A 130007-nucleotide genomic window follows, 5' to 3' on the forward strand; every position below is an offset into this window, starting at 1 on the left:
GGGCTGCTGCAGCTCGTTTGTGTCTGCTTCCAACATTTTGGTATAATTCCCAGTCTGTTCTATATGATATTCTCTTTCCCCTAGTTTGCTACCCAGGCAACTTGTTAGTGCCACTACCCTGTTTTGAACGTTCTAACAGAAACAACTTTCAAAGAGCATGAGAAATGTGTTGAGGACAACATTGTATTTATCATATGTTCTTGGATGGGGTCCGCCTTCAGCAAAACACAATTTTGTTTTTTGTCCCAAACATGTTTCACTGCAGGTGCAGCATCATCAGTGAGTTTTTCATGGCTGTTAAACATAAGGAATGTTCTTTACTGTTTATATACATGTAAATATTAGTTTTTAAATCGTAATTACAGACTTTTGAAGAGCACGTAAAATTATGTATTCATACCTTCTTACCACATGGTGTGATTTTCCTGCTGTATGACGTTTTTACAGTATCTGTTTTCCTTTACAGTTTGTCATCTGCAACCATATACAACTTAATGCAGACAAGAAGTTTTGCGTAAATATAACAGCAGCAGTTTCCCCTTGTCTTCAGCCGTTCGCAGTATCAGCACAGCAAGGCTGTTTCGATTGATGTTACAAGGCCGGATCAGTCAGTCATTGGGGCTGTTACTCCTACAACTGCTGAAAAGGCTTCAGCCCCTCTTCAGGAAACACACACATTTGCCTGGCCTCTCAACAAATTGTGGCTGCGCCTACAGTTCCGCTATTTGTATCGCTGAGGCACGCAAGCCACCTCAACAACGACAAAAGGATAATTTACTTATTATTTTGAGAAAGTAACGAGAACTGCACTCACTCATCTTGTATCAGAACGATTCGGTTTCGTTAACTAGGGAGAGCTGAGTCTACTTCCCCTAGAAGTATAAGTTGGCCGCGGGCTGGCATTAAATCACAATATAACCACCAAACCTGATCCACGATCTTATTTTTAGTTTCTTTGAGTTTCCTGAAGTTAGGATGGCACAAAAAGTTGTAGCGACCACTTTGTCCCATTTTACATTCATGTCAACCTGGGCCAGCACATGCAGCATATGACTGCATGCCACATGCAAAGTTCTTGTTGAATATTGGTGCTTTGTATGTACTTATATTATGGGGGATTTTACTGAGATTTTTGTATTGCATGTGAAGAGTTTGTATTTTTATGTGAAGGTGTTCTTGTGTGTAGGTTTATTTGTTCATGTCAAATTTTGTGAGATAATTTCTAGTTTCAACTCCTCCTTACATGGAAAGGCCTGGTCAACAGTAAAGTAGAGAAACAAGTAATGTTTTTAGTCAGGAGGTTCAGTGGAATTAGAGCAAGCCGTACAGTAAATTTCTGTGGGTTCTGTGGGAGAGGCGTCAGCAGTGGTTGTGTTGCCTGAAACGCAGTAAACAGTAGTGCCTAGTGAACACAGCGAAATTAGCGAGATTTGCGAAACGAAACTGACAGTAGCACAGAGCAGTCAGTCTCTGGAAACATGGGGGATATTCTGAATAAGGCAGATGCTAGAGAAAACAGAAGAAGACCCAGAAAAAGTAGAAGTAGTCAGAAAAAAATGCAGAGTAAAGAAACAGAAAACCCAAAGCAGACAGGAAACATGCAGACGAAAGAGGCAGAACAGCTGAGGAAGATAGAAAATCAACAGAGACAGACAGAGAAAAAGCGGAAGCAGAAAAAACAATTTAGGGAAGAGGTGGCTGTGTTGCGAGGGAAATCCGATGAGCGTATTAATTCGGTAGACCAAAAGGTTGTTGAGGTTTTGTAAGACAGTCGAAAGCAACAGGACCAGGCTGGCCCAAGCTGAGACCAATCTGAAGAAAATGGAGGAAGCGAACAACTTGCGCCGGCCGAAGTGGCCGTGCGGTTAAAGGCGCTGCAGTCTGGAACCGCAAGACCGCTACGGTCGCAGGTTCGAATCCTGCTCCGGGCATGGCTGTTTGTGATGTCCTTAGGTTAGTTAGGTTTAACTAGTTCTAGGTTCTAGGGGACTAATGACCTCAGAAGTTGAGTCCCATAGTGCTCAGAGCCATTTGAACCATTTTTGAACGACTTGCAGGCTATGGAGGAGCGCACGGAATATGAAACAACACAAATCACGAGATTCTCGGAAACCAAGGAACTTAAACGAGGTCTTGACAACCTAAGAAAAGAACAGAGCCTTCACGAGTTGCAGAGCCATTGCTGCAGAGCAGGACAAGAGTTAATAGTGAATGGCATGTTTTTGATAATTTTATGTGTAGTAGCGCACCGGCAGGCACGCAAGATAGGATCATTGTGAGGGAAACATATCAACCATTGAGGTCAATGTTCATAGCATCAGTTTGATGATAAATACTTCTTTTCACTAAGAAAATTTCTCACCAATACCACTGGCAGAGACCTACATATTAAGACTACAATAGTGCAAAACTACTGGCCAAACCAAACAAATTTAGAATTTCTGAATGATCAAGTCTGCGGAGAGGATATTGCGAAAGTATTGTCGGTCACAAGACACTGTACGATCTTTGCATAATTCGAATCCGGTATCATGAAGTTGTGCTGTTCGACTGCAGAACAAAATAGGGTAAGAGTACGTATCACAAAAGCCCCCTCCTCTGGCAGCAACACGCTTTCAATCTACATTATCTCGAGGAGATTTTAAAACGGAATCAAAATCTCAACCATCCCTATAGTAATGGCGAGATGATTCAACTCCTCATTAATGCAATGTCAAATGAACACTGTGTTGAGAAGAAAGACCTGGAGGCATTTACGATAGTTTTAACAGATCTCAATGAGCACGTACGAGAAGACAGGAAAATGAGTTCTACATCAGAACTAAATCAGTACGGAAACTCACAGGGTGAGACGCCCTGCTAAACCCGCAGGGCAGGACAGGTAGTTTAAGCTGTGGAAATGGGCCAAAATAAGCGACTGTCAGTTACACTCGAACATACAACTTTATTTATTTAACCAAACATTACAAGAAGCAAAATATTAAAAAAAACACAGCATTAATTTACCTGCTGAATGCGCCGTGCAATCTCATGCCTTCAGGGAAAGACCACTTTAATTTTAAAAAAATCGGCTGAAGGCCCATCTCTTAAGACTCAAACGAAAATTAAATTTTTAAAAAGGCAAAAGGCCTTATCTTAAAACAGTTCTTTAATTTGGCTGAAGGCCCAAACAATCTTACATCTTAAGGGCAAAACAACTTTAATTCAAAATCGGCTGAAGGCCCATCACTTAAGACTCAGCAAAATTAAATTTTTAAAAAGGCTAAAGGCCTTGTTTAAAACAGTTCTTTAAATTAGGCTAGAGGTCCAAACAATCTTACGCCTTAAGGGCAAAGCAACCTTAATTTAAAAATCAGCTAGAAGCCATACAAATACAAATAACAAGAACAAATAAGAAAAGGCAGTACACCCAATCATTTAATGCAGATTATAAAAACGCTATGAAACAACTTTGTGTGTAGTAAGTATGTCTCAGTTTGAAGACATGAACCTTACTGTCTGTCATTTTCTGCATAGAGAACGAATATTTATGGAGTGGTGATTCAGATACATAGAACAAATTTGTCATCAATGTACATTGCCACCAAAAGCCATGTGATTTACCTCTGAAAAATAATAGTACCTCCTTTTAGATAGTTTGATTTGTTCCTCTACCAGGTACAGTTACTCATCCTTGGTTTTAACAATAAACAAGTGCATAAAAACAGTTAGAATACATGTAATATTAAATAGTCTTTCTTAGCACAAAATGTAAACTTCTTCTTCAATTGGCAATTCATCCCAGGATCGGACTTGGCCTCCTCAATGATTTTCTGCCATTCCTCTCTGGACTTCGCCGTGGACCTCCCGTTATGGCAGCCAACTCTCACAGCGTCCTCTCGAACCTTGTCGCTCCGTCTCACCCTAGGTCGTCCTCTCGCTCTTCTTCCTCCAGGTTCACTGCAGCAGGTTTTCCTTGTGGGATCCGTCTCATCGAGTCGCATTACATGTCCAGCCCATCTCAGTCTACACAGCTTTATGAACTTGACCACATCATCCTCCTTGTAGCAGTCATAAAGTTCGTCATTTCTTCGCCTTTTCCAGATCCCATTTTCATATACAGATCCAAAAAATCCTCCTCAATATACCTCTTTCACGTGATCTCAGATTGTGTTCAACCTGCTTCGTAATTGTCCATGTTTCTGAGCCATATTAAGTACTGGGCGTATCAGCATTTTGTAAAGTCAGCACTTAGTCCCTCGTGATATAAGCTTGTATTTAAAATGTCGCAACATTCCAAAGTAGCATCGGTCAGAAGCACTTATGCGAATCATAATTTCAGTAAAGGTGGTGCCATATGCTTCTGCCTTTGAGCCCAGATAGGTGAAACATGCCACTCGCTCAAATGTCATTCCATCAAGGGTTATTGTGCGCTGTAAGGGTTGGTTAGTGACATTATACGTATACTTAGTCTTTCCTTCATTAATTCTCAGGCCTATCTTCTCTGCACTCAGTTTTAGAGCTGAAAATGCACTTTTTAGATCTCTAAGTGTTTTGTTCATTAAATCCAAGACATCTGCATATCCCAGCAATTGTATAGACTTGTAATAGATAGTTCCTCTTGTCTGGATACCCGATTCATGTACCACTTTTTCAAGGGCCAGGTTGAAAAGTAGACAGGAAATCCCATCTCCTTGTCTTAGCCCAATTCGAGTGGGAAGCTGAGGTGATAGCCTTGACTGCACTTGCACGGTACACTGGGGATACTTTAGGGTGACCTCTATTAAACGCACCAGTTTTTGAGGTACTCGAAATTCCCACATTGCCTCATAAAGTTTTGCCCTGTTTATTGTGTCATACGCAGATTTAAAGTCAATGACAAGATGGTTCACACCAACGTTGAATTCATTGGTGTTTTCTACTATTTGTCAGAGAGTAAATACCTGGTTTACAGTTGGTCTGAACTCGCATTGATAGCGTCCAATAATATCTTATGCTATTAGTGAAAGTCTGCTAAACAGGATATTTGATAGTACTTTATATAGAATATTTAAAAGTGTTATGCCTCTGTAGTTGCTGCATTCAAATAGATCTCCTTTCTTATGCACCAGACATACTATCCCTACATTTCATTCTGGTAACTCTTCCTTTTCTCAGATGAGGCCCACAATCTTGTAGATCCTACGATTTAGCTCAGCTCCTCCAGCTTTCAATAGTTCAGAAGTTATGTTGTCAGTCTCTGGTGCTTCATTGTTCTCCAATTGGGCAATTGCTTTGTTCACTTCTCCTTGGGAAGGGTAAGGTACTATGGCATCATCTTCTGGAGCGACTGGGATATCTTCAATAGGGGACTCTGCAGCATCCAACAGTTCACTGAAATACTCTACCCAACGGTCCAATACCTCTTGGTCATCTGTTAGTAGTTTCCCAATTTTACTTTTACACAGGTTGATGCGCAACTTAAATGCTCTTCTTTCACTATTAATTTTCTGATAAAATTTTCTAACATCATTTGTTTTTCCAATTGTCTCCAGTTCTTCAATCTACTTTCTTCTCCACTCCCTTTTCTTTCTCCAATGCAGTTTCTTCTCCTGTTTCCTTTTATCTTGATAATTTCTTACCACTAAACGAGTATATGATTTCTCAAGCATTTTCCTGTATGCCAGATTTTTCTCCTGACTTATTCTCTTACATTCTTCATCAAACCAGGAATTCCTTGGTTGTTTCCTTCTTTCCCTAGCAGTTGTTCTGCTGCTTTAATGACTGCATTCCTGCAAGTGTTCCATTCCTGATCCAGATTATCACTTACACTAGGGGTGCATAATGCAAGATTCTCAGCAATCTTCTCAGAGTACGTTTTAGAGATGTCTTCATTTTTAAACTTCAATAGCATATACTTACTTTGATGTGTTCCTTTGACTTTTCTTGCATTGCATATTTGAGCTCTTAGTTTCACAATTACAAGGTAGTGGTCTGAATCTACATTAAGTCCTCTGTAAGTTCGTACAACTAGTAAGTTTGAGGAATGCGTGCCATAAATAATTACATGATGAATTCTGTTGAATGTACACTGATCAGGGCTATACCATATTGCTTTATGAACCATTTTGTGTGGGAACATAGTGCTACCTACAGCCATGTTATGTGACAGTGCAAACTGAATGACTCTGTGGCCATTGTCATTTGTGTATTCACGGAGGCTGTCCTTTCCTATTGCTGGGAGGTATTGTTCTTCTTTACCCACCTGTGCATTGAGGTTTTTTAATAATTATGTTAGTGGCATACTTAGTTTGATTTGTTCCTGTAGCAGGTACAGTTACTCATCCTTTGTGTTAACAATAAACAAGTGCATAAAAACAGTTCGAATATGTCTAATATTAAATATTCTTTCTTAGCACAAAATGTAAAATAACAACATTATACCAAACGCCCAATTACCTTTTGATGTTCGCAACATAACAGCACACTATGCTCACTCTATAGATATTTCTACTCTATGATTAGATGGCATGTTCTTATTGGCTGAGAGCCAACAAGTGCAGTACTGTATTTCAACATGACAGCTGGTGGACAAGTAGTTTGCTGTTTTCTTAAATTTTTACATGAGTTTTTTAGGTATACATTATTTGTGTTTCCTTGTAATCTAATGGCGTTGTGCATAAATGAAAACATATTATTGATTAGTGCAAACATTATGTGTCTGAAGTTAAGTAAATTTAATCCCATACAATAACACATAATTTTTTTTTCTATGTTTCCTTGTGTGACTAACTGTTGTAGCTGATTAAGTAAGAATATGGAGCAACTGTAAGAGTTGGACAGTACATTAATTTCTTTTCGTTACTATATTACTCCGGATATTTCATCAGTTTTGACTGATATATTCAAATAGTAACTTATTGAACAAAAAGAGCTCATGTCACCAACTGGGTAGGCGACCTACTTTGCTACGATTAAAATTAGGTCGACCATGTTCACTTTTTGACAATATCTTCATGGCAATATCTCCCAGAGGATGCTGTTGTTTTTGTTATATGCCTACTGTGTTTTAACAATGGCACTTGTAACTAGTACCCTGTTTGACCATTCATGCCATAGTTATTACATTATTCCAAAATGTGTTGATACTTTTAGTTACTTAACCAGATATTTAATTATATGATTTCAAAGATATTAAATTATATCACTATATATAGGTTATATATGGAAGAATTTGGGATCGACCGAAAGACACGAAAATTCACAGAACAGACACTTACAGGAACAACGGCCAAAGTGAAATTCATGGGCGAAGTATCAGAACCCTTCGAAATCAAATCTGGAGTCCGACAGGGGGACGGACTATCCCCAATCCTTTTCAATATTGTTCTAGAAAAGATAATCAGGGAATGGGAACCTCATGTAAAGGGTATCCAAATTGGTATCAAGAAAGAGAACCGAATTAAAGTCAAGTGCCTTGCTTTCGCTGACGATATTGCAATTATCACCAATAACAGAACAGAAGCAATTCACGCAGTGGAAAAACTACATGAAATTTCACAAAAAACTGGACTACAGATATCTTATGAAAATATGGAAAGGCAGCCAGAAAATAAATCCCCTTTAATAACAAAATATGGTAAAATTGCACAAGTCTGCCATTTTAAATACCTCGGTGAAACTATACAGTCCTCATGATTAAACCGAATTGCCAATGAACAAAGAATCACCAAGCTCCAGAAAGCCTACAAGCTAACATGGATGCATTACAACAAGAAGTGCATTTCGACAGACGCAAAATTAAGGCACTATACAACAGTGATTCTTCCAGAAGCAATCTATGCAGCTGAAACAATGGTGATTGATGGTCATTCTAAAATTAAGGAAATAGAAAGCAGGAAAGAAAAATTCTCAGGAAGATTTACGGTCCAATCAACAAAAATGGCATTTGGAGGAAGAGACCACAAAACGAGCTCTATAGAAAGATCAACATAGTAACAGATGAAATCAGAAAGCGCCGAGCCAAATTTTATACACACATCTACAGGTTGGAAGACTCCAGAACAGCAAAGAAGTTATTCAATATTATAACAAGGAGTAAATGTGGCACGGAATGGATGAAAGAAGTCCAGAGGGATCTACAGCAGATCAACATAAAAAATCTCGAAGATCGCACCGAGTGCTGGCATAAAATCACAAGTGTGAAGTTTGGGAAAAGAACATCACGTCAGCCTGGTAAAAAATGGACAGAGGAACGGAAGAAGGAGCATTCTGAGAGGATGAGGAGGTTTTGGGAAGCAAAGAAGAAAAACATCCAAAGATGAAATTATGAATTCAAGTTCAATCGCTCTCCTAAAGGGGAACAATCGTTATAATAATAAAAATAATAATAATAATAATAATAATAATAATAATAATAATGTATATATATAGGTTATAACTTTGCCTTATAAATTAGCATCTAATGGACAAATATATGCCAAAATTATTTACAATATTAACAACTTTTAGTAGTTGTGATATTTGAAAAATCTGAACAATCTCTATGATGTCTTATGTCATTGTGTTAATGGTATTAGCGTACAAGTCGTCTGGACCTTCGTTTATTTGAAATGCTCAGTCAAAGTAATACTAGTCTGTTGTTGCTCTGTTCGACAGCAGTAAGTTATCCACAAACGCCACATCTATGTTCTGTAGTGGTGACTTCTTGCAACCAAATGTATCAGGATGTCCAAATGTAGTGGGAAGAGATAGAAAGCAACGTATTGAGACTCGTCTGAGCTTTCCAAGTGATTTATTGTTTCCAACTACAGTGCCTTCGTACACCTCGTCTGTGTCACAAGGCCCCGCAATGGTGAGGAAACACCCCAGTGGCCCGTGCAATGCAATGCTGTGTTGAGCCTTGTACGCCAGTGGAGTGCTGCGCCGTCAGGATGCCGGCTGTTGACTCAGCAGTCTCCATCCCTGCTGACTCAGCACCGCTCAGTGTGAGCCGCTGACGCCCAGCTGCGTGCTTCTTGCTGGCATTGCTATGAATGTGGTGACAATGAGTGCCCGCGATCTGGCATCCGAATCTGCAGCCCTCACCCTGGATGTCTCTGATGCATGCGGGGAGCCAAGACAACTGCCCGCGGTAGTGAGCTGTGGAGTGGCCCGCCACTGGCTGGCTGGTTACGGACCCTGCGTTGGCCTCAGAGGGTCGAACCAGTGACACACCGTGGACTGGAATGCTGGCGCCCCATCTGCTGCTGTGTGTAGCTGGTGGTGTGTCATGCCCCACTGTCCAGGAGACCTGCCACACTTGAATAACTCTTGTTAAAAAACAGCAGCTATTTATACTCGGCTGTGCGCCCCTGTTTTGTTAGTGTGCCGCTCCGAGTCACGTACTCACCACACCTAGGTTGTGCCAGCAGGCCCCTTCTGCCTGTAACTTGCGCCATGCAAACCGCTGCATTTACGCTTTTCAGTGGTTCGATGGCCCTGTGGCCTCCATTCTACTTTGCAACCGTTGGTATGTGTAACTCACTGCAATCTGGCCCGCACCTGGCTGTAACTTGTGTGCTCAGAAATGTTGCACCAAATCTAACACTCCTATCTTAAACTGTGGTACCACTACAATTCATTGCTGATTGTTGAAATGCAGTTGTAGTCATCTGGTGAAGGCTTGAATATGGTCAGGTGGAAGAAATACCTTCGATTTCATGCATATTCATTCTCAACACTGTGCAGGATTAATTTAAAAACAAAATGACTCATTGAAGTACGGTAATTCTGAAGAGGGAGAACTAAGAACTGAATGTTTTTATACAATGTTGCATATCTAGACTGCTGAATTAAGTAGGATTAACCAGTAAGTAATTTACAGAATCAAACATTATCCACCTCCCAATAATACAGGTTAGAGCCCCTCCAAAGGGTTAATGTTGCATTACTTACATAATTGGAGAAATGTCAGCAATGTTACTCTTGGAGGAGATGTTTCATTTTTTGAACCAGAAATGAAAATATTGCTTTACTATAAGTAAACTGTAGGAACATCTATGATGCAGTCATAGAATTAATTATGTTTATTATAGGTAATAATGTCCACATAGTATCATGAACAGAGAACTGTTTGAAACTGGAACCAAAGAGCAGCAAAATCCTAAATTCAGATTGGAATGTGTAGACACTAAAGGTGGCAGCGAACTTATTGCCATAAAGGACTTAGTGACATCTAATGACGTTATTACAAATTCCATATCTGAAATAATGTAGTTGAAAGTGAGCATCAAACATGAATCAAACAAGGTAATTGGATGCTTTTGAAGGTCACCTGCTTCAAGGAATGTAGTTGCAGAGTACTGCAGAGAAAACAAGGAAAATGCCAAAAGTAAGTTTCCTCCTATTGCAGCAGGACCAGACTTCAGTTTGCTAGCTGTCGAACAGAAGAGTCATGTAATTAGAACTGGTGCCAGCAACAGAGATTTATATAAAATCGTCCTGCTTGTCTCATCTGAAAATTGCTTTGAACAGATAGAGAACTGGCTCTTGAGATAACATGTTAGATCTCCTTGTAACTAATATTTGAAAGTATAAAACATAAAAATAAATAATATTACATAGAAATATTATGTATGAAGGTACATGACCTCTACAAGTAGTCGATTTTTCCAATGATGCTCATGTTATTCTTAATCTCGATTGTATTTTCTCATTATGTTTGTCATTAAATCAACTGACTTGTTCATTACATCATTGTTAACTCTTTGGGGTGTACTTTCAGGTTGTTGGTTATGCGTACATGGCTGGGTGCTTTAGAAACATAGTTAAAAAGTAAATTCTGATTGTAGAAAACTCTGCACTCCCTGAAATTGGATGTTTTTTGTAAGTACATGTAAAATTATTTCTTCTCATTATTTTATTGTGGTGTCAGTTATTTCAGTGGCAGTATTCACTAATGATGGATTCTATGATATGGTGGTTAGATTTTTTTGTGGCCAGTTGCACTTCCTGTCACTACACTTGTCTGTATAAAGGAGGTTAATCATGGGCACCACCAGCCTATGAGTTCTGTACACTTTGTTTTCTGTGTGTGTACTCATATTTTAATTTTTATGAAGTCTAGAAGGGGAAGCACACCAGCATAGTCCTAGATAAGTATCTAAATATGGCTATAAGCCACACCAAGTATGGGTGTCATAGCAAACCTTGCTTGTTAATCCAGTGCATGTTTCCACCCACTTCTGACTTACTTCATCTCTCATGAAAGCTATCAAACTGTACAATAAGCCATATAAGCATATCAGTTCTAGACTGTTTCAAATTGTAAATGACAATTAATACTTTTGTTTTATTATCATGGGCATCTTGGTTAACATCTCTGACATTTTATAAATAAAAAATTGTAGCAGTACTCAATTTGGGTCTTATTTTTGTGAATTTCCACATTTTCTCATGTGAATTCATCGGAAAATTGTTCACGTTCTCCTGTATATGAAGCAAGCAGAACAATGTAATTCACTAATACAAGGTACTTCAGATATGGTTTACTGATATATAGCTCTTCTCCATTTCCAGTCAGTGATTTAAAATCTTTCACATGATAACAGAGAAAATTTTTGTTGAAAGTGAGTCATTATGCCAAGTTAATTGTGTAATTTCGATTTTTTCGTGTCTCTTCATGTAACTGGAGTTGAAGCCTTCATATTGTTACTCTAATGATGAAAGTACATATTTTGTCAGAATATTGACAGAAGTTTGCAAGTTAAATATATAACTGATTAAGTAATTATTCACATCCATTGTTTATTTCTGTAATCTCATTTACAGCTTCCTATTCAGAATTCAGAATCCAGAGTTTGTGCCTCCCATATTAAAAAGCATTTTTACTTTATGTTATGATTGGTGAGAATTTCTATAAAGACCTCTTTTGATTTCTGATCTATTATCTGATATTAACCTAAAATGTGAAAACTGATTGACAACAAAATCCAAAAGTTCTACAGTTCTAACAATGGAAAGTCTAGAATGGAATAACAACTATATTAGGAAAAGAATAGAGTGCTACTCACCACATAGAGGAGATGTTGAGTCGCACACAGGCACAACAAAAAGACTGTATTAGACTGGAGTTTTTGCCCGAAAGGCCTTCTCCTGAAGCTGAAAACACACACATTCACACAAGCGCATCTCACACACGCTAGACTACTGTATCTGGATGCTGAGTCCAACATCTATGGCGGTGGTCGTCGTCGGATGGAATCTCTATGTGCCAGCACTGCCGTCAGTGGTGCTTGCACTTTGGCTGCTCCCAGTAGGTGTCAACAATAGACCCCTAGGAATCTTCTTAATTGAAGATAATCCATCAGTCATGGTATTTCTTTTATAACATTGATCCTGTCGTTTAGAGGCAAATGACACTGAGTGGCCTAAAAACATTAGTTGTTCCTACCACAGATTACATTTTGCCTTGTTGATCACTATGCCATACTTGCCAATCTGGTCAAATACTGCCTTTAGATGTTCCCCATACACCATCAGATTAGTTGATAATACCAATAAATCATCGAAGTACGCAATGCAGAAATCTAGCCCTCGGAGGACGTCATCTATGAAACGCTGCTATGTTTGTGTGCCGTTTTTCAGCCTGAATGTCATTCGTAAATATTCGAATAACCCGAAAGGAGTCATTACAGCAGTCTTTGGTACATCTTCTTCTGCCACCGGTATTTGATTGTAAGCCTTCTTGCAATCCATGATGCTGAAGATCATGGCTCCCACTAGTATGCTGGTGAACTCTTTAATATTGGGCACTGGATACCAATCTGGAATTGTGCTTGGGTTTCACTTGCAGTATTCGCTGGAGGGCCTCCATGTACCATTCATTTTCCTGACCTGTGCACAACCACAGCTTTCAGAATATTCTCGAATTCCACCTTCACCATGGAAAAGTGATTGGGTGTTAACCTTCGTGGCCACTGCTATACCAGTTGACCAGATAAAGTCTGAATGTGGTAGACTGTGTTATGCACCGCACTCTTACTTCATCTTCCAGTATCGTGGTCCCCTATTTGTTTATCAATCTGAACCTTGGTTTCGCAGTGCTCAGAGCACTCTGTGCTTACAAAACTGTCATGACCTGTATTCATCTTAATCTTCCCTGCACTGAGGTCTATCTCAAGCCACCATTGACTGATCAAACCCATGCCTAATGTGGGTTCTGGCATATCCACTAGCACAAACTTCCATCGGCACTTTCTACTAAGACCGAGATCCACTTCTATTTCGCACTCTACATAAGTTGCTATAAAGCAACTGTTGGCTGCTGTGAGGTGGACGAGGCTGGATGGTGTTCCACTCTTTACATGAGTAGCTGGCAATGTGCTAATCTCTGAACCGGTGTCAACCAGAAAACAACGACCTGTCCTATATACTCTGATGTACAACCTCTGATCGTTAGCAAGTTGGATTGACTACTCACATGCCTGGTGTCCGAAGTATCCTTGATTCTCTGGTAGTGGCACTTCTGCTGGCTCCTGCGACCTATCACGGCTATTTCTGGCTGGGTAGGTACACAGGGACGTACACCTTGTGGCCCATTTTTCAAAACGTCGGTGGTACCAACTAATCGATTCTTTTTGCTTCTTTTGTAACATCTTGTCACTGTTCTTAGTGTCCTGCTTGGGCATAGTCTTCTTATCCAGCACCAACATCTTTATCTCTTTCTGCAATGCATCTACCTGCTTTTTAAGACTGGTTAATTACTTAACGATATTTGTTTGTTGTTCTTTCTGGACTGATGCAGTCTTGTGGGTGTCGCCTTCTAAGGTCGTTTTCATCACACTTGACATGGTCGCTGGGCCCAGTTTGCATACATATAGTCTGCTACTGCAATCAAGGAGGTGATGCCGGTTACTTATTGTATGACCACAGCCACTTTGACCATTACTGGGAGTTGTGCTCCGCCCACCTGCCACAACAGTATATCTGACAACTACTCTTCACTTACAATTCCCCATAAGTGGCGCCAGAGTTCTGTATGTCTTTGTCCCCCATCTGCTTACTATGTAGCACTTGCTGCAGCCATTGTTCCACCAGCTTGATAGACCACTGATTAGCGTTTTCGTCACATGCAAATATTGTTGGTCTTGTGCCAGCTTCATGCTGTAGTTTTCACTCTAGTGTCTAGACTGTGGACCATCACCAAGAATTTTGTGTTCTCACTGGTCATGCTGATCTAGTGTGGCAAAGCGTATTTCTGGTTTACCTGGTAAGAAGTGTGGGTCTTGCACCTTCATCTATGGCATGACCATTGCTGCGTGTTCCTCGGATACTTCATTCATCAAATTTCTGTTTTCTCCCATTAATAGCGTAGCTGGCTCCATTATCCTGCCTATATAATTCCCCTTGTAGTTCTTCTGTTTGCTTCTGTAATTCTTCTTGCATCTCATGCAGCTGCATTTCCAGTTGACTTTGGTTTGCATCTCATATGACAACAATGTATTACTTCATATAGTTTCTTCCGTGCATGTTAGTTTTTGTTTGTGGGGTCACCAGTTGATAGCTATCTTGTGGTGTCACAAGCCACAAAATCTTCCTAATGAAACTGGAATGTGTAGCTTCACTTTAGTTTAGTTTAGGTGTTAGGCATCCAGGACATAAGTGACTTAATTCAATCCTACATAATAAAGAGCAAATATTTGAACTCACATATCAAGCTGGGAATAAGATAAAAATCATGTTACTCATAAAACAATGTATTAAATATGGTGTGCCACAAGGCTTCATTCTGGAACTCATTTTATTTTTGCTCTTTGTGAATGAGCACACATCATAAGTACGTTAAATTTGCGGATGATACAAATATGCTGATAAAAGTAATGAGTGAGAGAGACTTATGGAATGACATTAAAATGTACACCTCAACATTAAACTTGTTTTTTTGGATACAAACTAAGAACTACTACACAAATACAGTTATTACGAATCTGAAGACAATAAGCATCCTTTCTATAAAGTTATTCCAGGAAAATTGAAGCATTGCAGACATTCCTGGGGTATGGATCCAGCAGTGTCTGAGATGGATCAAATATACAAATTGTGTAAACAGTAAACCGACTTTCTTCTATTACTGTATAAAAGTTTTATATAGCCATATATCAAAGCATAAACAAAAAATATGTACTTCATGCCTTCCTTTGCCTTGTTTTGCAAGCAAATATTCTCACTAGAAAAATGTTAACCAGTCTATATTTGTAGTTAAAAATCGGGGAATAAGGGTTTCATCCACTTAACATGAGCCAAGATATATGCATCCAATATTCAAACACAACACTGAAACAAAAAGAACCAGTCTAAAGAGTAAACAAACAGTACAGTAAACTATATAGTGACAACATGAGCCAAGATATATGCATCCATATTGAAATTCAACACTAAAACAAAAAGGATCACTCTAAAGAGGAAACAAATGGTACAAAAAATACATAGTGACATAAAATGACAATAGATATATCAGCATTTAAAACATCAGTTTTTCCCTAGCTCCTTCATAAGTGTTATACAGATTTTTTTGCATATCTAGTAGGCTAAAAATCTAATTATGTATATTATTATTGTAAAAAATAATTATAGTAGAAAATATGCATAGATTTTGTTAAGTGTCAAATATTTTCATTTGTTACATCCTGGGTAAATAGCGCAGGTAGAACAGCTGCATGACCGCTATTGTAATGCTACAATGAAAATTGTGTGTGTGTGTGTGTGTGTGTGTGTGTGTGTGTGTGTGTGTGTGTGTGTGTGTGTGTTTAAGAAATTTACTTGTTAGGTTATGACCATAATGTTTATATATATATGGGTGTATGGATATCTTCTTCAAACATTATCTGACTTTCTGATATATATATAGGGGTTAAATTATTATAATAACAGCATATATAACTATAGACTGATTAACCAATAATGCCAACTCCAGAGAGGTGTGCCTGTTTTATGAATTTAATCTGACCCACTTATCCATGAGCCATCTAGAGAAATTTGTATCACCAAAACATGTCTGGATAACATGATAACAAATGTAACCTGTCTTTCCTACAGTGCATCTGTTGTACAACTATCCATCAGCTTCAGTTAGAGATAAATGAGATGCCGTTTGTCACTAAAAAGGAGCTATGTGTAAACGAAAGAATTGTGTATAATGATAATATCAAGATACTGAATTGCATGTTAACACACAGACCATGGTTTTGGAATGATAGCTATGTATTACCTTTCGATTTTTTCTCACAATGTGAATGTTTTCTTTTCCTCATTAGTAATAAGAAATTGGTACATCGCTGTAGAAGATGGCAAAGATAGGCTTTTAAAATTATCTTTGCAAAAAAAGAGCAATTCAGGAGAATACTCAATTTTTTTAAACTTTTGTTTCAGTTTTACACTTTAGATCTCACACAAAAAGGACATGTAATTTTTACTGGTTCATCAATATGGTAGTAGTAAGTGATATGTGTGATACAAAAAATTCAAGAAAATGCAGATATTAAGAGCTATCATAAATGCAAGAATATTTTCATTTATTACGCCAAGATTTATTCACAAGCTTGACTTTTGCCTTCAATCATAAGAAGATGCATTAATTTCTTCCATACTGCAAGAAAGTTTAAAATGTATGTATGCTAATCATCAAGATTTAGTGGATGGACTGTATGGTCGGCAACCACAGAAAAGTAGAGGCAAAGTTACCATAACTTAACAGTGACTTCTATTAAATATGTACATGTATGTAGTAATCGAACAACTGACATTTTGTTAAGCATCAAGCATGCGGCAAAATACAGTTTGTGGGACTTCAGTATGGGTACATTGGATTGTATTTTTCTTACACTGTGAGGAAGACTGTTGATGGCACCAATTTACTTACAATAAGAGTTCATGCCTTAATTTCAGTGCTCCAAGTAGTAATTATCTCTCATTATGTAAATTTCGTGCCAGTTCATACTCTTTGTGTTAGCTGTTTGGCTGCCTCCCAGTACGGTTATTCCAAAATCAACCAACAGGACTAACACAAAGCTTTTCATGTGATAACTTTGCAGCTGATTTCTATTACTTTTTTCATGCCACATACCCAGTTGTGGCTGCAAAAGCTAAACACACAAAAAAATAAACGAAAGTATCTGGAAAAATAATGATGTCATTGAAGCAAAGGAAGAATTAAAATTACTCCATATTGCAATTTGAATAATAGGCAAAATCTCAAGCTAAAGGAAGCCTTCAGAATTTATCAAGAATACTATAAAGATTTGTTGATACAGGCCAGCAGCAACTATGTTGCAAATAAACTTCAGACTTCACACAATGTTGCTACTGACTCATGCGGAGTGATAAACAGTTTTAGAATAGGCAGAGACAAATCCTGTATGGACATTATTATTGATCACAGTGGGATAGTCGTGAAAACCAACTTGAAATTGCAAATATTTTCAATGAGTGGTTTTCTTCAGTAGGGGAACCTGTCGATGACAAACATAATAACCTGCAGTGTAATTTTAAAGTCACTACATCTAAGCATTGCATATATCTAGCTCCCACAAATTGCAAAGAAATAATGTGCGTCATTAGCTCTTGAAAATCTTCCAGTTCTGAAGGGCATGATGGCCTCAATATTAATATATCAACCCTTTGATAGCTGGAGGTGCACCATCAGCTTGAAGCACTGAGGCGCTGCAGCCTGTGGCGTAATCCAGTTAACTGCGCTGAGCGCCTGTTCCTCAAGTTGCCACTGGAGCTGGTGCGGCCCGTGCTGCCCCACCTGCTGAATATTCCTGAAGTGACTATGACTCTAGGTGAAACACTGTGCCCTCTCATAGCTGATAGAGAATAAATGCTCTCACTACATAGTTTCTCTGAGATGAACTACTGCAGAATCAAACTGAATCATCAAAACTATTTTCTATCATTAAGAATTATTTCTTCTGCCTAGTTTTTTACACAATTTTTCTAGCATATTCATAAGCGACGTGATTTGTTAGATTTACCTCAACAGCTTACTATTTTTTCTTGCATACCCGTTTATACCTCCCCCCCCCCCCCCCGCCAATGAACCATGGACCTTGCCGTTGGTTGGGAGGCTTGCGTGCCTCAACGAAACACATAGCCGTACCGTAGGTGCAACCACAATGGAGAGGTATCTGTTGAGAGGTCAGACAAACCTGTAGTTCCTGAAGAGGGGCAGCAGCCTTTTAGTAGTTGCAGGGGCAACAGTCTGGATGATTGACTGACCTGGCCTTGTAACACTAGCCAAAAGTGGCCTTGCTGTGCTGGTACTGTGAACGGCTGAAAGCAAGTGGACACTACAGCCGTAATTTTTCCCGAAGGCATGCAGCTTTACTGTATGATTAAATGATGATGGCGTCCTCTTGGGTAAAATATTACGGAGGTAAAATAGTCCCCCATTCAGATCTTCAGGCAGGGACTACTCGAGAGGACGTTGTTATCAGGAGAAAGAAAACTGGCGTTCTACGGATCGGAGCGTGGAATGTCAGATCCCTTAATCGGGCAGGTAGGTTAGAAAATTTAAAAAGGGAAATGGATAGGTTGAAGTTAGATATGGTGGGAATTAGTGAAGTTCGGTGGCAGGAGGAACAACACTTCTGGTCAGGTGACTACAGGGTTATAAATACAAAATCAAATAGGGCTAATGCAGGAGTAGGTTTAATAATGAATAAAAATCTAGGAGTGCAGGTAAGCTACTACAAACAGCACAGTGAACGCATTATTGTGGAAAAGATAGACATGAAGCTCATGCCTACTACAGTAGTACAAGTTTATATGCCAACTAACTCTGCAGATGATGAAGAAATTGATGAAATGTATGATGAGATAAAAGAAATTAGTCAGGAAGTGAAGGGAGACGAAAATTTAATAGTCATGGGTGACTGGAATTCGAGTGTAGGAAAAGGAAGAGAAGGAAACATAGTAGGTGAATATGGATTGGCGCTAAGAAATGCAAGAGGAAGCCGCCTGGTAGCATTTTGCACAGAGCATAACTTAATCATAGCTAACACTTGGTTCAAGAATCATGAAAGAAGGTTGTATACATGGAAGAACCCTGGAGGTACTAAAAGGTTTCAGATAGATTATATAATGGTAAGACAGAGATTTAGGAACCAGATTTTAAATTGTAAGACGTTTCCAGGGGCAGATGTGGACTCTGACCACAATATATTGTTTATGAACTGTAAATTAAAACAGAAGAAACTGCAAAAAGGTGGCAATTTAAGGAGATGAGACCTGGATAAACTGAAAGAACCAGAGGTCGTACAAAGTTTCAGGGAGAGCATAAGGGAACAATTGACAGGAATAGGGAAAAGAAATACAGAAGAAGAAGAATGGGTAGCTTAGAGAAATGATATAGTGAAGGCAGCAGAGGATCAAGTAGGTAAAAAGACGAGGGCTAGTAAAAATCCTTGGGTAACAGAAGAGATACTGAATTTAATTGATGAAAGTAGAAAATACAAAAATGCAGTAAGTGAGGTAGACAAAAAGGAATAAAAATGTCTCAAAAATGAGATCGACAGGAAGTGCAAAATGGCTAAGCAGGGATGGCTAGAGGACAAATGTAAGGATGTAGAGGCATATCTCACGAGGGGTAGGATAGATACTGCCTACAGGAAAATTAAAGAGACCTTTGGAGAAAAGAGAACCACTTGCATGAATATCAAGAGCTCAGATGGAAACCCAGTTCTAAGCAAAGAAGGCAAAGCAGAAAGGTGGAAGGAGTATATAGAGGGTCTATACAGGGGCGATGTTCTTGAGGACAATATTATGGAAATGGAAGAGGAGTAAGATGAAGATGGAATGGGAGATATGATACTGCTTGAAGAGTTTGACAGAGCACTGAAAGACCTAAGTCAAAACAAGGCCCCGGGAGTGGACAACATTCCATTAGAACTACTGACAGCCTTGGCAGAGCCAGTCCTGACAAAACTCTACCATCTGGTGAGCAAGATGTAGGCGACAGGCGAAATACCCTCAGACTTCAAGAAGAATATAATAATTCCAATCCCAAAGAAAGCAGGTGTTGACAGATGTGAAAATTACCGAACTATCAGTTTAATAAGTCACAGCTGCAAAATACTAACGCGAATCCTTAGAGACGAATGGTAAAACTGGTAGAAGTCGACCTCGGGGAAGATCAGTTTGGATTCTATAGAAATGTTGGAACACGTGAGGCGATACTGATCTTATGACTTATCTTAGAAGAAAGATTAAGGAAAGGCAAACCTACATTTCTAGCATTTGTAGACTTAGAGAAAGGTTTTGACAATGTTGACTGGAATACTCTCTTTCAAATTCTAAAGGTGGCAGGGGTAAAATACGGGGAGCGAAAGGCTATTTACAATTTGTACAGAAACCAGATGGCAGTTATAAGAGTTGAGGGACATGAAAGGGAAGCAGTGGTTGGGAAGGGAGTGAGACAGGGTTGTAGCCTATCCCCAATGTTATTCACTCTGTATATTGAGCATGCAGTAAAGAAAACAAAAGAAAAATTCGGCATAGGAATTAAAATCCATGGAGAAGAAATAAAGACCTTGAGGTTCGCCGATGACATTGTAATTCTGTCAGAGACAGCAAAGGACTTGGAAGAGCAGTTGAACGGAATCGTTAGTGTCTTGAAAGGAGGGTATAAGATGAACATCAACAAAAACAAAACAAGGATAATGGAATGTAGTCGAATTAAGTCGGGTGATGCTGAGGGACTTAGATCAGGAAATGAGACACTTAAAGTGATCATGGTCGAAGTAGAGAGGATATAAAATGTAGACTGGCAATGGCAAGAAAAGCGTTTCTGAAGAAGAGAAATTTGTTAACATCGAGCATAGATTGAAGAGTCGGGAAGTCGTTTCTGAAAGTATTTGTGTGGAGTGTAGCCATGTATGGAAGTGAAACATGGACGATAAATAGTTTAGACAAGAAGAGAATAGAAGCTTTAGAAATGTGGTGCTACAGAAGAATGCTGAAGATTAGATGGGTAGATCACATAACTAATGAGGAGGTATTGAATAGAATTGGGGAGAAGAGGAGTTTGTGGCACAACTTGATCAGAAGAAGGGATCAGTTGGTACGACATGTTCTGAGGCATCAAGGGATCACCAATTTAGTACAAAACAGACAAATAATTGGATGACAAGCTAGTTGCCAGAACTGCGAAAGGCTACTGAGACACAGGTCGGGAATTCCACCATGCGACTTATCTCGTCATCAGTTCTCAGGTAGTGGCGCGTCTAATTGGTAATCAGAACTCAGGGGCCAGCAAATGGGTGTGACTTATCCCATCAACAGCGCTGAGGAGATAAGCAGCGGCTGCGAATAATCTCGTCATTAGCATCCAAGGAGCAGCAGGCAGCATGACGAGTAAACTCGTCAACAGCAGTCAAAGGGTTAAAAGTGTGTAGACAAAATGTCTCTGTACCTCTGTCTATAGCAGTAAATACTACAATAGAATCAGATAGATTAAAACTAGCCCAGGTAACACCGATTTCTTAAAAAAGTGTCGAATACAAAATTGAAAACTTGAGACCAATGTCAGTACTTCCCATCTTTCCCAAAATAGTTGAAAAAGACATGTATAACATATTTATAACCTTTCTCAAAAAGTGCCATCTAATGTTTGAAAATCAAACTGGATTCTTAAAATGTGAATGAACTAGAGCAGCAGCTGCTTAGTTAATTGAAGAGGTAATAAATGGCATTGAGAAGAAGCAACATGTTGCAGGTATATACCCAGACCTTGAGAAAGCTTTTGACTGTGTGAATGCTACTATCCTATTAGTTATGCTATGAAAGATTGGCATCAGAGGCACAGCTTATGACCTAATAAAGTATTGCATAGTTAACTGAAAACAGTTTGTGCAGCTTATAACTCAAAGTGGTGTTCACAAATCCAAATCAATAAAATAAAATACGTAGCGCCACAGGGCTCAGTATTAGGTCATCTTCTGTTTTTTATTTACATAAATAACATAAAAGACTGCACTCACAGTTCCAAAGTGGTTCTCTATGTGGATGATATGTCCATTGTGTATAAAAAGGAATCATTGGAAAGCCACTTGACTGTAAGTACTGGTGAAACAAGTTTCATGAGAATCAACAATGGTGATTTTAATGATGAAATTAAACTACATGTTGGCAATGAATTAGTAAAAAAAGGTTAACTGTAAAATTCTTCGGTCTAACAAATCAAAGCAATCTAAAATGGAACACACTTGTTGACATTATAGCACATAAGTTGTCTAAGAATGTATTTACCATTAATTGATTAGTAAGTTCTACAAAGACACTGTTGTCCTATAGACTGCATACCATACGTTATTTTCCTCTCATCTGAATTATAGAATAGAACTCTGGGGAGTAACAACGAAAGCGAATCTAAATAAGCTATTGTTACTTTAAAAAGGTCTGTAACAACCAGCTGTGGAGCAAAATATCAGGAATCATGACTTGTCTTGCTTCCAAAAACTGGTGTGCTAATTGTAGTAAACATGTACATTCTAAAAGCCATATTACTTGTTAAAAGACTGCAGCTCAACATTTGAGCTAATTCACATCAGTACAATACCAGAAATATAGAAAAATTTAACATCAGCAGCCACAGAACTGCACTCTATGAAAAGGGCCCACAACATGCAGATTTAAAATGAGGCAATGCATTGCCTAGTATAATTATGATCCTTCCCACAATGAAGCTTAAATTTCAGCTAAAGAAATTCGTGTTACACATTAAAAGAATACCATACTTACATGCAGAACAAGAGGTGTTTCGAAAAAATACGTAAACAGAGTTAAGCAACTCATTTTATTTGTAATCTAATAATTTTGTTAATCACTGACATATTCAGAAGTATGCATTACTGTTAATCAAGAACTGTAACCTGTTTTTCTACATATGAAATGAATCATTCAACATTGATATCATATTGTAGAACCTCTGAAACATGTTGTTAATCACTCCTTTTCCACATGTACCTTTCCAAATCTTCCAAAGATAGCAAAAGTAGCCCCCTTGCAGAAAAAGGGGAGCCACAGATGATGTTAACAATTACAGACCTGTAGTACAGCTTAGTGGCTTCTCAAAGATCTTTGAGAAGCCCTTTTATAATTGATTGCTAGAATTTGTTAACAAAAACTTATTGCAGTCAAATCATCAGCATGGCTTCAGGCAATCTAGATCCACAACCACAGCAGTCTATGAATATTTGCACTCCATTCTAAAAGCTTTAGATGAAAAAGAAATGGCTACTGGAATATTCTTGGACCTATCCAAAGCATTTGACATTTTAGATCATGGTATCCTACTATGTAAGTTGAAAAGAAAGGGAATTGGTGGTATTCCAAATGAATGGATTAGATCATATCTTACTAGCCAGCAACAAAAAGTTGTTTTCAAACAAGACACAATAACTGAAAACATTTCAAGAAGAACAACATACACATCAGAAAAAAACTACTATCAAATATGGTGTGCCACAAGGATCAACATTAGGTCCTATCCTGCTTATTTTGTATATTGATGACCTGAATGACATTGTCCATGCCAAACAGAAAACTTTATTTGCAGATGACGCCAGTATTTTGATTACAGGGTCAGACCAAAAAGAGCTTCAATTAACTACACATGCATCATTGCTGGAGCTATCACACTGGTTTGAAAAAAAACTTGTAATTAACACCGGGAAAACGGTGGCTATAAACTTTCATATATCCCACTGTAAACAACAAAATGAACATGCATTGAAAGTAAACAACAACATTGTAAAATTAGTCGATGATATTAAGTTCCTAGGAATATATCTGCAGAGTGATCACAAGTGGAATACACATATTAAAGCTATTACAACCAAGCTATCATCAGTTTGTTACATGCTACAGATGCTAAGTTCAAGCTGTAATAGAGTCAGCAATCCGATATGGAAAAATATTTTGGGGGAATGCAACCTGTAGTCAATCTGTTTTAAAAACGCAGAAACGAGCTATCAGATTCATCTGCAACATAAAGAGGCAAGATTCATGCCACTCTCTTTTTGCTACTCTAAATATACTGAACCTCCCATGCCTGTATATATTTGAAACAATAGTCTTTGTAAGAGAATATTTAAGAACTTCCAATGCCTATCAGCTGAACAGCTCTGTGTGCAATTACACAACAAGAAATGGCAATAACAGTCATATGCCAGAACATCAGCCTACCAGAAGCGCGTCCTTCATAGAGACACACAGTTGTATAACCACCTTCCTAACAACATGAAGTTGGTAAAGCAAGACACTTGTTCAACAGCAAAAAAAGTTGAAGTTATTTCTAATGGACCAAAGTTTCTACTCTGTAAATGAATACCTCTCAGAATAAAACAGAATTTTATAATGTTAAATTAATAAACAGGGCAACGGCCTTGCCGCAGTGGATACAACAGTTCCAATGAGATTTAGATTAGATTAGAAGTTAAGCACTGTCGGGCGTGGTCGGCACTTGGATAGGTGACCATTCAGGCCACCGTGCGCTGTTGCCATTTTTCGGGATGCACTCAGCCTCGTGGTGCCAATTGAGGAGCTACTCGACCGAATAGTAGCCGCTTTGGTCAAGAATACCATCTTACGATCGGGAGAGGGGTGTGCTGACCCCACGCCCCTCCTATCCACATCCTCCACTGAGGATGACACTGTGGTCGGATGGTCCCGGTAGGACACTCGTGGCCTGAAGACGGAGTGCTTTAAATTAATAAACAATTTATGGCAATTATTTGTTTATTAAAGTGTACTAGTTGTGTACATGTAATGTTGTAATAATTTAGATATTTGTAGTCCACAGCATTGTATTGATCTTATTTTATATATATATATATATATATATATATATATATATATATATATATATATATATATGTGTGTGTGTGTGTGTGTGTGTGTGTGTGTGTGTGTGTGTGTGTGTGTGTGTGTGTAATTTTTAACTTTCTGTGTCATTTATAGACCTGTCCTATATCTTTATAAGATGTCACACGACCAAAACTAAATAAATAATAATTATTATTATTATCCTCATTATTACTTTTGATTGTTATTTCATTAAAACTTTACCTATCCAAACTCATGATGTACTTACCGTACAGAAATGGCTAAAAAGTTAATACACAGTTTACTGCACTTCGTGTGTTCTGACATTTCTGAATAGCATATTGTGACGTAGAAAATATCATTTTTCTTTGAAATTTCTGACTTTTCTAGAACTTTTTCTAAATTTTTAGAGAAACCTGGTAACCAAGAGATTGTTCGATAATTCTTAACGTCTGTCTTATCTCCATTCTTGAACAGCGGTCTCAACTTCAGCGCCTTCAGTTTTTCGCGAATATATTCTTGAGGGCATGTAAGAGTTTGACGTCACCGTCAGTCACAAAATACGCTTTAAACAAATTTCGTACTTTATTTTTCGTTTGTCTAGTTTCCGTTCACCTGAAGATCTACGTGAATTCTCATTCTGATCTATCATAGATAACATTTATAGCAGGTAGAGATTACTGCCAAAAACGGGACGATTCGATACCAAAGATTTGCAACGTCTGAGAAACCCGCCAATGGAGTGTTGTGCAGTGTGCTTGTGTGAGGGGTGTTCGGATGTTTGTGACATAGGTTTAAATGTTTGTCAATATCCAGTAACAGTTATTTGTTTAAATTTTATGTTGCCGTGTTAATAGCCAAAGAAAGTAAGTCAACAGTTTGAATTTGGGACATATCTTTCTTCCTCATCGTTACCAGTCGCACTAAATAAAAAATAGCATTTCACGTATGAAGACAAGTAAGGTATTGGTTAGTAGCTCGAGCTTCGAAAACTGTATCAAACTCGACGATTTAGCGCCGCCCGTCTCCAGGTTAAGACAATGATGCATACGAAGCCTAATAGTTATTTGAAGACTGACACTATCCTTCAGTAGTTTTGTTTGCGTTCCGGTAAGGATTTGCTTTAGTCTCTTTTGTAAAGCTCGCCCGATCCAGTTTTAGCACAGATATTGTGAATGCTGTGACAAATTGTCATGTTGTTAAAGTACCAGCGTTCGCAGATGGAGAAAACGTAGAATAAGTTTTCCATAGCATAGTTATGTGGTGTTATCGAGCAACTCGTTGAAAATTGTAAATTAGTGTCTTTCATAATATGCCTTTACTTAAATGGTACGGCAGAAATTACCACTGTTTTGATTTAGTCGTTTTATTTTTTGTTTTTCAAAATCCTTATGTTGAAAGGTAACTCAGGTGTAATATTGATAAAACAGGGTTGCTGTATGTTGTTAACCATAGGACAAAAAAGTTGTGTATGTAGATATGGCAATTTGTTTATGTTGACAATGTTATAATGCTACTTTTTCTTCCACAGACCATGTCCAAAGTGAAGATTTCAGCAGAATGGAAGAAACGTGTGAAATCGGAGTACATGAGATTGCGTCAGATGAAACGTTTCAAACGTGCAGATGAAGTTAAAGTTGCTTGGAATCAGAACCGAAAACAGATGAACGGTATGTAAACAGAGGAATACCATGTGTTGTGGTTAACTAGAAATTGATGTGTCTTCATTGGCAAAAGACAAAAATTTGTAGGTGCACAAGAGAAATAGCAGCTATATTTAACTGAGCTCTGCGGTGTACATCCACAGTAAACAGGATACTACTAAGCACCAACTGTTTTGTTCACAGTTAGGACACTGGTGTATGTGGTATAGAGTGAGAGGGTTTGTGTGTATAAATCCTATTTAAAAATTTTTGTTCGACATTTAGGTTAAAGTACTTTCCATAGAATAGTTCTGATTAATTTACGTTGGAGAACCAGTGATATAATCAAACATTTTGACATTCTATAACTATTTACTTTCATATTAGTGAATTCTTTTCCAAGTAGTTCACTCTTCAGGGCCTTCAATATATGCCATTACTTGGAGGAAGCAGTTAGTGTGTTGTATTCGTTTAAGTGGATTTTCGTCTTTTTGAAGTACTTTTTCACACCCGGAGGTAGGATTGCAGGTATAAAAACAACATATTCCAGGTGCCACTGTAACTTTGAAAACAGCTTCAGGAGACACTCATAGCGAAAGTATTAGATCATCTAGTTTTTCAAACATATCAGAAGAGAAAATAATGGACAGCCAACCACATCTTATGTTAAGTGAAAATAAGGCACTTTAAGAAGACTGTAAAACAGCTAATGATACCACAAAAAGCCATCAGGAAGAAAAAGGAGGAGCAGAGGAAGAATAGATAAACGCAAATAAATGACCTTGCCAACTTCAGAGTAATTTGGCAGTTTATTCAACATAGGATTGTAACGGCTGTAACTCATAATACATTGAAATGCCGCAGCAAAAGTCATTGAAAGTAACAGAAACTTGTAGATAAATCAGAGCAATTAAAACTGTGGAGCAGTTAAATTATAGACTTGGTTATTGATAAATAACCATTGAACAATGATGCTGATGGTCACATGGAGGGTCCACTAATCTGAAGTCATATCATAAACTAGTTTATGAAACAGTTGGTCAAACACTGCAATGGATTGTCAATAGGTGCACTTAGTGACTAGTAGAAAAATGTATAAGCGAGCGAGCGCACGTATAAGCGACAGCTGCTGCAACCGATGGTAATAATGTACTAGATACCAAGGAACCATCCTTTAATGTGATGTAATACTATCAGCGATCATGTGTAGCATTTCCTTCTCATTAGCAGGGTGTAGAGAGCTTTTTAGGATTTTGCCTATATGTGGACTAACTCATTATAGGGCTGTGAATTTCGCTGTACAAGATTTTCAGCTACATGTGTGAATTTATTTGCCATTTTTCTAGACTATGATAATACAGTTGTCCTTTCAGTGAGGTTATTTTCGAATTCTGATGTTTCCCCCTTATAAAACACAGTTCTACATATCTCTCTCTCTCTCTCTCTCTCTCTCTCTCTCTCTCTCTCTCTCTCTCTCATTTGCTATCCTTTTTGTTCTGTTTTATAAGCCTGCTGATAATTTTCAGGTCATCCAAAAGTAGTAGCACCATGCTTTGACCGTGTTGTACCTATGCAAGTTCTAACAGTTATTTAGACTGGTCGCAGATGATTTTGTTACATTTCAAATATTAGATATGTGAGTTTAGTTTGTTTTACTGTGGATAGATATTGTAAGTAAAGGTCCGTATAATGGATTTGATAACAATTTGGATGTGTGTTCGCTTTTGATACTGCAGGCTTCGAGTTAGCAGGTCAACTTAAACGTACAGTATCAGGTTTTTGAACTATATTTGGGTTCCTAGTATTGAGATCTTAGTTTGAGCTATATAGGTAAAGTGAAATTTGTGAAAATGGGTTTTTCCTTATGTTGAGGACTTTGTTTTTAGCTGACTATGTAAGACCAATGGTTTTCATTTTTTGGTTGTGTTGAATGTTAAGAACTTTTGAATGGTGTCGACATTCTTGTTGTCGTTTGTTTAGTTTCTTCCCATCCAGAACTGTCTACTTCCCACAGTTGACGTATTAGCTTCATTTTATTGCTGGTGTTAATTATTTCATGTGTTGTTTATGATTGTTTGTGAGTGTAATGAGCAGCATCTTGGTCACCATGTAGTGCACCCTTGCCATCTTGAGAAAGTTATGGGTCAAAGCAGACAGGTGGAATTGCAACGTTTAGTAGTCCTAAATAAAAAAATTAAATTTCCAACAATTAACAACATGGTGAACTAACAGTTTCAAAACTGAAAACAAATTAATAACCAGAAACTAATGATGATGAAATAACTCACTTGACAAGCCAACAAAAACGAACTTCCAGAGCACATAGTAAAAGTAAGTCCAATGCCTCACTAACATCACTTACATACAACTCACAAACATAAACATTCTGACCTAGAGAGCACCATCATAGGTGACAAAATTCCATCAAACATGATGCATTCCAAATACGCTTCGCAAACATGACATCATGTAACACAACATAACTAAGTTAAGAGTCAAATTCTACAGGCAGTACTGCAAATTTGGTTTGTTTGTTATAGTTACGGATCACACAGTGAAGTTGATGAGTGATATTATGTTGCTGTTATAGGCAAAGATATGGCCTCTACAATTAAATTTCTTCAGTTATATGGCCTCATGGTGTCACAGGTGAAGTGTTGCAGTGTGGTGAAGTAATGGAACTGACTGAAGTTGCTGAGTCTTGAAGCAGCATAATAACTTGAGATTTTATTTCGTATGTTTGAGATTTAAAAAACACCCATTGTTATTCTTAATGTCATTCATATTTTGTATTCAGGTTTGTATGTATGATGTTTATCATAATGACTGTGTAAATCTTGTATGTTTTGAAATGATCTTGACAAATCAAGTGTCAGTATCATGACTATATGGGTGTTAAATACAAATATAACTACAAAGGGATTACAGAAAGTGTCCAGTATTTGATAACGTACTGATCTGCTATCAAATAATTTGTAAAACTGGGAATCTAGGGAAAATTTGTACTCTGTTTCTATATGTTATGCGATTGTGTACAATAATAACCAAATTAAAGTTCTTTACTATTTAGATATACTTATCGCTGAACAGAAACGCTGGCAAGAAAGCAAAGCCATATGGGTTGTTTTGGCTGAAGCACCACCTCATGCAAACTGTATGAAAAAAGCAGAAGTAGTTTGCTGTGATGGAGAAGTGCAAAATAGTCCTGTCAAGATTATAAATGCTGTTACACCTATTCCAACTATGTACACATGGGCTCCTATACAGCAGAATTTCATGGTAAGTCACATCATAAACATAATGGTCTAAAACTGTATATGCATTAGTGGTTGTCACTTTTTATATTTCACTTCTCATTATTTTTAAGTAGATGTAACTGTTTTACTATATATGTGCAGTGTGTGTGTTGTTGGACGTGTCCGACAGAACAGACACCATTGTTTTTGATAAAAACAGTGGCTGTAAACACCAGTATTTCAAGGGAGGTACTGACATCAGCCGCAATTAGACATTGAAATAATTTGGTGGCAAAGGTTGAAAATTCATGCTGCACCAGGACTCGAACCTGGATTTCCTGCTTTAAGCAAGTGGTCATGTTAACCCCTATGTCTATCTGAGCATGCTCTCCATCCAACCCAAATTCTCAACTTATCACACACTGTGAAGTGGCTTTCCTATCTACTTACCTCATTTACTAAATTTTTCCTATATTCTCGCAAGAGGTTCAGATCCTTTTGCACAGATGCACTGAGGGTATAATAGCAGTGAAGCTTACAGATGTACTATATATGTGTTGTGTCTGTTCTTTTGGGTAATGCTGCGAGCTATGAGGTAAGTGGACAGGGCTGCTTCTTTATAATGTGCAATAAGGTGAGCATTTGAGTCATATGAAGAACACGTTTGGGTAACTGAAGTGGTTGAGGCGACAGCTTGCATAAGTGGTAAATCACAGTCCGGGCCCAACTTTTTTGCCTCTGAATTTTTTCAGTGCCCAATTGCGGCTTATGTTGGTACCTCCCTCTAAATGCTATTAACTGTTTTAATTAAGATAGGGTGATGTTATATTAAAACATGTACATAAAAATATAATGGTCACAAACACACACACACACACACAGATGTAACTCTCAGATTTAACTCTAGACATATTCTTAGTTGAATATGAGGTAAACCAATGATTCTTCACCCCTTAGCTCTAGACATAGTCTTAGATGAATAAGAGATAAACCAATGATTCTTCACCCCTTCAAATTTTTTACGATGCCACTTTCATGAAAATAATGTAGTGTAGGGCAGAGTATGAAAAATATGCTTGATTTTATGCCACCATTTAAATGTTTTATTTTCCCAGACTCTTTCCCTCTGCAGCAAGAGTATCTTGAAGTGAAACTTCCTAGCATGAATCTGGATTTATTTATTATTGCGTACAATTTTGACACCAACCTCCTGGAATCTAATGCGAGTTGTATTTTCCGTAGCTACAGAAAGTTCTGTTTGACTTTTATTAACATTCAGTTCAAGATTTATGATTTAAACATTTTCAGTAGCTAGTAAAATTATTTATAAAGGAAATAGAAAATGTATAAAATGTTAAATGAAAAGTAAAAACACCAAAACCCCTAACCTGGGATACTACATTTGTTACTCATCTACACTACCACCACAACGGATGGCCTAGTGGCATTTCATAATCTTAACCACATGGGAAACATCAGGGTTGCAGAAGATATTTTGTTCAGGAAGTACCTTCTCTGGAATTCTGTATCTGTGTGGTTTAGGGATGCTCAACATTGAGATTATCAGCACCCATACATTCTTGACCCATGCTACCAGTACTTACTTGTATACGAATGAGTCCATGATTGCTGGGGGTAGCATTGTAATCTCTAGAACCGGAATTCCAGGAAACCCAAACAATCCGAAATCCATTGCATATCAACCTAGCCACAGATGAGTTTGTGCTGTCACTCGCAGTCCCAGTGGAGTCTACTAGTGGAACCTAATGGATCAACTGCACCACCCTCCCACAGCCTACTCTTTCTGTAAGACCCATATTGGTCACTTGCAGGTTCCTCTTCATTCCGCGGTAGTTCCTACATTGTTAGTTACATAGCCACTGCTTCTGTTTGCCCTCTATGTAAAAATTAATTCCTGGGTCAGTGAATCCATGGTGATGTTCATTCACTCACTCACAGTCTTGACTTCAGCATTATGATTTACAGTTGGGTTTTTCTTAGATTGTAAATATACCAGTTACTTTGGAATAAGGCTGGGCATCTCGGACATATTCTGAGTCGTGGTCACCTTTGTGCTCATACGGCGAAGACTACCAAATCCACCAGTTAGTCCCTCAACCGTTACGGCTAAAACTCAATGGGACTTGGGGTAAGTAAGGCTAGTAACCTGCTTCTCTGGTACTTTAAATATGGTGCTGGCAACAATCAGAGCAAAATGCGTCGGACCTTTGAAGGTGACGGAGTCCCACCTCCAACTGACAAACCAGGGACTCCTAAGATACGACAAATGGTAATGAGATGGGGAGCTATTAATATCAATGGGGGCTACTGTGGCAAGAAGATAGAGCTGGCAGAGGCTGCAAGGAAGACGAGGCTGGACGTTTTGGCTGTTAGTGACATTCGGGTAAGGGGTGAGAAGGAAGAGGAAATGGAAGAATGCAAGGTCTACCTGTCAGGAGTCAAAGCAGGAATAGCACAATGGGGTGTAGGGCTTTACATCAGGAAAGAAATGGAACCCAGCATAGTTTCAATAAGGTATGTAAACGAACTACTGATGTGGATAGATTTGACAATGTCTAGCAAGAAAATTAGGATTGTGCCAGTATATTCGCATTGTGAAGGGACAGATCAAGATAAGATGGATAGTTTTTATGATGCACTCAGTGATGTAGTTGTTAGAGTAAAGGACAAGGACAATGTTCTGCTCATGGGTGATTTTAATTCCAGGATTGGAAATCGAACAGAAGAGTATGAAAAGGTTATGGGTAAATTTGGAGAGGATATGGAGGCCAACAGGAACGGGAAACAACTCTTGGATTTCTGTGCCAGTATGGGTTTAGTAATCACAAACTCCTTTTCTAAACATAAGAACATTCATCGGTATACTTGGGACAGCAGGGGAACCAGATCTGTCATTGACTATATAATAACAGATCAGGAATTCGGGAAGGCTGTGAGGGACACACGTGTATTCAGGGGATTCTTTGATGACACTGATCATTATTTAATCTGCAGTGAAATTGGTTTTGTGAGGCGGAAAGTGCAGGAGGTCAGGTCCATATATAGGAGGATAAGAGTGGAGAAACTTCAGAATAAGGAAATCAGGCACAAGTACATAACAGTGATCTCAGAAAGGTACCAGTTCGTTGAATGTAGTCAATTACAGTCATTGGAAAAGGAATGGACAAGGTACAGGGACACAGTACTAGAAGTGGCTAAAGAATGTCTTGGAACAGTAGTGTGTAAAGGTAGGATGAAGCAAACAGCTTGGTGGAATGACACAGTCAAGGCAGCCTGTAAAAGGAAAGAGAAGGCATATCAAAAATGGCTACATACTAGAACTCAGGTAGACAGAGGAAGTTATGTTGAAGAAAGAAACAGAGCCAAACAGATAATTGCAGCATCAAAGAATAAATCTTGGGAAGACTTTGGAAACAGGTTGGAGACTTTGGGTCAAGCTTCCGGGAAACCATTCTGGAGTGTAATTAGCAGTCTTCGAAAGGGAGGTAAGAAGGAAATGACAAGTATTTTGGACAGGTCAGGAAAACTGCTGGTGAATCCTGTCGATTCCTTGGTCAGATGGAGGGAATATTTTGAAGAGTTGCTCAATGTAGGTGAAAATACAATCAGTAATGTTTCAGATTTCGATGTACAATGGGATAGGAATGATGATGGAAATAGGATCACATTTGAGGAAGTGGAGAAAATGGTCAATAGATTGCAGTGCAATAAAGCGGCTGGGGTGGATGAAATTAAGTCGGAACTCATCATATACAGTGGAATGTCAGGTCTTAAATGGCTACACAGGATAATTGAAATGGCGTGGGAGTTGGGATAGGTTCCATCAGACTGGACAAAAGCAGTAATCACACCAATCTTTAAACATGGAAACAGAAAAGATTGTAACAACTACACAGGTATCTCTTTAATCAGCGTTGTGGGTAAAATCTTCTCGGGTATTGTTGAAAGGAAAGTGCGAGTATTAGTTGAGGACCATTTGGATGAAAATCAGTGTGGGTTTAGGCCTCTTAGAGGTTGTCAGGACCAGATCTTTAGCTGACGGCAAGTAATGGAGAAGTGTTATGAGTGGAACAGGGAATTGTATCTATGCTTTATAGATCGAGAAAAGGCATTTGACCGGGTTTCTAGGAGGAAGTTATTGTCTGTTCTACGAGATTATGGAATAGGAGGCAAACTTTTGCAAGCAATTAAAGGTCTTTACATGGATAGTCGGGCAGCAGTTAGAGTTGATGGTAAATTGAGTTCAGGGTTCAGAGTAGTTTCAGGGGTAAGACAAGGCTGCAACCTGTCTCCAATGTTGTTCATATTATTTATGGATCACATGTTAAAAACAATAGACTGGCTGGGTGAGATTAAGATTTGTGAACACAAAATAAGCAGTCTTGCTTAGTTGTGATGGCAGATTCGATTGAAAGTTTGCAAAGTAATATTTCAGAGCTAGATCAGAAATGTAAGGACTATGGTATGAAGATTAGCATCTCCAAAACGAAAGTAATGTCAGTGGGAAAGAGATATAAATGGATTGAGTGCCAAATAGGAGGAACAAAGTTAGAACAGGTGGACGTTTTCAAGTACTTAAGATGCATATTCTCACAGGATGGCAACACAGTGAAAGAACTGGAAGCGAGGTGTAGCAAAGCTAATGCAGTGAGCGCTCAGCTACGATCTACTCTCTTCTGCAAGAAGGAAGTCAGTACCAAGACTAAGTTATCTGTGCACCGTTCAATCTTTCGACCAACTTTGTTGTATGGGAGCGAAAGCTGGGTGGATTCAGGTTACCTTATCAGTAAGGTTGAGGTTACGGATATGAAAGTAGCTAGGATGATTGCAGGTACTAGTAGATGGGAACAATGGCAGGAGGGTGTCCACAATGAGGAAATCGAAGAAAAACTGGGAATGAACTCTACAGATGTAGCAGTCAGGGCGAACAGGCTTAGATGGTGGGGTCATGTTACTTGCATGGGAGAAGCAAGGTTACCCAAGAGACTCATGGGTTCAGCAGTAGAGGGTAGGAGGAGTCGGGGCAGACCAAGGAGAAGGTACCTGGATTCGGTTAAGAATGATTTTGAAGTAATAGGCTTAACATCAGAAGAGGCACCAATGTTAGCACTGAATAGGGGATCATGGAAGAATTTTATAAGGGGGACTATGCTCCAGACTGAACGCTGAAAGGCATAATCAGTCTTAAATGATAATGATGATGATGTAAATATTTTCTAAGTTCTCTGCCAGGTATCTTGTTTGCTACCTCATTCACCAGATGCCAGTTGTCCTTGTCTATCAATTTTTTACTTATTGTACCCATGTCAGTTATTTGAGTCCACAAATCTTCGTAGACTGGACACTTTTATGCAGTATGGTCTGGTGTACCAGCGCCGCCATATGCACACCTATTTGTTGGACTTAAATCTTTATCAAGTGGACTGTTTATTATTGTTTTCAAATGATTGGCTTAAATGTAGATTTTTATTTTTAATGTTTTGTTGCATCATCTTCATCATTGTATTGACTTTTTTACTAGCTCTTATTTTTTTCCCATTGTTCTGTTTTCATTCGGGATCAGATTGTGCCATATATGACCTACAACCAAGTGCCAACTAGAACTGCTCGTTGGTTGGTATCGTGTCAGCACATGTAGCCAGTGTGGGGGTGGTTTCAGATAACTAATGAAAACAAGAAATTACATTTTGCTTTTAGTACTGTAATTTTTCTGTCTGTACTTAGCTCATAGAAGTCAACTTTAATCACCGTCAACAAAGTGATCATGCAGAATGAGATTTTCACTCTGCAGTGGAGTGTGCGCTGATATGAAACTTCCTGGCAGATTGAAACTGTGTGCCGGACTGAGACTCGAACTAGGGACCTTTTGCCTTTTGCGGGCAACTGCTCTACCAACTGAGGTACCCAAGCAAGACTCACGCCCCGTCCTCACAGCCTTAATTCCTGTGAAGTTTCGAAGGTAGGAGATGAAGATACTGGCGGAATTAAAGCTGTGAGGACGGGGCATGAGTTGTGCTTTGGTAGCTCAGTTGGTAGAGCACTTACCCGCAGAGGTCCCGAGTTCGTCTCGGTCCGGCACACAGTTTTAATCTGCAAGAAAGTTTCAAATTGAACATGATTAACTTGTCTGCTGCAGGTTGCTTACCACCATTTTCTCAGCTATATTGCTTATCATGAGGTTTCGGTTAGGTTAGGAAATGACAGTAAGTTCAGGACTACAGAAGCATCACCTGCCACAGTTCAGTCATTTGTCTCTTAAAACAAACTGATGTTTCTACCATACCTGATGGCAGTTGCTTCCAACACTGCTTCACATAACATGAACAGCACTTCAGTACTTGTCACCTTTACCCAAGTGGCAGCCGATGTGGCAACACTGTACTGGTAAGCGACAGATGTCAGCTGTCAAATAATTTTAATCAGGCTGCAGCTGCTTCGAAACATATTGTTCTCAATGTCTTTTCTTTGTGGTATCTATGATAGCTGTGTATTTGATTTTGACTGATCTATATAACAGTAATCTAGTTTTTCTCTTCTCATGTCGTAAAGCTCTTTCATAAAATTTGCATAGTTGTACACCATTTTTTTCAGATTTGTAAGCTCTGCACTTCAAGGCAAGCCACAATGTCTAGTAATTTTCTGTACTGGAAAGGCCACATTTTGCAAGATCATTGTAAGTGTCTGTGCCATGTAGTCTATGCTCTGGTTAGCATCTAGTATTTGAAGGTCAATTTCTGCACTTCATTTTTCTCAGTAAGTCTTTTACAATTATATCGAAAGTGATTGGGTTCCTGTCCCATATTCCTCCATTGTAAACCAGGATCTAACAAATGTGTCATCACATTGTGGCCTCTTCCTGTAACAACCGAGCAAGGTGGCACAGTGATTAGCACACTGGATTCGCATTCGGGAGAACAACAGTCCAAATCTGCGTCCAGCTATCCTGACTTACTTTTTCTGCGATGTTCTTAAATTGCTTCAGGCAAATGCCAGGATCTATGATAGGGCATGCTTGATTTCCTTCCCCCTCCTTCCCTAATCTGAGCTTGTGCTCCGTCTCTAATGACTGTGTTGTCAATTGGACATTTAACACTAATCTCCTCCTTTTCCAGTATCATGCTGAAAGATTCTCCAAAAGTTGATTTTTGTAGCTGTGTACTGATTTTTTGGGAGTTCTGTCAATGTTGGCTGTGGTACCAGCACTATTTTTGAATATACCTAGACATCTACCCTATTCAGTACATGGAGGTTTAATGCATCAATTGCTTCCTCTATTTGTATGCCATGCTCATCTATCACACAACAGTGCCTCACACAACGGTGCCACAGTACAGACTTTATATTATCGTCTACCACTATTATATGTCGTGAATCATCAGCATAAGGAGCCGTATCTCTCAGCCTATTGATGTATGGTTCAGTGCTATGTGAGTATTGCACATTAATGCTCATTAGTGTACCAAGTTATTGACACAGCATGTATGTCACAAAGCTGGAATATTTGTATTACTTGATCGGATCTCTGGAAAAATACTATTGTGTGCTTTTGCATGTGGATCACTTACAGTTGTCATTGCGTTAACTTGAAACTGAAGAATCTTACTGTGCTTTATGCACCCCTCTTGAATTAAGGAGAGTTTGCTGGGCCTATGCGGGCAATGTTAAATTAGCCTACTTCATGTCCCTTTATCTCTGGAACCAATAAAGATAACATTGTACAATTTTTACAGTTGTCTTATCCGTGTTATTTATGCCTACTGAACCAGAATTAAGAGATGAGGTACAAAAGGAGAGATATATATGTATTTTCAGTTATGCAATTTTTTTAGAAATAATTTTACACGTAATGCCCTAGATGGCCATCTATTTAAGTTATTGCTATGGTTGTGCTTCAGTAGGTACAATATATTATAATGAAGTAGGTGCCGAAGTTTCATATAGCTATCACAAGTATATATAGGAACATAAAGCATAAAAAATGTCATTTTGAGAAAATCACATTTAAAGTAAAAAATGATAAAAATTGACTTGTAATTTTAAATTAAGTCGCAAAAACAGCCAGCAGCATAGTCAGCATCACCATCTTTGCCAGCTTCCTTCTCCAAAAGCTCCTTTATCTGATTGATCTTGCTTCTTTGGTGGTGAACTGAGCTGCATGCTGTGCCCTGGCGAGTCTTATCTTCTCCAATAACTTCAAGCCCTATAAAGTAAGGTAGCCTGGAGTGATGTTAAGGTGTTTTAGAACTCTTTTTCTTCCCATATTTCCATCATTAAATGTTAATACAGCATCACTAATTCCCCATTTTAGTGTATTGAGGCCTACAAAAACATTTTTGGGCACTCGTGTCCTGCTATTGTCATTGAATGATACATTAGGATTCTGTGTTCGCCCATGTAGGCACTTTCGGAGGAGGTCTGGGTGAGCTAGGTCCCTATAAATTGATTTTATTGCTTCCATAACAGCTTCAGGAATAGAGTTCTTGTGTTCAAAAGACACTCCTGAAACTTCAGCCTTCCGGCCGGAATTTACACCACGATTCAGGTCCAGGTGAGCAAGAGTGCATGTGTCGGTTTTCTGTCATTTGAAAGCTTGTGGAAGTATGTGGCCCAGACTGCTTTTCTCATACCTCCTACATCATTTCTGTTATTTCTGATGGCCATTCCATGATACTTATGGAGCTGATCTATTGTTTTATCAACCAGCTGACCTCTAAGTGGCTTGCCATCAGACAATGTGGTGGTGCGAAGAGATTGTTTTAATTTTCTGAGACGTGTGCCCATCCTCTTTTGCACATGCCCATCACATTCCAATTTCTTTGTCACAACATTTTCATATGGATTTGCTTCAACAACACACTTATACACCTTAGAATCTCCATCCCCAAGGAACTGGGTGTAGCATACACCCCTTTCCTGCAGTGATCTGCTAAACATTTTCATTGCGGCATCAGCTTCCGTTCCTCCGCTAGTTCCTTCATAATTTTTCTGGCAGTTTTCATGTTCATTTTTTCCGTTTTTTTCACAGGAGCAATAGCAATGTTTTGTAAGTGCCTCAAAATCAATTACTTTGCCTGTGTCTACACTTGTGATTGTGGCAACTGAGTTTTTCAGTGTGTGACCAAGCTTTTGCCATGTCCCATCACGCGCAACTGGTATATCAATGTTGCCTTCGTTCACTTCAACAGCTTCATTTGCTGCAGCCTTCATTGACAGGGAATGGACAGATTCAACAGCTTCCCCTATAACTTCAGTATACCTCTGAATTTTCGTAGGTGATGGTGGTAGATTCATAACCGAACAGAAACACTGAGCTGCACTAAGACCTTTTCCGATAGCTCTCATGGCATAGAAAAGTCTAACAAATACCTCATAAAGATTATTCTTGCATTCATATGACGTTACAAATGACTTTTTGCTGTCACAGCCAGTGCAAATAATTACTATTGTCATAGAGAGTCCAATTCTTGCAGAAAAATCTTCTTCAATAATTACTTTTCCGCCACAAATATTACAGCACAATGTATCTCACAACATCTGAATTAAAATGTTCATATCACACAAAACATAGCCCAGACCAGAAATACTATTTTCTAAATTATCCTGCAGTAATCCTAGTTCCTCAAATTGTTTATGTAATTTAGTTTTACTTGCATTGGGTGATGTCGCATCTCCCTTGTTCTCTGGTGGCACATAAAGGTTATTTGATTTTACATTGCTTGTGGGTTCCAACTCTTGAACAACACACAGTTTTACACATCTAGTGTGTTGGTTTCCACCGAACTTAAGTTTCTTGAGTAGACTAGCACTTCAAGGTATGTTTATATTATGTCAAACTGCACCAGATTACGTTGAAAGTCACTGTTTCAATCAAAACAAACAAACAATGCCAAGCGACTGCAAAATAGCAGTGTGACTAACATCGAGCGCCACGTGTTTTCTGTCAGAGATGAAAATCACAGCCTTCTATAAAATGTAGTTTCCGAGATATTGATATATAAACAGATGCATGTCCGAAATTTGGTGGTCTCTCAGATATGCATGTAAGACTTCAAAATTAAAAATAAAATACTTCTAAACGTCACACACAGATAATTTATGCACTATTTTGTGCAGGAAAGAGTACATCATATTATAGGGCATGTTTTGTAAAATGTGAAAATTTTCGAATTTTTGCCTGCCAACCTCCCCTTAATACAAACCATAGTTTGGAACATGACATTTAGCCTACTTTTCACAGGAAATGTTCTTGCCATCTGAATTATTTTTCCACTACTTCAGCTGATTGGTACCTTTTAAGAGAGAGAGGATGACAGAGAATGGCTTCACTGCAGTGCTTCATTGGCCTGGTTCTAATTATAGGTTGTTTCTTCAAGACATCTTCCAGCTTGAGATCCAGGTCACCCAGCCAGTTGTAGGTTACCTACATATGGGGTGCAAATGTGAAAACATAATTAAACATCACAAAAATACTCCTAAAGCAATGAATGCACAAATAAAATGCATAAAGAGACACTCCATTAATTCCGTCGCTCTGAACAGTACCAGTATTGAGTGTTCAGAATTTGAGTGAGAAAAAAAAACAGAACTTGATTGTTACTAAAATTGGTAATCATTTTCAAATGTTAATTTCAGTATGGGAAAAACCATCACAATACAGAAATCGGAAGGTCATTTTCTGATAGTTTTGTTCGTTGTAATGAAGTATATTTATTTATATATCCTTTTCCATTATACCTTTTAATTTTTATTGGGTTGTATCAGTATTTTAAATGTATATAATATTCACATATTGAATTCTCACATCTTATGCTATATTGCCACTTTCAATCTTTTGCAGGTGGAAGATGAAACTGTCTTGCATAACATTCCTTACATGGGAGATGAGATTTTGGATCAAGATGGGACATTTATTGAAGAGCTGATAAAAAACTATGATGGAAAAGTTCATGGCGACCGAGAATCAGGATTCATTGACGACACAATTTTTGTGGAGCTTGTTAATGCTTTAATGCAGTATCAGACCAAAGAGGTAAGATTTTTTTTCTTCTACTAAGGCAAATCCGATTGTTCCTTTCCTGCAATAATTACATATTTTGTATTCATGAAAAACAAGTATATGGTGCTATCATATTTATGAGGGGTAACTTTTCAGGAAGCGTTTTGTCTGGCTATGGTTTATGCTCTTTAGAGTGGTTATGGCTCCTAGTAGTGACACTCATATAATACTTCTTTGTTAAGTAGCTCTTTCTTCGTTTAGTTCTAATTTAAATTATTTCATTTTGAGTTTTTTTAAAATTATGATGTTAGTTTTCAACATTTGTTGGAAAGTTGTTTGCACTGACTGGCACGAAAAATACAACACTTTGATTTTTTAAAATTTATTTTATATTTTTTAATTTAAATTTCAGTCATTTTATGATACTAATTTAGTATTTTACAATAAAATATTGTGGTATGGTCCTATCTAGATGTCCAACAATGAAAAAAGACTATTATAAACAAATTAAGTCAGAGTTGCAAAAGTAACATGAATAAATTCACATTTCAAGCAAATTTTGAGGAAGCACATGAAAGTAACACACCTTTGTTTTGATTTTCTGTGCTTCACACTTCACAAAATATTACCTCCTCTCATATCAGTCACAGCATCCAATCTTTCAGGCATGCTCGTGATTAATACTGCAATGTGTCTTGAGGAATCATCTTCCATTCTTTAAGGAAGTCCCCCGACAGGCCTTTTCGCATCTGCTCCCTTACATGTTCAGTGGGTTTAAATCAAGGCTTTGAGCTGGCCAAGAATCCATGCAAAATTCTGCTACATGTAGGCAAGCTTTGTTGTGCATTTTTGTAAACCCAACTTCAGTAAATGGACTGGAAGGCACAACATGCTCCAAAATGTATCCAAATATTGATGTGCTGTAAGGCTCCCATACTACACAATGAACAAATCTGTCCACACAGTCATGCTGATTCCTGCCCACACCATCATAGAACCATCATGAGAAGATGTCCTGCATTATGATGCGTGAGGAGAATACCATCTGCAGGCCTTATCCATACCCTGTCTCTACCATCAGATGATTGTCGACCAACTACTGGCTCATCAATGAATATCCTCACCAGTGGCTGATACTGAACGCAGTTCAGAGGTGCTACACATTGTGGTGGATGATCACCACCAGGGGCATGCGAGGAACAATCAAACAATGTAATGTGGGCCAAGCAGCTCGCAGTAATAGGGCGAAACAGCTAGTGTGGTTAAGTCTTTTACAGTCCATTGCATAACCTACTACCAGTCAACTGCTCTACTTACTGGATTAAATCCTGCTTTGTAGTGGGATTTTCTTGTTCCCATTAATGGCTTTCATTCAGCACTCTACTTCTGAGGACTTGTCTTTGTTACATGTTATGCATTCATAACGGGAGTCGACAAAATAGTGGCGTGAGGTCTTACCCTATTGTACTTTCGGAGACATGTTTTCATCTAGTGCCGGTGTTATGTTTCCCGAGTTTTTGGAACTTTGACTCCAACATTTCCAACAATAACAGCAACTGTTTGTAGCTCAAGAGGAAAAGATCAACAACAGCTGTTACTGGAACAGCACCACTGCCAGGGGCAATGGCAGCAACAGCGAGAACTCCATGTTGCTTTCGGGCCTGTCTTGTTGTTGGCGCAGTTGGTAGTCACTCCTGCACCCCCACTGCCATTCTCTACCTTTGACGAGTCTATAGAGAGCAGGAAGTTTACTGTGGTCGTTTTGAACTGCCCTGTTTTGCTTATAGCATTTTTGGTACGCGGCAAAGTGCTTCCCTCTTATCTTCTAGTTGTACAAAGTGGTACAGAAGTTGCAATCACTCTTGGACCCTAGTGCTTTATCTTTCATTATCCCTGTGTCCTGTTAAATGGGTACTATGATCATCAGAGGTACCTTGTTGTTAGGCTGCAGTGTAATTAGTGTCATAAACAACATGGACACTATTACGCAGAATGGCTGCTGGACAGGAGCCTTGAATCCCTTTTCAAACTGCTTCATGAAAATGGCACTGATATGGCGATCCCTACTAACCTTAAACAGTTGCAATCATTCCTGGGTAAAATCACATACTATGCCAAGTTTTATTCTTCTAGTGGTGCAAATTGTATACTCCTAGAATCATCTGCACAAGGAGGACATCAAATTTTTGTGGTTGGCTACCTTAAGGACAGTGTCAAGGTGAAACCAGGTCTACCGTTGACACTTCCAGTGCTCACAGTGGACGCATCCCAGTATGGCATTACTATGGTTTTGTCCTGTCAATTTTGGTTGGTTCTGAACAGCCAAATGCCTTCTCCTCCAAAATGTTGATTGCAGTGCTGCTCAACTAGCCACAGACTGAGGAGGAGGCTTTAGCAATCATTTGTGGGGTCAAGAAATTTCATATTGTATTTGTATGGCAAAAATTTCATCTATTGACAGACCACCAACCCTTCAGTTTGTTATTTGGGCATTGTTCGATGCTCCTGAAAAGATGCCCAACACCAATGCAGAGGCCCTCTCCTGCCTCCCCTTCACCCCAACAGAATTCAGTCACCAGGAAGCTGTCTGTTTTGCCCAAATTTTATCCGTGGTGCAGAATGAATGGCCAGACTATCTTTCCAGCTAGGCCGACCTGACCTTTCCAATTTATTTTGTGTTGCCCTACCAATTCAGTGTCATGAAGGGCCTCTTAATGTTGACCACAAAGGACTTGAATGTCAGTTTGTCATTCTGCCCTCACTTTGGCCATGCATCCTCAAGCTCCTTCGTGCTTCACATTGGCATGTGACACATGGAGGCATTGGTCCTGCAGCATTGATATTGGTATGGCACTGATACTGACATTGAACATGTGTTCCACTCCTGTTGTATGTTGTGCCTGCTCCATCAATCGTGTGGTTCCTGTGTAATGTTCCCCCCGCCCCCCACCGAGCGAGTGGCGCAGTGGTAGCACACTGGACTTGCATTCGGGAGGACGACGGTTCAATCCCGCGTCCGGACATCCTGATTTAGGTTTTCCGTGATTTCCCTAAATCAGTCCGGGCAAATGCTGGGATGGTTTCTGTGAAAGGGCACGGCCGACTTCCTTCCCAAATCTGATGAGGCCGATGACATCGCTGTTTGGTCTCTTCCCCCAACCCAACCTCCCCCCCCCCACCCCCACCCCCCACCCCCACCTCACACACACACACACACACACACACACACCTTTTTTTAACCTTATAACCTCCTTTCAAGACTATCCATTCAATTGAACTGTTTAGAAGTCCAGTGCCGTCTCTGGCAGAATTACAATGTCATTGGTAGAACATAGCTTTTAGGTGATCAGAAAGTTTCCATTTAAGGGCCTTGGTGCTGTGTATATGCAACATAATTCAACACCAATGCAGATATATAAACACCAATGTGTAGTCAAGGGATTAGTGTGGTATTCATGTCTTTCTGATGTGTGCAGTAAATGTGGAAACATGAACTATGGTGACAGTATTACAAAATACATCCGAACAGGAACAAAATACTATTATTCTTTTCTTGGCTGCTGAAGGACAAACACTGGTAGACATCCATTGGAGAGTGAAGAAATGGGGCAGCAAGTCTAAAATTAGGGAGAGATGTCCAGGAAAACTAAGACAGGGGATGCTGCTGCTGCTTCATTATAATGCATGTCCCCATATTGCAAATATTGTAACACAAAAGTTATGCAAACTCAAGTGGGAGACACTCAAGCACTCATCTTATAGTCCAAATCCCTAACCATGCAATTATCACATCTTCGGTCCCTTGAAATAAGGCTTTTAAGGGATGACAATTCTTGTTGGACAAGGATATGCCGCAGACAGTTGTGGACTTCTTCATGCAGCAAGACACATTGTTTTACCAAACGGGTATCTTCAACCTGATGCATTTGTGGGATGATTGCCGCATTGCTCACAGCGATTTTGCCTGATTGGCATACTGGCTCAGGACTGTACGGCCTTTGAATGGAAACTTTGATCACCCCTTATATTTCTTCTCTCTGAACTTGAATTCCCTTTCCAAAACTCTCTTTGGTGTCCTTTACTGAATAACTTGGGGGATAGGCTTCAAACCTTTTACGCTCCTTTGTCAACTGCTGCCTCCCTTTGTGTCCATCAACTCTTGTAATTGAAATCTAGTTCCTGTACTGTCATCAGTACTGCCTGAAAACTGTAAAACCATAGAACTATCACAGCACTGAGATTTTGCCATAGAAGTGCAAACAAAATCACATTATGTAATTGGTCATGATAGTGAAGGGAGTATATTGTAAGGGATTGTAAAAAGGGAGCATTTTTTTAAGATGTGAATAAATTCCTTTTACTGCATATTAGTCACTTGTACCATGTAATAGCCGGATCCTATTAAACTCTGCAAGACATAAGAGGATTGTAGAAGAGAATAGTTTAGCCTTTTTGGTATTAAGGCACTTCTGACTGGCAAACAATAGCCTATTACTCCTCACATAAACTAAAACTGATGACTGTGGGCAGTGGGAATATTGCATAGTATGAGTTTCCAATTGCTTTTCGTATGTCATCGTGAGATATTATGGCATCTCATTAGTGATGCCTTGTACACTCTTTGGCTGAGTAGGGAGTGATTCTCAGACAGCTGTCAAAATGCAGATCCCGTTAGTGGTTAGTGAGTTTGGCATATTGAGTTGAAGAGGACTAGGTGAATTGGATCGGAGAGGAGGTGTTGAGGTTGTGGGGGAATGAGGATAGTGTGTCTTGGCCCTGATTCTTATCATGAAGGTATCATCTGTGAACCTGAACCAGACAGAGGTTGGGGTGTCTAGAATGGTATCCTCTAGGTAGCCCATAAAAAGCTTGGCAAACAGCGGCACCATGTGGGTGCTCATGGCTGTGTGGTGAATTTGGTTATATAATTTTCTCTCAAAGTAGAAGGTGTTGTATGTGAGGATATAATTGGTAAGTTGGGAGAGGTAGTAATTGACAGCGACAAAGCCGTGTGCATGACAGAAGATAGTGTATGGGTTGGTGGCATCAACAGTGAGATTAGGAATTTGGTAGGTAAAGTGATAGGTACAGCAGAGAGTCGCAGAAGGAAGTGGTTAGTATCTTTGATGTGAGAGGCTAGGTTTCAGGCAATTGGTTGGAGATGTTGCTCAACAAGAGCTGCAATTCTTTAAATAAGAGCACAATAACCAGCTGCAATGGGGCATCTGGGATTGTTGGGGTTGTTGATTTTTCGAAGCATGTAGGAGGGTCGCGGGGTGTCATCGAGGTGAGGACGGACGTGGACTTGAGCGAGAAGTTCTGGAATAGGCCTATTGATTTCAGTAGGGATTAGAGGTTATGTTGGACTTCTGGGATGGGATCTCTGTGGTAGAGCTTGTAGATAGAGGACCCAGACAGTTGGCAGATGCTTTCCATCAGGTAGTCTCTGCGATTCATCACAGCAGGATTGGAACCTTTGTCTGCAGGGAGGATGATAAGGTCAGGGTCTGTTTTAAGGTTGTATGTGGCTGAAAGCTTAGTAGTCGTAGGAAGGGACCTAGGGAAGGATGGTGAGGCCATGTTGGATGTAAGGAATTTTTAAAAGGTGACTAGGGGATGGTTAGGTGGGAATGGGGTTTGGTCGTGGTTGGATGGTGGTATAAAGTGGGGTTAAGTTGGCCTTGGTTGGAGTGACTGGTGGCAAAAAAGTGTTTCCACTTTGGGGTCAGGAAAAGGAGAGTAGGTCTTTGACAAGTCCAAAATAGTTAATCTTGAGTCTGGAGCTGAACGTGAGGCCTTTGGATAGGTTTCAAACTTCTGTGGGATTGAAGTTTTTGGTGAAAAGGTTAACAACAGTGTTTTGGTTTCTGGATTGTGCAGAATGTTGGGAGGGAACTTTGGAAGATGTTTAAATTGAATAGATCACTTAGGCAGGGTCTGTTCTCTGTGAAGTGTTACCAAGAGTGTCCACTATGGTTAGGATAGATGTTGATGAATAGTGGTTCCCGAAGGCAGGAGTGCATGGAGGTGCTGTCTGGAATACTCTTCCAAGTGTTGGTGGGCAAGATTTTTAATTTAGGAGATGAGCTGTATAGTAGGATTACACAGAAGCATTATTTTGCAGAGGAAACAGAGGTGGTGCTAGCTGCCTGTGCCATGGAGATGTGTTTCTGCAGTACCAGGTTTGTGAGATATAGGGGTTGGTGGAATTTAAAAAGGTGAAGACCATTGTGAAAGAAGTCGTGGGAACCAGAAAATGGAATATTTATGGTTAGGTCATTCAGAAGGACACCATGGCCAACCAGCATTTTGGAAACAGGATGTGGTACTTGGATTTAGCTAGAGAAAGGGATACTTTTCTGAACTGACATAGATAGAGGGAGCATGGGCCCTTTTGTTTTGGTTTCTGGATTGTGCAGAATGTTGGGAGGGAACTTTGGAAGATGTTTAAATTGAATAGATCACTTAGGCAGGGTCTGTTCTCTGTGAAGTGTTACCAAGAGTGTCCACTATGGTTAGGATAGATGTTGATGAATAGTGGTTCCCGAAGGCAGGAGTGCATGGAGGTGCTGTCTGGAATACTCTTCCAAGTGTTGGTGGGCAAGATTTTTAATTTAGGAGATGAGCTGTATAGTAGGATTACACAGAAGCATTATTTTGCAGAGGAAACAGAGGTGGTGCTAGCTGCCTGTGCCATGGAGATGTGTTTCTGCAGTACCAGGTTTGTGAGATATAGGGGTTGGTGGAATTTAAAAAGGTGAAGACCATTGTGAAAGAAGTCGTGGGAACCAGAAAATGGAATATTTATGGTTAGGTCATTCAGAAGGACACCATGGCCAACCAGCATTTTGGAAACAGGATGTGGTACTTGGATTTAGCTAGAGAAAGGGATACTTTTCTGAACTGACATAGATAGAGGGAGCATGGGCCCTTTTGGATTGAGATGGTGATAGGAAAAATGAGAAATGCATGAATGAAAGCTTTAGGTGGTTGTAAAGGGAACTGGAGGACAATTTGGCGAATGAAAAGGACTAAAGAAATTGTACTGAGGGTTTTAGGATATTTGATCATGCATAAGTTTTTGTTACGAATGGGAAACAAAAAGTAAACACAAATGGGAGAGAAAAAGTAAAGAAATAAAATTCTGACGGGAGCTATGTGTGAGGAATGGTGGGTGGTTTTCCCAAACTATACAGGTCGGAGTTATCCTTGCAACACATCCTTTGTTCCCGTAACCCTCCTGGCCTCAGTTTCTGTTAGACCACTGTCCCCACGCACTCCACCTGACAATTTCTCTTCCCTCCATCCTATCACCCCCTCTCGATTCACATTTCGATCTCACTTCATCATGCACCTCTCTCCTATGGCTCTCGCACCTGCACCTCACATGCATAGCCCATGCAACTGCCACACCTCCCTCCCACATTCCTAGCCACCCCCGTACACCTGCCAAACTATGTACTAGCTCAAGAAAAAAATTAGTTTGAAAGCTGTGTAAATGGGATGTCTGAGCCTTTTGACCATGGTGCCACGTTAAACAGCAAAATAAAGCAAACAGAAATTAGGGAAAAAATGGAGAGGAATGTATGATTAGTCTTTTTCAGAATTATTTGTTTGTGTTTTCTTAATATATCTAGTATGATTGTTAGCATTGTCCCCATTTTCCAGGATGAAGCTGCTGCTGATAAACACGCAGAGAAAGAAACAAAGGACAAAGGCAGCCGTGCTTCGGTGAATGGCGGAAGTGCTCACAATAATAGCAGTGGAAACAACAACCGTCATAGTAGTGGATTCAACTCGTCAAATAGCAATGGCACAGGTCCAGAGCGACGTTCTGCAGATAAGCAACCAAAGGCATTCCCAGCAATGGTTATCTTCCAGGCTATTTCTGCCATGTTTCCTGATAAAGGGCAGCCAGATGAACTCAGGGAAAAGTGAGTGACATTGGACCAAATTTAAGTAAGAATGACTTACTTTTTAAGAAAGAAAACAGCAAAATTTCAGTGAAGCATCAGTGAGAAAAACCTGTAACACAGTGAACATGTATACTCAAGGGAGAATGACAGTTGGCAGGCTGCTGGCCCCTATCACTTGACTCTCTGAAACATTAATCACAAAGTGATTTTAATTGAAGCATAGGTCACAACAGTATGTTAGTGCTGTCACCATGTTATCATGTTATCATATCTGAATGGTAGATAATGGATGTGCAATGCATCAAACAGTGAGCACTAGGTAACACCATGAACAGTGCCACACACTCAGTTGACACAATGTTACCAACACAAAATAGAGCTTGAAAGACGCATAATTGTGGGCCTTTGTGTGGTCAGCTTGTCAAATTGGGCCTTTACGTGTGACGATTGCACAATCTATCATCTCTCACCAGACCTAGTACCATCTTTCAATGCATACTCTCACATCGTACATGTGTCTACGAACATCATGCATGATATTGAGGCTTCTATTCCATCGTTACATAATGTATTTCCTTGATGTAGGTTCTGTGTGGCCTCCTTATCTCTCCCTCTTTTTCCATCCTTCCTTCCCACATCTGACCATCCTCTTCCAACCAGCCCCTCATTAAAGAAAGAATATGAAGGTATCAAAAGATAGGAGTACTGTTAACTGTTTTAATGTTATTGTCGTCAACAGTACTGAGAGGTACCTCTAGAAGATTAGCACTGTCCAGTTCATATTTCTGCTTGTGGCTTTTAAAATATTTTCGAAACAGAATTTTCAATTTTTTTTGCTGATATTCAATCTCTCACAAATCACTCACTCCATTTCTTTGTTTGATAGGCTTGCTTCAGCAGTCTGCTGTGTGCTTAAAGGTAACTGATGCAAAGAAAAAAAAATCCACCAGCAGAAAAATTCTTGTACACTACTGGCCATTAAAATTGCTACACCAAGAAGAAATGCAGATGATAAATGGGTATTCATTGGACAAATATATTATGCTAGAACTGACATGTGATTACATCTTCACGCAATTTGGGGGCATAGATCCTGATAAATCAGTACCCAGAACAACCACCTGTGGCCGTAATAACAGCCTTGATACACCTGGGCATTGAGTCAAACAGAGCTTGGATGACGTGTACAGGTACAGCTGCCCATGCAGCTTCAACACGATACCCCAGTTCATCAAGAGTAGTGACTGGTGTATTGTGACTAGCCAGTTGCTTGGCCACCATTGACCAGATGTTTTCAGTTGGTGAGAGATCTGGAGAATGTGCTGGCCAGGGCAGCAGTCGAAATTTTCTGTATCCAGAAAGGCCCATACAGGATCTGCAACATGCCATCGTGCATTATCCTGCTGAAATGTAGGGTTTCGCAGGGACCGAATGAAGGGTAGATCCACAGGTCGTAACACATCTGAAATGTAACATCCACTGTTCAAATTGCCGTCAATGCGAACAAGAGGTGCCCGAGACGTGTAACCAATGGCACCCTGTACCATTACGCCGGGTGATACGCCAGTATGGCGAAGACGAATACACGCTTCCAATGTGTGTTCACCGCGATGTCACCAAACACGGATGCGACTATCATGATGCTGTAAACAGAACCTGGATTCATCTGAAAAAATGACGTTTTGTCATTCCTGCAGCCAGGTTCATCATTGAGTACACCATTGCAGGCGCTCCTGTCTGTGATGCAGCGTCAAGGGTAACTACAGCCATGGTCTCAGAGCTGATAGTCCATGCTGCTGCAAATGTTGTCGAACTGTTCGTGCAGATGGTTGTTGTCTTGCAAACGTCCCCATCTGTTGACTCGGGGATCGAAACGTGGCTGCACGATCCATTACAGCCATGCGGATAAGATGCCTGTCATCTTGACTGCTAGTGATACGAGGCCATTGGGATCCAACACGACGTTCCGTATTATCCTCCTCAACCCACCGATTCCATATGCTGCTAACAGTCATTGGATCTCGACCAACGCGAGCAGCAATGTTGTGATACGATAAACTGCAATCGCAATAGGCTATAATCCGACCTTTATCAAAGTCGGAAACGTGATGGTACGCATTTCTCCTCCTTACACGAGGCATCACAACAATGTTTCACCAGGCAACGCTGGTCAACTGCTGTTTGTGTATGAGAAATCGATTGGGAACTTTCCTCATGTCAGCACATTGTAGGTGTCACCACCGGTGCTAACCTTGTGTGAATACACTGAAAAGCTAATCATTTGCATATCACAGCATCTTCTTCCTGTCGGTTAAATTTCGCGTCTGTAGCACATCATCTTCATGGTGTTTAATGGCCAGTAGTGTATAAAAACATCATTTGCATATTATACATATTGTTTGGATATTTATGTAAATTGCCAAATGTGGTAATCTTTGGCAGATACAAGGTGTGATCAAAAAGTAATGGGAATTTTTTTAAAATTTCGCTGGCAGTATACTGCTAATTTAAAAAAAGAAAAGACAAATGTTGGTACATGTGTTCCTGGTGTTATGTATGCATTGTGAGCTGTTTTTAATGTTTAATTTATTGTTGACAGTCAATAAGATTAAACACGTTTTTGAGTGCTTGGCGAATTTTTACTTTCAAAAAAGATGGGTCAAAAATTTGTATTAAATTTTGCTTGGAAAATGAAATGAAGTGCAGCACTGCATTCAAAATATTGATTGTGGCTCTAGGCAAATCTACTGTGAGTAAGACAAGAGTTTACAAGAGGTACAAACATTTCAGAGAGGGTCGAGAAGACATTGAAAATGACAACCACCTTGGATGCCCTAGCACATCAGTTACTGACGATAATGTGGAAGAAGGCAGAAAATGTTTCTAGAAAACTGCTGCGTCACCATAAAAACAGAATCGCTGAAGGGGCTGAGCACCATAACAAAAAGTGAGTTCCAGAAGTGCTTCCAAGATGAGAGAGGTGCTGGCACAAATGTATGCTATCTGGAGGGTGGAGGTTGGGGGTGGTTACTTTGAAGGGAACAAAGTTGATGTTGAATAAATAAAAATTCTTGAAGAACAATAAAAATTCCCGTTACTCTTTGATCCCCCCGAGTTTCTCTGCCTGATAATAATTTTCAAACAATGAAAAATCCATATAGGAATACCAACAATGTAGGGGAAGATAGATTGTGACTTACCTTAAAGAAGACACATTAAGTTACAGATAGGCCCAATTGAATGGCACTTACAAAAAAGTTTCGGCCACAGCCTTCATCAGCAAAAGAGAAACAGAGACACACCGTTCATACACACAAGCAGGCACATCTCACACACATGATAGCCAACTCCAGCAGATCAGGCCAGAATGTTCTGTGTTTCTCTTTTGCTGATTAAGACTCTAGAAAAATCTTTGTAAAAGTGTCTTTTAATTGTGCCTGTCTGCAACTTAACATTTCTTCCTTACAATAAGTAGTGATCTGTCTTTTCCTACATTATTAACAACAAATTTCAGTATGTAGTTTTTTATTAGTTTCTGGACTTGATATTGGTTATTATGCAGTGTTTTGTAGTTAACTGTGGTTATGTGATGCTTCCAGGTACATTGAACTCACGGAACGACTTGATCCAAATGCCCTTCCTCCAGAGTGCACTCCAAATATTGATGGACCAAATGCAGAGTCTGTACCACGTGAACAGACAATGCACTCATTTCACACGCTGTTTTGTCGTCGCTGCTTCAAATATGATTGTTTCCTCCATCGTGAGTACAAAATTCTGTGTGATAACTCGGTTTCCGCGGGATTGCGTATGAGCGTGTGTGGAAGCTACTGCCCCATGCTGGAACTGCAAACTTTCTTTCATGAATCAACTTGAACTGAACATCTGATGAGTTCAGCGTTCTCAAACTGTTCAAAATTGAAATTGTTCGAACTGTTTGGAAATGGAAACTCATCACAGATGGGATAGTTTTGAATCCTTCACCAGCTGATGACATAACACAGTGCACACTTCAAATAAAACTTCCTTGTCTGTTTTTCCAGTTTAAATGTATAGAGAATGTTAAATGGCATCATGCTGTTGATCTTGGAGAGAATTCGTGCTAGCTTGTTAGTACACCAAAAAATTTCTTTCTGGTTTCAAATATAGTTTGGGAACATAGAGATGTTTGTGTTCGAGTTTGGTTCTCGTTATTAAATTATTGTATAGTTTGTACGGTGTTAAGCCTTTCTAGTTCCATAACATGACAATTGATAACATGATTATTGTGATCGCCGATAAAGTTTTAAATATTACTTTATAAAACAATTGCTAACAAAGTAAAATCTCAGGTGGTTTGAAATTTTAATTCTACATGTAAAGAGTGAGATGGGAGGAGCAGTGATCACAGGCTAGATATATTTTGTACCGGTTTACATATTTTATCAGAAGAGCTGAATTTGCAGCTCTTCCAATGGGTTTTTTTCCACACACACTTCTAGCATGCGTAGTTCCTGGTGGAAACTGAGAACTTGGTGGTGGAAAAATTGCCTACTTTAGGCAGGGTGAGACTGAATTCAGACTTACTTTGTTGATTGAGAGTATTTTGTTTGTATGCAGCATGCAAAGTGGCAGGAAGTCCAGCCACAAGTCGAGGTAAGACTCCTTTTCCTCTTACCTCACTGTTAATAGATTATTCGAGAAGATTTCATCATTGTCTGTGCTCATTATTATTCCTACATAAAGTAGTGTATTATTTACTGAAATGCACACTGCATGTGAGAAGAATCAGTCTAACTATAAAGCAGAATTTCTGCACTTGAAGTAAGGTTTACAGATTTTTCTGACTGGCTCTGAAAGGTGCCTTCTTTTTAGGTGTATACTTGTCTTTCACTGTTCATATGTAGGGAATCTAGGTAGAAATTTCTCAGAAATATCCTTTATTAGTAACAGTAAGCAGTGCGCATTAGTTTTCTTAGATCCTTTTTTAAAGACATAGTTTTAGAAGTGAAAAAACTGGTTGCAATTATTGTCATGATCTTATTTTTTGGAGGTGAAGTTATTCCATTTTTGAAAAGCTGCCTCATACAAGAAGTAGTCGTATCAAAAGCTATAATCAATAATATGACAGCTATAGAAGAAAGTTGTTTCTAGTGTTTGAAGAAATTAGGACAATCGTGGAGTTGAAATACTATCTATCAATGCACATGCTTACTTACAACACATTTCTAAATAACTTTGTATTACTTTAATTTTATTCCCTCTCTGAAACTTGAATGATACTCCAACACTTGGCTTAATTTTATCGTATGATACATTTAGAATTTTGGGAATTGATTCAGTGTAATCTAGCATAATTTGCTTACACTGCAGTCATGATTTGTTATAACACCACATTACTTAAAGCAAAATGTGTTGTACCGTTTAATGTATAAACTTCTAATTTTTTTGTTCCTAATTTGAAGGAAGGGAAAAACTTCATTTTAAAAGAAAAGCTGTTCGTATAAGAAAAGGACCCTATTCTGTGATTTGTTGTTAACTTTATAATGTGTTGTTTTATTAAAATTAATTATTTTAATGTGATGAAGGTTTATTCGTTATTGTTGTTTTCTCTTTCGTTTATCTATAAGTGAGAGAATTAAATATAACTGTTTTTCTTGTGACCATGAAACCAACGTTTCACTGCATAAACTTCCAAAATGACTTTTAGTGACATTTTTGAGTAGACCTTTCAGGAACGAATAGGAAAAGGTGTTAAAAGTACCTATCTGTACTCTCTTACATCTGATGACTGCCTCATGGTGATGGAAGGAACCTTTCCGTCTCCTCCCTTGTCCAGTTGTACTTTGAACACATATTTTACTGTTTCCAATCAAGTTATTGAGCATGACTTGTTGCCCAAGTTCAACAGATAATATTTATATGCATGTGTTTATTAACCTTTCTGGCGAGAAGAGCTAAAATACTTACCTTGAGTAAGTGCTGTTAGAAACAGATGATCTCAGGCTTTTGAACAGAGATTACATATATTTTTTAAAAAGATTGTGTCACTGTAAGGTTTTACATAGCTCAAAGAATATAGCGTCTTATGCAGGTTGCAGTAAAATGTAGAAATTTAACATGCTTGTGTATGATCCGTAGCTAACTTTTTTCTGTGGTTTCTTCTTTTTAATAAACTATCCTGTGCAAGTCTGTTCATCTCTATATAACTGCTGCAACCTACATCAATTTGAACGTAGTTACTGTAGTCTGGCCTTGACCTTGATCTCCCACTACAATTTTTACTCCCCATAATTCCGTAACATCTCAGGGTGTGTCCCATCAATTGATTCCCTCTTTTAGGCGGTTGTGCCATAAATTTCTTTTTTCACCAATTTAATTCAGTGTCTTATTAATTTTCAGTCTGCTCATTTATTCTTCAGCATTATTCTTTAATACCACATTTCAAAAGCTTCTAGTCTCTTATTGTCTGTAATGATTATTGCCAACATTTCACTTCTGTGCAAGGCTACATTCCCCACAAAAGCCTTCAGAAAAGATTTCTTGACACTTATATTTACATTTGATCTTCTTCAGAATTGCTTTTCTTGCTATTGCTCACATGTATGTTATATCTTTTAGTTGAATTTTCTCATACTGAGAAATTGGAAGGAGTGATCTGTTTTACCTGGTAAAAACTTTCTAAAGCCAAGACCACACAAATATTTCTTTATTTACAAACAACCTTTTGACAGACTTTGCTGGCATCTTCATGTCTTCAAAAATTTGTGTTATAAAACATGTTCATTTTGGGTTGGCATGAGGTCAGCTCAAAATGAACACATTTTATAACATAACTTCTTGAAGACCTGAAGATGAGATTAAAGTCTGTCAAAACTGGTTGTTCGTAAATAGAGTAAATAAAGAAAATTTATGCAATCTTGGCTTTAGAAAGTTTTTATGTCTTATAGTTAAGCCATCACCGGTTATTTTCCTACTCAAATAGCAAAACCCATCCACTGCTTCTAGTGTCTCACTTCCTAATCCAATTTCCTCTGCATCACCTGATTTAATTCACCTACATTCCATTACACAAGTTTAAATTTGTTGATGTTCTTCTTGATAAACTCTTTTCAACTCTGTCCATTCCATTCAACTTCTCTTCCAAGTCCTTTGCTATCTCTGACACAATTACAGTGTCACTAGCAAACCTCAGGGTTTTTACTTCTTCTCCCTGATCATTAATTTCCCTTCTAAATTTTTCCTTAGTTTCATTTACTGCTTGTTCAATTTATAGGTTCAATAAAAAGGGGAGTGGGGTATAACCTTGTGCCCCTCCATTTGCAATCACTGTTCTTTCTTTCATACTTTTAGACTCCTATAAATGCAGTCTGATTTCTGTGCAAGTTATGAATAATCTTTTGCTTCCTGTATTTTAACCCTGCTACGTTCAGAATTTAAAAGAATGTTTTCCAGTCAGCATTGTTAAGTCATCACAAGATCTACAAATACTATAAACACAGGTCTCTCTCTCTCTCTCTCTCTCTCTCTCTCTCTCTCTCTCTCTCTCTCTCTCTCTCTCATGCATGCTATCTCATGTATCTTACTCACCAAGTTGAACGGCTTTGTTGTGGCTGACTCCCAAGGATTTCAGTGATTTTGAGGGAATGTCGTTTACTCTAGGAGCCTTGTTTGGAATTAACTCTTTCAGTGCTCTGTCAATCTCAGTATTGTATTTTCTATCTCATCTTCATGTGCTTCCTTGTCTCCTTCTGTAATACTGTCCACAAGGTTGTTTTCCTTTAGAGACCCTTTATGTATCCATTCCATGAGAGATCAGAAATGGAGCAATTACAAATGTAATGTCATGGGTTGGATACACTAGAAATCAAGGCACCACTGTTATGTCAGTGCTATGTTGGCTTCTTTTCTGCCCACTGTAGTTCCACAAGTATGATTAATTTGAGAACAGTGGTGCTGCAGTCGCTTCCTACACATCAACATGTTCTCTCTTACAAAAGCATGCTGGAGTGAGGCTGTTAGTGAATAAGGGAACTGAGTGCACACTCATCCTGTTGTAAAGTAGCACTGACAGGGTGAAATGATCAATTGCTGGTATCAGGTGGCCTCTAATAAAGCTGTGTTTTGTGAGACTGTGAAGTGTGTGAGATGAAAATTAAGTGCTACAGTGTATACAATTGCAGATGTATGCCATTAGAAGAAGATTGATGTCCAGAAACAGTTTGATGCTGTAGACCACACTTCAACCAAAAAAAAAAAATCCATCTCAAACATGAGGAAACATAATGTGCTCCATCAAACGGAAACTGGGCACAAAGCAATGCAGTGTTATGTTCCTGCAAGCAAAGAGCATGCTATTTCTTTATTCTTTAGGTAACGGCAACTTGGGTTTATGGGTGGATAGTGATTTGTGTAGGTTATCCTTTGTTTCTATAAACTTTTTGAGGACTGCTAATAATTAATTGCCGTGTAGAGAATACACTTCATTCTTGTGCCCTGTTTCATTGTATTGTCACCGTAGCCTCTGTGACCTGTCAGAAAGTGTGTGTGTGTCAACATAATTGTTATATATCGTCTGAATTGAGAATACATATTAAAATAAATTTGCAGCAGTATCTGAAAAAGTTTTTTATATCTACATACATACAAACATATACACACATATGTATGTACATGCATTCATATAGGTACCCATCCACGCATGCACGTGCCCCCCCCCCTCCCCCCCCCCCCCCCCTCCACACACACACACACACACACACACACCTCTACTTGTAAATGTATGTGTAATTAAAAGCTAACTTATAAGTCATTGTATTGGTCTATAACAATCATTGTGCCCAAGTAGCAGCAATACCATGAGTCCTCAGTTATACCTGCAATCTTGTGTACTTGCTCTCCGGTCTATGCTAGTACAGTCCACTTCTATCTAACAACAGATTCAAGTGACAAGTTTTCAGTTACAGAGGCAGCAGCAGAGACTTGCTTCTCTTTCCTCCAAACACCTCATTATGTTTCCTACGTGCTGCATCTATGTTTCCCACAGTCATTCATGCTTCCAGAGCCTTGTATTCCTCATCTAGCCATTCCTGCTCTGCCAGTTTGCACATCCTGTCCTCTTCATTCTTTAGACGTCTTTATTCCTTTTCACCTGCTTCATTTGCTGCATTTTTATATTTACTCATATCATCGTTTCTCTCATGTGTCATCCAAGGATAAGTGTTGGATGTAGTCTTTTTATCTCTGATCATTTGCTGCCTCCACTACTTCATATCTCTAACCTATCTGTTTTCTGTTGTATTCCTTTCCCCCTGTGTCAGTCAGTTATTGGCTAATTCTTCTATTGAAACTCTCAACAACCTCTGGTTCTTTCAGTTTATCGAGACTCCATCTTAATGTCCTGCCTTTCTGCAATTTCTTCAGTTTAATCTGCAGTTAATAATCAATAAATTATACTCAGAATCTGCATGTTTTGTACTTGAAAATCTGGTTTTGGAACCTCTCATACCATTATGTAACATATCTGAAACTTTCTGATGTCTCCAGTTCTGTTTCAAATGTACAGTCCTCAGGTATGGTCAATTTCTTGACAGATTGAAATACTCGTTACTGAAACCACTTTATAAAAAAGAATGAACGAGATAATATAGACAGTTGCTGACCAGTTTCTTCGCTGTCAGTGTTTTCAGAAGTGGAGACAGCAATGTATAGGAGAGTGGTGGCACGTCCCAGTACACATGGTATGCTATCAGACTCTCAATTTGGCTTTAGGAAGGGAGTATCCACAGAAAATGCTATTAATTCTTTCGTGTGTAAGGCACTAGCAGGGCTAGACTGTAGATAGATTTAGTAAAAGTACTTATTTTTGTATGGCATAATAAGTTGGAACAGTAAGGGAGTAGGGAAAGCATCATGAGGGGTTCACTTCATATCTGGAAAGTAGGAAGCAGCATGTTTTCCTTTGGTGTCAACAGAGAGGGAAGAGGTTTAAATCAAATTGGGGTCAAGCAAAGTGGGGGATATCACAGGGTTTTATCTTGAGACTATTCCCTTTTTTGGTGTATTTCAATGATCCGTCACTAAACATGACAGATGACAAAACATTGTTCTCTTGCAGATAACCAAAGTATTATTGCGAAAGATGTGGAATGTAATATAAACGCTATAGCTAAAAGGATAGTCGATAATATCAGCGCATCACTTTCAGAGAACGGATTAATGCTTAACTGTATCAAAACACAATGTATACAGTTTCTGACACAAAGCTCTTGTAGAAGTGAAATTTTTATTGTCCTAATCTGTTCAGTCAGTCAGTGAAGTCGTCCTTTTTAAATTCTTAGGACTGAGGGCAGACAGAAGGCTTTCTTGGAAGTATCATGTTCCAAAAAGTGAATGCTCCTTGTTCATTGTAAGACCAATCCCCACTGCATCTGACACTAAAACATAAACGTTTATCTACTTTGCTTACTTTCACTCTCCTTTATTTTGGGGTAACTCTGTGTGCTCACCAATAATATTCTTAGCCCAGAAATGAGCAGTCAAACTGATCTGCGCTGTCAGTTTGCAAAATTTATGTAGGCCACTGTACACACGGGATCTTCCTCCCGTGGTGGTACATTAGTGTGTGAGTATATAGTGCAAGAGGACTCACTGTCCTCCCCTTATATTCACTCACAATAATTGGACAGAACAAATTATATGGTATAAGTGTTTATTAGAATAAAGCTTACAACATGCACAGGCAGCGCGCAAACTGTGGCTCCTGGCTTAGCTGGGAGACATACATGCCCGTCCGCTACGGGGTCTCGCAGCTGATCCTGTGTGCACGCACAAAGAACCTGGGAGATCCACTTCCGCATGAAGGTTGCAAGGTTCCCGACAGGGAGTAGACTATACTGGACAGTCTGACCTGCCCATCTTGGAAGCTGCCACTAGATGGCACTGGGAGTAAGTTACAGAGTCCAAACATACTCCCACTCTAAAATGAGTTTTCTCATTTTACAAATAACCAAAATTTTAACAAACAACAAAATCAAAACAAGGAAAACAACAAAAATATAACTAGACTCAATATCAATGCACATAAAACAAGAATACACTAACATTTGGGATGCCAATACTACTGTCACACTGCATGTGAAACACGATGGGTACTAACATGTTGGGCACAAAACAATAAAGTATTAATATCATAATACATAAAACATGAAAATCAGTCGTAACAGCAGTTAGTCCTCAAGAAACATCCACCGCCTCCCAAGCTTATCTTATGAGTTAAGAGGTTGTTCCAGTAAATGGCAATCTGGCAGTGGCCGTGTATCATATACCACTACACAGATCTGAGGGAACACTTAATGATTCACTGCTTAGGCAGGGGACACAATTTTACTATGGGCCTCTTAATCTGCCCATTAGCAATTTTTACCACACACACACACACACACACACACACACACACACACACACACACACCAGGATCGGGAACAGCTGGTCAGTGACACCTACCCTCCACACCAAGGGAGGAAAATTATCCTCGTTGACCAGCACATGATCACCGATCTGGGGTTGCCATGCTGCTTCCAATGTCCATTTTCTGCGTTGTTGCAGATCATGTATATTTTCTGTGTACCACTTCTTCCAAAACGACTGATGCAACTGCTGTACAAGTTGCCATCTATGCAATATGTTGGCTGGGATCTCAAGGACAAAGGGTTCAGGATTAGCACAAAGGGGCTGTCCAGTTGGGACAGCAGCAAGAGAATCTAGGCCATGATGGGCCAGACCACCACTGAACAAGTGAACTCATAGCAGCTGGATTAATACCACATGATAGGTGGTCAGGAGGATTATCCTCTGATTTTACATGTCTCCAGTTGGCAGCTGAACTCAGTTCCTGGATTTGAGAGACTCTGTTGGCAACAAAAATTTCCAATGACCACGACTACGCTGCACTGCAGCCAGCGAAGAACTATTGTGGAGTCTGTCCACATATGATTGTCACCACTATCTATGATGTCTAAGGCATTGGCCCCCTTGTGAATGAGTTGAGCAAGAAGCAGAGCACTCATAATTTCAGTCGTGGAAGAGCTGTTGTTTTACAGAGGCAACCCGAGATTTGGCTGCAGCCAATGAGACCATTACACTGTTATTGGGAAGAACACATCTGACATATACACACGCACCATATGCCGACTGTGAAGCATCACAAAAACCATGAATTTGTACTTTAACATACTGGGGGCAAGAAATGATCTTCCTGTTAATCAAAATACCATTTAGGGAAGGCAGTTGCACACAAACAGCATTCCATTCATCAGTGAGGTTGGAGGGAAGAATTTCATTCCAATCATGGCTTAGTTGCCACAAGTGCTGCAAGAACAAATCACATCTTATGACTGCTGGACCTAGAAGCCCCAGTGGGTCATAGATTGATGTTATTGTAGACAGGACATTGCACTTAGTAACCTTTGAGAGCCGATGACTCTTCAGCTGCTCATGGCAGTGGAATGTGTCAGAGTCTGCGTGCCATAATATCCCTAATGTTTTTATGACTTGTTCACCAGTAAGACGACAAGGTGAAGACGTTTCTCTGTCCTGCACAGGAATTTTTTTCCATGACCTTGTGACTATTGGAACACCATTTTCTCAGTAGAAACCCCCCAGAAGCAAGTAGTTGAGTCAGCTGGGTTTGAAGTTCCTGAGCTTCAGATTCCGTAGCTGATCCACCTAAGAAGTCGTACACATAAAAGCTAGACATCAACACTTGCGATGCCGTTGGAAACCTGTTTGATTTTCCAAAGCCAACTGTTAAATATATCTTGTAGCAAGAGGGGCAGCAGGAGCAGTTCCATAAGTGAGTGGACACAGCCTATACTCTTGCATCTGTTCAGATGGTGATTCCCACCACAGAATTCTCCAGAAGTTCTTATCATCAGGATGGAGAGAGACTTGGTGATACATTTTTGCTATGTCAGCTGACAGAGCCACATTAAAGGAGTGAAATTTTATAATAATGGAAAATAAATCTGGCTGGATCATGGGACCAACCATCAAGATATGATTGAGAGATACTCCATTAGAAATGGCAACCCATCAAATACTACCCTCAACTTAGTAGTGGAGCTGCATTCTTTGAAGACAGCATGATGTGGAAGGAAACACCTTGGACCAATAATACCTTGAGAATTAGAGATCTCAATGTGTCCCAGTGTGACATATTCGTGCATGAATGCAGAATATTCCTTCTGCAGATTCGGTTGCCTTTTAAATCTCCTCTCAAGATGCACCAGTCTTGGAGAGGCTTGTTGTTGTGATTCACCTAAGGGTTAACAGTCAGGTTTCACTGGTAGTCAAGCTGCAAATCTCCCTTCTTCATCTCGTGCCATGTGGCGCTGAAACTGAGCATCACATATTTTATCCTGCTTACTCATCGTTTTCGTAGACAGCTCCTCTAACTTCCAAAACCTTTGCAGTTTGGTATCTAAACTGTCACCGCTAACAAAGCACGAGGCCACTGTGTAACGAGGCATTTTGCATGCAGTTGAAGGCACCCTACCAGACAAAATCCAACCAAATTTTGTTTCAACCAGTGAAGGATGACTTGGTTTCACCAGCCATTCCTTTACAAACAACATCAAAGAAAACCCAGCACCAAGAATTAAATCTACTGTGGCAGGCTTGTTGAATTCTGGATCAGCGAGGCAGAAGATTACATGGGACACTCCAGGACCTTGTGTCTGTCATGCTCACTGGTAGGTCACTGGTGACATGGTCTCCGATAGCACAAGTGGTTCTAACATGAAAGTCGTTGAGTCTAGACGACAGTTCAACGTTACCGGTGTAAGACACTGAGGCTGCAAAGGCATTGTTTATGCCTTTCACAGGAAACGAATGTTTACTTCGTTTCAGTTTTAATTTCTCTGACATGCCCTTAGATATAAAGGATAGCTGACTCGCACTATCTAGCAGAACTCCGCAAACCTGCTGTCCTTAATGTTGACAACAGCTGTTGCCAACAAAACATTTCCTGTTCGTAGCTTGATAGGCCAAGGAATGGCCTCCTGATTCACTGTTCTGCCCATTCCTTGGTTCAGCAGGCTTGTGGAGCAGTATGTTCTGGCTTCCTTTACAGGTCTTACAAGGAGAAATCTTGCATTTAGTCGAGAAATGACCAGAATGGATGCACACAAAACAAAGCTTATTTTTTGATACATATGCCCTCCGCTCATCAACATTTAGTGATTGAAACCCCTTGCATTTAGTGATAGTATGAGGTTCACTACAAAAATTACATGACTCCTCAATTTCAGAATTAGCCAGATGAGCCCTCTTCAGGTCTCGTTTCATTTGAATTATTGGCATTTCCTTGTGGGTCCCTTGAGGTGTTATCCTTGAACCTGATCAACTCGTGGGCCTAACATTTTGTTTCCAGAAAATCTATCAGTTGATTTAATGTGGTGAATGTCAACCCAGGCATCTTTACCTCCCACTCTTGACGATCCATGGGTCACATACTAGACAGAATGTCTTCTGAAAGAATAACTTCATGAAGTGGAACATCAGATTTGAGAGCTTCTAAGGCCTCCAAATGGCTACATACGTGATTAATTAGTTGCCTGTAATCGCACGCTGCCCTATGGCTGTAGGTAAGGCCAACAAAGCCTTAGCATGTCTGGCAGCAATTATTTTAGTGTTGTTACACCTTTGTGTAATAAGTCCCCAGGCTGTCGATAGGTTCCTGCTGTGGCAGGTATATGTTTCAATAGGTCTCTAGCTTCACCTCGCAAAGACAAATTAAGGTAATGAAGTTTTTGAGACTCAAAAATGTATCCCTATATGATGACCACTTAAGGTAGTCACCTTCAAAATTTGTCTGGTTAATAGCGGGTAGTTTCAAAGAACTAACACTGCCTGACGGATTCGAGCCCAAAGGCTGCTGCAAAAGCTAGGTGTACCTCTTCATTGAACCCTTGATAGTGGATTCAGCGAAGTCCCACGAATCCTCGAATTCTGCCCTGTCCTTACTATGACCTGCTGATTCATCTTCAGTTTCCTTCCATGTTTGAGACGACTCAAAATCAGACTGAATCTGAGTCAGTCAACTTAATTTTGATTCCAGCATTTCGATGCTGGCACTGTCCGCAGACTGCACAAAACTCGCTAAGTGCACGAGGGCGGCCTTTGTTACACCTCTCTGCTTGACTAATTTTGTTTTCTCTGAGGGCTCCATTTTAGGACCGGGAAAATGGTAGCAGGGAGCCAACAGTTGCATTTACCAGGTTGCAGCGGCAATATGAGGCAGTACGAACTGGAACAGCAGCTGCATCACGGACACTGGTAGCTGGCGTGGCAGGCATCACAGTCTCCGTCGGCGCAAAGTTTCGGCGGGAGCAGGAGGTGACGTCACCCAGCTGCGTCACGGGCACTGACAGCTGGCGTGGCAGGCGTCGCAGTCTCCGTAGGCGCAAAGTTTCAACAGGAGCAGGAGGTGACGTCACCCAGCTGCGTCACGGGCACTGACAGCTGGCGTGGCAGGCGTCACAGTCTCCGTAGGTGCAAAGTTTCGGCGGGAGCAGGAGGTGACGTCACCCAGCTGCGTCACGGGCACTGACAGCTGGCGTGGCAGGTGTCGCAGTCTCCGTAGGTGCAAAGTTTCGGCGGGAGCAGGATGTGACGTCACCTGGCGCCGACATGTTTCTGTGCGTCTCGCGTTTGAGTTTGAGACACATTAAACGTTCACAAATATGTCCCCGATCACCGTTAAGGCTGTTACTGTCGAAGTCCCAAACAGGCCTTGGGACACTCGAGAGCGGTCAACAACGAAACCGATAATGTGCCCAGCTCACACGTAGTTTTTTAGAAGTTCACAAGTACCGAAAAATAAATCTACATAAACGTAAATTCCACATGGTCACTGTATACGGCCCAGAGGACCAAAGAATGTATGCACAGGCTCTTCCTCCAGTGGTGGTACATTGGAATATGAGTGTATAGTGTGAGAGGACCCACTGTCCTCCCCTTATTTCCACTCACAATAATTGGATGGAACAAATTATATGATATAAGTGTTTATTAGAATAAAGCTTACAATGTGCACAGGCAGCACGCCAATTGTGGCTCCTGGCTTAGCTGGGAGACATACACGCCCGTCCACTACGGGGTCTCGTGGCTAATCGTACCTGCACGCACAAAAGACCTGGGAGATCCACTTCCACATGTAGGTTGCAAGGTCTCCTGACAGGGAGCAGACTATACTGGACAGTCTGACCTGCCCATTTTGGAAGCTGCTACTAGATGGCACTTGAAGTAAGTTGCAGAATTCAAACAGCCATTGTTCAAGTGTCTGAATTCTAACTCAGTGTCGCTGTACGTATGTTATATCATGGGATATGTTGACAATATTGACTCTTTCAGAAGAAACTTCAACATTCATTCAGTGAACACAAGATGGAAAAATGATAGAAACTTGGATAGTACTTCCTTAAGCACTGTACAAAAAAGTGTGCGCTGTTCAGCAGATTTCATTCTCAATAGGCTTCCAGCGGAACTGAAAGAATTAAGTGATAAACCCCAAGTATTCTAATCAAGTTGAAAAATTTACTTAGTGCACACTCCTGTTCAGAACAGGAGTTCCTCACAGTAGTTGAGAACTTCTCTCTGTAATGTGTTATTTATTCCTCTACTTTCTTTTTTCATGTTTAATTAATTGACTGATATTTGGTTATAAATTTTCTGATCAGCATTCTATTAACTTGGTACTAACTTATTCCACGACTAAGTTGCTTTGGCTTACGTTGTCCCGTAGAAACTGATAAATACATAAACAGAAAAAGTTATGGAATGTGCTAGCAAAATGTTAGTTGAGCACAGCAGTCACTTGCAAATTACAAGAGGAAGTGGAATTCATGTACTTCGGCCAAAGGAGAAGAAAGAAGGTCCACACAATAAATATTCCTTTGCCAGTATGTTTAAATGTGTTCTTAGGCAGCAGATTCTGCAATATTATGGATAGTATAAAGAAATACCATCTTTACACATATCACACACCTTTTGTGAAGAAACAAATCAGCAAGAAAACATTCAGGAAAATTGTTCTGTCTGTGAAATTCAGTTAAAGGGGGGGGGGGGGGGGAATCGGAATAAACTGATCAGCACATGCGAATGAAAGAACATAATTTCAAAAAGGTCATGGGTTTTTATAAAAGAATTAAACATTGAAATTAAAGTAGCCAGTGGCTTATTTACATGAAACATAAATAAATGTTGGCAGAGTGACTGCATGATGAGTATTGTCGGAACAAAAGTGAGTGTTAAATTGTTGGGCATGCATGGGGTGACATGGATTTTGTTTAGGTCAGCATCTCATATGTTACTCAAAAAGCAAAACTTTATACCGTTGTTCAAAAATTGGCAGCAAAAATTTTAAAAAATTTGTGGAGTCGCCAATTATTACAGGAATACATCCAAAAAGTGTTGTCATTTGATGATCGCATCACATCGCAAAAAACTCTAGTTGGCTAAAAAGTGAAATACAGTCCTTGATGGCCAGTAATAACTTACATCAAGTGAAATTTTGTCTGCCTTTAGTTAAGAAGCACCAACCTTCTCCTGTTTATTGTATAAACAAGCTTCTGCAAGAAAATGGATTTGTTGTCCTCTGACTGCTATAATACTATCCACACATAAACCCCATAAAAAGATTCGGAAGTTCTATAATATGTCAAGCTCCTTGCCCTTGGGAGTGGAGTGTGAGTGTGTGTGTGTGTGTGTGTGGGGGGGGGGGGGGGGGGGGTCAGTTGATGCTTTTGCTGCTGTGACATTAGAAGATGAAAAAAGGATTAAGTCTCATAAAAAAAAAGTTTTTCACTACGGCGACAGGAGAAATACTTTGATGAACAAGTCAGCTGACTTGTATGAGTTGGGATGGATCGAGGGAAGAGCCATCATTATCATCTGCCATTGTAATGACAGGCGAATAGAGGAGAAAAGCTGAAGATAATGACATAAATGTGGAAGGCATGCGGCAGGTCCCAGTGTCTCATCTCAGTCGACCTGTTTATTCCATAAGCCGCGACACCATCATGCTTCCATTGGTACGTTCTCCTTATATTATTGCTAATGTTGTGTCCCATGTGGTGCTAAGTTGGAAGCAGCTATCCCAGTTGACCAGGTTATCATTGACTTGTATCTCCACTGCGTCTTTAATAATAAAGTCCCAGTTCAAATTGAACCGTGTGCTCCCTGAGGCTGTGCTCTGCTATCAAGGATTTTTCCGTTTGTCCAAGGTGAACCACTTCTCATGTGTTGAGAGAGACGTTGTGTAATGCAACACTGTGTCTGTCCGATATATTGTTTTCCACATTCACAGGAAATGCTGTAGACACGCGGTGTTCTTAAACCCAAGTTGTCCTTCATTGATCCCAGAATATTCCTGATTTTTGCTGGACAGAAGATGGTTTTGATTTTGTTCTTCTCCAGTATCCTGGCAATCTATGCTGGGGGCGACCCTCTTACAGGAGGAATTCCATGCCCTTGTTGTCCTCTTCTTCCTGAAGGTCCTCCTTCTTCTTGCTTGTCCTCCTCCTTCTTGCTTGTCTTGAGAGTGTATCTAATCTACATTTCAGTGTAGCCTTTCTTCTGGAAGGTTTTCTTCAGGTACTGCATCTCAGTAGGTAGACCGTCCTTGTCGTATGTCGTGCGCTCTGCGGACAAAGGTAGTGAGCACCGAGTTCCATTCTGCTGAGTCATAGCAGCTGTTGGAGTTGAGGCACAGATCTGTATGTGTCTTCTTTCAGTAGACCAAGTGACCCAATGTGCAGTCCATTTTCTTCTTTATTAGGATATCATGGAAGGGTAGGCACACATTTTTTTTCTAATTCCATTGTGAACTTGATGTCCACATGTATGTTGTTCAGATGGTAGAGAAATTCTTTTAGGGTGTCGTCGCCGTGCGGTCAGACCACAAAAGTATCGTCCACATAATGATAAAAGACCTTGGGTTTTAGGCGGGCTGTTTCGAATATGATATCCTCAAAGTATTCCATTTGCAGGCTGGTGATACGTGTTGTCAGTGAGGATATGCCCCCACACTGGAAATACGTGGTTGTGAGTGCATGGCGGAATAATTCCACTGTGTCTTTGCTGAAATGATCCTCAAGTAGTTTCAAGTAGTCCTCTGTCAATAACCTCAAAAATAGGAATGTGAAGTCAAAGCTGACCATAATATCATTTTTGTCAAGATGCCATTCCGTGAGTGTCTTAACGAACTCCATGGTATTCTTGATGTGGTGGGGAAATTTATCCATAAGAGGCTCGAGTAGTTGTGCCAGGTGTTTGAATATACCATAGGTAGGACGCTTTATTGTGTCTACTACCAGACATAGTGGTGCCTCCCTCTTGAGTGTCTTGGGAGTCCGTATAACTGTGGTGGAACTGGAGCTCTGGGGTAAAGCCTTTTTACCAGGTCAGTTCACTGCTGCAGGACAAGGCCTACAAACAAGTGGAGGAGGACAGCACAATAGGTGTGACTAGAGAGACCATCGCTCTTCTCAACAACTCGGGTCTGGGCCAGGATCTGGTATTACCCCAGAGCTCTGGTTCCACCACGGTTATACAGGCTCCCCAAGATAAACAAGAGGGAGGTACCACTACGTCCATTAGTAGACACGATAAATTCTCCCACCTATGGTATAGCCAAACACCTGGCACAACTACTGAAGCCTCTCGTGGGCAAATCTCCCCATACATCAAGAATTCCACGGAGCTTGCTAAGACACTCAAGGAGTTGTCTGGACAAAAATTATGTTATGGTCAGCTTTGATGTCACATCCCTCTTCACAAGGTTACTTACTGCTAGAGGACTCCTTGAAATTACTTGAGAACCATTTCAATGAAGACACAGTGGAATTATTCCGCCATTCACTCACAACCATGTATTTCCAGTGTGGGGGTGCAAGTTTTACCAATGGGTGGATGGAGCTGCTATGTGATCCCTACTTGCACCCTGTATTGTTAACCTGCACATGGAATACTTTGAGGGCGTAACATCAGAAACAGCCCTCCTTAATCCCAATGTCTTTTATCATTACGTGGACGATACTTTCGTGGTCTTGCCGCATGGCGAGGACACCCTGAAGAATTTCTCAACCATCTGAACAGCATACACGAGAACATAAAGTTCACAATGGAATTAGAAAAAAATGGGTGCCTACCCTTCCTCAATATCCTAATAAAGAAGAAAATGGATGGCACACAGGAACATTCGGTCTACCGAAAGAAAACACATACGGATCTGTAGCTAAACTCCAACCGCTGCCATCATTTAGCACAATGGAATTCCGCAGTCAATATCCTTGTCCACAGAGCACACAACATATGGGACAAGGACAGTCCACCTACTGAGATGCAGCACCTGAAGAAAACCTTCCAGAAGAAGGGCTAGACTGAAACACAGATTAGATGTGCTCTCAGGATGAGAAAGAAGAAGCAGCAGGAAGAGGAGGACGATGATGGCGGCCACCACCACCACCTTCAGGAAGAAGTGGACAACAAGGGCTCTGTGTTCCTCCCATACACAGGGCCGCCCATGGATAAGATTGCCAGGATACTGGAGATGAACAAGATCAAAACCATCTTCTGTCTTCCAGAAATATGCTGGGATCAAAGAATAAAAACTTGGGTTTAAGAACACTGGGGTTCTACAGCATTTCCTGTGAATGTGGAAAACAATATATCGGACACACACAGCTTTGCATCACAAAGTGCCTCTCTTAACACATGAGACGCCAGGACCTGCAGCGCTGCCTCTGCCTCACCCTCCCCACCACCCCCACACCACGTGCTGTTGCACCGATTCCATTTGCGCCTCATTGGTCCCACCAGCACCAAGGATGCAGAGAAGCCCATGGTTCAGCAGCTATAAAGACCCAGACGAGACATGAATCCAACAGTTTGCCTGAAGATAGCATTCCTGGTGAACGACACATTGAATCGGCTGTGAACCTGAGATTTTATTAAAAATTATGAAGACACTGATGAACTAATTTCACTATGTTGACTGAATTGGAGCAGCTGATTTATATACATCATTTGTAGCAGACACGTGACACTTGGGAAACTGATATTTAATTGGGTTAGCAAAATTGATTCAGGCTTAGCATGTAAACAAGACAGTGAACATCATATTAGGATTTTAAAATCAGATTTTTGTCTTCTGCAAGTTTTGTCACAGGTAGACAATGATACACTTGTAGCAATTGTCAGCACTCCCATTTTAAGCATATTGGAGTGTGTGCTATTACTACCCATTCTCCCTATTTCTTAGGTATGAACATGATGGTCTTCAGTTCACTTTGCTGATAATACAAACACAAATGAACAAATAGAATATTGAGGGAGATGGGAGGGGGAGAGGGAGAGATGTTGCATTTAGTGTTATTTTTCATTAGAATACCTGTTAGTCTTTGGATGTGATTTAGTCCTCTGAAAGTCACATTGCCTTTGAGAAATTTTCCTGCGGGCCTAAAGATTTGTTGGTTCTGAACTCTTCCCTCCCCAACAGTTTCTCACTCTCCTCTTAACTTGATATCAGATAGGGGCAGAAAAAAATTATAATTGCTAGATAACAGAAAGAGAAATGTACAACTTGAACAAAAAAATAGTCAAAAGAGTAGAACATGTTCCAGTAAATGATTTTAATTGGTAATTAAGAAGGCAAGTTATGAGGGTCTGCTGGTCAAGGGAAAGTAATTGATTAGGCTCATTACCTCCAATCCTTCCTGTCTTTTGCCAGATTAATCAATCTTTTATTTCCTGAGGCTGCATCTGCTGTCACCTTGTTAGTAGGCATTTTTTCTGCTTTTGGGGCCCCTTTTGTAGATAGGTAATCTTATATTTAATATTTTATGATCTCAATTTAGATGTGATCAAATTGACAGATGAAAACTCAGGAATTTAGAAACAGTAATCTGATAATAATTGTTGTTTTAGGACTTCAAGCATACCATCCAGGTCCCAATTTGCAGAAAAGGAAAGGTCCTGATCTCAAACCGTTCTCAGAGCCATGTGGACCAGATTGTTACATGCTCCTAGTAAGTAATTAAAAGAAGGAATTTAGTTTATTGTATGTGGAGGTTAACTCTTATTTCAGTGATTTTCAAGGTAGTAATATGTGTTTCTGTTTGGCATTCTCATTATGGCTTTACAGTTGTGTGCACTTTATCTCATTGATGTGTATCTGAAAAGATATCTGTTGAACTGTTAAGGTAATATGCTCTTGCTACATCAAATTTGTACAGCCTCAAGCTTTCAACGACTTTCTCCATCATTTACACCAGGAGATTTCTGTTAAGCCATTACTACATGATTTAGTTGGCCGAATTATGTCATGGAGATATCACAAGGCCAAGGAACTTCCACATGTTACCAGAGATGATGTTGATATCTTATGATGAAAGATCATTGTTAACAATATTGATATCGTTGGACGGTGGATGACTCAATTTATTTTTCTGTTGCCTTTCAGCATTGAGTACCCATTTCCATGGACTGCTGAGAGTATAGCCACTGTCCTGGTTAAAATTGTTGTTATATATTCTGATTCCAATGCTTTCTTTGATGACAAAATCCCACTAGGTAGATCCATTGGGATAGTATTTCCATATCCATCGAATATAATTGTATGTTTATTTATGAAACTGCATTCAACAATAGCAGATTTGTCAAAGATGGAGTATTCGATATGGTACTCTATGCAGTGTTCTGAAATCATTCACATTGACTGACTAATGTAACTGATACTACACTCATAAGGAATTTTATAAATTCCAGGTACAGTCAGATCAGGGCTGTCTTTTAGTGGACACAGCATCTCTCTAATTTTCTTGGGTGGTTGAAAAGTATTTAATACCATATCTATCCAAGACTCCCTATTTTATTTCTTGTAGCTCTGAAGAAAGGAAGGAGTGCTGTAAGCTTATCTTCCGGTAATATGAGCATCTGTGTTTTTGTTTCATAGAGATGGCTACATTTAATATCTTGTTCCCAGATATCTGAGAAACATATTCCAGAAGAGTGGCTATATTGAATGAGATAGTACATTGGCCATCTCTAAGAAACAAAAACACACATACTCAGGCGTCAGAAGATGATTAGCCTGTAGCACCGCTGCCAAATAAAATAGGCATTCTTGAGCAGCACCCAGTAAAGAAAAACAGTCAGCTTGGTGTTCTTTGAATTTATAAAATTCCTTGTGAATATAGTAGCAGTTACATTGGTCAGTCAGTACGAACAATTTTAGAATGTTGCTTAGAGTGCCATATTGAATATCGCATTTTCGACAAATTTCCTATTGCTGAACACAGTATCATTAATAAAAATACAATTATATTTGATGACTTTGGAAATACTATCCCAGTGCATCTACCTAGTGGGATGCTGTGATCAAAGAGCCCATTGGAATCAGCGTGTGTAACAGCAACTGTAACGAGGACAGCAGCTATACCCTCAGTAGTTAATGAAAATCGCTGCTTGGTGTCGAAAGGCAACAGAGAAATAAACTGAGTCATCCATCAATCAATGATATCAATTCCGCTACCATTTTCCCACACTCCAGGAAAGCTTCATGGAGCAACAGTTGCACCTCCACTATGCTCACAGGTGCTCTACCCAGCCTCCAGTGCTGTGAAAAGATGACATTTATCTTTTCTGGACTTCCTGATGAATCAGAAGAGTGATGTGTAACTTGGAAATAGCATAGCAAGTAGAAGATAAAATGTGCTGACTCTCCTAGTTGACCAGTTCCGCCACAAGATATCAACTGCTCCACTTGTGACCCATGGAAGTACATTTTACTATGGCAGTGACAACACATGAACTCATAATTTCAAGAAATTTATGCCACTAATTGAAAAGTATGTGGATATAATTAACTTACTTCAGTAGACATCAGTTGCCTGCTAGTTTAGACAGTTTCTGGACAACCTTTGAAGTTTTTGAAGACTTCAGCTCCTCCCAAATGTGTTTAATGCCCATGTAAAACTGGCATATCGTATAAAGAAGAACCAGCATACGAACGATGTCCATCACATGATCTTCAGAGCATCCAACGTTTGATATTTCAACATTAATGTGATACATACTATTTTAACATTCGTAAAAAAAATTCGCCCCATAAACTGGCCTCAAGAAGTTTCACTGTAATGATATTTTCCACCTGGATAAGAATATTGGAGTGCATGAGAAATGTCTTTCCTGTAGAGGAGCCATAATCTCTAATAGACGTCGGTAAAGAGAATGGCATGTCAAACAAATTCCCATTTAGAAGGCATAAACACTTGAGGCATTTTGTGAATCTTCTTGCTTGATGCACCACGTAACGTGCCAGATAATAAACTAAACATTCTTCTGCTGAGGAGCTTTCAAGGGTCTCCAGCATATGTTGTGGATTGGGTTGAGCCTCTGTGAAGTTATACAAAACACAACATTTACCACCACCACCACAAAGAAAATTCACATTTACTTTCACAGTTTCCACCGGAAGATAATGAAAGTTTAACAGGAATTATGTAAACACACTGAAAACATGTGCAAAGTGAGGAAGTCTATTTCTGATGGATAATCATTGCAACTCGGAGACCTTATGATACTGAAATGACGTTCAAAATGATCATGATTAAATTTTGCTGTCAGGACGTAGCTGAAACCTCTTTTCCACAAGTAAACAGATATTCCTAATGTACTTTCAATTGTTACTCTTGGAGACTGAAGCGTTCTTTTGGAAGCAAAGCTGTTACTTCTGCCGACAAGAATGCTTTTCAAATCATTAAATTTTTGTGAACCTCCAAGTTTTTGTATTCCTTCGGGAATGAAGAGTTAAGAGCATATACTAAGTTGTTGATACCTCTAGTGAATGATTTTGTTGATTCACTACCTTCAAATCCTGCCATTTCAGTCTCCCTGAAGAATTTTATTCCATTGGCTACTGAGTTACTGAATAACTGCAGAGCTAATCTTACATTCATCAGTTGAAATGACGACAGATCCAAGTGGGTGGAAGTTAACTTGTGGCAAACTTTTAATCTGGGGAATTATCTTGTTCATAAACTCTTCAATAAAAATTGTAGTTAGTGATCTCATTGTTGGAAAGTACCTCCAATTTATCACAAATATTATACCTTATGCATTTTATTACATGAATAGTGTCTGAAAATACCAAAATTCTTCTGGTTTCATTAACTGGATTTGATACAGAGCAAGTAACTTTATTTTCTCTGCCACTAATTCCTAGTCATTGCCAGACCTTTTTATTCGGTTAACTGCCATTGGAAGTGAATGTAGTAATTTTTGTTCCGGTTTGCTCTTGCTGGATAATTACTTGAATCAATATCTGTGAGACGATGTCACCGGGAGCTACATTGCAACTAGCATACAAAATAACACGTTGGATCCAGTTACGCAGTAGAGGAACAAACATAAACACCAGAGCGTAATTTGTAAGTTTATTCTTACGGTTTTCTGGAGTGTATTCCCCCTAAATTGATAAAACCATCAACATTGAACGAAGTGCTATTGAAATGCAGTTCTTCTTGGAGCTTAACTTCATCAAAACTCGAACACACCTAAGTGTTTGTTTTTAACACCATTCTTCTCAAAAATAATTCTTAATTGCTTCCACAGCAGGCATATTGATTCCGTATGAGCATCTGAGACCCTTTACTAAATTTTGTAGATGTGTTTTGGAAGGAAGTGGCAACAGTCCATGCTTCAAACAATATCTGTATCCTTTGGATGACGTAATTTTTAAAAGCACACTGTCGAGAAGAAACTCTATCATATCACATTCCCTTATTGTTTCTCAATTTCCATTCCTTATTATAGTGTCTGCTATATTTTTCAGTTTCTTACTGAGTTTAGAAATGATCTAGGAGATTTGACTGAGCCCTCATACTCTTTTTGTCTGAGAGCAACTTTTGCAGAAGTTTATTTTGGCATTCGCTGTTCTTAATTTAGTAAGTAATCACACAACTTCCAGTTTCTTACACTTTACTGTTCTTCTTAATGAAATTATTGCTGCATATGGTACAGTTTCATTCCACAAATTTTCCTTGACAGATGAAGCGCTGAGAGAGATTGTAACTTCTTGCTCAATATTTTCTTTGCCATGACTTCTCTCTTGCGAGTGTTTTACTGTCGATTTTCTGTTGTGTAATACTTTTGATGCATATTTTGGTAAACTGGGAAATAAATGAGAAACCACTCCTGGTTTTAGAGACCACCTTTGTCTTGGAATTTTAACTTGTTTACCATTGATGACAAAAAAGTCTGCTTTTGTGATAAGTTCTTCACAGAAATGTGAATCACACACACAACAACTGTGAATCAGCGCTCTTGTCTTTCTGAGGTATTGCTCTCATCCATTTGGAAAACCATACTTCATTTTTTGGAGGTCTGAAAAAATGTTTTCTTTTATTTTCTCTGTAGCTAGATCCACACGCTGTAACAAAACATGCAGACATTTTTTGTTCTTCTTCTTTTTTTTAATACTGGTAACCATAACTCTTAACACCGCGTTATCACAGTAGCCTACAACTCTCCAACATTCACTCACAACCCTCAACAAACTCACAAAATAAGTGCAGACACTACAGTATCAACGCACACTTTCCGATATGGCAAAATCGTATCAACTTGAGTCACAAGCGGTAGTGCTGGTTGTAGTTCGTGGGCATGCCGACTGTACTATGCTACCTGTCTTAAGACACAGCGAGTCAGCACATTTCTTTTCTACTTGCTATGGCCACAGTATCAATAAAAAGTCCACCTTTGATGTCTTGTATCTACATGTGCCCATTCGTCAACATTGGGCACGGAAAAATGATGTACTACGTATACTTGTTCACAGAACACTCTTTCTTTTTGACCAGGAAAGTCCCCAGCATGAGTTGTAATATATGAGAACTTTGTTGAAGAGAAACGTATATTATCATCAGAAAGATATGCTTTCTGACCCAGGCTGTGAAGGCAAACAAATCTCGCACCACAGCCTTCCTATTGCACATTTCTCATACATCAAGAAGAATCAGTTACATTCAAAAGAAAAAGAATATTAAATGTATATTCAGCTCTACCCTCCTCCCCCTGCCCCGTACAAAACAAAGTGACCCTGGACACACATATGACTGCCTCCTATTGGGACTTTGTTATTATCTGCCTTTCTCACAACCTCATGGGCAAGGACATTGTGAACTTCATCAGTAAAATATGGGACCTAGCATTGAAACTGTTGTGTATTTCATATCAGCACACTAGTGACTGCTGAGCAAGGAGATTAGTTGGGGCATCTGAAGACACATGGTAACAGAGAGGCCAACTGGAGTGGAGACAGTGCACACCAAATGACCTGACTATGGCATCTAAGTTTGACATCAAAATATTGTGCCACTTTAACCCTCGTATGTTATCTGAGAAGGCTCCCTTCGAGATACAGCCAAGAAAGACTTCAGTCTCACATCTGTTTGATTATTGCTGTGTTGTTGTTCCCATTTGGGTCACAGTGCCAGAACAGTATACCTATCTGTCTGTGCACTCTGGAGAATGATAGAAGGCCATATCCTAAGCTTGAATGTTGAGTTTCTTGTTAATGTGTGCATCCATTCATTGCTTGTGTTCCATTCAGGGTGCACCAATGTCGTAAATATATGTTAACTTTTATAATTTGCCAGTGGTTCTTATAGGAATTTCATAATTAAAGTTTATGATGTTAGAGAGAGGATATTTTGCGGGGTAATGTATTGCCAGGCAAATTCTCATGGCTGCCTTTGTCTGGCAGTTGATAAGGGAGTACCAGTTGCAAGTGCACATTACAAAATAAGAATTACATTGTTTTGTACTTGTGCATATGGGTGACTGAAATGGTCATATCTACACTCGTGCTCATAAATTAAGGATAATGCTGATACATGGAGAACAATACTCTGGTGGGCAGTTTGTTGGCTTAAAGCACCTTGTGGTATGACCATGCAGTGCATTTGACCTGCAGTCGCCGCACAGTGGTGCTGGCAGCAGTCCACATACGTTGAGGTGTGTTGGTGCATGTCAGAGTATGGTGCAGCGAGTAAGTGTGCAGATGTTTTCAGACGTGCTAAGGGTGACTGTGTTGAAAATGGCTCGAAGAACATATATGGATACATTATGAGGGGTAGAATACTAGGGCGACTGGAGGCTGGTCAAACACCAGCAGGTCATAGCACGGGCCCTCCTTGTGCCACAAAGTGTGAGCTCAAGATTATGGCAATGATTCCAGCAGACAGGAAACGTGTCCAGGTGCTACAGTATGGGACGTCCACAGTGTACAACACCACAAGAAACCGATATCTCACCGTCAATGCCTGCAGACTGCCATGGAGTACTGCAGGACCTTACAGTTGTCTCCAGGCACACAGTCTACAGACGACTGAACAGACATGGTTTATTCGCCCGGAGACCTGCAAGGTACAGTCCACTGACCCCTGATCACAGGAGAGCCCGTAAAGCATGGTGTCAAGAACACAGTACATTGTCATTGGAACAGTGGTCCCAGGTTAAGTTCATGGACGAGTCCAGGTATAGCCTGAACAGTGATTCTTGCCAGGTTTTCATCTGGTGTGAACCAGGAACCAGATACTAACCCCTTAATGTCCTTGAAAGGGACCTGTATGGAGGTCGTGGTTTGATAGTGTGGGGTGGGATTATGTTTGGTGCACATACACTTGTGCTTGTCTTTGACAGAGAAACTGTAACAGGTTGGGTGTATGGAGACATCATTTTGCACCAGTATGTCCGCCTTTTCAGGGGTGCATTGGGTCCCACCTTCCTCGTGATGGATGATAATGCACGGCCCCACCAAACTGCCATCATGGAGGAGTATCTTGAAACAGAAGATATCAGGCGAATGGAGTGGCCTGCCTGTTCTCCAGACCTAAACCCCATCAAGCATGTCTGGGATGCTCTTGGTCGATATATCGCTGCACATCTTCAAACCCCTACGACACCTCAGGAGCTCCGACAGGCACTGGTGCAAGAATGGCAGGCTATACCCCAGCAGCTGCTTGACCACCTGATCCAGAGTATGCCAACCTGTTGTGCGGCCTGTGTACGTGTGCATGGTGATCATATCCCATATTGATGTCATGGTTCATGTGCAGGAAACAGTGGTGTTTTGTATCACGTCTTTCGGGATGGTTTTCTCAACTTATTACCAATAGCGTGCACTTACAGATCTGTGTCGTGTGTGTTCCCTATGTGCCTATGCTATTAGTGCCAGTTTTGTGTAGTGCCATGTTGTGTGGCAGCAGATTCTGTAGTTATCCTTAATTTATGAGCATGAGTGTAGTTACACATATTTTATAATTTGGGATTGAATTTCCATTTAATCTCTATTTCTCTAATTCAGGAGGGCATGCGAGAGAAATTGGCAGCTATAGCAGAACGGAGCAAGGAAGAGAGTGACGTTGCTGCTGATGCACAAAATCCTAGTCAGCGTCCTCGTAAAGTACGCAAACAGGCGTCTGTTGATTCTGGAAATGAAGCAAGCTCTGAAGACAGCAATGACAGTAACAAATATGATAAAGGTATGTACAGCCATTCATATTTCACTGCTGAGTAAAGGCCTCATATAGACATAATTTATCCATGATGAATTCAAAACACTTGTTGTTTTTGAAATGTCAATAAAGAAGTAAACTACAACCAGCCACACTACTTTTGAATGAACAATTTATTTCTAATTAAGTTGTTTTGGGCCTGGACTCTTTGTTAGATGGCAACAACGAATTTTAATGAAAATTTCACACATTTATATTAAGGAAAATTTTTCATTGCATGTGATATATGGGGCTATCAGCACTATTGTGGCCTAACCCACAGCACACTGGTTTGTGGGAACGGCCACTCAAAGATATTGACATTTGCAGAATTGATGTGTAAGGTAGTGATTGCGGCATATAGCAGTGAGTGTGGTATACATAATGTGGTATGGTGTCCAGTAATTGACTATACGTGGAGTTAATCGTAATAGTGTTTTTAGACCGTTTTTTGTGTGGATTAGGCCACTATTGTTTCGGTGCAATTGGCCGTAATACACGAACCATGTGGGATAGGCCGTTATTTCTTTACACACTGTAGTCAAACATTGGACAAGATACACATGAGGCATTAATGTTCATCATCCGTGTCGTCATTTACAGGGATAGTGTCTCCACACGGCTGTGCAGATGTCTTCAAGTTTTGGTAATAACCATAGTACACCGGGGTACGAATTGCAGCAAGGTCATTAAATCAGTCTTTTTTCAACATGTTAATAGTGTGTCCATTGGGATATAATACGTCCAGAGTCTCAATTACTTTTGACCCTCATTTAGCTAAACTGAAATAAGCAAATGGGACATCTGACTCATTGGAGTACTTATAAAACATGATATGGGAAGAGGATGCTTTATACTGAAACCACTGAATATGAATCCATTTCATCTTGGTATTTTGTGTCTACACTACATGATTATGTATGTTTCTTTCTAAACGTACTATGGACATGAAATCATTCCTTGTCATTAGTATAGCGGTGAAGGGTTGTTGTTTTCATGCAGTGATTATGACATTCATCCAGTCAGAGGGTGTGTATATGTTCGGGTGAAATTTCCTGTTCTTCACGATGATACCGAAGTCCTGATCATGTGGTAGGTATGAATGTCCACTGATTAGGAATTTATGATGGATTACTTTTGGTGGAAGTCTTCATGCAGAACCATGAATTGACACAGTAAGGCCATTTTTATATTCCTATTTTGCCTGCCACATCGATCCGAGTACGTAATCAGTTGCTTTGTTTGGATGGTATGTTCAGTGTAATGCATGAGACATGATCCAATTTCTTGTGGTCCTCGGGATGCTTTGCCCTCACTCCATACATACATACATACACAGTAGATTTCATGGTACATAGGTCGTGCTTTCCAAGGCAATATGTCCACAGTTGCCACTTGTAGTAACAGATACCTGTCGTAAGTACCGGTGTCAGTAAAGCCCTCATCAAATCAAAGACAATAACAGTCATATCCTTGTCCTGATGCCTCCCTTCTGCTGCATCGCGATGCATTCTCATCTGCACGCTCTCGGCCATTCATTGATGTAACTCTCTTTCACATTCCCATTTGCCCTTCTCTTCCACAGTGTCAGCAACAGCATGTTTGACATGTTTGATGTTATAGAGGTCACATTTACAGCAGGAATCACTTACAGGGGGATGATAGGACAGATTAAATCGTGTATTAAATATCTGACCAAACACGTAGTATGAGTTTGGATCATCATGCTCGGCTTTATATAAATGGTATAGCTTCCCCATGCTCAGGTCTGGTGACTAATACTTCTGATCCACTGTTTCATTCATCTGTGCATAATGGCTACGATATGCTGGAAACAGTTTCATGAAGTTCTCTACCGCTACCGCCTTTGTAATTTGTGTTTTGTTTTTAGCAGGGCATGCACCTTGCTTAGGGTCAGGTGCTGCACTTTGAGTGAAAGAACCCTTGTAATCCTATCATCTGATATCTGCAAAATGTTCTTAAAGAACCTTTGACATACCTTCACATCCACTCCCACTTCATTCTGGAAATGTTATAGGAATATTGTTCCTCGTCACGACTCAGTAGTATCAGAGGAATATGCACTTGCCATAGGGACTACCTTCGCCATAGCAAAATTGTACACCAACTGCAAGTCGAAACTACCTAATGCATAGAACGAGTCAAATGTTGTTGCTGGTGTTCAGGTGAAAGATGTCGACCACATTCCTTCTGACACACGCTTGCTCCAAGGGTGGGACATTTCTATGCCACTAAATTTCCCTTCACGTTAATGTATTCTTCCCCTGTTGATTGGTTTTTTCTTTTCAAATGTTCATGCCCACGGGTGTGCATTCTGGACCCATTTTCTTCCTCGTTGCAGTGCAATTACAGTACCAGTACTACGATCCCCCTCCGATACATCCATGTTTGATGTAGTGGGTGTGATATCCTTCGATGTACCGGGTAGATTGGGCTGTCCTAACATGACACGTGACTCGTCCACTGTACCACTTGCAGGCTGGCTGAATCGGCCAGGTGCACATTCCATGTCTGAGGCATTGGTTGTAATATCCAATCCAAATATGTCTGAAATGGAAATGTTCCTTGTCTCCACCAGTGTCCATATCAAATCATATGAGTTCAACAAGGGAACATAACACCATCCTTACCTCACAATGCGGCTTTGACATCATCACCATGGCTACTGCACATGTCGTTCTGCAGTACACACACACTAATGACAGTTCAGCGATGTGTCGACTGGAGGCCTCCTGCCACAAGTCGACCACATGACCCACAGCCCGTGCGCCCCCAAGGTCAGATCTTACTGAAGCTTGCAGACTCTCCAAGCCCTGCCCTCCTTGAAGAAGAAGAAGAAGAAGAAGAAGAAGAAGAAGAAGAAGCCTTGGTACAAGGCCCCTCTGGTGCCTCCAGAAGTGCCGACTGCTCCTCACAACCTGAGTCTGACCTCTTTTTTATGGACGTCACCGTGTCCTTGTTGGTTACAGATGGTGACCTCGTGATAGGACCAGTTCATGCCCCCTTATGCCTGTTTGCCTCCTATTTGGATTCCGGTTCTGCACTTATTCAGTGGAGTTGTAATGGATAGTACCATCGCCTTCCATGTTGCAACCCCTTATTTTCTTTTACTCTCCAGATTGTATCATTCTCCAGGAACCTAATTTAACTAATGCTCACTCACTGATCCTTCTTGGGTTCTGCACTTTGCCCTTTGAGGGCTTCTGGTGGCATTTGCCCATTGTTCCGTGCAGATGTTGTTAGCACGTGGATCCCTCTTCATACCACATTGAAAACAGTTGCTGTCTGGTTCCACCTCGTCTCTGTGGTCACAGTTTGCAATCCCCCTCCTAACAGGCCAAGGCCACCTGCGCCCACTGCCCTAACTGCCCTCCTTTAGCAACTCCCCCTTCTTTCCTCCTCCTTAGGGATTTTAATGATCATCAGTCCTTGGGGGGGGGGGGGGGGGGGGGGGAGAGAGTACTTTTTCAGAAAGACCAGATTGCCCCACTGGTCTTTCTGCCATGCTGATTGGCCTTATGCTCCTCTCAGGTCGTGTTTACCCTCTCTTTATCAGGCTGTATTGATGGAATCGTCCATGACATGTCTGCTACAGTTATTTGTGCTGCAGCGACTGACGTCTCCCACTCCACAAGCCCCTTTTGCTGCTGGCTGGTCCCTTGGTGGAACACAGTCATTGCCATCACCATCTGTGATCACCGTCAAGCCTTGCGATGCATTACGCGGCACCCATCCTGCACCGATCTTATTACCTTTAAACGCCTTCACGCCAAAACCCATTACTTAATCAAACAGAGCAAGTGGGTGTGTTGGGAATACTTTATCTCCTCCCTAAATTCTTCTGTCCCTTCTTCACAGGTGTTGTCTACAAGTGGCACCCTTCAAGGTTGCCAACAGCCGTCTTCCATCCTGGACCTTGCCCTCCCACGTTGTCTTTGTATGGATCCATTGATTCTTGCGGAACACCTTGCAACACATTTTGTGATGGCATCAACGTCAGTGCCGTGTCATCTGAACAAGACACAGCCAGGGCAAAAGCACCATAGGCGCAAAGAAGTGAACTGGTGCCAGTGCCATAGAGACTCGCCACCTGCGCGGGTTCCACTAGTGCCACAGGCAGTGCTGAGGATGAAGATATCGACTTTGCCTCAGTCAGTTGCCGGCTGAGTACAATCTGCCAATGACCGTACATCGGACAAAAGCCTACTTGGAAGATAAAAGAGCAGCTCTCACCCATGTAGTTATAGATCATCATCCTGGGCTGACTTATACAGGGAATGTCGTTTAGTGAATTCGTAGAAGTGAACAAATAGTTGTTGTAAATTTTTGCAGTGTTGCAGACTTAGTCATTTAACAAGACACAAAGAGAAGTAACCCTTTTTGTGTGACTTTGATACTAATTTGTTACAAGTGTTGTTGAACCTTCATTCTCCTATCCTGTTATCTGCCCCTGGGGCTTAGCTGTGTAATAGTGACAGGGGGAGATTGTCTTAGTTGTGTACTGCACCAGAAGCCGTTTCACGAACTCTGCCTCCACGGCAGTAGCAACAAGGCCTGTACAAAACTGGTGATGAGGGTATACAACTGGTAGCCTCCTATCTGGCTGCCTCCCTCATCCGGAAACAGTGGATTGAAGATTCTCACTTACGTTTTCCACTGAAGAGCCAAAGAAACTGGTACACCTGCCTAATACCGTGTAGGGCCCCCACGAGCACACAGTAGTGCTGCAGCATGACGTCATGGACTTGACTAATGTCTGAAGTAGTACTGGAAGGAATCAACACCATGAATCTTGCAGTGCTGTCCATAAATCCGTAAGAGTACAAGGTGGTGGAGATCTCTTCTGAACAGCACGTTTCAAAGCATTCCAGATATGCTCCATAATGTTCATGTGTGGGAATTTGGTTGCCAGCGGAAGTGTTTAAACTCAGAAGAGTGTTCCTGGAATAGCTCTGTAGCAATTCTGGACTAGTTGGGTGTTGCATTGTCCTGCTGGAATTGACCAAGTCTGTCGAAATGCACAATGGGCATGAATGGATGCAGGTGATTAGACAGGATGCTTATGTACATGTCACCTGTCAGTTGTATGTACATCCATCAGGGGTCCCATATCACTCCAACTGAACACGCCCCACATCATTACAGAGCCTCCACCAGCTTGAACAGTCCGCTGCTGACATGCAGGGTCCACGGATTCACGAGGCTGTCTCCAAACCCGTACACTTCCATCTGCTCGATACAATTCGAAATGAGACTTGTCCGACCAGGCAACATGTTTCCAGTCATCAACAATCCAATGTTGGTGTTGATGGGCCCAGGTGAGGCATAAAGCTTTGTGTCATGCAGTCATCAAGGATGCGCCTTCGGCTCTGAAAGCCCATATCGATGATGTTTCGTGGAATGGTTTGCATGCTGATAGTTGTTAATGGCCCAGCATTGAAATCTGCAGCAATTTGCAGAAGGGTTGCACTTCTGTCATGTTGAACGGTTCTCTTCAGCCGTCGTTGATCCTGTTCTTGCAGGATCTTTTTCCAGCTGCAGCGATGTTTGAGATTTGCAGTTTTACTGGGTTCCTGATATTCACTGTGCACTTGTGAATGGTCGTACTGAAAAATCCTCACTTTGTCACTACCTCGGAGATGCTGTGTCCCATCACTTATGTGCTGACTATAACACCACTTTCAAACTCACTTAAATCTTGATAACCTGTCATTGTAGCAGCAGTAACCGTTGTAACAACTGTCCCAGACACTAGTTGTCTTATATAGACATTGCCAACCACAGTACCGTATTCTGCATGTATACATATCTCTGCATTTGAATATGCGTGCTTGTGCCAGTGTTTTTGGCAATTCAGTGTATCTGTTGTCAGACAGAATCTTACTGTTCACCTTTTACTGAATGGAAACTACCTCTGGCCCTCTCCTCTTCCCACAATTCAGCCCCTGGCCCTGATTTCATCCATAACCAATTGCTTCAAAATGTCAGCCTCCCACACCAAGACTGCGTCTTCTGGGTGTGTAACTGTGTCTGGCTCCCAGGTGTTTCACCTCTTAGTGGAGGGACAGTATTATGGTTCCTGTGCTTAACCCCAGTAAGGATCTGTCATCACTCAATAGTTACCGGCCATCTCTGTCTGTCATCCCCTGAAAGTTGTTTGAACAGATGGTGGCTCGTCGGCTCTTTTGGATCCTCGAATAGCAGGAACTTTTGTCTTCTCTCCAGTGCAGCTTTCAGTGAAGGACAGTCTCCAATCAATCATCTACTTTTGTTACAGGCCGCTGTTCGGCAGTCCTTTTTCTCAGCACCGCCATAAGTTTTCTTCGATGTTTGTAAGGCATATGACATGGCTTGGCACCATCACGTATTAGTTATACTCCATGAGTGGGATCTTTAGGGCCCTCTACCGATTTTTATTTGCCAGTTCCTGTCCAACTGGTGTTCCGAGTTTGCATTGGCACCGTTCTCATCTCCAGACCCAGGATACAGGGTTCCGTATTGAATGTCCTGCTTTTCTTCATCGCTATTAATGGACTCGTGGCCTGTGTCAGATCATTGGTACCCCCTGGTATGTATGTGGATGTTTTCTGTATCTGGGCTATTTCCCACTCAGTGGCCTCTACAGAGCGATTTCCACCTTCCCTCGTTGTCCTGTTCCCAACTTTCTCTCCCAAACACTCCCCCAACTCATTTAGTTCCTCGGATTCGGATGGATCTCTTCTGGGATCTTAAAGCCTACATTGCTCCGATAGTGTTTTGTTGTTTGTTCGAGCCGCTCTTACAAGAGTTTTGGGATGCTATTATTTTTGAGACCAGAGGCTCTAAATCCACTGATCATGTGGGATATGCCTTCACATCTTCTGTTGGCTGAAGACACCATCTCTTCCATGCCACACATGGGGTGTTACCGCAGAACTAACTGCCATTTGCCGGGCATTCTGCTTTATTAAACGGTCCTCTCTCTCTGATTCAGTGAGTGGCCTGTCACCTGATGTTTTACCCACCACCACTTGGTCTCTGCCATCCATGGCCTTCTCACCAATCTTGACCTGCTGCTTGTTCAATTGATTTCCCAGCCACGTGTGTATCCTCCAGGTAACAAGCCTGCTGATCGTCTGGCTAGGGAGGCAGCCACCTGACACCATTCTCCATGACTGCTCTGGGGCATATTTGCGACATCACATCAAGTTCCTTTTTATTCAGTTGGGGGCCTACTCGTTGGGGCACTCACGCCACATGACGTTCTTACCTCTGCCTTTCCCAGCAGGAATCTACCCACCTCTGTTGTCTTCATATCAGGTTGATCGTAGTTTGACCTGTGGTTTTTTACTCCGTAATGACCCCCTCCCCCCTTTTGTAGTTGTTGTGATCTATATTTTACTGGACTGCTCCTACCTTGTGGCACTTCGCATTAAATATGGCCTCTCACTTTCCTTGTCCTGGGTGTTAGCAGACAACCCTCACATGGTCCTCAAGTTTCTTCGTGAAAGTGGTTTGTCCTCTCAAATCTAAGTACCTAATTTCCTTCTGAAATTAAAGTCCATCAGTTAGTATTGGCATAGGCGTACATTTGGGAGGCCTTCGACCTTGCCTCTACACTGGCAGGCGTCTCTGGAGCATTTCCTGCCCTCTTCCCTCTCCCTGCTAGTCCCTCTCCTGGTCTTTACTTTTCCTGCCATCCCGACTTTCCTTCTGCCTCTTTGTTTGCCCATTTTCCTTTCCCATCGACTGAACTGTGTTGTTGTTGTTGTTGTTGTTGTTGTTGTTCCCTTCATTTCTGCCACTTTATATCTTGTGTCTGATGACCTCACTCTTTGGTCCACTTCAGCTACTCACAATCAGCAAATCGGCCATTCTCTGTTTTTCCCTTCAGCAGGTACAGTTGTGCGCTTCACTGTTTGTTCCTGTTATGGAAGAACTTTGATATTTTTTGGTTGTACCGTGTTCCATATTCCCTTCAGTTTTCTAGCAAATCCTTGGACATAGTTTCCACTTCTACCTAATCATTTGGAATGGCAATGGCAGTGGCATTTTCTTCCCATACACAACCTGGAACGATGGCAGTTCTATACTAGTGTGTACTTACGAGTGGCATGCATTCACTAAAGAGGATAAATGTGTGCATCAGTCTGAATTGCCAGGTGTAGAAGTATGGAACCAGAATTTGGTTGCAATAATTACACGTTTTTGTTTGAAACTGATAAACAATATTTTATTCAAAATAATCTCTATTGCTATTTATACATTTCTCCCACTTCTCCGGCAGGCTATGAATGGCACACCAAGAAAACATTTCTTCTTTCGAACGAACTAGTCAGCGAGCCATTTTCATACAGAGCATGTCCCAGTGATGCAAATAGATCATAACCGAATGTAGCCAAGTCTGGAGAATAAGCCACATGCACTAGTATTTCCCTATTAAATTTCAGTATCGTTTAGCTGACCTGTTTTGCTGTTTGTGATGGGGCGTTATCATGGAGTAATATGACTTTGTGTTGCCTTTTTCTGTAGTACGGTTGTTTTTCATCTAATTCTCGATTTAAATCAATTGTTTGATGTTTGTAGCGATCCGTGTCCACAGTTTCACAAAGTATTATCAGCTCATAATAGAGGACACCCTTCTGATTCCACCAAACACAGAGCATTGTCTTCTTCTCAAAGCGATTCGATCTTGCAGTGGATGTCGATGCTTTGCCTGGATTCACCCATGATTTACAATGCTTAGAATTTTCAAAATATATCCATCTTTCATCACCTGTCACTTCGATGCAGAAACTACTTTCTTTTGTATTTGGCAAGCAGTGTTTCATAAGTGGTCTTTTGATTTGCTTGCTGTCTTTCATCAGTTCATGCGGAACCCATTTTCCCACTTCATGCACCTTTCCCATAGCTTTCAACCAGAGAGAAACAGCTTTCTGTGTCACATTCAGTTGTTCCGTGAGTTCTTGCTAAGTTTGAGTATCAACTTCATTCAGTAAAGCCTGCTATTCGTTGTCTTCAAACTGTCTCGGTGGTTTCCCGCGCTCGTCGTTTCTCATGTCAAAATCACCATTTTTGAATTTTTTGAACCACTTGAAACACTTTTCCCAAGAACAAGTTTGCCAAAAGCTTCGACAAGCATTCAGTGCGATTCTGTAGCCGTTTTCTTCAAATGCTAACAGAAAACCACAAATCATAGTTCTTAGGCACAAAACTTTACATGTTTACAGGTTTTTGAAACTTTGTTGAAATTTGTCATCACCTGTTACAGGAAGCAGATGGCGCTGCCAATGCAGTCTCATGAGCCCTACACTGATGGCTAGCACCATCCGAAGGGAAATTCTGGTTTGATACTTATACACCTGGTGTGTGTGCTCAAATAATAGCTAAGCATACCATCAATCAACCAGTGAACTAGCTCCGTTCTTCCAGTAGCTTGAGGATGAACTGGACTCATTCTTAACTTTCTCACTCTCGGTAATCAATACAGTCCTCTTTATGTCTGACATGAAGCTTTTCCCTTGGTCTGTAATTATTGTCTCCACTGGTCCAAATATCAACATCCACCTACTAACCAACTCTTGTGCAACTGTAGTTGCTTGCTGATCAGGTATTGGCACCATCTCGATGTAAAGTGAAAAATGATCTATTATGATTAGTACGTACCGATTACCTGTTGGTGTATGATTGAAAAGTCCTAACATGCGTATCCCATTCAAACTAAACAGTTCTTTTGCATCTGGCAATCTTTGTAGCAGCACCTGTTTTCGATCAAAACCCGCATGTTGAGCACAATTAATACAATTCCTCAAGTATTGATAGACATAATTTTTGCTTCTCACCAACAGTATTTTTCCGCCACTCTCCGATTCATCCCTCTACAACCTCCATGGCCAAACAACATTGGACTGTGCATTTCACGTAGTACTTCCTTCTTTAACTATGCTGGCACTACCATTCCTGTGCCAATTTCCATTCTCTATGTTAAAAACCATCATACTTGCTGAACTGTTGCTTTTTGCCAAGCTGTTTACATTCCTCATTAGTGTGTATTGGTGCTACTTTTCTGCCCAGTCTGACTGCATTTCCGTTCTCGTCTCTGGTTTGTGGATACTTTGTGCTCTTGGACTCATTTGGTTGGGGTGTTTTCAACTCCATATCCCACCTCCACTGTATTCCTCTGACTTGGCGCCTTCAGACGGTCATCTTTTCACCCCTCTGAAGGCACACATGAGTGGAATTAAATTTTCAGTTGATGAGCAGTTGCACAAAGAGGTTCTGAAGTGGGAGAAGGGTCTAGCGGCAGAGTTCTTCGAGGAGAGCATAAGACACTTGCAGCACGGTTCACCAGATGCATTGAATGGGATGGCGATTATGTGGAAAAATAGTCAACAAGTGTATCAACAATATCCTGATTTTTTTTTTTTTTTTTTTCAAATACACGGTGTTTGGACAGCCTTAAGAAGAGTAGGGGGCAGCTGTTTGTTTGTGGTGTTCAGAACTAATTAATTTATGATGGGGTTATAAATTTTTTTGGGATTTCTTCACATTTTCTTTAAGTGCTAGTTTTTATGCTCATCTAACCATGAAAGACAGATCATCATTTACCTGAATAATGACAGTATTGATACCTCTTGCATGTGTGGAACTTTTGTGAAGCTGCAGATCATTAACATAGAAATGTGTGTGTGTGTGTGTGTGTGTGTGTGTGTGTGTGTGTGTGTGTGTGTGTGTGTGTGTGTGTGTGTGTGTGTGTAATACATTTCTCGTAATTGAAACCCGTTACAATAAGCACACTGGACAAAAATCACCCGCAAAGTAAATCGTGAGAATGTTGCGTAACACCGCTTCTTGCCCTAATAATAGCCTCAGTTTGGCAAGGAAGGGAGTCCACAAGTTGCTTCAGGTATGCCATATCGAGCAGAAGCCACTCTTTGGTGAGTAGATCCATTAGTGCTACCAAGTTACATGGATGTTGATTACTGTGTTTCACCCATTGTTACAAATATTGTTATATGTTTTGTACGGGATTGAGAGCAGATGATTTAGCAGGCAAGCAGAGGTGTGGTAGTATGCTTCATTGTGGTCAAACCAAGATTGTATGCATGCAGAAAATTGGTGTGTCCACAACATACTCACCATGGAGATGTAGAAGTAAGGGACAATGCCTGTGCACTGAGAATGTTAAAATAAACTTCGTGCAAGCTGGATAAAAGGGCCCAACTCATGATAAGAAAAGCACCCACAAAAAATCATAGAACCACACCAGCCATGGACTACAACCCTCTACACACGTTGTGGATTAAACAGCTCTTTGAGTTCATAGTGCACTCAACACTTTGCGTCACTTCAAAATAACTGAAACCACGGCTCATCTGACCATGCTGCGAGCCTCCAGTCAGCTACTGTGTAGTTTGGTCCATTGAAGATCTACAGCTTGGCCTTATGCAAAATACAGGATTCCACATGTCCATTGCATGGAGATCCCTTTGCAGTGCCTGCTTGGAAACTGATTGAGGTGGACCTGCCGTATTTGAAACCAGCCATCATACACAAGGTATGACACTTGTCTCCAGTCCCTATTAGAACCTGTTTATGATCACTGTTCGTATGCTGTGTTGCCTGGCTGTGAGTAGTACAGCCTTCACGGTGTAATCATAAGTGTGTCGGAACACTTCAACACGTATTTCCACCAAATGGTGCACACACACACACACACACACACACACACACACACAAACACACACACACACACACACACACAAACACACACACACACACACACACACACACACACACACACCTACTGCCTGGCTTCTGTCAGTGGTGGTATGTCAGAGCACCAACTGGTACCATTTCTGTGCCATCTGCAGCACTCAAAACTGGCCATTGTGCTCTTTTAAGAGAATAACTAATATTTTGTCCAGTGGGCTTATTTTGCTAGCATCTCACAGTTGCCTCAGTTGTTGATTTTTATAAAATTATTTTTTTATAAAATTATAATGATTGTGACATATTTTCAGATCTGATACACTTAATTAATTTTGTCAATGTTGTATTTTTCATTAATCTAGACTGTATTAAGTGAGCTCCTTGTTACATTATGTTCCTTACTGCTAGTCAGGACATTTGGCCACGAGGGAAGTACTGAATTTGATTCTTAACTTTGCCACCTTTTCTAATGATTCTGTTGTTTTAATTTCACTTTCATGTGTTTCAGAATTTAAACGTGGCTCGAAGGATGGGAAGCCACCTCCAGCTGACACAGTCAGCCAGCCCACCTCTACAAGGACCTCATTCTCACTTCTGGGTCTCATGGGTCCTGAGGAGACAGCAGAGTGGACAGGCGCAGACCAGTCTCTGTTCCGTGCTTTGCACAAAGTTTTCCTAAATAACTATTGTGCTATTGCACAGATCATGCTCACAAAAACATGTCAACAGGTGATGTTTCTAATTTGTGACTAGTACAGTTTCTTGGAAGATATTTTTCTGTAACATTGCGAAAAGCCATTGTTAAATGTTATGCTCTTCAGCCTGATATCACTCTATATATTCTCCTTATTAAACTTGTAAAAGCATATAACCAACAACTGAAAACCACTCATGTCTGCAGAATCACTTTGTATTAAGTAAGCCTTTTATTTTCTACTTTTTTGGTTGCTTCCTGGCAACTATTTGTATTGTAATCAGCTGAAGCAATACTTTTGCAATGTGATTAATGATAATTTATGCCAGACAAAGCTTCTGATTTGGATTTTCTGATTTTCATAAGAAGTTGCACTAACCATTAGAACATCTAGACTCCTTCCAGGTGCGAATCAAACTCTCATTGCCACTGATATGGCCTACAGTTATTTGAAACACTGCTACCAGAAGTTCTCCCCCAAGATATGTTGAGAATAGCACATGAGCAAGTGAAATTAGAGGACCGTGCCTTGCCCTGCCGTTGATAACAGGTGCTGCAGTGAGACAGGTGATTTTGAAACCTCCACTAGCGATAAAAATTTATTCACAGTGATATAAAAGAAGTACAACATGAATTTACAATGCTTTCAATTTAAAATGCCCACACTTGAAAAAGACATCTCGTAGGTGGCCGCTGTTGTTCTTTGCACACTTTTCAGGTCTTTTACAGAATTTAGACGTCAGATCTTACAAGACTGGCAGTGAAATATGATTGACTTCTCGTAGATTTGATCCTTCAGTTTCTGCATGGTGTATGGTGAGTCACACCGGAAGATCTGAGATTTCAAATGACCCCAAAGGAAGCAGCCATACTCTGAAATATTTAGGGGATCTTGGAGGCCAGGAAATGTCATTGTTCTTAGAGGTGAGATGACCAGGAAAGATGTTCTGTTGCACGCTAATGGAATGTGTGGTCACGTGTTGTTGGAAAATGATTGCGTGTTGGAAGAATGTGTTTGCAGTTATAGAAAGATTAGCAGGCTGTCGCACAACGTGTGAACATAATATTCTGTATTCAGAGCAACAACATTGCCATGATCGCCTTAAGAAAAGGCCTTTTGATATACTGCACCACACCACCACTCCCTCATTGAGTGTTGTTCCATGTAGCATTTCAGGATTTTCATGTGACCAGTATCTAAAGTTTTTCTTGCTAACAAAGCCTGACACACAAAAATTGGCCTCTTGGCTCACAATCAGATTGGTGCAGAGGCCTGGGTTGTTGTTCATGAATTCTAGTAACTCCCGCAAAAGCATAGTCTCTGTGGAAGGTCATCTGCATTTAGTTTGCACTATCTGAATTTTGTAAGTGTGATATAGCAGTTCCTTGTGTGATATTTGCTGTACACTGTGATTCGAATTGTCAGACTTCAGTGCAGGCTTTTTCCACCCCTCTTTCTCACTGTATCACCCATTTCCTCAAAGTTCTTTACCCACACTTTGATAGCATGTGCCGATGGGACTGGGGCACAGTGTGCGAGACAGTAATGAGCGCTAAGTAAAACACTGTGCAGCCATGTGACTGTTGTTTTTGTGAAATGCCTTCACAGCTGAATATCGAAATTGTGATCAGTGGCAAAGGTTAAAGTTGTCCAGATGGCACCACTCCCATTTTCTGATTCCTAATGTAACATACTATTTCCATGGTTGCCAAATCGCCTGTTTCACTACCACACCTTTTATATATACCAACTTAATTAAGTTCTTCCCTGATTTCATGTCCATTGACAGGGTAAGCCACAGTCCTGCACCAAAACCATTCACTCAGTCTTGCTGTTACCACATGCCCTGAACCCATCTCTGTAGAGTTTGGAAATATCACCAACAATAAGAATTTTGATGTGTGGTCAGATACTCCAGTGTCCCACGTAAATTAGTTAAAAAAAAGGATTAGAATTGTGGTCTGGCACAAATTTTCAGTACCTACAACATATTCTTTGATTTCATCCTAGTCTTTTCATACATGTAATTTCAGTGAGTTTAATTCAATTAACTTTTGTATTTACTCATACGGATAACTAGGGGATCAGATGAGATCATATATTATGCAATGACAAGCATTTAATTGACTCTGATATACCTAAGCAACTTACTTCCAGATAACGATATTGAACTATGCACTCAATACTTACAGTGGAACTCCACGTTTACACTTTTCAAGGGACTTCAAAAAAGTATTGTAAAATGTGGGAAATAACTTTTTAAGCAGTAAAAGTTATGTATAGCATCCTTGCATTTTAAAGAATGAAACATTGCACCAATTTCATATTTTTCCGTGCTTAGCATGACACGTGTCGAGAATTTATTCTCACTTTCAAGTGCAAATATTTACATAGTTATTTTGTGTGGTGTTCTGCCTCTCTAGCACCATAGTCGTCTTTTGTAAGATTATAAGCTATACTGTGCCTCCTCCATTACGCAGTAAACCACACAATTGCAAACCATTACTCACTATGTTTTTGAAATATCCCAAAAACTACGTACGTAAATATTGGCCCTTGGCAATGAGAAAAAATTCTCTAAACATGCCATGCTAAGCGTGAAAAATTTGTAACAGATGTAATATTCCATTATTATCCAAGCAAGGAACATTTGAGCAATGTAAAGGGAGCTAAGGTATAAACTAGTGCTACAAGTAGCCAAACAGCGAAATATGCGTTCAGGTAATGCAAAGGTCATGACCATTGTGAAATTTCACATGCACTGTAGTGACAGTTTGAAATTGGTTGTAATCAGTGATGATAACTTATTCAAATGAACCTAATTACTCCTATCAGCAACCATGCTGATTAGAGCATGGCAGCAACAGGAGACAAAGCGTGAATTGCTCTGTCTTCAAATGTTTCAGACCTGCTGAGTAGGGCACCCTGGTGTCAAGAAACTTAACTGCTTAACCTTGTGTGTAATGCTTGTGAATAATACTTGGAGGCCAACAACATTATGTCGTTTTCTCTCCACAAACATTGTTTCATTAAGCATAAATCATGGGAAAATTGTAAATATGCTAACACAAAAATGAGTGCAAATTAAGGTTGTGAGCTTGGGAAATGTGATGGGTGCAATAAATGAAAATGTTGTAAATGGCAGGAAAACTTTAATTGTGGGAATATAAAAATGGGTTCTTGTGTATTATCTGTATGACTCAAAACATAAGGTTAGATTTTGCACCTGTGGAATAGCCCCAAGATATGAGATGGTGATTAATATTGTTCCCTGAAATAGTGTGTGGCTATTGACAGTGGCACAAACTGCTTGAATCTTTATATGATACAATAGGAGGGTTTTTATTTCGACGTACAAAGTTTAATTTTTTCCCCCATTTTTTGCTTAACCTTTTAAACTTAAGTTATGCTTTGCCAATGAGGTGATGGATATTTACATATGTGTTTTGTATGTTGTAGATCAATGCTACTTGAGGTACTATCTGCTAGTAGGTGCTGAGATACATGTTGTGCTTTCTGTGTTAAGCTGAAATATCTAATTTATGGTAACTGCAAAAAAGAATGCCAAGATTCCTATAGCAAATGTCTTAGACCATGTTATGTTATTCTAAGGCTGCAGTTACAGTGGAGTGTCACAGTCAGAGCAGTGCGGCCTGGTGAGCAGAACAGAGACGACAAAACAAACCAGTGCTGAGTGCACATGTTTTTAGTGATGCTGCATGCAAGGCAGTGCAAAGCAGAGCTGCACTGAGCGAGTTAAACATGTTTGCTTCTTAGTGCGGCGACCAGAGCGTTCGAGTGTTTCCAGCTGCATTCGGGCAATGCCAGCAGCATTTGATGTTGCTGTGGGTAGGAGAGTCAGTACTGTTCTGGCACTTGTGTTTACTTTCTTGCACTGTTGAGAAAATAGCATCAGCATAAGCCTTGATAGGAGTTGTTTTCACACTGTGTCCTTTATGGAACCACTGAAACAAGCATCATCACAACTTATTCATTTTGGACAAGTTATCCGAGTAGGTGGCAGCAGAATTACAAACTTCAAGTACAGAATACATTTCTGTAATCTTTTATTTCTTTCCTTGCCTTAAAATGATAGGCTATAATAAAGTTGAAATAGCACAGCAAACAAATGTGTGAAAATCATGTTTTATTATACAAAAAATTAAAAAGTTTTTGAAACAGTCTTATTTGAAGCTCTGTTTAAGTTTCATCCTGCCTGGTATGTGCCTTGTATAGAACGCTCAATATCTACTACATGTTGCTCGTTGAAACTTAGGAATCCTAGGTCAATGACAATGTTCTGGAGAACATGTACATTTCACAATAACTTCAGCAAAGTCTGCTGAAGTTCAACTTGGCGTCCAAAATATGCTTCACTTTGCACTCATTATTCCTAAAGCACATTCAAACTGAGTATTTTAGATGAATTTGATTTCTGTCAAGATTACTGACTGTATTCGGGAAGTTCTGATGTATAAATCATTTACAGTATTTAGAAAATCACATTCAGAAGGCACTCATGTCTCATGGCTGGAGGCAGCCATACAACACTTTGGTAGGCAAGTGCACAAGTCTTACTACAGTGGTTATGAATCCTGTTGTGAATGTCAGAGCCATGTCTTGGAAACTCCGTCTGGTTTCTACAAACTTGTAACAATTCTTGTTTCATCAGTTGTTGATGACCCTTAAAAAATTACATTATTCCATTGCAAAAAAAATCTGTAGTTACTTATATGTCACACTAGATAAGGAAGTTACATATAGTTACAATATGCAACTTACGCTCCTCTTTGCAGGTTACCGTGTACCAAAATCTTGTTTCGATATCTCAGACTGTTTATGAGATACTAGGGTGTTATGAATGGCAATCTCATTATGATACCCTAGACTGTTTATGAGACACAAGTATGTTATGAATATTGAGAATGGAGTGAGCTATAGAGTCCATCCCAAGTTCAAAAATAGTGCAATATATTAACTATATTTGGTATGCAGCAACAGATGACTTAACTTGCACCAAACACACACCAAACACAAATGTATAGCAACCTCTGTTTTTCATTCCAAACTATTTGAGTTTTTTGCAGTAGCTTGCTTTATTTTGAAATATCACAATAACTGTGATGATTCAGGAAATGATAAGCAGTTCATCATTAATCTGATGAATAAAGCTGTGAACTGCATGAGAATCAATTCTTTTTAGCCAGTAGTTTCTTTAAAATCATTTGAGAAAGATTGCAGATCAACAGGCTTGTGCATTTGCCATCCACGCAGCCAACCAGGCCTGCCTGCTGCTGCACCACTGCCTGGCCCCACTATACCTGGGCCCAAAGCTGTGCTGCGGTAATTGCCTGATGTGCAGCACCAACCTGCTCTGTTGTTTCACAAGCTGCGACATCGTCGCGAAAAAACAGCGGCCCGTATATGTAATAAGTTTCCTTTAATTTACGTCTATGGTCACAAACGTTTTGTTAACAGATTACCGGTTTTGGTCTTTAATGACCATCATCAGATCTGCAGCAAAAATGGGAAAAACATAAATACACTCGCAAACTGTCTACAGCTTAAGAACAAGACATAGACCATAATGAAAAGTAGTACTGACAAAAAGATAGAATGAAAACGATTCCTATGAAATTTAATGGCAAAATGTTCCTGCAAATAGAAAAATGTTTTAAAAAGTCTGATGTCAGATGTGGCTTTCAGGTTAATAACACCCTAAAACTGGGAATAAAACATAAACTGAAAGGGAACTATATTAAATTTGATGGCTCTGGAGTATACAGGATTGACTGCAGTAGCTGTGACAAATATAATATCGGTCAAACAGGCCACTCTTTTAAATTAAGGTTTAAAGAACACTCACAGCCACGAAACAAAACGGCTTTGGGACAGAATTTATCTGATACTGGTCATTCCATAAGGAGCATTGAGAATTGTATGTGTATTCTTCACAGAGTGGAAAAAGACTGTGCTCTTAATTTGTTAGAGGAGCTTTAAATTTATAAAGCAAAAGATAAAGATCCAACTAAACTGCTTAACTGACAAAATGACTTTGTGCCCAATGCCTACTTTGCTTTATTTGACAATGTTTTACTCTAATCACTGCACACCTCTGTTATATATAGTGTGTTGATAATTTCACCTAGTATTGAGTGCCTCACATATTTACTTCATTTTCATACATTTTACGCCTGACTCTAATATGTTCTTGTTCCTTCTCAATTCATTTCATAGACTGCATTAATCAGATAATGTGGATCATCCACTGTTACGAAATTTTATCATTCTTTTCTTGCAACGGAGTGCCGCAGGGTACAAGGGCCCCTCTGTCGGTCACGTTCCTCGAACCACTTCCCGCCTGTGCGGAATTCTGGCGTTAGCGCTAACAGAGGGCACTGATTATGTGCAGCACCAAGTTTCCTTTCATTTGTGGCTCCTTTAGAGATTTGTTTTATGGTTGTTTAATATTACCCGGTGCACTATCAATGGTGTTTAATATTCATGTCATTAACTAGAATATTGGCACTAGAGCACGTCAACCACTGTTTCTTAACTCTTCCACTTTTTAACAATCTTTCTTTTGTCGTGTTCTTCTTTTTATTGCTTTTTATTACTGTAATGCCTTTTATACATTATAAGCTTATTACAGACTTCAGCTATTGTATCCCCCTTTATTTTCGCTGTTTCAATTAATTATTGAAAACTAGTGTATACCGACATTAGTGACATCTCATCTTGTGGCTACTGTATGGCAGCTTGTTTTAAACAGTAGTACTACTGACAACATGACTCGTGCATGTGATGTTATTTATACATCTAAAAACAAAGGTGATGTGACTTACCAAACGAAAGTGCTGGCAGGTTGATAGATACACAAACATACACACAAAATTCAAGCTTTCGCAACCAACGATTGCTTCATCAGGAAAGAGGGAAGGAGAGGGAAAGACGAAAGGATGCGGGTTTTAAGGGAGAGGGTAAGGAGTCATTCCAATCCCGGGAGCGGAAAGACTTACCTTAGGGGGAAAAAAGGACAGGTATACGCTCACACACACACACACACACACACACACACACACACACACACACACACACACACATATCCATCCGCACATACACAGTCACAAATTTCTGCTTGTTACTGTGTATGTGCGGTTGGATGTGTGTGTGTGTGTGTGTGTGTGTGTGTGTGTGTGTGTGTGTGTGTGTGTGTGCGCGCGCGCGAGTGTATACCTGTCCTTTTTTCCCCCTAAGGTAAGTCTTTCCGCTCCCGGGATTGGAATGACTCCTTACCCTCTCCCTTAAAACCCACATTCTTTCGTCTTTCCCTCTCCTTCCCTCTTTCCTGATGAAGCAACCGTTGGTTGCGAAAGCTTGAATTTTGTTTGTATGTTTGTGTATCTATCAACCTGCCAGCGCTTTTGTTTGGTAAGTCACATTATCTTTGTTTTTAGATATATTTTTCCCACATGGAATGTTTCCCTCTATGATGTTATTTATATGTATTTACGATGCTGGTGCTGATTCCGCATTTAACAATTGACAATGCCACTATGGCTGCAGTACATTAGGACTTTGTTTTTATGAAACAGGTATGCCTCTTCATACTTAAAGTGCACAAATGTAAATTTTGTCAGTACTACTTTTCATTATTGTCTATGTATTGTTCTTAAGCTGTAGACAGTTTGCGAGTGTATTTATGTTTTTCCCATTTTTGCTGCAGATGTGATGATGGTCATTAAAGACTGAAACTGGTAATCTGTTACAAAAAGTTTGTGACCATAGACGTAAATTAAAGGAAACTTACTGCTCTGTTGTGCCGCTCCACCATAATCCAGGACTAAGAGGTGGTACTTTATGTAATTTTAAGACTACCTGTTTTGAGTTTGGTGGATAATACAAAGTCAGAAACCATGTACAGCATGATATTAACTTGTTGTGCTGGCACATTACTCTGTGGTAATTTAAGTCATTTTATGCATCCTCTCAGTATGGTGTTTAATTTGTTAAAATATTTTTTATCAGAGTGCAAAAAAATACTCCCCAGTGTTCATGAAGTTAATTTTAATTGGAAAGATAAGAATATAATAATATTGTTAGAGAAATAGTGTTTGCTGGCAAAGAGGAGAAGGTTTCTTGTAAATTTGAAACTGATTTCAAGCATATTGGTGGCTGTGAAGAAATATGCAGTGGCAGTTGCGTCTGTGGGAAGTTCTGATTTATAAAGTATCCACTGTCTTCTATCAGCTTCAGTAACTTCATAGCATTGCTCTTACTCAACCTTGCTTCTCACTCTTTATTAATATAATTTTTTGTGAAAGCTTTACTTTTAGAAAAATTAAGGGCAGAATTTTACTAAAACAGAAATTTGTGTGTTGTGGTGTTGACTTGTCTGTTGTAGGTATATGAATTTGCTCAGAAGGAATCAGCTGATATAATTACAGAAGAATCGCTTAAAGATTTCACGCCACCACGCAAGAAGAAGAAGAAGCATAGATTGTGGTCAATGCATTGCCGGAAGATTCAGCTGAAGAAAGATTCCAGCTCAAACCATGTTTATAACTTTACACCCTGTGATCATCCCAATCAACCGTGTGACCAGTTGTGTCCCTGTATTGGTGCCCAGAACTTCTGTGAAAAGTTTTGCCAATGTAGCTCTGACTGTAAGTTTACTTTGTTTACATTAATTTGTTCTGTATTTGTCAATTGAGAGTAATTTGAATTCAAACTGGAAACAATGACAAGGTGCCACTGAGGTATTTACCCATTTCCTCAAATCCTTAATCTGTTCTAATTTATCCATTTCAGTATACTGGCATTTGTGAAAGGCATATTTTTTTTGTTTCCAAACTAGCAAGCATAGTATCTGTTCAAAGTGTTGTGTCACAGGTGTAAGAGTTGTTATTTTGAGGTTGGTTTTTACTGAAAAGGGTGGGAGAATTGTACAGGTTGCACTCAGCCTCACTATGCCAATTGAGGAATACTTGACTGAATAGTAGCAGCTCCGCAGTCTGGATAGTCTGCAACATGGCTGTGAGAGCAGTGTGCTGACCTCATGCATACCCATACTGCACCTGCATGATGCTGCAAGGCAGAGGATGTCACGGCAGCTGGTAGATATCCCTTGGGCCTTTATGGCTTGGCAAGAACCTCATTTTTTATTGAAATGAAAAATATCATTCAGTGAACTACCATGTCAGCAAAACACAGAGAATATAATTTTAATCCAGTCTTGTTAACAATGTTAGAGCCAAGACTTACAGCAAGATTCTAGTTGATACTTTGAACTGAGATTGTCATCCATGAGTTACAGAAAGAAGCTGCTCAAATTGATTCACAGGAATTCTAATGAACAATCTTTTAGAAAAAATGCCTGTTGCATCTGATAGCTTATGTTTTGTTGTTTAGCGGTGTATGATAGTTTAATATCCTCACCAGCGGACATCACGATCGAGGCAGCTGAACTGGCATGGGTAAGGCAGCTGAATAATATGATAACTGTCCATGGAGAGCATATGGAATGTGTAGTAAGGGCAGATCTGCTGACAGAAGTATTTACCTGTGGGTGACTGTAAGCCAAGTGAACCAGTGTCTACCCTGAGTTAACCACTGCAGACCTCACATTGCACTTCATGCCAGTGTTGTTTCCGAGTGCTGAACTGTTGGCTGGTTGTGTCAGCCGTGTGCCAAGTTTATTCTGATGTACTTTTGTATGTGGTTTCAGGCTCTCTGCTTCCTCTAGGTCGACTAGCAAAGCGAGTTTTGTTTCCTCTCACGGGGTTCTCTTCCCTGGTTATTATCGAGCCACCATCGGCCCATGAAGCACCCATGCTGACAGTGTAGTGTAGCAGGATTGTCATACCTGTGCAGATAGTAAAGTGGCATCAAAGGATATTGTCATATATGTGACTCTCCTGATTTTTTTATTCTCTTTCCCTAGTCTGAATTTTGGGCATCACAGACATGGCATTTCTGCATTGCTGACGAGGGGCAGTACTCCATCCTCGCATGTTATAATAATCTGGAAAAGCACTTACATTGTTAGTAGTGATTTCACTGTAAGTGCAAAATATTTTTTGTCTAGACCCTTTTCTTATGTTTGCCTTCCAGATCATTGACAAAGTGCATTTAGTGCCTCAATCTGTTCCTTGTCATAAACTGCACTCACTCACTGTGGTCATACAGCCTGCTGCTTGAGAACACCTTGGGCCATGAAGAAAATTCTGAGGCAATTACGCTATTGCAGTACCTAAATTTTGTCATGCCCTCCCCATTTCCTCCACATAACAAGGTAAAGGCTGAGTTGCATCATTTGCAGGATCAGGGTATCGGTCCTCCTACTTTGTTGAGCCACTTGGCCACCCCTTTGATGGTAATTCGGAAGCCTGACACCATCATGTACCTTTGCAGAGATTTTAAACTAACACTTAACATGTAGTGTGTCCGAGATTCATATCCAATTCCGTGTCATGTGGATTTGTTTGTGAAGTTGTTGTAGTGCCAGATTTTTCACGCATCAACTTGCATGATGCTTGCCTGCAGTTGCTGTTGGACACAGTTTCTTGGACTTCCTTGGTCCTCAACACCCCTTTTGGGCTTTATCAGTGTAATTGCTTGCTTTTTGGAAACTCGTTTCCCGAATTTATCCATGGTATTTGGAGAAGTTGATTCAGGACATTCCCTGTTTTGGAACTTGGCTTGATGACATCTGGGTAATGGAGTCTACTCGAGAGGAGCATTTACCAACCTTCAGTCGGTTTTCCAGTGCCTCCTAGCAAGCTGGAAAAGTGCAGTTTTTTGAGTTATGTGCTTAGTAAAGATGGTCTTGTCTCTGATGACAACCGCATCAAAACCATTGTCAACCTACTAGCACCCAAGAACCTGAAGGAGCTCCAGTCTTTTTGGGCAAGATTTTGTGTAATGCTCATTTCATTCCCCAGTCCACACACATCTGGCAGCTTCATAACTGGCATTGGTGTCATCCAGTTCCATCGGAACCTGGATGGCAGTGAACACCCCATCGCTTGCGCATTGGAGATACTTTCCATTGTACAGTGTAATTATTCACAAGTGGAACAGGCTCTAGCTATTATTTTCAGAGTTAAAAAGTTTCACATTTTCCCTAACGGGGGTGAGAGTACTTCTCATTACTGACCACAAACCACTCGTTTCCTTATCTGCCCCTCATTTCAAGCTGCTGGACAGGACTACCCAAAGATTGCAGCGGTGGGCCCTCTTTTTTTAGTAACTATTTCTATGGCATTTGTTACAATTCCACTGCCCACTGCTGATGCACTGTTGTGGCTACCGGTGGGGTCCAATCCAGAGTTCGATTGGCAGGAGGCTTTTTGTTGATTATACCTTGCTGCAAACCCTGTCAGGTTTTCTGGTACAACACAAGACCCACGTTTCCAGAAATTTATTTCAGCTGTCCAGTTGGGTTGACATGCTTGACTCAACATTTTCCATAAGATCCCCATGCTTGCCATGGAGGAGCATTGCTGTCAAGTGATTGTCCCTCCAAAATTGCATCTTCACATACTCCAGTTGCAATGTGCGTTGACACACTGGGTATGACTACTATGGAGGCATTGCTTCTACATCATGTCTGCTGGCCGACAATCAGTTGCGGCATCAAACATCCAGTGTGGGCTTGTGGGGCCCGTGAACAAAACCTGATACACTGCCGTTCCAGTTCTCTTGACCGATCCTGGAGCATCCTTTGTGAAGGGTACACGTTTGTTTTACTGCTCCAGTTTTGTCCAGCTTGTTGTTGTTGGTGGTGGGCAGGCATTGTCCAGTTTCCTGTAGATAGCCAAGCTGTCATCCGCATCGTAGACTGCCGCTATTTACACATTGTCGGCTATTTTTGCTGTTGAGGAATCCTTTAGGACTCTCGTGTCTGATAGCGGTAGGCAGTGTGTGTCGAGGTAGTTTGAAGAATTTTGTATTCGCAGTGCTATCCAGCATCTGACTACTGCCCTCTTTCACTCAGCTTCTAATTCGGAGATGGGGCGCTTCATGCAGACATTCAAGAACCAAATCAAGAAGTTTTTGTCTGCCTTTCCCCGTGACTATGCAGTGTCAAGTTTTCTGGCTACATACTGGGCAATGCCAGTTGGGGGGTGCAGTCCAGCAGAACATTTGCACGAGCACCAGCCACGGGGTCTCCTAGATTTGTTGCACGCTAAGTCACATGCCACAAACCACCTTGGCCCAACACGTTTTTCTCCTGAAGATGTCGTTCGGGCCCGGTCCTTCAGCTGATGGCAGGGGTGGCTGCCAGGTGTCTTCATGGGCCAGAAATGTCAGCAGTTGTTTGTTATGGATCTCGTTAGGCACCAGTGTATCCATCATGCAAATCATTAGTCCGCGCCCTGTTGGGGCATTGCAGCCATAGTGTTCTGATCAACTGAGCAGCAGGTTGGTCTCGACGCTGTTCCAGGAGTGGGCTCTCACGTGAAGCAGCTTGCCTAACATGGCCGTGCCTTCCCCCACTCTCCCTTTGCCTGCAGTCTCGAGTCCCAGTCAGGCTCACGCCTACACCTGCTGAAATAGAGCCCTTGAGTTTTGACAAATGGAAGGGAAACTTCCATTTGTCCCCCCTCCCCCCATTTCCCTTCGCCGGTGGAGGTGGCCTTGATATTGCTCCCTCGGGGGTTGGTCTGCTGCCTGGCAGCCTCTCTGTTTCTGTGTCGGAGGTTGCAATCCAAGCCTGGCTGTTTTTGGCCCTACTTGGCCTTTTCAGGAGGGGAAGCATATAGCACTGGACACCACAATGGAGGCAGATGAGCTGGCGTATGTAGTGCAGTGAAAGTGTTGAAACCAGCCATGGTTAGTTGAATTTTATTGATTTATCATGTAACAGAAGTTTAACAGATTACTTTTAGCATGTGTGGGTGACTTCACACGTTTCATTATTTAGGGTCAATTGCCAATTTTCTCGCCGAACAGATATCTTATCTAAATCGTTTTGCAGCTCTTTTTGATCTTCTAATGACTATGAGATGATAAACAACAGCATCATCTGCAAACAATCTAAGACAGCTGTCTCTTAAATCATTTATATAGATAAGGAACAGCAGAGGGCCTATGACACTACCCTGGGAAACTCCAGAAATCTCTTCTGTTTTACTTGACAACTTTCCATCAATTATTGCAAACTGTGACCCCTCTGACAGGAGATCAGGAATCCAGTTGCATAACTGAGACAATACTCCATAAGCATGCAATTTGATTACAAGCTGCTTGTGAGGTACAGTGTCAGAAGCCTTCTGCAAATCAAGAAATATGGAATCAATTGGAAATATCTTGCCAATATCACTCAACACTTCATGTGAGTAAAGAGCTAGTTGTGTTTCACAAGAACGATGTTTTCTGAATCCGTGTTGACTGTGTGTCAATAGTTAGTTTTTGAGTTACTTCATAATGTTTGAACACAATATCGTTCCAAAATCCTACTGCATTTAGACGTTGACAATACAGACCTGTAATTTAGTGGATTACTCCTACTGTCATTTTTGAATAATGGTATGACCTGTGCAACTTTCCAGTCTTTGAGTATGGATCTTTCATCGAATGAGTGATTGTATATGATTGTTAATTATTGGGCTGTCGCATCAGCATACTCTGAAGGGAAACTAATTGGTTTGCAGTCTGCTTTTATTAAGTCATTTAAGTTGCTTCATTACTCTGAGGTTATGTACTTTTAAGTTACTCATGTTGGCAGCTGTTCTTGCTTTGAATTCTGGAATATTTACATCACCTTCTATGGAGAAGGAATTTCAGGAAGGCTGTGTCTAGTAACTGTGCTTTAGGAGCACTGTCATCGACAGTATTTCCATTGCTGTCGTGCAGAGAAGGCATTCATTGTGCCTTGCCACTAGCATACTTTACACATGACCAGAATCTCTTTGGATTTTACGCAAGGTTTCAAGACAAAGTATCGTTGTGGAAACTATTACAAGCATTGCACACTAAGTACGTGCTAAATTTTGAGCTTGTGTAAAAGATCACCAATCTTGGGGCTTTTACGTTTGTTTAAATTTGGCATGCTTTTTTCGTTGATTCTTCAACAGTGTTCTGACCCATTTTGGGTACCAAGGGAATCAGCTCTGTCTTGTTAATTTATTTGGTATAAATCTCTCAGTAGCTGTCAAGAATATTCCTTTGAATTCAAGCCACATCTGGTCTACACTTACATTTTTTAATTTGGAACGAATGGAGATTGCATCTCAAGATGTCAGACGAATTTTTATCTGCTTTCTGGAATAGGTATATTTTTTGTATATTTTTGGTGGATTTGTTTCAGTATATAGTGATATGTTCACAAAATTAGCTAGATAATATTCCAAATACAAGTACCAAAGTAGGCAGCAAGATGCACTCTCTCCTTACAAGGGTGGAGGTTGTGCCTCTGTTTCCAGCTTTGAGGCAAATCTCGCTCAATGTTGCTTAGTCCTTCGGCAGAGAAACAGCAATTTGATCTTTCCGTTGACATTTGTGTTTCAAATTTACCTACATATTTTTGAGAAAATTTCAGTAAAAACCATAACAAAAATTATATTGCTGAACTATTTCCAAAAGGTTTTGAGTGCTGTTAAAGAAGATACAGTTGTCAACAGTACAGCAAATTATTTGGGCTTTTGCATATCATTTGCTGAAAACACTGTTTCACTATCTTGAATGATTCATTAAATAGTCATACATTAAGACTACCACTCACATATAACTGATTAAAGTGTGATGCATAGAAACAGGTAACAGAAAACTGTTAAATAGTAGCTTTTGAGCTCTTGCTCTTTCTCTAGTAGAAGCAGATACATTCATGTACACAACCACACACACACCCAGATGCACTTGCTGTGGCCGTGGAATTTCCATTCTTGTTCAATATTGAAGTTATCAGAGATTGGTTCACACTATATGTATCTTTTTGTTTCCACTGACTTCTCTTCCACATTTAGTGTTATATTGTTTTTTATTACTTAAAGTGCAGTTAAATACTTATTCTGACAATGTACAAAGTATTTCATTTACAAGCAGACTCTGTAACATTGAATTTTTAACAAATCTGATGAATTTCCATTTGTGAAGTTAATTTTAACCGCCACAACAAAATTCCTTATAAGACAACTGGAGATTGTATTTATTAATAATTAATTGCATTAATTGACATTCATAATTATTCCTGTTAAATTATTGAAGTATTCATGATATTTGAGTCAAGTTTTGACTGATATCCAATTCACTACGTCACATAAAATACTTACGTCATGTTTTCTGTCCCTATGAAATCCACATACATTTATATTACCTTGTGGCCAAACAGACGAGATAATTCCTGTGAAGTTAAACTAATGCATTTGAGTATTAAATGCACATATTTAGTTTATTGTATCTTGTATCCGTTCGCCCACTGTCCCTTTTATTCTTAGTTAACATACAAACAACATTTGTCTGTTATTTTTTCTTTCTTTTTGTTCATTGGTGACACATTTAACTTTTTTCACATCTGATAATGCCATCTCTATTTTGTAGGGTTAAGTCAGCTGGAAAATTCGTGTTGTTGTTGTACGGTTTGAACTATTTCATGTCTCATAGTATTGTCACTACAGTATTGTCATTAAGAATATACGTATTCCTGTCAGGGTACTCTCTAATTTTTTTACTTGTTTATGTTTCTAGGCCAGAACCGCTTCCCCGGTTGCCGTTGTAAGGCACAGTGTAACACAAAACAATGCCCATGTTACTTAGCTGTTCGTGAATGTGATCCAGATTTGTGTGTTACATGTGGAGCTGAGCAATTTGATATTTCCAAAATTTCTTGTAAAAATGTCAGTGTTCAGCGTGGATTACGTAAGTTTTTTTGAACTTGATTAATCACTGTTCTTCACTATATTCTCCTCTTGTAAATAATATTTGTGCAGATAACTGAAGAACTTATTAAATTTATGTTTACGAGATAGAATGAAGTTGTTAGGCTTTCCCAGTCCCTTCTGTTATATTAAATGTTGGTATAGAAGTGGAATTTTGATTTTAACATAAAATTGCCCCACTTGTGATGATTCAAACTTTGGTCTTCCATATACCTTCAGGAGGACTGAACTGGCAAGTTAGTCTCTTGTACTTAACTGGCAGCTTTATAGGCTTGTCAGGAAACTTTGATTTTAATAATGACTGATTTTTAATCCATATTTGTTTTATTTTGATTATTTTATATTAGTGTTTGTCATGTATCACATGCAGTCACCACCTTATTACATATTTGCTACATCTATTTAAAAATGTTCTGTCAGCACATAGCGCACGTCCTGAGGCTCAGGCGTGAACCCCATGATGCCCGTAATCGCAGCAGGATGGCAGCAGACCGTATTATTCATTTCCGACCTCTTGATAAGTATGGAAGTGTGATTACGCATGTCAATCACATCGCGATTACGGGCAGCATGGGGTTCACGCCTGAGCCTCAGGACATGCACTTGCAGCGCATGTCGGGTGTTTCAAGTGTCAACTTCGCATCTTAATATCTCAGGATGTAATGGGAATATTGCCATTGTGCCATTGTGTATGTGCTTTGTCATGCTATGGATTGCTGAAGAAAAAATATAGGAGGTCCATTTAAAAGGACATAAGTTTGTGTTAAAAAACACACATGCTTTCGTTTTAGAATGTTTCCAAATATGTACATTCATGGGCCCCAGCCCTACATTGATAACATTGATACCGGTGAAAGTCGTTTTCCAATAGCTGTTATTGTTCCAGAGATATTTTGGGTGGACAAGATAGCTGGGACACCCTGTAGAGTGATGTATTGTGCAAGTAAAGCAACAGTAATAAAACCTATGCAGATTGATTGAAACAGTTTGAAGTGAGCTGTGTTAAAACAAATATAATTGGAGAAAGTTAAAGTATCAGTACCTGAGATTTAGCTTGCATTTTTGTTAACATGCTATCATTTTGATTGTCAAAATATCTGATATATTTACAGATAAACACCTGCTTATGGCACCATCGGATGTTGCTGGATGGGGGATATTTCTTAAAGACAGTGCGCAGAAAAATGAATTTATTTCAGAATATTGTGGCGAAATCATATCACAGGATGAAGCAGACCGGAGAGGAAAAGTTTATGACAAGTATATGTGTAGCTTCCTCTTTAATTTGAATAATGGTGAGTTTCTCTTTGCAGACCATTTAGCATATAACAGTCATCACTCATATTGTATCTTCATTATAATTTTATATATAATCTTTGGTTCCAGTTTTTGATAATTTTTCATTACTAGTACTTTTTATGTAAGAAATAAATCATCAGTAACATACAAGTACAGTTGAAAATAAATAGAGGAAATTTATAACATACTAAGTTGGAAGGGATTCAGTCACAAATGGGAAGTAATTAAAAGCTAGGATTCTCTCTTATTGTGTCTCACTTTCTGTCCTTTGCCCTGTATTACTTTTCATAATTCTGTCACTAATTTGTGGTTCTCTCTTGCCAATGGAAGGTTTCACCTCTTATGAACAGTGACATTTTTTAAATGTTATTTTTCTTTTAGTGCCTTTGTCTTAGTGTGACAAGATATGAAGAAAGTGCTTCTGCAAGATTACTTTGTATGGTATGGCTTGAGAAAGATTTTGAGTAATTATCAAAGTCTCGCACAAAAAGTGACTCAAGATCTGCAGTTCATGAAATTTCAAAGATAACTAGTTTTGTAGTAGATGCACATCTAAAATTTTGCTCCTCACGTTGCTGTTCACAAATGATGTATTTTTTGTATCTTATGTAACATATTGTTTATCCTCTGTTTTGTCCATAGATACTCTAGTGGAAAATGTGTAACTTATAACAACTTCATTAAATGTCATAGTTTTACTGGTTTTGTCATGTCTTGCTTCAAGATGTGCGTACTGTCCACTGCTGAGAAGAATGCATGCAGCAATGGGTAGGGGTTCATTGTGATGTACTCTAGAGCAGAATAATTTGCATAGTTAAAAAAATACATAAATTTCACCCCATTAAAATTGTATGTGTGACTCAGTAGATGAGGTTCCAGTGACATATATCTCAGATGGTCTCACCTCATAGTGCACTGATACTTCCACAATAATATTAGTCAAATTCTCCATTTTTGTTTACAGAATTTCAGCAGTTGCTGTAGAAATAGTTTCATTAATATTGGCACTTCATACGCAACAATGGAAATGTGGTTTTTCATCCTGATAATATATTCCATTTTATTCAGTTAAAACCCATTTGTTTCTGGCTTACAATGGGATGTAAGCATCATGCACTTTTCACTAGGATTTTTCTCTTTGTCAGTCATGCTGCACATAAAAAAAAAAAGAAAAAAGAAAATGGTAAACCACAAACAGCACACATTGAAACACAACAGGGCTGACAATGAGGTGGTGTGCTGGTAAGGTAATATGTTTTGTGTGTTATAGCAAAGATCATGGGTAACTGCAAGGCAGAGGGAGTGAGAGTAAGAAGGATTGTTTTCCAGCGTCACCCCTCACAGGTATTCGTTTCAGTTGCCTACTGTAGATGTAAGTTTGTTGGATCCCTTCAGAAACCAGAGTTTACTGTAGCACCTCTACAACATACTGAGCCTTATATTTGTGCCACATGAATAATATTTTTAAAACTTTGGAATACATTTGAAGTTCAGGTTCAAAAGAGCTTGGTTCTCAAAGTAGTTGATAACTCAGAAATTTCTAATGGCATTTTTACAAGTATGTAGCAAAAGAATGTCATACATGGTAGCAACTGAGGATTAGTGAAGTGTATTGCTAGGTCTGGCTGATGATTTTCTCTTGTTGGCTGCAGCACTACATACAAAACAGCCACAGAAACACTCAGAAATAGCAAAGAATGCCAAGTGGATAAGTGTTCTTGGGTGGTTAGAAAAATGAAATGTTCTCATCTTTATGATGCTGTATTGGTGCCTGTAAATGAGAAACAGTGCTTGTTTCCGACTTTCATTTTTTTACAATATTCTGTAGCATTGTAAGCTCCCTTGCACTATATTTTGTTGATACTTAATTGAAACAGTTTTCTTTGCAGCAGTGAGATGTGGGTTAGGAGAGGTTAACAGGGAGAACTCACATCATGCGAAATCTGTGTTGCCTGAAATAACAGCAGCTCTTTTTATATATAAGGACAACAGTTCATATCATTTACTTAGTGTATTGAGATTGTAAGTAACACAGTTCCTAACAGTGGTTAGACCCCATCGTTCTCATATTAGTAGTTAAATTTAGTCACACTGGAGTTTGCCATTATTGTATTGATTTTCCAAATTAAATTATCACACTACAAAAATTTACAGCTGTCCCAGTAATTGGTCAAGTAATAATATAACCCACCAACAAATGCTACTGGCGAAGAATGACATACTGGCTCTTACACTTTGTTCATGTGTAGTAACACACACGCTTTGTGAATTAACCAATTATCATTCACTGTTGCGCCACCATTTCTCAGAAAATTTCCAGACTTGTATTCTGTCAACTTCTGCAAACTGTTCATATTTTTTGATGCAACTTGACTGCATGCGATTGTTCAACGCAAAACCTGTGTCAACTAACTTCACATCATTTAAAAGGCATGAATAGCAGGGCTTGTGCATTGTTGAACAAAACAAGAAGACAGGGCCTCCTGCTGGAAAACGCATTTTTAGCTTCAAATGTTGCAGAGAACCTGCGATTTGTAAAGGGTAGAGTGAGTATTGATAAAAGTGCCCCTTACAGCCCCTCTTATTTTTTGAGTCACTGAACTTGGTTCTGTTGATGTCATTTTCTCAATTTCATTAGCTTGAAATAATTTGTCTGATTTTTGTTTCCATTTCTCAGTCATTATAATTTGTACACCTGAATCTTCTCAGGTACCACAACATAACTGCATAACTGCAAAGCAGGTCATCGTACTAGGGAGAAATTTGTATTTCAGATATGTTTTCTATCATATGTGTGGCAGTGATGTGAGATGTGAATTCCTTTTTTTTGGGGGGGAGGGGGGGGGGGCAGGTTGAATTGTGATCAGCTACAGTTGTGAAGGTAGTAGTCTTCTGCATTAGTAAGTCATACAAACCTTGAATTGATTACTGCTTTAGATATTTTTTAAATATCTTAACTGTGATACTGATTAGTTAGTTGAGCACAAATCATAAATATTTCATGAAACTAATTTTTTATTCTCATGAATAGGCAGATTTTTTAAGAAATTGTAAGAGATGTTTTGAGTAGTAAAATAAACAGCTCTGTTGTGCAAATAAGTATGTGTCTTTCGACATCACCTGCTTCTACATTTGTTAATCACTGAAGGATATGCTGACAAGGGGTTTTTGCCATTTGTGTGTAATTACTCTGTCATGGTTTCTGCATGTCATTTACAGAAAGTAACTTTCTTCTTGATCAGGACAGAACAAGGGTCATGGAAAGACATTTTGGCTTCTCCAGGAACCATAGTGCATAAGGAATAGCAAATTTAAATGAAGAGTTTGAAAGTTACAGTTATAAGTAAGACTAGATTGTGAATATGTGTTCATTGTATTTCCTCTCAGTGTTTATTTTAATTCATTTTAGCGTAAACCTAATATGCTAATTTATTGGTTTCACATTCATTAAGTGTAATATATGTACACTAATTTTGTTTCAGATTTTGTGGTTGATGCAACTCGCAAAGGGAATAAAATACGCTTTGCTAATCATTCTATAAACCCTAATTGTTATGCAAAAGTTATGATGGTGAATGGGGACCACAGAATTGGTATTTTTGCTAAACGTGCCATACAGCCTGGAGAAGAACTGTTCTTTGATTACAGGTTAGGAAAATGAATTGTTCAAAGTTATTAACTGTTTTGAGCACCCATCCTTTTATTTATTTATTTATTTATTTATTCATCATTTTATGCCATACTTAAGGTGAGCATCATGCACTGTTTTTGAGCAAAACACGATGTGCATAAAAGGCTTTTAGGGGCGCTATTAATTTAATAATTCCAAGAGCTAAGTAATTCTTGCATGTCCACATTGCATTTTTCACAAAATAGTAAATATTTCACAAGTAATAGTAATAAATATAGAGATTCGGATTTGGCCATTGACTTAGAAATCTATCCAAAATAATTGCTGTTAACAACCTACTTGAAAATAATTGCATAATATAACAGAACATACATTAAGAAAAAAAGGAAACAAGAACAGAATTGAAACAGGGGTTACAGGCAGCAAGAGAGGGGAAGAAAACCAATATGCACTCCGTGTGCATACCGGGGGGAGTCATTCCAAATGTGGAAAGGGTCCTTCCGGATGCCATGAAGGGTACAGGGTGCACCCATCTGCAGGTGGTTGCTCATGTCGGCACCAATGATGTGTGTCGCTATGGCTCGGAGGAAATCCTCTCTGGCTTCCGGCGGCTATCTGATTTGGTGAAGACCACTAGTCTCGATAGCAGGATGAAAGCAGAGCTCACCATCTGCAGCATCGTTGACAGGACTGACTGTGGACCTTTGGTACAGAGCCGAGTGGAGGGTCTGAATCAGAGGCTGAGACGGTTCTGCGACCGTGTGGGCTGCAGATTCTCGACTTGCGCCATAGGGGGGTGGGGTTTCGGGTTCCGCTGGATAGGCCAGGAGTTCACTACTCACAGAAGACGGCTACATGGGTAGCAGGGGTTGTGTGGCGTGGACTGGGCGGTTTTTTAGGTTAGATGGCCTCGGGCAAGTACAGAAAGGGCAACAGCCTAAAAGGGTGTGGGGCAAAGTCAGGACATGTGGGGACCAAGCAGCAATCGGTACTGTAATTGTAAACTGTTGAAGCTGCATTGGTATAGTACCGGAACTTCAAGCGCTGATAGAAAGCACCGAAGCTGAAATCGTTACAGATACGGAAAGCTGGCTGAAGCCAGAGATAAATTCTGCTGAAATTTTTACAAAGGCAGAGACGGTGTTTAGAAAGGATAGATTGCATGCAACCGTAGGTGGCGTGTTTGTCGCTGTTGGTAGTAGTTTATCCTGTAGTGAAGTAGAAGTGGATAGTCCCTGAGAATTATTATGGGTGGAGGTTACACTTAACAAGCAAGCTAGGTTAACAATTGGGTCCTTTTACCAACCTCCTGACTCAGCAGCATTAGTGGCAGAACAACTGAGAGAAAATCTGGAATACATTTCACATAAATTTCCTCAGCATTTTATAGTCTTAGGTGGTGGTTTCAATTTACCAGATATAGACTGGGACACTCAGATGTTTAGGACGGGTGGTAGGGACAGAGTATCGAGTGACATTATACTGAGTGCACTATCCAAAAATTACCTCGAGCTATTAAACAGAGAACCGACTCGTGGAGATAACATCTTGGACCTACTGATAACAAACAGACCCGAACTTTTCGACTCTGTATGTGCAGAACAGGGAATCAGTGATCATAAGGCCATTGCAGCATCCCTGAATATGGAAGCAAATAGGAATATAAAAAAAGGGAGGAAGGTTTATCTGTTTAGCAAGAGTAATAGAAGGCAGATTTCAGACTACCTAACAGATCAAAACGAAAATTTCTGTTCTGACACTGACAATATTGAGTGTTTATGGAAAAAGTTCAAGGCAATCATAAAATGCGTTTTAGACAGGTACGTGCCGAGTAAAACTGTGAGGGACGGGAAAAACCCACCGTGGTTCAACAACAAAGTTAGGAAACTACTGCGAAAGCAAAGAGAGCTTCACTGCAAGTTTAAACGCAGCCAAAACCTCTCAGACAAACAGAAGCTAAACGATGTCAAAGTTAGCGTAAGGAGGGCTATGCGTGAAGCGTTCAGTGAATTCGAAAGTAAAATTCTATGTACCGACTTGACAGAAAATCCTAGGAAGTTCTGGTCTTACATTAAATCAGTAAGTGGCTCGAAACAGCATATCCAGACACTCTGGGATGATGATGGCATTGAAACAGAGGATGACATGCGTAAAGCTGAAATACTAAACACCTTTTTCCAAAGCTGTTTCACAGAGGAAGACCGCACTGCAGTTCCTTCCCTAAATCCTCGCAAAAACAAAAAAATGGCTGACATCGAAATAAGTGTCCAAAGAATAGAAAAGCAACTGAAATCACTCAACAGAGGAAAGTCCACTGGACCTGACGGGATACCAATTCGATTCTACACAGATTACACGAAAGAACTTGCCCCTTTCTAATAGCCATGTACCCCAAGTCTCTAGAGGAACGGAAGGTTCCAAATGATTGGAAAAGAGCAGAGGTAGTCCCAGTTGTAACGTGTCGGGGCATGTCCTTTTATTAGTGCCACTTAAAGTTTACGTCACAACCGGATGTACCAGTATTGAAACATATCCTCACCCAGTAGATAGTGCGCAGTATTCCCAACCTCCTTGCTTTGTTTATTCAATATTGTCTTCCCGGTAGCTGCGTCCGTCTCACCTAAATCACACTGAAATTAAGAAGCCAGGATCCTAGGTTAAGTTTCCCAAAATCAAAAGTCAAGATCGTATTCATCGTAGAACATTTATGTCAACCACAGTACGATTTAATTGTTATCACTCGCACACACAATATTCATGTGACCAGGCCTCTTACAAAATGGCTCTGAGCACTATGGGACTTAACATCTATGGTCATCAGTCAGGCCTCTTACACTTAATCGTCACATTAGGTAGGTCCGTCACTTTAGGTAGGTCAAAAACTTCCAGTCTTTAACAAAGTTCACAATTACAATTACCGAAAAATTAACCAACTTGCCATACTTTTGCTCCAAGAGAATCTGACCGAGAACTAACTTAGAACTGCACCAGCTGGGATCTTATATAGACGAGCGCTTGAATATTTGACTATTTCTGTTTAATATATTATAGTTTATAATTTCCCAGGGTTAAAATGATCCTTTCTAACTGGTTTTGAAGTTAACTATTGGGTTTTATTATTTAAATAACATGAGTGAGCTGTATCAATTTAAATACGCGGAACTAACTTATGCATCCACCGTGGGAATTCCCGACTTATAACCATGGCAGCCCTTTTGAACAATAATTTTTACATATTCAAATTTACTTAATTCTTAATTAATGCACTTACAAAGTTGAGACTGGGGTTGTTTTACGTAGAAAAATAGAGGTAGCAAAAGTATCGAAACAGATCTCTGAATTATTTGTTAGTTTGGTCACAATTGGCACTGAAAGTCATACAGGCTACGAATTTTTTAAGTCTTAATATCTATTTAACTAATAGACTTTAGGTTAATTTAAACACTTTGCTGGAATCAGTAAAATTTAGGCTTTCTTTTCGATGCAGTCTTATAGCTGAATTTGATCTATTAGCTCACTCGAATTTTACTTAATATGTATTGCACAATGTATGTTATTGTCCATAACTGTTAATAGTATGCATTTCCAATAAAACTGATTAGCTCATTACTTTAAGAATAGACATTCGAATGAACTGAAACAATAGATTTTACTAGGGGAATTTTATTTAAACTATTTCTGAATTCTGTACTATGAGGCTGAAGGCCACAGAATCTGTAATCGAAAAAAAAAAAAAAAAAAAAAAAAAAGAGAGAGAGAGAGAGAGAGAGAGAGAGAGAGAGAGAGAGAGAGAGTTCATTGCTTAACTAAGTTACTGAAGGAGTGTAAAACCAAAACAGGATAGCAGTGGGCAACCCTGCTTCGTTACACAGTCTTCAAGAAGGGTCGTCGGGCAGATGCGCAAAACTATAGGCCTATATCTCTGACGTCGATCTGTTGTAGAATTTTAGAACATGTTTTTTGCTCGCGTATCTTGTCGTTTCTGGAAACCCAGAATCTACTCTGTAGGAATCAACATGGATTCCGGAAACTGCGATCGTGCAAGGCTTTATTTGTTCATGAGACACAGAAAATATTAGATACAGGCTCCCAGGTAGATGCCATTTTCCTTTACTTCCGGAAGGCATTTGATACAGTTCCGCACTGTCGCCTGATAAACAAAGTAAGAGCCTACTGTATATCAGACCAGCTGTGTGACCGGATTGAAGAGTTTTTAGCAAACAGAACACAGCATGTTGTTCTCAATGGAGAGATGTCTACAGACATTAAAGTAACCTCTGGCATGCCACAGGGGAGTGTTTTGGGACCATTGCTTTTCACAATATATATAAATGACCTAGTAGATAGTGTCAGAAGTTCCATGCAGCTTTTCGCGGATGATGCTGTAGTATACAGAGAAGTTGCAGCATTAGAAAATTGCAGCGAAATGCAGGAAGATCTGCAGCGGATAGGCACTTGGTGCAGGGAGTGGCAACTGACCCTTAACATAGACAAATGTAATGTATTGTGAATACATAGAAAGAAGGATCCTTTATTGTATGATTATATGATAGCAGAACAAACACTGGTAGCAGTTACTTCTGTAAAATATGTGGGAGTGTGCGTGCGGAACGATTTGAAGTGGAATGATCATATAAAATTAATTGTTGGTAAGGCGGGTACCAGGTTGAGATTCATTGGGAGAGTCCTTAGAAAATGTAGTCCATCAACAAAGGAGGTGGCTTACAAAACACTCGTTCGACCTATACTTGAGTATTGCTCATCAGTATGGGATCCATACCAGCTCGGGTTGACGGAGGAGATAGAGAAGATCCAAAGGAGAGCGGCGCGTTTCGTTATTTGGCAAGCGTGATAGCGTTACGGAGATGCTTAGCAAACTCAAGTGGCAGACTCTGCAAGAGAGGCGCTCTGCATCGCAGTGTAGCTTGCTGTCCAGGTTTCGAGAGGATGCGTTTCTGGATGAGGTATCAACTATATTGCTTCCACCTACTTATACCTCCTGAGGAGATCATGAATGTAAAATTAGGGAGATTCGAGCGCGCACGGAGGCTTTCCAGCAGTCGTTCTTCCCGCGAACCATATGCGACTGGAACAGGAAGGAGAGGTAATGACAGTGTCACGTAAAGTGCCCTCCACCACACACCGTTGGATGACTTGCGGAGTATAAATGTAGATGTAAATTAGACATTAATCATAGAATGAATGTCCTCCGGTTTTAAACCATTATAATATCAAATGTAATGTGATTTGTCTTGACAGGGGCACTCGTAGCAGTATTTTAAATTTCACCTGCAATATTTTGTTGAAATTTCTGTTTTCTGAGTTTAAAGACAACTTATGACTTTTCCTCTTTACCATTTTTGCAGGTATGGACCAACTGAACAGTTGAAGTTTGTGGGAATTGAGCGAGAGATGGAATTCTTATAAAATATTGATCTTTTTTGACAGCTGCATTTAGTTTTGCAATTGACTTTGAATTGCTATGTATTCATATTTATTGTTGTGACCTTTTGAGAAGTGGACACCTTATATGTAGGCATTGAATTAATGAACAAATTGAATGTAAATAATGATTACATTGTTGGCAGTATCTGCATAAGCCATAACAGAACATTTTTATTGTTGTCATACCAAGTTGTAACCTGTGTTTGTTATATATTGTCAAAATGTATGTCTGGGAGTTCCTTTCAAACTGTGTGTTGTTAAATGTTATAGCAATTTGTGTGAAGCTTCTGGGAAACCATCAGAGCAATTTTTTTTTTTTTTTTTTACTGCATTTATTTACTATGATGTTGCTTTTATTTCTTTGGATTATTTAGGACTAGGCTCCTGAAGGTAGCATTTGTAGTAGTGAATCAGAAGTGTTACTGTTACAGTTATAGAAACAGCAATGCTCTCTGGTATGTGCACGTTTGGTTAGTTACTGTGCCATAGAGTACAAAGTCTGTATGAGATAACAAAACAAATTAGGACATGGAGTGTTATCATACAGTATAAAGATTCCTGCAGAATGCAGTTGATAGAAGTTGGTACATACTTATCACCAGTCTGAGAGTTCTCGAATGAAGTGTCAGTTTTTTTTTGTTTCGTACGAAATCATGACTTATTCACCCAATTTGTAAAACAGATGTGCTGAACTAAGTGAATATTAATAATCAGTGTTCATATTTATTTAATTTTTGGTTCTGTTCTTGTTTTTGGTCTACACACAAAAATGTGTCCACTGCTGATAAACATGGAAATAAATACTAAGTTGAACAATTGTTAAATTATTAAGAATTAGCCTTTTTATGGTACTTGAAATGTGTGTGTGTACAAGTTCACTGCTGATTGATATTTAATTTTATATTTTTACAAGAAGTTTTTTGCCAGTAAGACTACATAGTTACTTTTGTAAAGAAAATATTAATGTTGAATTGTAGTCATAATCCAAAGATGTCATTTTAGTGTACTTTCATGACCACAAATAAAATAAATGTTTTTCTAAAATTGGTTTTCCTATGACACCTGTTTTGCCAACAGCTAAAAAGCCTCATACTACATTGTAGTTTGTTTATTAGAACTTTACTTTCTAGTCTTACTTGTTTTATACTTCTTTTTGAAAAGTTAATTATCCAATTCAATCAGCCTTCATCATTATTCAGCCTGTACCCTTTCTCACTTTTTCTGATCCTGTAGTATTTTATTTTGTCTTATACATGATGATTATGAACTCCCGTTACAGACAGCAAGTCATGTAAAGTGCAGCAGGTAGATAACAGTTTCGTACGGAACCCACATTCAGAGATGAAACACTGAGAGAGATGGTGCTGTGGTTAAGCACTGGACTCGTATTTGGAGGAGAGGGCGTCACTTCCTCATACAGGTTTAAATTTTCTATGGTTTCCTTAATTGTTTCCTGAAATTGATTAAAATGAATGCTGGAGAGATTCTTCTTAACCATACATAAGCAGTTCCATTCCCTGTCTGAGCTTGTGCTCAGTGTACACAGTATACGCAGATGTTCTGCTGTTCCGTGAAGAGAGGTTTCTTGCATGCTGGAAGTTCTTCCAGATTCATATAAAAATCAAGGAAAACAAAGACCATCACAAAGAAAGCAATCATGAGAACTTCGTAATTTGTTCAAAGGGCAATTACTATAAAAGTTATATAGGCCGTCTGTAATTGTTATGGATATTGGCCCATATTATACAGTTATTAATGAGGGAAGTCTGATGATGCCAATGAAAAGAGGCAGCATTTTTAACTGGTTTATATATCACCATGTGCATGTTCAGAATGATATGGGGAAGGCAGAGAACTTGGATAACTTGTGAAACAAAGCAAGATGTAGTTTCCACAATACGTTGTTGATGTGGTTAAAGGATAGTCACGGGATTGTCAGACTTTCACCGTAGCACTGATGTTTCAACATCATTATCATAATTTCTGTGTTAATCAAGCATTATGTGTCAACAAATGATAAAAAAAGCTTCACTGTAGTTATTGGAGGATTCAGTGGCATGCATGTAAAAACTTCGATAAGAAGTCCATTAGATTTAAAGAGAGTGGCAGATGAAGTTATGTCTGCCATCAAGACCTCATACTTAGAAAAGTGTCCAGTCACAAAGACGTCCACGGACAGGAATGTACAGTCTTAGACAAAAAGTCTGTCCTTCGGCCAGCCGCCGCAGGAACTAAGTTCACTTAAGAGGTCCAATAAAACCAGCTGCCCCTCAGAATTCTAATTCTGGCCACATACACAGTCTGGCAACACTGTTGGATGAGGAATTGTCTGCTGTATCAGCTTGTAGTCCAGTGGCAAGAGTAGCTCAATGTAGATGCAAGGCATAGTTTGAGTCCACTCCTTCCTCTATTTCTTAAACAACATGCCAGCTGTCTGCGTAAGTTATCGATCTGATGGAATGCCAAAGATTATTCGCTTCATATTCTAACACAATTGTAACAGCAGAAACTTCAAGAAATAATTTTACAAAGCAGCTTGTGGCTGTGTCTAGATCAGAACAGTTCACCCTAGAGATTTTGCTCCCCCTACAGTGACCTTCAGCCGTATGCCACCTGTCGGGCACTGTCCATCCAGTTGACTATGGTGGCATGGGTATATTTATCAACTGTAATTTTCTTCCTTGAAATTGTAATGTTTATCTTGCAGTTACCCGTTGGAGTTACTTGAAACTTATGAACATTGTCTAAACCATGTAAAATAGAATCACAAGTGGAAAAAGGTCTAACATACGTGACATGTTCACTTTCGATTTAATAGAAGGGTGAAGGCAGCTCAAAACTGTTGTATTGTGTAAGGTGAATGATTTTGCACAAAACACATCACAAAAGGATTTTCTTGTTTGAAGAAAGATCGTTCTGGAATGAATAATTTTCCACATTCAAGAAGTCTTTAATAAAACGTAATGACCTGCAGTCATTTAACCATCATGTGACATTTGCATTCGATAGGCAAGTTTTAGAAGTTGGGTGTTTGAGTACTGCATACTCAGTTTCAAAGCAAAGAGGAGATTATTACTACATTTTTGCTTGAAAGTCATTAGTTCACTGATCGTTCCTGTGCAATGTAGTTACTTGTGATGAGTTACGTTAACTTCTTAAGAAGTAATTAACATATGTGCCCTAACAAAAGCATTTACTGGAGCAAAAGTCAGTGTGGACATAATATTTTGCATTTGATGGTTCAAAAAAGATACTGTGGACTACAAACTCCTCCGCAGGTGTTTGCCCATCGCAGCAGTTATTTGTTGCCAACTACTAATACACCTTGGCTCGTAGTGTAAGAAAAATAACCAACAAACCATCATTACACATTGCTGCTACACTTTAATACACTCTGCTGGTTGCACAAACAAGTCATCCCTCACACACTTGTTATTCTGATCTTAAGCCGTCAAATGCTTACCTTTCCCACTCCTTATCCCCCCATGAACCATGGACCTTGCCGTTGGTGGGGAGGCTTGCATGCCCCAGCAATACAGATAGCTGTACCGTAGGTGCAACCACAACAGAGGGGTATCTGTTGAGAGGTCAGACAAATGTGTGGTTCCTGAAGAGGGGCAGCAGCCTTCTCAGTAGTTGTTGTTGTTGTTGTGGTCTTCAGTCCTGAGACTGGTTTGATGCAGCTCTCCATGCTACTCTATCCTGTGCAAGCTTTTTCATCTCCCAGTACCTACTGCAACCTACATCCTTCTGAATCTGCTTAGTGTATTCATCTCTTGGTCTCCCTCTACGATTTTTACCCTCCACGCTGCCCTCCAATACTAAATTGGTGATCCCTTGATGCCTCAGAACATGTCCTACCAACCGATCCCTTCTTCTGGTCAAGTTGTGCCACAAACTTCTCTTCTCCCCAATCCTATTCAATACTTCCTCATTAGTTATGTGATCTACCCATCTAATCTTCAGCATTCTTCTGTAGCACCACATTTCGAAAGCTTCTATTCTCTTCTTGTCCAAACTATTTATCGTCCATGTTTCACTTCCATACATGGCTACACTCCATACGAATACTTTCAGAAATGACTTCCTGACACTTAAATCAATACTGGATGTTAACAAATTTCTCTTCTTCAGAAACGCTTTCCTTGCCATTGCCAGCCTACATTTTATATCCTCTCTACTTCGACCATCATCAGTTATTTTGCTCCCCAAATAGCAAAACTCCTTTACTACTTTAAGTGCCTCATTTCCTAATCTAATTCCCTCAGCATCACCCGACTTAATTAGACTACATTCCATTATCCTTGTTTTGCTTTTGTTGATGTTCATCTTATATCCTCCTTTCAAGACACTGTCCATTCCATTCAACTGCTCTTCCAAGTCCTTTGCTGTCTCTGACAGAATTACAATGTCATCGGCGAACCTCAAAGTTTTTATTTCTTCTCCATGAATTTTAATACCTACTCCGAATTTTTCTTTTGTTTCCTTTACTGCTTGCTCAATATACAGATTGAACAACATCGGGGAGAGGCTACAACCCTGTCTTACTCCCTTCCCAACCACTGCTTCCCTTTCATGTCCCTCGACTCTTATAACTGCCATCTGGTTTCTGTACAAATTGTAAATAGCCTTTCGCTCCCTGTATTTTACCCCTGCCACCTTTAGAATTTGAAAGAGAGTATTCCAGTCAACATTGTCAAAAGCTTTCTCTAAATCTACAAATGCTAGAAACGTAGGTTTGCCTTTCCTTAATCTTTCTTCTAAGATAAGTCGTAAGGTCAGTATTGCCTCACGTGTTCCAGTGTTTCTACGGAATCCAAACTGATCTTCCCCGAGGTTGGCTTCTACTAGTTTTTCCATTCGTCTGTAAAGAATTCGTGTTAGTATTTTGCAGCTGTGACTTATTAAGCTGATAGTTCGGTAATTTTCACATCTGTCAACACCTGCTTTCTTTGGGATTGGAATTATTATATTCTTCTTGAAGTCTGAGGGTATTTCGCCTGTTTCATACATCTTGCTCACCAGATGGTAGAGTTTTGTCAGGACTGGCTCTCCCACGGCCGTCAGTAGTTCCAATGGAATATTGTCTACTCCGGGGGCCTTGTTTCGACTCAGGTCTTTCAGTGTTCTGTCAAACTCTTCACGCAGTATCATATCTCATATACTCCTTCCACCTTTCTGCTTTCCCTTCTTTGCTTAGAACTGGGTTTCCATCTGAGCTCTTGATATTCATACAAGTCGTTTTCTTATCTCCAAAGGTCTCTTTAATTTTCCTGTAGGCGGTATCTTATCTTACCCCTAGTGAGATAGGCCTCTACATCCTTACATTTGTCCTCTAGCCATCCCTGCTTAGCCATTTTGCACTTCCTGTCGATCTCATTTTTGAGACGTTTGTATTCCTTTTTGCCTGTTTCACTTACTGCATTTTTATATTTTCTCCTTTCATCAATTAAATTCAATATTTCTTCTGTTACCCAAGGATTTCTACTAGCCCTCGTCTTTTTACCTACTTGATCCTCTGCTGCCTTCACTACTTCATCCCTCAAAGCTACCCATTCTTCTTCTACTGTATTTATTTCCCCCATTCCTGTCAATTGCTCCCTTATGCTCTCCCTGAATCTCTGTACAACCTCTGGTTCTTTTAGTTTATCCAGGTCCCATCTCCTTAAATTCCCACCTTTTTGCAGTTTCTTCAGTTTTAATCTACAGGTCATAACCAATAGATTGTGGTCAGAGCCCACATCTGCCCCTGGAAATGTCTTACAATTTAAAACCTGGTTCCTAAATCTCTGTCTTACCATTATATAATCTATCTGATACCTTTTAGTATCTCCTGGGTTCTTCCATGTATACAACCTTCTTTCATGATTCTTAAACCAAGTGTTAGCTATGATTATGTTGTGCTCTGTGCAAAATTCTACCAGGCGGCTTCCTCTTTCATTTCTGTCCCTCAGTCCATATTCACCTACTATGTTTCCTTCTCTCCCTTTTCCTACACTCGAATTCCAGTCACCCATGACTATTAAATTTTCGTCGCCCTTCACAATCTGAATAATTTCTTTTATTTCATCATACATTTCTTCAATTTCTTCGTCATCTGCAGAGCCAGTTGGCATATAAACTTGTACTACTGTAGTAGGTGTGGGCTTCGTATCTATCTTGGCCACAATAATTCGTTCACTATGCTGTTTGTAGTAGCTTACCCGCATTCCTATTTTCCTATTCATTATTAAACCTACTCCTGCATTACCCCTATTTGATTTTGTGTTTATAACCCTGTAGTCACCTGACCAGAAGTCTTGTTCGTCCTGCCACCGAACTTCACTAATTCCCATTATATCTAACTTCAACCTATCCATTTCCCTTTTTAAATTTTCTAACCTACCTGCCCGATTAAGGGATCTGACATTCCACGCTCCGATCCGTAGAACGCCAGTTTTCTTTCTCCTGATAACGACATCCTCTTGAGTAGTCCCCGCCCGGAGATCCGAATGGGGGACTATTTTACCTCCGGAATATTTTACCCAAGAGGACGCCATCATGATGTAATCATACAGTAAAGCTGCATGCCCTCGGGAAAAATTACGGCTGTAGTTTCCCCTTGCTTTCAGCCGTTCGCAGTACCAGCACAGCAAGGCCGTTTTGGTTATTGTTACAAGGCCAGATCAGTCAATCATCCAGACTGTTGCCCTTGCAACTACTGAAAAGGCTGCTGCCCCTCTTCAGGAACCACACGTTTGTCTGGCCTCTCAACAGATACCCCTCCGTTGTGGTTGCACCTACGGTACGGCTATCTGTATCGCTGAGGCACCCAAGCCTCCCCACCAACAGCAAGGTCCATGGCTGTAATTTCTCAGTAGTAGCGGGGTCAAAAGTCTGGATGATTGACTGATCTGGCCTTGTAACACTAACCAAAACTGCCTTGCTGTGCTGGTACTGCAAGTGGCTGAAAACAAGGGGAAACTACAGCTGTAATTTTTCCCAAGGTCGTGCAGCTTTACTGTATGGTTAAATGATGATGGCATCCTCTTGGGTAAAATATTCCGGAGGTAAAATAGTCCCCCATTCGGATCTCCGGGCGGAGACTACTCAGGAGGACATCGTTATCAGGAGAAAGAAAACTGGCGTTCTACGGATCGGAGCGTGGAATGTCAGATATCTTAATCGGGCAGGTATGTTAGAAAATTTAAAAAGGGAAATGGATAGGTTAAAGTTAGATATAGTGGGACTTAGTGAAGTTTGGTGGCAGGAGGAACAAGACTTCTGGTCAGGTGAATACAGGGTTATAAATACAAAATCAAACAGGGCTAATGCAGGAGTAGGTTTAATAATGAATAGGGATGCGGGTAAGCTACTACAAACAGCATAGTGAACGCATTATTGTGGCCAAGATAGATACGAAGCCCACGCTTACCACAGCAGTACAAGTTTATATGCCAACTAGCTCCGCAGATGAAGAAGAGATTGATGAAGTGTATGATGAGATAAAAGAAATTATTCCGATAGTGAAGGGAGATGAAAATTTAATAGTTATGGGTGACTGGTATTCGGTAGTAGGAAAAGGGAGAGAAGGAAACGTAGTAGGTGAATATGGATTGGGGGGAAGAAACGAAAGAGGAAGCCGCCTAGTAGAATTTTACACAGAGCATAACTTAATCATAGCTAACACTTGGTTCAAGAATCATAAAAGAAGTTTGTATACATGGAAGAAACCTGGAGATACTAACAGGTTTCAGATAGATTATATAATGGTAAGACAGAGATTTAGGAACCAGGTTTTAAATTGTGAGACTTTTCCAGGGACAGATGTGGACTCTGACCACAATCTATTGGTTATGAACTGTAGATCAAAACTAAAGAAACTGCAAAAAGGTGGGAATTTGAGGAGATGGGACCTGGATAAACTTACTAAACCAGAGGTTGTAGAGAACCTCAAGGAGAGTATTAGGGAACGATTGACAAGAATGGGGGAAAGAAATACAGTAGAACAAGAATGGGTAGCTTTGAGAAACGAAATAGTGAAGGTAGCAGAGGATCAAATAGGTAAAAATACAAGGGCTAATGAAATCCTTGGGTAACAGAAGAGAGATTGAATTTAATTGATGAAAGGAGAAAATATAAAAATGCAGTAAATGAAGCAAGCAAAAAGGAATACAAACGTCTCAAAAATGAGATCGACAGGAAGTGCAAAATGGCTAAGCAGGGATGGCTAGAGGATAACTGTAAGGATGTAGAGGCTTATCTCATGAGGGGTAAGATAGATACTGCCTACAGGAAAATTAAAGAGACCTTTGGAGAAAAGAGAACCACTTGCAGGAATATCAAGAGCTCAGGTGGAAACCCAGTTCAAAGCAAAGAAGGGAAAGCAGAAAGGTGTAAGGAGTATATAGAGGGTCTATACAAGGGCAATGTACTTGAGGACAATAGTATAGAAATGGAAGAGAATGTAGATGAAGATGAAATAGGAGATATAATACTGCGTGAAGAGTTTGACAAAGCACTGAAAGACCTAAGTGGAAACAAGGTCCTGGGAGTAGACAACATTCCATTAGAACTACTGACAGTCTTGTGAGAGCCAGTCTTGACAAAACTCTACCATCTGGTGAGCAAGATGTATGAGACAGGCGAAATACCCACAGACTTCAAGAAGAATGTAATAATTCCAATCCCAAAGAAAGCAGGTGTTGACAGATGTGAAAATTACCGAACTATCAGTTTAATAAGCCACTTCTGCAAAATACTAACACGAATTCTTTACAGGCGAATGGAAAAACTGGTAGAAGCCAACCTCGGGGAAGATCAGTTTGGATTCCATAGAAATGTTGGAACACGTGAGGCAATACTGACCCTACAACTTACCTTAGAAAATAGATTAAGGAAAGGCAAACCTACATTTCCAGCATTTGTAGACTTAGAGAAAGCTTTTGACAATGTTGATTGGAATACTCTCTTTCAAATTCTGAACGTGCCAGGGGTAAAATACAGGCAGCGAAAGGCTATTTACAATTTGTTCAGAAACCAGATGGCAGTTATAAGAGTCGAGGGGCATGAAAGGGAAGCAGTGGTTGGGAAGGGAGTGGGACATTGTTGTAGCCTATCCCCGATGTTATTCAATCGGTGTGTTGAACAAGAAGTAAAGGAAACAAAAGAAAAATTCTGAGTACGATTTAAAATCCATGGAAAAGAAATAAACACTTTGAGGTTCGCCGATGACAGCAAAGGACCTGGAAGAGCAGCTGAACAGAATGGACAGTGTCTTGAAAGGAGGATATAAGGTGAACATTAACAGAAGCAAAACGAGGATAATGGAATGTAGTCGAATTAAATCAGGTGATGCTGTGGGAATTAGATTAGGAAATGAGAAGCTTAAAGTAGTAAATGAGTATTGTTATTTGGGGAGCAAAATAACTGATGATAGTTGAAGTAGAGAGGATATCAAATGTAGACGGGCAATGGCAAGGAAAGCATTTGTGAAGAAGAGAAATATGTTAACGTCGAGTATAGATTTAAGTGTCAGGAAGTCGTTTCTGAAAGTATTTGTGTGGAGTGTAGGTAGCCATGTATGGAAGTGAAACATGGACGATAAATAGTTTAGACAAAAAGAGAATAGAAGCTTTCGAAATGTGGTGCTACAGCAGAATGTTGAAGATTAGATGGGTAGATCACATAACTAATGAGGAGGTATTGAATAGAATTGGAGAGAAGAGAAATTTGTGGCACAACTTGACTAGAAGAAGGGATCGATTGGTAGGGCATATTCTGAGGCATCAAGGGATCACAAATTTAGTATTGGAGGGTAAAAATCAGGGGGAGACCAAGAGACGAATACACTAAACAGATTCAGAAGGATGTAGGCTGCAGTAGGTACTGGGAGATGAAGAAGCTTGCACAGGATAGAGTAGCATGGAGAGCTGCATCAAACCAGTCTCTGGACCGAAGACAACAACAACAACATCAAACAACCGACAAGAAAATTCATTCCGGAAAAAAATGCTCTGCAAACCTGGTTTGACTACATCTTTAACTCAGAACCAGGAGGTTCCTACATGTATGGAATCAGTAAACTATCTGAGCTTTGTCAGACTGTTTTAGACATTGTGAGAGAATACATTGTTGATGATTAATTTCTCTCTGATGGTTACTGTTTTGTCCAATAAACTAGTGGAAACGCCTTTACAATTACTCCGTACTTAAACAAATTAAATACGACATATCTGAAACACAAGTGTGCCTATATTGGCATGAATTAGTACGGTATTACTCACTTGGTGCTTCAAAATGATCTGTGTTTAGTTGCTGTCCTGTATCATACTCAAGTAGGTTTGACATGTGGCATTCCATAAATAAAATTATGTATTCACAATAACCAAAAATTATGCTGGCAGAAACAGAAAGAGTCGGCTATAATTAGCCGAGCAGTTCTAGGCACTTCAGTCCAGAACGGCGCTGCTGCTACAGTTGCAGTTCTGAATCCTGCCTCGGGCATGGATGTGTGTGATGTCCTTAGGTTAATTAGGTTTAAGTGGTTCTTACAAGGGGAGGCCGCCAATTGTGAAATTCAGATTCGATTCATACTGCGCATTATAAAAGCTCATGGCCAGAGGTGTAATGTGGCAAAGCACCAAGATGCACTTCTCAGTCGTTGTCGAGAAAATCGACAGTTAAAAGAAACCGCTGCGGTGAAATACTCTCAACGATATATATATATATATATATATATATATATATATATATATGAATTGCTTATGCATGTTGGTGAAGGCGGATCGCTCTCCAATTGTACCGCCTCCATTTTTCCGTTTGTTTAACAGGGTGTACCAAAGTTTTTACGTCCGCACTGATTTTCGACGGTGTTATAAGTTGCGCTAGGGACCGCGTCTACCTTCTTTCGAAGTTAGCAGGCAACTATGCTGTTATGCGGCGGCTCGTTTCGGCCCAATCAACATCTGTCCTTCAAGTGTAACGAGCGAGTAACGGAGTTTATATTTCACACCTGCCACAGCAAATTTGTGTTGGTGGGGTCTCTATTCTAATTCGAACGTTTGAATTACGCTATACGTATTCGTTTCGGAATATCGTTTCTACGTCTTCCGTTAACTACACGTGGTTAACATTATTAAGACAATTAATAACATTTGTGAAATACAACTTTGTTTGCGGAAAACATAATGATGTTCGAAGTCGTCAGTTTTTCCACGACAAACGACTTTCAACAACTTATAATATGCATAATTGTTGCAACTGATTGCCGGGAATTATATATATATATATATATATATATATATATATATATATATATATATATATATATATGTGTGTGTGTGTGTGTGTGTGTGTGTGTGTGTATGTATACATTTGAATTACAAAAAACAAATACTAAAAAAAAAAAGTTGCATGGCGCGAGATTCGATCCGGCGACCTTTGGATTACGAACCCGAGCGCTTACCGCTGCGCCACGACGCTGTAGAAAACTGTTAATCGTAGAGAGTATTTCACCGCAACGGTTTCTTTTAACTGTCGATTTTCTCGACAACGGCTGAGAAGTGCATCTTGGTGCTTTGCACATTACACCTCTGGCCATGAGCTTTTATTATGCGCAGTATGAATCGAATCTGAATTTCACAATTGGCGGCCTCCCCTTGTTAGTCTAGGGGACTGATGACCTCAGATGTTAAATCCCATATGCTTAGAGCCATTTAGAAACAGAAAGGGGCATTATCAGTTGTATAATATCGTAAGTTTGTTGCTCTTGCACTGTGAGATATTGTAAGCAGCAAGATGACTTTTGTGGTTCTTCAGTTTCTCTCAGCATATTTCTTGCTCAAACAGTCCATGGGTGTACTGCCGGTCCATAGTGTCCAATGGGCCAATATTTTGGCGATCAGACATGTCACCATCGTCAGTCGCGCTGATGAACTGAGCTCCTGAGGGCAGGCGGCCGTCTTAAATCTCCTCCCCTCACGAGGCATTCTCTCCGCTGTCCGCGCCCGTGCATCAGCGGTTGGTGAGACGCTGGCATCGACATCTGTGGTGGCGTCGGTGTAATTGCCTCGTCTGCCCTAGTCGCCCATTCGTTTCCTTTGCTGAGCGACTTTTTAATTAGACTCAATGCTGGTTCCCATGCCCTGCTGAGGTTGTAGCCGCAATCTCGGTTGATGAGTCCGTCCCTGGTACGAATATCGATAGCATCTCTAACGATGCTGTTCCAGTATTTAGATGTCTGTGCTAAGACCCTGGTATGTTGGTAGTCCATTTTGTGATTTTCGGACAAACAGTGCTTTGCGACTGCCGACTTGTTGGGGTACCAAAGTCGAGTGTGCCTCTGGATGGATGTTCTCAGCAACGATCTTCGATGGTGCGCACTGTCTGTCCAATATAAGTCTTCCCACACTGACACGGAATCTGGTATAGGCCGGCCTTCCGCAAACCGAGATCATCTTTGACACTTCCCAATGATGTTCGCATTTTATTTGGTGGGCAGAAGACTAGGGTGGACAAGGCAATTACACTGATGCCACCACAGATGCCGATGCCACCAAGGATGTTGACGCCAGCATCTCACCAACCGCTGATGCAAGGACTGCGGACAGAACGCCTCGTGAGGGGAGGGGATTTAAGATGGCCACACGCCCTCAGGATCTCAGTTCGTCAGCGCACGTGATGATATCGACATGTCTGATCACCAAAATATTGTGCCCGTTGGACACTATGGACTGGCAGTACACCCGTGGACTGTTCGAGCAAGGTGACTTTTGATGGAGAAGTTTTCTTAACATTTTCATACTGATTTTTGATGTGTCTGCTTGTTGCTCTGTAGCAGAACAGCTAAAAATCTGGCCTTCAGCAAGACTTGACACACACTTTACAAGCAACCACATTAATTCATAATTGGTGAGTGGCTGCAGTATTCGTCTCTCACTTACTGACCCAGTGGTGTCGAGGTCAAATAAATCACAACGTGAAAGATGGAGTAGTTGCAGTTTTCTTCCTTTCAATGTACTACCACCACTGTAAATGCTACTGAATTTAGTAAACTCCAATTATCCTATGATGAAAGCATGAGAGTGTGTATTATTTGCTTTTGAACTGACATCTGCTGATGTACTTTTGTAG

At 40.0% G+C, this 130007-nt stretch overlaps 1 protein-coding gene across 2 annotated transcripts; it reads left to right on the plus strand.

Moving 5' to 3' along the window:
• Window positions 1–25529: 25529 nt before the first annotated feature.
• Window positions 25530–117907, plus strand: LOC126473629 (histone-lysine N-methyltransferase E(z)). 2 transcript variants are annotated; one of them, XM_050100806.1, is made up of 14 exons: window positions 25530–25688; window positions 26354–26492; window positions 29536–29744; window positions 40560–40751; window positions 48387–48652; window positions 52234–52397; window positions 70601–70701; window positions 78042–78219; window positions 90452–90672; window positions 99043–99304; window positions 106329–106499; window positions 107632–107814; window positions 111301–111466; window positions 116816–117907. In XM_050100806.1, exons 2-14 carry the CDS (start codon window positions 26357–26359, stop codon window positions 116874–116876), a joined length of 2310 nt encoding a protein of 769 aa, XP_049956763.1. In that variant the 5' UTR covers window positions 25530–25688; window positions 26354–26356; the 3' UTR covers window positions 116877–117907. The 2 variants fall into 2 exon arrangements, with proteins under 2 accessions (XP_049956763.1, XP_049956764.1); XM_050100807.1 differs by lacking the exon at window positions 25530–25688 and adding an exon at window positions 25713–25932.
• Window positions 117908–130007: the final 12100 nt, after the last annotated feature.

The sequence above is a fragment of the Schistocerca serialis genome, chromosome 4 (assembly GCF_023864345.2).
Source record: "Schistocerca serialis cubense isolate TAMUIC-IGC-003099 chromosome 4, iqSchSeri2.2, whole genome shotgun sequence".
In the NCBI taxonomy this organism is placed as follows: Eukaryota; Metazoa; Arthropoda; class Insecta; order Orthoptera; family Acrididae; genus Schistocerca; species Schistocerca serialis.

Coding starts and splice junctions, on each gene's coding strand:
- LOC126473629 (XM_050100806.1), top strand. CDS start 26,357: ATGTCCAAAGTGAAGATTTCAGCAGAATGGAAGAAACGTGTGAAATCG. Junction 52,398..70,600: donor ATATGATTGTTTCCTCCATC/GTGAGTACAAAA, acceptor TTGTTGTTTTAG/GACTTCAAGCATACCATCCA. Junction 78,220..90,451: donor CAGTAACAAATATGATAAAG/GTATGTACAGCC, acceptor CATGTGTTTCAG/AATTTAAACGTGGCTCGAAG.